Source organism: Drosophila melanogaster, chromosome 3L (assembly GCF_000001215.4).
Source record: "Drosophila melanogaster chromosome 3L".
In the NCBI taxonomy this organism is placed as follows: domain Eukaryota; kingdom Metazoa; phylum Arthropoda; class Insecta; order Diptera; family Drosophilidae; genus Drosophila; species Drosophila melanogaster.
In genome coordinates this window covers 8,693,210-8,815,105 of record NT_037436.4, presented here as the reverse complement: position 1 = coordinate 8,815,105, position 121,896 = coordinate 8,693,210, and the positions used below count along the sequence as shown (strand labels likewise).

Sequence of the window (121,896 nt, the reverse complement as noted above, 5' to 3'; positions counted from 1 at the left end):
TTCAAGACACCTAATCAATATTTTAACACAGCACTACCAACTGATTAAATAGCCCAGAAAAGGTTGGTATTACATTATAAATTTTTCAACATTTTACCAACAATTCATCATAATTTCATTCCATTTTCACATTTATCATAATCTGAAAGGTAGCTGTTTTGCTACCCTGTATTTTGAGTATTTCGAGCATGGTACCCTTGCCACCTCTGTTTGCCACCTGGCAGCACCCTTTCATCCAGATCCCCAACATTGTTGTGGGTGGCAACACACGCGGTGGGGCAGCTGCATTGCCGCATTATATAATAATGCATGGGCGTTTGGGCCGTGGCCTCGTTGACCTCATCGCATGGCTGTGTCAAAATTGTTCGACAAGCTCGTGTACTTGAACTGTCAACCTATTTGGGTGGGGCTTTTGGGTACCCCGACATGTTGTTGTTTTCGTGTTTACGTGTTCTGTTGCTCTTGTTTTCGGCGGGACAGGATTAACTATCGAGCGGTTTGGCGCACTTTTGAATATTTATAATTGCAAGTCACGTTTAGGGTCCAAGTTTGCTACGGTTTAAATGCTTCTATAAAGTTGAAACGATATTTAAATGTTTGGCGTCGCTAACTGCGTAGGTGAGATGGAAAAAGGTATTAAATACTTTAATACTTCGGTGTTTTTCATCATACCATCAAAGACATGCCAGGAATGTCGAAAATGTTTCACATTTTAATGTAAACCAAATGCTTAGCTAATATATATTTATAAAACAATAATCGTTCAAGGTTATTACTAAGTATTCTTTTTTTTTAGCAGCATATAGATCTACCGTAAACTAATGCTGCTGTCTGCTTTCCGAAATCCAATTCCATTTCCATAGATTCATCGCTATCAAAGGCAAAACAAACAAAACTATAGTTCGACGTATTTGGCAGTATGGCCAATTAACCCGAAATTAATGGATAAACAAACTAATGGGCAACCTGCCCATTGAAAACGAGAAACGAAATAAATTAATTGCAGTCGCCAGGGGCATCGCTGCAGGTGGGCGGTACTATCTGTCAATGGGGTGGTGCTTTGGGTGGTGCTGGCCTGGTGGTTCCGTGGTTGGGTGGTTCGATGGTTGGAGTGATGCTGGGGCGTGGGCCCAACAGGCGCCATGCCGCAATTTCGGCCGACGATTCGAAACAACAGATGGAAATAGAACTTTAATTAAAAGCCGAGAGCCAGCAGCAATGCTAGAAATAGCGCTGCAAGGGGAATATAAAATAAGCCAACATTCTAATAAGGAAAATAGTTACTCACACACACACACAGGCGCCCACAAGATGAACTGCATACTGAGAGAAAATAGTGGTACATTTATCACTATAGAAATAAAACTACTGCAATATCAAAAGATACACCTGGTGCAACAAATGTCTAATAAAACTTCAAAGAGGTTCTTCAAATATGCATTTATATATCTTTTCATCCTTGCCAATTTCTTGCAGTGCCCTCGCAGAAACATCCACGAACAGGGTAAACAGCGGGTGCTCTCTGCTATTTAAAGCCCATTTGCAGTTGGCCTTATTTCAGTGCGGATCTGGGCCCAAAGAGGCCATATCTGGCGCTTGAAGGCGTTCGGGGCAAACGCATTCAGATGCGATGATATGTCAGCCGCCGACTAAGCACGCTCCAGATGCCTCGAAGGCGGTTCGACGAGGCCTGTTTTCGCAGCTGGCTCGGTTCGCCGACTTGGATGCATTAAAGCCGGCTTTGGAACATGGTTAAAACTAATCGCGAGGAGCTCTGAAACGGGCTGCTTGACAAACACAAAAGCCGGCGACAGGTGAAAGGACGCCTCGAGTGGCTGCCATTCAAGACTTTTGCACAAGCAGGGCCTTAAAGTTCGGTCCGCGTATTCATCAGTAGTTTCAGGGCCTCTGTCCCATACAATTTAATTAGTCTAGTAAGACTTCCTCGTTTTCTCATTCTATTAGGGGAAATAATTAATGAATTCATCTGGCCTAAGTGCAGTGCCATTATACTTATATTTATATACATCGTGGATAACTATGACGCGATGATGATGATGACGACGTTGTCGAGTCTGTTGATTCTTGACGTTGATGAGTCGCAAGAACAACAGAAAGTTATCTCGCGGTTGAAAATTAGAGGGCTTGTTGGTGTGGCACATATGCCAACTCAACGTGAGTGCCATGATTACATAGCTGTTGAAATATGCATTATCTTCTGGTTTTGGGACAAAAGTTTTCAGTGAAAATAAAAGTTGAGAGCGAACTAAAAGCCCACAGCACTCTGTATTTGCTCTGCTGAAAGAGGGAAAGTTTTAAGAAAATTCAGTCGAGGCAGACAGCAAGGATTGTTAAATTCATAAAATAATTGAAGCAAGTAATATCGTTTTGGTATAAAATTGACATGGATTCTTAGAAAACAAACATAAATTATTGAATTAAGAATTATATTAGTACAAGAGGCCGTTAAAGAAAATATGATTGCAAATACTCAGAAAACAAATTTAAAATCTTTTAAATCTTTGTCTAGAAAAGAACAATATAGTACCTCACCCGTTTCAGGTCTAAAAATTCCACAGAAAAATATGGTTTTTCAAAGCTATTCATAATCTGTAGTCACCGCGGATTTTGCTTAAGTGATTCTATAATTTGCCTGGCTTCTTAACGTATCTATATTTCCCCCAGCGTCATAAATCTAAATAAAAACGTTTAGGAAGCAAAAAAAAATCCAACGCCTACAGCTAGATTATCACCCTGGCCAAAAATATATAGCATTGTTGGGATATTGGGATATATATGCGACCGGGCCTAAAACTAGATATACCGATTATAAAAATACAGATTTCACCAAAGTATGCGGTTTGCATTTCGATTTAATTGAACTCGGGGATTACCTTAGTGCACCGCAGAAATTTGCGGCCACCGTGTCCATCAAAGTATGTGCAAGTCACCTCAGCATGTGGACCCGGAATTCCTGCACATCCCAACCCACTTCAATCAATTGCACATTGTGCACGTAGCCGCAGGAGAAACTATGTGCGTGTTTTGGTTGAATTTTTGGCAGGGGGGAAATGGCGAGGTCGTAGCTGGGGATTTGGGGCGTGTGAAATCGAAACCATTGAAACCGAAAACACTGAATGAAAACTTTGTGGCACAGCCTTGGGATCGAATTGAATTTTCGGTGGCATGCCACCAGGCCACAAACTTTTGCGACCCTTGTGGCCATGTAGCTGACCCACATCAACTCATAGGAGGAGTTGGGGAAAGAGAACCGAATGGAAAAAATCAGCGAGTGTCTGGCAAAGATTTTTTTATGGCATGTGCTCGGAAAAAAAGGGAAAAGCTCGGAAAACTTGTGAACGTTAAAGCTACTGGGCACACTTCATAATTGTATGCGAGTTCTCTCCAAACTCCTGCCTGCGAGGCCAGCAAAAGTTCCAAGGTGGAAGTGCCAACGTGGCGTATACGTCATAAAAGGGCATAGACCACAATTTGGCCTGCCTGTGCGAGTGGCAGTGGATTGAATGTGAAGCATCTGTTGGGAGAAATACTCGCGCAAATTGAATGGCGGAAAAAATCGATTTAAGTTGCACTTTGTTCATTAAGCCACGTTCTGTTGATGAACGGCAAATGTAATGGGAATTTGGGAGGAATTGGTCGGCGTTTCTGAATTTCGATATCATTAAATCACCAGTTTTGGCTTGCTGAACAATACTTTCCTTCTTACAGTGCATATATACATACAAGACAAAAAGATACATTTCTAGCACACATGAAAGTGCTTTTAAAGTTTAAACACAACAAGCTAATTAATTATGGTCTCTTGGCAGCACAACATTTGCTTTTCTAATGAATTACCTTTATTTGATTAAGATACCCTTGCCCTGTGATAATTACCACAATAAAGATACCTCAGGCCCTTAGAATCTTAACTCTACGGCAATAATCGGTTATTGAGAGTCAAACAAGACACTGTATCCGAGCATCTGGCCTGCGTTTGGGTGGTGCAAAGTTTGGAGGTACTATCGAAGTAGGTGAGTCCTGGACAAGTGTACACATTTCCATAGAAAATACCAGCAGCGGTGTAACAGTTCACATATCTGGAATGGCAATCGATTAGTATAGGAAAATAAACTAGCAAATTTGGACTTTCATTAAGTGTATTACTCACTGCCTGCAGGTGGTTGAGGTATCTCCGCCATAAGGATATTTTCCGGCTGTTTGAATGGTTTGACAATACTCGGTGGCATTTTTGATGGCCGTAGTATCGCAGTCTGACGTACTTGATGTGGAACAGGATACTGCGTATGTGGCAGGACTGCCACAGATATTGGCGTTCCCCACGTTGCATACATAATTAGTGCCACAGCTTCCGCCAATCGATGTACTGGGTGTAGAAGTACCTAGGCACAGCGCAAAGGTATTCCGACCGGTGCAAGCAAAACGATTATCCGAACTGCACGTATTGCATCCTGTACAACCTGCCGAAGATGCCACGGAGCTGCAAATGGGCGTGCTCTCTGTGCAGTAGTAACCGGTGGGGCAGGTGTAGAGGTTTCCGATGGGTTCGCTGGCGGAGGAGCAGAACTGAAACTCCGTTTCCGATATACAGGACACGCCATTAGCGTTGCAGGTATTGCAGGCTGCTCGGCAGCCCAGGATATAAAATCCCAAAACGATCAGTAGGCGCAGCATCTTTGAATGAAACTGTGAAAGTGGAAGCCCTGCAACCCAATTTATCTAGTGGGACTTATCTTATCCCAGTGCAGTTGGCTAATCTTCGTTTATAGATCTGTTTTAATTGTGGTGCATGCATTTTATTCACGTGACTTAAAAACAAATTATATAAATAAAATGCAAGTTAACATATCACAACTGCAATTATTAATAATTAATCGCATAAGGCCTCGAAATGTTTCAAGAAATATTTTTATATGTTTTACAATGCCAGTTTTAACTATGTTTTTAATTTCTCAAAGAAGGTCACGTTTTTCCAAGTTTAGTTGATTAGACTATCAGTTAATGGTGCTCATTGTCTACGTAATAAAACTCTAGCCTTTGCATTGAAACTTATTTACCTTAACGTGCAAATTTCAGTGGTTCTGTCAAAGATTGTGGATCCTTTACAGGAGTACACATTTCCATAAAAATTGACACCGGAAAAATAGCAGTAGACGTATCTGAAATAGCTATAATATGAAACAAAATGTGTATTAATATTAGTTCTACTTACTGCTTGATGGATATAGAAGAATCCTGAACATGGAGAAATCGTCCAAACCGTCTTAAGGTTCGACAATATTCCGTTTCACTTGCCCTGATGGCTAATTGATTATCGGAAGTGCACTCACTGCAACAATTGCATGCAGCAAGAGATGCATTTTTGCTGCAGACAATGGATTCGCCGGTGCACAAGTGATTTTTAGGGCAGGAGTACACTTTTCCGCTTGGCACGGATGCAGATGAGCAGAACTGAAACTCTGTTTGTGAGAGACAGGACACTTTAGACTTCGTGGAACACGAATTGCAGAGAGCCTGACAGCCGAGGACTCCTATTCCCAGAAAGATCACTAACCGCAGCATTTTTGAATTACACGGAGTTGACAGCGTTTGAGCAAACGGAATTGTTGAGTTGCAATCTAATCTTGTGTAAGGGCAGTATCTATATTTATGTTTGTTTTGTAAACGCTTTAGTTGTGTGTTGCGACTATAAAAAATTATTTATTTATTTTTAAAAGCAATTGTTATCAACGCTCCCAAAATCTTTAGACTATATGATTGTTTTTTTTTATGAATTTTTATGTGATGGTAAGTGTCAAGCTGGTAATTCCATTAGTGCACCTGGCTGGCACTTCGGTGCCACAATACCCCGATGAGCTATTGAAGTAAGTTTGTCCAGGACAATAGTAGAGGCCTCCTGCCCAGTTAGTTGCATTGAGATAACAATATATGTACCTTATTATGAAATAAGCGGTTTAATTTTTTATATACGAGATAATTGAACTCCTAATATTTACTGTCTGCAGGTTGTGTTGAGATCAATGCCGTAGGGAAATCTTCCGTGCTGCTGGACGATGGAACAATAGGTGGTGGGTGTCGTTGACGTAACATCCAGTCCAGTACCACTACCGTCACCCGGACAAGTGGCCTGTGATCCTGCCGCTGGACTACCACAAATATACGGATTATTAAAATCACATACATAGCTCGAGCCACAACTTCCGACGATCTGGGAAGGAGTCGATGTTCCCAGGCACAGGGCAAATGTCCTTGCAGTGAGGCAGGCAAATGTATTGCCACTATCGCAGGTGCCACAACCTATACAGGATCTTTGGGCCACGTCTGTATTGCACGTTACGTCATTTGCGGTGCAATAATAACCCGTGGGACACGTGTAAACGGGACCAGCAGGTAATGCGCTGCTGGAGCAGAATTGAAATGAGGTGTTCGATATACAGGCCACATTGCTAACGGAGGCACACACATTGCAATCCCCACGGATACCGAGAATACGGATCACCAGGAAAACTCCGATTGCCAGCAAGATCAAGCAGCGCAGCATCTTTACAATAAACTAGCGATATTGGTGTCAACCAGTTGGCTTTATGCGCTCGCAGTAATCTTATCACTCGGAGAAACTAGAACTTCCAACAAAGAGTTATTACCAGATTGTTGACGAACTAATAAAGTCAATGTGTCCAATGATATAAAGCGGTTCTTATACTCTATTCAAATTATGCAGTATGTAAATATATTTATATTACAAGATTTCTTTTATAACAATGAACTAGGCACATGTTGCCGGTTTAGTCGCTACACAAGTAGAAGTGCTGGCACTGAAGTATGGTTTACTTGAAGGACACTGCCAGGAATTTCCGGACCAGGTGGAACTCTTGCGAAAACAGTAAATATATCTAAAAACAAGATTGATTAAAAATGAAGATGCACTCATATTAATATACAATATAAACAACTCACTTTAGGCAGCTTAAATCATTGGGATAAGGAAAGCGACCCGTGGAGCTCTTTTGGATACACAAATCATCGATTAAAGCATACTGGGAACACGAGGCACTTGTGCCGTTTGGTGAGGCCACACAAGGATTGCCAATTTGGTATAGACACACCTCTCCTGTCGAACAGGGATATTCATTGCTTGCAATTTCATTCACAGCATTGCAAAGTGCAAAAGTTGTTGGACTAGTACAGGCGAATGGTATAATTCCGTCACACTTTCTGCAATCATTGCAGGATGCAAAAGCCTCGTTGGAAGTGCATTTCTCTGGCAATCCCGTACAAAATGTATTATTTGGACATGTATACACGGTACCTGTAGGAATAGCGTTTGCCGAGCAGTTTTGGTACTGATTCTTGGACACGCAGGCTACATTGCTCTCAGAGGAACAGATATTGCACTCGGCCTGGCTAAATTTCACTAGAGTGGCCAACAAAAATACTGAAAAGAGCAGGTGCCGTTGCATTTTCAAGAGTAACTGCATGTATATTCAAACTTTACAAACTATATAGGCAACTTTCTTATCCAGAAAGCTATTTAAGATAAGGCTATTTGAGTAGTAAAAAAGCTAGTGATATCTATTTATCCTTGTCGCCTAACAGGTTTCATACATATTCAGTTTTATATATCGCTATTATATTACTATGTAAACATACAACAAAAATAACCCAATAAAAATTCGCCAACACCAAAAAGTATGCTACCCTTTTCAGTCCGTCAAAGCAGCAAGAGCTTATCTAAATTGGAGCAGTAGCCAAGGTCCCGCCTGCCGAGGTCTTTGTGGATTAAGAGCAATCTGCATGCTCCAAAATAGCTGCCAAAAAAGCGCTCTATTTAAGCCACATGCCTGCCAGGCACAGACATCAGTCGGAAAAAACAATTGCAACCCGAAATGTCGCCTAACCGTGTTTGCTTGCCACTTGGCCTGCCGCTGTTGCTTTTCCTGCTCGGTTGCCTTGTGTCCTCGACTCATGGCACCTGCAACGTCTGCAACACCGTCAACAATCTGACCTGCTACTCCTCGACCCAGATGCAGTCCTGCCAGGTGGACGTCCTGTCCACGGCCACGCCCACCGATTGCCCCAGCGGCTATGTCTGCGTCAGCGGCTCCAGCGGTGTGCTCTGCCAGCCGGAGGACTCGGCATCTGACAGTCAGGCGGACTGCCAGGAGTGCAACAAGTGCGATGAGACCCAGACGTTCGCCTGCACCGGAACCCAGAGCTTCGCCCTCTGCCTGGGCACAGATACCGTCCAGGATTCGGTGGGCACCTGTGCCTCCGGTTATGTGTGCAACATCAACGACACCCAGATATGCGGTCTGCCAGCGGATGGGGTAAGTTCGCCTTTCTTCTTCTTGGTGGAAATGGGATGTTTGAGAAAGAACAGGTGCTCCAGGATGCTGAGACGACTCTGAAAGGAAATTAAACTTTCAAGAAGCACTATTCATTAGAATGTGATACCAAGTGACTGGAGAAAATAAGCTCTTTGTATGCAATTTGAAGTGTTTCGTTAAAGCTTGAATTATTATAATTGATTTTGAGGAAACCAAGGTGTTTTTAGGAAATTTACTTGTATGTCTAATAGGACAAAGAAAAACGCTGTTCATTCCGTGACAGAATATGTATATTCCTTTCCTCTGGCCCACAATAAATAATAAATCTACATAACTCTGCAGGTGATGCCGACCTGTTCGTATAGCGATGACTCAACCACAACCACGGTGAGCAGCACCACCAGCTCCACCACAGCGGCACCACCTTCCACCAGCTCGGCATCCACTTACTGTGCGGCGGTTCAGTCGCAGGGAAAATACGCGGTCGGATATAACGCGTATACGACCTGTCGCCAGTATATCTACTGCACTTTGGTTGACGGAAGTTGGATTGGCCAGACCTACACTTGTCCGGGATCCATGTACTTCGATAGTGCCTCCGAGATGTGTGTGTCCACCATGCCATCCACCTGTTCCACAACTGCAACAACGAGTTCCACGACGACTGCGGCACCCACGACCAGTAATCCGGAGGCATATTGCCAGGCGATGCAGTCGGCGGGCTACTACCCGGTGGGTACGGATGCCAGCACCACGTGTCATCAGTACATCGACTGTTTTCTGAACGGAGGCACTTGGGGTGGCAATATGTACACATGTCCCGGTAGCCTCTACTACAACAGTGCCAGCAGAACATGTGTCTCCACCTTACCATCCACATGCTCCACCACAGTGGCCAGTTTAACCCTCAATGGAGTGGTTTTAGATTAAAAAAGGAATCTCTATGCAAAGAGTATTTGACGGTTTATTTATAATGAGCTGAACATTAAAGACAGTAGCCGGGATTTACGTAGACGCAACTCTGAGTTTGAGCAACAAACCAGGAATCTGTGGGACAGTTATATTCGGCAGATTTGATAAGAACGTTCTTTTGAAAGTAACAACTAATGTAGCTGTAAAGATAAGTGGTTAAATTAAATGAGTGATGTGGAAAATTTTACGCAAAATTCTGTACGCACCGCTGGCAATAGGGATCCGCAGGAATGACGGGAAAAAGACCAGTGGCATTCCTTTGGGCACACATCTGGGCAGGAGTTAGAGGCGTCACTGTAGTGGGCGTCTCGGTGGTTACAGTTGAATCGGTGCTGCTTTCAGTTGTGCTCTCAGTGCTACTTTCAGTGGTACCGCCAGTAGTTTCGGTGGTCACGGACGCTGCAGTGGTGGTGTCCACCAGTTCGTCATTTATGTCACAGGTCAGCGTTTGACCCGCGACCTCAGGCACACAAATCGCAGTGCTGCTGGCATCACAAACCGTACCCGTGGGGCAGTAACCAAATTGCCCAGTGGGTCTAGTGGCTCCATAGCACATCTGAAAGATACCACGACTCTGGCACGCGAATAGATAATTCCGATTGGCACTACATTGGCCACATTGAGAGGTATCCCCGCAACTGGGAGGCCGCTGGCTGCTCTTCTGAACACAAATCGCCGTGAGATTGGTGCAGTCAAATCCTTCTAAGCAATGGTATAGCTGATCACGATGTGGAGTTCCATCTGAAAAATCACTATAAGTCAATAAAAACCCTTTTAAAATTATATTCCGCAATTAATTACCTCCAAAACACAAGTAAAAGGACGTGGAGTTGATGCAGGCCACTTGATTTGATTGACAGACATTGCAATCGGACACCGTTTGTGCCACCATAAAAGCCAGAACCACCTGTAAAATATTTTTGCTCTTCACTTTTCCTCTTGGTATACCACAAAAGCGTTATTACCATCACTAGTCCTTTCACTACATTTTCAATCCTTTGGGTCATTTTTGGACTTCCGAACTGCTACTGCTCACTGTCAAGGTACTGTTGGTACTAAAAGTTTGCTTATGTTAGCTACATGTCTAGTCTACTTTGTTTATCTACTCTTTACTTTTCTCTGCTAATTGTTTTATTTGACTTGGCTTTCCACATGATTGCTGTTTCGTGGTGTATCATCCTATGATGGGAATGTTTCCAGAGATTCTGATTGATATGTGTGGGTGCGGACATGGAGCATAAGTCGAGAACGTCTTTAATTACTAGACATTAGGTAGGTGGAACGGATTGCGCGAAGAAAGTTTTTAGTAAGCGATGCCAATCCTAAGGTTAATGACTGCTCATAGTATTTAATTGATATTTAAATATTAAGAACGAAAGGTTTCTGAACTTTAGTATTCTGTTGTCGAATCAGTTGCAACATTTCTTGTTTGTTTCGTTAATATGTGATGTCATTGAGTGCATTTTCCTGGTACTTTATAATTAGGGTCGTATATTACGACGCAAGACCCCAATAAAAAGATGCAATTATTTGCACATTGCGCTTATTTAAAAAAGCGCATGATAGCCACTACAATTAGTCTTTATAAAGTGTTCAAAGCCTGCAAAATGCAGTATACTCAGCTCCTGAGAGTTTTGGTAACTTGGCACAGAAATCCTTAAAAAATAATGTTCAATTAAGATGCTTTCTATAGTGCTCCATCGTGATCATATCCTATATGGCAGTCCATGTTCTCGGGGACATAAAATGCAATGTGTGTCAACCAAATCATGTCAAGTGCCTGAACGAGACCCACTTTAGTTTTTGCCTCGACGCCGTTTCGTCGGATCAGGTTATCCAGTGTCCCGACGGCCAGGTTTGCACCAGCCTCCTGAAGATCTGCCTGCCCAAGGGATCGACTCCAGCTTCCTGCACTCCAGATGCCGAAATATCGTGTCCTCCTTGCAGTGGAGCAGGTCTATTCGTCTGCACTAGCCGCACCACCTTCCAAATGTGTGATGAAGGCAAGCTCATCGGCCAAGTAACGAAGTGCAAGGATAACACTTTCTGCTCCATGAAGTCGAAAAAGTTTTGCGTAGATCAGTGTGAAATAACGAAATCTCAAAATGGATTCGAGTGCGACAGAGAGTCCCCCTTGGATGTATAAATATAAAGCTCCAAAATACAATACTAAAAGGAAGAACGAAATACAAGTTTTTTTTTACCTTTTTTTAGAGAGGAAATATTTCTATTCATTAAAGTACCGTTTTTAATTTCGTTTACTAAATAAAATGGCGTACTATATATTAGAGTGACATATTAAATCGATTTAGACTAAATTAGTGCATCCGGCATAAGATGGCTTCACAGTACCACAGCTGAAGACATCAGCATCGAAATAAGGTCTCTGCACGTTGCAATTATAGAGCAATCCTGCCCAGCTTCCACTCCTTAGAACACAGTAGATGTAGCTTGAAAAAATCAAAGAAAATGATTATTGTCTTCAGAATAAATAAAAATAGGATGTGGTTATTACCTAGTGCACACTGTGTCATTGGGTATGGGATAGCGACCCGTTGAGTTGATCTCTTGGCAATAGGTGTCTTCATTGAATGCTGGAGTTGTTGCAGTACTTTGGGTAGTGCTTCCTGAATCAGTGACAGTCACGGTGCTGTCCGTTGATGTGTCCGACGAAGTTACGGAAGACGATCCAGTGGAGGTATCCCCAGTTGATCCTGTCGATGAATCAGTGATGACTGTGGATGGGTCTGCAGTAGTCTCAATGGGAGTGACTGTGGATGTGACAGTGGGAGTCACTGATGCCGTGGTGCTTTCCACTTCGGGTTCCAAAACTCGATCACAAATATCTGAGTCTGATGAGTCACACCGGGAAATACAAGGACTTCCGCTGGCTGCATTTTTAACACTGCAGACAAAGTCTTCTGCACAGTCGAAACTATTGGCGGAAACAACATCACCGTTGCAAACAGCAAATGTGGTCCTTGAAGTACAGGCAAAAGTTGTGGATTCTGAGCAAACACCACAATTGGAGACATCACCACAGCCGCGTTCTATACTCGTGCCGTTGGGCATGCAAATAATTCCGTAGGTTGTGCAAATGGGTTTTGATTCGGGGCAAGTGTAGTTGATAGTCTGGTCCCGGACACCTAAAAGTACGATCTATGATGGAAGATCATTGAAAGTTCTTAAAACATACCATCGTAGCACAACTGAAACTCCGATTCACCGATGCAACTGTGCGCATCCACACACTGGCCACATGCGGCACTGACAATTGACGGTGCCACAAGAGCACTCAGTAGTACGATCAACATGAACGCTTTCATTCTGAAATTACAATTAAATCTCTAAGGAGCAACTGCACAGCTTTATAAACCCCGGGTTGGGGCCATATCTCTGTGATGATCTCGGGGCCATAACATTTATCTTTCAATGCCGTGGAATGCCATAAAACTGCTCTTCCCAGTAGCGCAATCTTCGAGTAGCACGGGAGCGCTACGGGGCAAACAGTATCATATATTCTAAGATCTTTAGCATACCTAATCTACGGCATAAAACGCTAAAGCTATCTTCTGTTTTCTAGAGACAGTTCTTATAAAAGCCCTATAGCTGTTGGATATCACAGTTAGTCCGTTAGTCACATTCAAAGTCAGCATAATGCAGCAATCCCAAATCCTAAGAAACCTAGTAAGACAATGTGCAATTTATTTTGAGAAAAAGTTTTAACAAATTTATAATTTTTAGTGCCTCATTGTGGTTGTAAGCTCGATGGCAGTTCTGGTCCAAGGAGTGTGCAACAGTTGCCAAGCCAACAATGTGAAATGCCTGAATGAAACGCACTATAGCTTTTGCTCCGATAATGTGGCGCCCAATCAGGTCCTTCAGTGTCCGGATAACAAGGTCTGCACCGACCTGGCAATCATCTGCATGGACAGCAGTGTAGTGGATAGCTCCTGCTCAGGCACTGCCGATGGATCCTGCCCCACCTGCGATGGAAACAGCATGTTCGTCTGCACCAGTCGCACCACCTTCCAGATGTGCGATGGCACCAACCTAACTGGCCAGGTCACCAAGTGCAAGGACAACAAGATCTGCTCGATTAAATCGGGCAAATACTGCGTGGATCTCTGCGAAGTGGGTGATTCCGTCGAATGCGATAGGGACAGTCCGCTATAGAACTTTTGAATTAATTTAAAATGCTTTCACTACCTCATGTCTAAACTATTAAATAAACCACGATTTTTGTAACTTATATAAATAGTTTGTTTCAATGATAAAAGAAGTTTCCCTATTAAAGTGAAACTTTGTAGATAACATTGATCATTAAGATTTTATTTGAATCTCATCTAGGGCATAAATGTTTTACAATTCCTAGATTTACCAAATGGTGAACGTACGAATCATGCACAAAGCAATCCACATTTAATTTCGCTCTTCCATTAATTTTCTATCTGTCCTTTTTGTTATATAACTAACATAATTTATTGTTAGTAGACAAGTCAGCAGACGAAAAAGAATTTCTTAAGAATTCCAGCAATAAAACACTTTTTATCACTGTTAAGCTAAAAGCTTATCATTGTTTTGGTCATCTCATGTTGTCAGGGCCAAAAGCATCGCAAATTCTATTGCGAAGGTCAGTTCTTTCGCCATAAAGAAGTGAAAACAAATTTGGAGGTATCTCTATTTACTTTAAGTATGTTTTAATTAAATTAAGCAATTTAATTGACATTGACCCAATTGAGCGAGAGTGCTGCGTAATCAAATTAGACATATGAAGCAATGACGTCAAAATGGTGCAAAGCTGTTACGTACCAAAAACATTTTTTTGTGATGACTGTGATGCCGTAAACAAATTGTTCGGCACTTTCATGCTCCGATATTTGGCCTACGGGTGGTGTTGCTCCACATTTAATGGGCGCCCAAAGGTGTGGAAAACAAATTCGCAACAGGAAACAAACAGTGAAAAGCGAGAGCACAGAGATGGGACCACCTCCCATCGAAGCCATTCAAACCAACCAAGAGCAGCCAAAACATCCGAAAAGGCCCCCTGGCACTTCGTTGATTGTGGCGCATCTAATTGTTGTGACGGTTGCGTTTTGTTATTGTAATTAATATTTAGCTAAACTCAGCTGCGTTTGGGCTTACTAAAACTAAAAAGCGAAAAGCGTTGAACAAATTGCGGTCATTAAACTTTTTGCCGCGCCGAGTGAAATAAATTGTCGCCCCCGCGGTTGCTGCCTTTCATAACAAAGTCACAAATCAACGCGAGCGGATCTGCCCAACAACTACCGATCTCCCAGTGGATTATTTACCATGTTGCATCTGCAACTGACTCTGCTCTCCTGCCTCTTGGTCCTGGCCAACTGTAAAATCCAGAAACAGATTCCGACAAACAGTTGGCGGGATATGCTTTTCGGCAGCAAGTGGCTAACTCCTGCACCACGTTGGCGCGAATCCAAATGTGGGTCTTAAAGCTGGCTAAGACCAGCAGTTAGTGTTAACAAAAGAAAAAAATTGAATTGAATTCTGTGTAACATCCACCAGTTTTGCCCATTTTCGCCCTGGTGCCCATCGGTCCTGGCAGCTGTTCAGCGCCCTCCGGCGAACAGGGAAATTGCATTCCCAGCAAGGATTGTGTACTGCGGAACGGCATCCCGGCCGGTCCTTGTGGCGGTGGCTATGGCGTCTGCTGCATCTGTGAGTTTCCCACCCATGTGAAAGCAATCGCCTATTCTTAATACCTTCGTTCAGTTCTACAGACGTGCGGCGGTATTATACGAGAGAACTCCACTTACTTTGTGAATCCCAATCACCCGGATGTCTACGATGGCACTGGTAGTTGTCAGGTAACCGTTCAAAAACTGCATCCGGACATCTGTCAGCTGCGCTTGGATTTGGATATGTTCTCGATAGCTCCTCCAGAGGCAGCCAATCATCTGTGCAATCAGGATCAGTTGCTCATATCGGGCGGTAGTCCCACGCCCACCATTTGTGGCAGTTCAACGGGAGATCACAGTGAGTGTTTGGCATGCTTTTACAAAAACATAAATTCTAGAAAATTTTAAAGGATTTCTAAGAGACTAACCACCGATTAAGTATGCTGAATTAGATGATAAGCCATCAAAACGAGTGTGTAAATATTTAATCTAAAGCGCACACTTTTAGATTAGCCCTGTAAACAAAACCGTCTTCTCAATGCCAACCTTTTGTTTTCGCAGTGTACATTGACGCGGGTCTTGGCCAGAGCAATCCGATTGTTTTGTCGGTGATCACCAGCGGAAGTTTTCCGCGTCTGTGGCGAATCCGCGTCACCCAAATCCACTGTGGTAGCATCAGTCGAGCGGACCAAGGCTGTCTGCAGTACTATACGGCAATTAGTGGTCGTGTGCGCAGCTTTAATTACAACACGGTGGGTGGAAGACAACTGTCCAATCAGGACTACAGCATCTGCATACGGAACGAGCGCAACTTTTGCGGCATTCAGTACAACGCATGTCCGGATCTGGAGAACAACAGATCCAGATCGTTCACACTCACTGGGAACTCCAACAATCCGGTGGCCACGATGGTGGGTGGTGGTGGTGGCATGCCACCAAACTTGAACGGTTGCACAAGCGATTGGCTACTGATTGGTTGCATTCGATCGGCGGACAGGATTCCTCCTCTGCCTGGTTGCGAGGATCGCGTCTGTGGAGGCACCTTTAGTGCGGAGGCCGGAATGCTCGCCAAAACAGTGCAATGTACGTACAAGCTTAGGTCATCAAATCGAATCCTATCATTAAAAGATTATTAATAATATATTTTCTTCAATATATCCCCACAGCAAGTGTTCGTCCTTTCCGGCTTTATTTCCACACGGACGGAGTAGAAGCGCCGAATGATATAGACAACCGAGGATTTTGCCTTGATTATGTTCAGCAACCATGCACAAATGGCTTTTAGACACCAGCCCACAAGTATGCAATACTCTAAACACAAAATCCACATGACGAATTCCACGCGACTAAAATCGCAAGGAAATTATGATTGGCGCTGCAAAAGTCGCAGGAAAAACGCACACATCTTTCGTATGTAATAAATATGTTTTATTTATTGATTTTCGTAATTAAGTTAGACGTAACATTAAAATTTAAGTTAATTTAGAAAATCGTGTCGGGTTTTGGTACAAATTTAGTGTTGTCGTAAAGGATATCGAAATTTCATGTGATCCAAATTCTAACATTAAAATCGTTTTCAACTACTAATACAGGTTTATTGAATTACGTTTAATTAATAATACTTAGCAGAAGCAAAACAAAAATTATATAACAGAAAAACACGATGATAAACGCTTTTGTTTAAGGACATTTTCGTTGCAGCGTTGTTGCCGTTGTTGGTACTCATTTTTTTTGCCGTGACAAAAAAGAAAATAATAAAAACCAGTACTAACTATGCGCACGTTGTCGTATAAAAGGGTAATTTCTGGGTTCGCTTGCTCGCCTGAGATCGCCAATTTCAGTCTGTGCGCGTAGTGCCCGACTTGTGACGTCACTGGGGGATGGTATTATCTCGGATGTGATGCGGGTATCTACGATATATGTCTGTCCTAATCCTAATAGGTTTGTATCAAGGCAGCCACGTGCTGTTTCTCCTCCTCGGTCAGACCGTTTTTCAGCGTGCGACGTACTGCAAAATATATTAAATATTATAACAGAGTCTTCAAAAGTATAGTATATATGTATTTAGTTAGGCATAGGCAGTCATGCAATGTTAGGTCTAAAGGGCATGCAGGTTAGTTGCCTCAAGTTTTGAATATCCTTTGAATTGCATGCAAATTGAATATATATAGAGTAAGTTTTTCCATGCATAAAACCCGGATCTTCAACAAATGCCAAGGGTTCCAAAATAAAGCCAAAGGTAAAAGTTTTTAACGAAAATTACATAAGGAAAAATGTGTAAAACTAAACACAATTCAATTCACTAACCAAAAAAGGTAAAACCTAAAAAACAGTTGGCTGTTCTTTTGGCAACGGTTACGGATTCGGTTAACAGTAACGGTTTCTACGGCGATGGTGCTCTTTCAACTGTGAATCCTTCGCGCGTGCGGCTGCGCTTCACTTCGATAGTCAATATATCAGATTTGTTGTTGGGTTTGGATTTATTTTATTTGATTTTTTATTGGTTTGTTGGATTGGTGCGTTAATGGTAAAAGAACGAAATGGAAATAAATTAAAACCCAATATAGGCAACAGATTCGTAAGCTGGCAAAACTAAGGGGACAAAAGCTGCGTAATCGGGAAAATATTGTAAATAAGTATGGGAAACTGCAGGTACTTGTGTAAATTTGGAATTTTGTGTGGGAAATAAGTATTTGTATAACTATATATAGTAGTTTCTCTGTGGAATTCTTGATGGTGTAGTGTGTGTTTCTGGTTGAAAGTATCCAGCTAGAGGTTATAGACATAGCGCGCTGTGTGCGATTCGAAAAGATATAGACCAACACCTTTTCATTAAAACGTATTCTCTCTATCGGAGTTTTGGACGTGGATCTCAATCGTATTACTTGTGCGGTCAACTTACATGATTTGCGATCCGCGTGGCGCGTCCGTTTCCGTTCCCTCGGCGTTGTCCGTGTTCCTGGAGCCTTGGTGGCGGTCTTAACCAGAGATTCCAGTATCTCATCGTCGCCATCGGTGAACTGCTCCTCGCTTTGGCGGGTAATTGGTGAGCGGAGCTGTTCCGCTCGTCGCCTCCGCCAGGTGAGTGTCCCATCGGCCTGGTCGGCACTCGATGTGTCCAAAAGTTTTCTGGAACATTTAATAAATAAGTATAATTTATTTATAATGAAGGAGTAACGTATTTAAAGATACTCGACATGAAATACGTATACGGTTCAGGTTAAAGAACTATACCCCCTTCACGCGATAAGGAAACTATAATCTCCCAGCTGTAAATCACTTGAAAGTGTTCATCAGAAAATTCAGGTTATACTAGCAGAGATAAGATTTCTCCGTGGTTTGATTTATCATATCAAATATGTTTGAAACAACAAAAAACACAATATACATATACTAAATGTCATGTTAATAATATTAAAAGTCTTACGATAAGAATGGGTTAATTATTATTATTATTATGATAGATAGAATAGTTTACAAAACTAGACTAACTTAGATAGTATAGCATTAGCTACGGGGCTTACAGCTATATTTATTTACAATGTTATTATATCTTAATTTAGTTAATATCTAATTTGGTAACTAATTGCTGGCTTGTTATGTACAAATGCCTGTTTTGTTTTTAGATTTTGTGGTATAATTTAGTTTTTTTGAGGAAAAGTATGAGTTTTTGTATGTTATCTGGATTGGGTTTGCTAAGAAGGTCTAGAGGGTTGGTGTTGTTAAATATATCTTGCTTGGTTTGTAGGAGGGATGGGCATGAGTTAAATATGTGGTTTAAAGAAATATCACCTTGGCAAAACGGGCAAGTTGGTATTGAATTGGGATTTAGGTAGTGTTGGTGGGTTATGTTTGTGTGTCCTAGTCGAAGTCGTATTATTTTTATTTGGTCGAGTCTGGTCCAATTTGGGTGGGATTGTTTAAGGTAATCGCATGGGTGTGAGGTGTTCGTGTTAATAGATTGGTACCATGGACTGCAGTTTATTATGTGTTCTTTCTGTTTTGTCGCAAGGTCGGCTTTAAGGTGTTTTTTTATATCTGTGGTATTTATGTTTGGGGTGAGGATAAGTGGCATACTGCTTGCTGATTTTGCAGCTTGATCGGCTAATTCATTTCCTTTTATTCCTGAATGGCCAGGAATCCACATTATTTTAATTTTAGGTGCGTGTTGCGTTATTAGCGATCGTATTCTGCTTGGGTAAAAGCTGTTATTATTTGTGTTTTGAATTGAATCTACTGCTGATAGGGAGTCGGAGCAGATAATAAATTTGCCTCTTCGGTTTTTAGTAAGTTCTATTGCTTCTAGGATGGCGATTGTTTCGGAGGTGAGGACGGATGAATATGGGGGCAGTATGCCCCCGTTGTAATGGCGAATGATATTGTGTAATTAATTTTTGAACCGTCAGTGAATATGAAATTGTGTGTTTTGAGGTTATTCTTTGTGTGTTCGTATAATTTTCTGTATTGGTCTGGAGATGTTTGTTCTTTCTTATGGATTCTAAGTGACGTGTCTATTAGATTGGGGAGGGTCCATGGTGGTTTGTTTTTATGGAGTTTTATTGGTTTGTAGGGTAGATTAAGTTCTAGGCTAAGTTTGATTGTTCGGTCTATTGTTGATGTTTTTTTCTTATTAGCTTTTTTAGGCTTTAAGAACTTATGTATTGGTGTGTTTTTGGAGAGGATTAGGTTTTGGGATAGTTTGGCTATTTGAAGGTCTCGTTTCATTTCTAAGGGGGGAGTATTCGATTCGTAAAGTAAGTTATTTATTGGGGTAGAGCGATATGCGCCGAGAGCTAGACGGATAGCGGAGTTAAACGGTGTTTTTATTTTGTTTAAAATGCTTTTGGGAGCATGGCCGTACAGAAACAAACCATACTCTAGTTTGGCTATAATTGTTGCTTTTGCGACATTAAGTAGTGTATGCGTGTTGCAGTTAAATTTAAGACTAGATAGGCATTTTATTATATTTAGCTTGTTGTGTAGTTTGGGTAGAAGTAGGTTTATGTGTGTGTTCCATTTGTATTTGTTGTTTAAGGTTATTCCTAGAATTTTTAAGGACGTAACGCTAGGAATTTGGAAGTTGTTGCAGCTTATCTTGCATGTGCAGTGACGTTTTCTGCATATGTGGAGGTGTTGACATTTGGATAGGGAAAGCGATGCCCCTGAGTAGGAGCACCAATTTTCTATATCGTCGAATAGATTGTCTAAGTTGAAATTTGTATTTGTGTTTTTGTTGAAATTTATTATAAGGAAGAAGTCGTCGGCATATGCGTTGAATTTAATTTCTTTATGTAGGGATATGATGTTGGATAATTTGTTGAATGCTATGAGGAAAAGTATTACGGATATGGGTGAACCTTGGGGGATTCCGTTGAATAGGGGTAACGGGCTTGATGTATGCGGACCGACGCGGACAGTTATTTTTCTGTTGCTCATGAAGTTTTTAATGTATTTTATTATTTTGGGACCCGTTTTCCATTCCTGCAATTGCTGGATTATGGAGTGCACACCTACTCGATCGAAGGCTCTTGAAAAATCAAGAGTGACGAGGGAGGTGTGCATTTTTGACTTCGTTATGAGATAGTCTACATAGAGTAGACAGTCCGAAGTCGATTTGCCTTTTTTGAACCCGAATTGTTTGTCGTTAATTAGGTTGTTGTATGTCACTAGCCACCAGAGTCTTTTCGCAATTATTTTATCAAGTATCTTTGCTATACAGCAGTTGAGGGAGATGGGTCGGTATGAGGAAGTTTTCGTTTTGTCGGTGTTTGGCTTAAGGATTGGGATGATTAGGCTTGTTTTGTAGGCTTGAGGTATGTGGCTATTGAATATTTCATTAAATAGTTTCGTTATTCGGTTTTTTGTTGTGTGGGAGCTATTTTTGATCATTTGATACGAGATTCTATTTAGTCCTGGAGCACATCCTTTTAATGTTTGTAGTGCTGAGCTAAGTTCTAGATACGTTATGTTCTCTTCTATGGTTTGGGCTATTGGAGAGGGGGTGTAGAGATGTATGTTATTTCTATATTTATTGTTCCGGAACTCCTCTGAAAAGTTCCAGTCGCCGGAGAGGTCAGAGAAATGTTGTGCGAATATGTTAGCAATTTCGTTGCTAGCCAATGTAGTCTCGTTATTTACTGGGTTTGTGATGGCATGAATTTGTTTTGCTGGGTTAAGTCCGCAGAAGCGTCTTATATTGGCCCATATTTTGGATGAGGGAGTAGTGGGATGGATGGTTGAGGTGAAAGAGCTGGAAGCTTCTTTTTTCCTCTTTTTTAGTTCGTATCTAAATATTGCGTTTTTGCGTCTATAGTCTAGAATGTTGTCAACAGTAATTGTGCGGTTTAATTTTTTCCAGGCAAGTTGTTTTTCTTTACGTAATTGGTCGAGGTGTTTATTCCACCATGGAACCCTGTATGGATGTGTGTTAGGTGAGGTTTGTGGGATGGAGAGGTTTGCGCTATAAAGGATGATTCTATTGATTAGAGCGGCTTCTTTGTTTACGTTGTGGGAGGTGGGGTATTTCTTGTTGGTTTGGTGGGTAAGAGCGTTGAACTGTTCCCAGTTGGCTTCTTTGAGTTTAAAAAAGGGTCTGTAGAATTTTTGTGGATTGGTTGTTGGGAATAGTGTTGTGATAATAGGGAAATGGTCGCTACCGTGAAGATCGTTTAGTATTTTCCACTTGGCGTGGGGGGCTAGGATTGGAGAGCAGAGTGTGAGGTCTATGTGTGTGTATGTATTGTGTGTTGAAAAGTGTGTGGGAGATTTGTCGTTTAACAGGATAAGGTGCATGTTGTCAATGAATCTATGAGTTATTTTTCCTCGTTTATTTGTTGTTGGGGAGCCCCAGGATGGGTGCCATCCATTAAAATCTCCCGTAATTAGAGAGGGTGTTTGTTGTATGTTAAATGTGTTATGGAGTGTCTGGTTAGTTATGTTTTTGGTCGGAGAAATGTATGTGGAAAATATGTTTAATTTAAGTTTAGATTCTATATTTATGGCTATTGCTTCTATATCGATTGTTATGTTGAGGACAGTGTGTTGTATTGACTTATGCACTAGTAGTGCTACGCCCCCAAATCTGTTGGTGGCAATATTTGTTAATAGTTTGTAGTTTATTGGGGTTGGAATGTTATTAGTGTATTGTATATGGGTTTCTTGGAGGGAAATTATGTGGGGGGAGTATTTTTTGATTAGAATAAGGAGATGGCTGTAGTTGTTTAGATATCCTTTTAGATTCCATTGGATTATAGTTAGGGACATTTGTGAGAAAATTAAAGCTTATAACTTACTTAAAGGTAGTGTTAACGGTTAGGGTTTTGTGTAGAGTTCTATATGGATTCGCTGTCGCTGTTGTTAGTGTGCTTGTTTTTGTGGGCTTTGGCCTTTAGTTTTGATGCTTTAAGGTTTATGGATAGGTTATTGGATTTATCTTTAGGGAAGATTTTTATTTTTAGGTCTTCTGTGAGTTGTGATGAGTATGCCGTAGATGGTTTTCTGGTAGGTGTGTAGTCGGTATCCATGTCTTCTAGTTTGTCGTAGCTGTGGTGGTGGTGGTGTTGGTGTGGTTGGTTGGATAGTAAGGTTGTTTTGGCTGGTTCAGTTGTTGGTGTCTTAGCTGAAGTGTTTTGTGCTGCTGATTTGGGTGTGTGGTGCGGATTTTGTTGTTGTGATTGGGTTGTGTTTGTGTGAATATTAGGTGATGGAGTGTTTGTTGTCCTCTGGGTTGTGCCGTTTGTAAGTGTTTTGGCGTAGGTGTTTTTCGTTTGGAAGCCGTGACGTTCGAAATATATGTGTTGGGCCGTTTTATGGTCAACTTTTTGTGTGGTTTTAATTGCTGTTAATTCCTGGTTTTTTATGAACGTAGGGCATTTGCGGTCAATTGGGCTGTGTTGATGGTCAAGTTCTGGGTTATTTCGGCAATTTAAGCAGTTTTTTTCGTTTGTGCATTTTTCTCCGTCGTTTGTGTGTTTTGTTTCAGAGCAATTGATGCAAGTTTCTACACTTTTGCATATGGGTGTTGGATGACCGAAGCGGAGGCATTTTTTGCATCGAAGTGGGAGTGGGATATAGTCTCGTACTCGGACTGTTTCGTACCCGATTCGTACTATCTCGGGGAGCTTATGCGATTCAAAGGTTATAATTATGAGTCCAGTTTCAACTAATGTGATGTTGTTGGTGTCGGAGTTAGAGTTGGGGTTTTGCCGTTTCATTATTTTTTTAACTTCAGATACTTTTTGTGGTTTTAGTTCTTGTAGAATTGTGTCTTCGTCGATGTGTCTAAGGTCGTTACAGTAAATAACTCCCTTAGAGAAGTTTAATGTTTTATGTTCACTTGCTGTTACATCCTCATCTGCAATTTTTGTTAGTTTTAGGAGTTTTCTGGCTTGTAATTCATTTTTGGTTTTTATTAGCAGGTTGCCGTCTCTTGTACGTTTGCATCCCTCAACTTCTCCTCCACAGGCAAAGTCCACCGATTTTTTTATGATGAATGGTGAAGTTCTTTCGAAAGAGTTGTTGTCATTTCTTTTAATAATTATAAATTTAGGTTCGCCTAATTGGGATTGGTATGTTTTTGAAGTGATTTTGTAAATGTTTGGTGGGTCTGTCATGATTGTTGGTTAAGGGCTTGAGCCCGGATTAGCGGTATTGTTGTTTTTGTTGTTAAGTTTTTTATTTTCTCTTTGTGGTTGATATTTGTTTATCAAGATTTTGCTGATAAGAGTTTTGGGCTTACGCGAAGCGAGGCTTTAGACTGAGAGGCACGACTTATCTCTTCGGAGGTTGAAGTGGTACTGAGAATGGGTTAATTAATTAAGTGAACTCACTTCAACTCGTCATCGGCCACGTCATCTTTGGTCTTGAACTTGGCCATATCGATGATCAGTTTGCCGCGGGTCTTGTTCCGTTCCCGGTGGTTGGCCTTCTTCTCCAGCTGCTGCTGAACCCGCTCTCTAGTGGTGCGGTATTCCAGGGCGAACTCGGAGAGTGTCCGGCAGAATTCGTTGGGACGCGATTCCGCGACACTGTGCTGCGGCATTCCCAGCCACAAAAGGAACTTCCGGTAGCGATTCATCACCCGTCGATGGACAATTTGCAGGATGATGATGCGCTCCGCACAATCGGCCAAGAAATCCACCAGCTTCTGCTTTAACGGTGGCGGGCAGTCGTGTTTGGCAATAAGTTTCAGACGATCCCAGCATGCCTTGCACTCCGCCTCCAACTGATTGAGATTGTGTGCCAAGTCCGTGAAATCCGCCTTGGAGGCTCGCGTAATGGGTCCGATCTCGGAGTACAGATCACTAGTATCACTGCTCGACTCCATGACCATGTGGCAGAGGTGGTGCAGCAGCGAGTGCTTGTGCACCGTGTCCTTCACTTCCGGAACCTTTGCCAGATACTCGATCTGGAATCCCTTGACGGGAGCTCCATTCAAAAAGATGCCCACAGACAGCAGAGTAGAGAGGATGCTGCGGAAGGTGCGATTCTGACGCAGGATCTCAATGCCTTGCTTGAGGTCCATCAGCGGTTCCGCAATCTCTTTCTGTAGTTTAAAAAAGATGATGGCCATGTAAGAATTAACTTTTGTATGTTTTCTAATCTTTAGCGTTATAACTTACCTCACTGTTGTCAAAGTCCAGACGGAAAGCCCACAATTTCAGGCGAGCTTCCAGCTCCGAAATGGAGGCCAGGGTCAAAAGGAACTGCTCGGCGCTGCCCAGGGGCAACTCTGGGTTGGATAACTGGGCCTCCTGGATCTTGCCACGCTCCTCATCAGTGGGCAGCATATTGAGTAGCTTGTCGATTCCCTCCCGTGTGACCACAGTGGCATCCATTTTGAGGATGGCCGTCTTAATGGCCCTCGGAGGAGGCAGCTTAGTGATCGCAATATTGATGGCATTGGAGCGCTTGTGATCAAGCACGATGATCTCTTTGCTCTTGTTCAGCTCTTGTTGTTTCTGCAAGGTCAGCGGGAAAGGGTTAATACCTTTCGATCAGGCTGCGATCGGTCAGAGATAAGAACACAGTGGTGCAAAGAGAAAACGAGAGTGTAGGGTGCAAAGTGCGGAATTGGATTGGAGTTTCTGTGCTGTTCTGTACTGTTAGCAACTAAATCATTTCTTCAAGTGTACGTGGGTGTGATAGAGTGTATATGAAAATAGTTATATTAACCAACACCAAAACACAAAACATAATGGGCAATAGATCGTGAGTTATGGTGCGACATATGTTTGTAGAGAGATAGAGAGACAAAAAGACAAACAAATTTAATAACGTTTTGATTGGCACTCACCTCCTAGAGACATTGGAAAACATTTGAATATTTGAGAATTATTTGCATTTTGGTTTGAGTTTAGCACAACATTTATGTAGATTTATCCGCAAACAGACCGTTCGACATTTAGGTATTAAGAATTATATAATATATCCATAAATAGAAGGGGAAAGAAGAATACAAAAATCATTCGCATTTTGTTAACGCATCACACACTTAAAGAAGAGCCTATGACTAATTTAATCACAATTTATCGTAGATCCATTGAATTTCGAGAACCTTTGACCAATTGGGTGTTATATGAGGAAAAGTGTTATTGGTTAGAGCATACGAACCTTGGTCATCAAGTCTTTGGCCCGGGACTCAAAGAGATGTTCGAGCTTCTGTGTGTCCACGTTGGCATCGGGCAGCTCATCCCATATGGTCTTGCCCACCACCTGCGGTATCATGTCCTCGCGCACTTCCTTCCAGAAGAGCTTGACCTTAGGGTGTATCAAATGCAATATGTAAATTCTCATTCTTTATATTAAACAATGATGAGACTAACCGTTTTCTTGTTCTTTTTGATGGTGTTATTACCATTGACCAGTTCACCATTTATAGAACCATTTAACGAATTGACACTATTGGTTAGACTACCGCCATATCCGTACATGGGTGGTGGTGCCAAGCTTGGAGGCATCATTGGCGGTGGGGCAATGGCTCCACCCAGCGGGGGAGGCGGCGGGGGTATACCGGCACCCAAACTTCGAGGGGCCAGCACATCCTTCTCGTCATCATCCCTCAGATCCGTAAAGTCCAGATCGCAAAGATTTAGGGGCCTTGTCATATTCCTAACCAGTTCCTCCCAGTGAAGTTCATTTTCCGACTTCTTGGGCTCAGACTTCTTTACATCCTGATCGACACTAGAAGATCTGTAAAGGAAAAAGTTTATGCCACTACAATTATAGCTTTTATCGTGTAAATGGTGGCCATAAATGATTAGTCTGACCTTATCTTTGATAGACTAACGCCTAGCACCACTTTGTATGTACATAAATATGATAAGTAATCAAAAATCAGTCAACGAGGGTGGCGGCAAACTACTTTCTAGGGATTCGAGAAAGCCGATGACGATGTCAGGCTGGGCAAAAACCTGAACTCTTATGAAACTGGTACATAAATCTAATCTAATAAATTTGCACAATGGACTCACACATTATCGGCTTGCAGTGGCAACCATTATCGATTTCTATATACAGATAAGCGTTGTTAACTAGAACTTCCCGATTTTCGGGAGGTATAAAGACGGCGCACTGAGAGGGACAAGTCACATTTGTCAAGCATAACTCAAGCAATATGGCCGATGTAAGTTGATGATTGTAAAGATCGGAACACAGAACTCTCTAACTCCCATTTGCCATTATTTACAGTTCAACGCTATCCTCGAGAAGACCAAGGCCTTCAGCAAGAAGCCCCCAACGGAGGTGTACCTGGAGTTCTATGGCCTGTACAAGCAGTTCCAGGAGGGCGACATTAACATCGAGAAGCCCGCTGATGCCGAGGGTGCCGCTAAGTACGATGCCTGGCTGAGCCGCAAGGGACTGTCCGTCGATGACGCCAAGGCCGCCTACGTCGCCCTGTACGAGAAGTACAACCCCATCTACGGATAAGCTACAGTTTATGGCCCACTCTGATACCAACCAATAAATCTTGACCATCTGTGAACTAAGTGATTGTCTATTTGGAAGGAGCTTCTTTCAATTCTGTTTTATTGGTTCACAGATTATGAACCCAAGGTCGTAAAACACCTTATATCAGATAACCGGAAAGCATGACACCGCTTATCATTAATAGCTTAGACGGATTTCTTATCTTCAACTGGTGGCGCCATATATTCTCGTAAATCTTTGCTTGTAAAACATCTATCATTTTCTGTAATCTCAAGGGGTTAGCAGAGTGAACATTTATTGATAGTTAGTGGCATTCAATTGATTTTGATATGGAAGAGCTATAAAAAAGTTTCCTAACCTAACTTAAAAGCTTGATTCCCAGAAAGATGGTAAACGACTAACGCCACTGGGTAACTTCGAGAGTATAGCCTAAGCCTATAGGTTTAGTGGGTTTTATCAAAAGACTTCTACTTTTCTTACCTGGATATCTCTCCCTTGCTCTTGCTCTTGGCCAGACCCTCTTTGGCTTTCGAAATCAGACCGGACATATCGCCGACGAGGGCGCGATTCGCCGAATCCTGAGTGGGACTCATTGGCAGGTTGCTCAACTTCTGGGTGAGATCCTTGACCGTGTGGTCCCGCTTCAGCTGGAGGAGCAGCTGCTGATCCTCGCTTTCCATATCTGTGATACATAACAAACGTAACGTTAAGCCCATTCATCAAATCTTAACTCTCAAAAGTATGCAGCGGCAGATGCGCAATGCAATGTGAATGTATTGGCGGCGCTCGCGAGTATGCAACACACAGGTGAGAGACAGGTGAATGGAATGGAGTTAAGGTTTAGGTTGAGACCCACCTGAAGGATCCACAGGATGCGGCAGCAGCTCTGGGTTAGTACTGGTTAGGGTTCGAGCTTGCGGGCTGTTGTAGATGGGGGCGTGCCACCAACCAGGTGGTGGTGGTGGCGGCGGTGGCGGTGGAGGAGGCGGTGGTGGTGCCGCAGCGGGTTTCTTTACCGGACTCAGTGGCTCCGGTTCCGGCGGGACATCACACTTAACCGGGGTGGAACTGAGGGGAGCGGGCGTGAAATCAAACCCAGAGGCATTTAGCGTTTTTTTGGGACTCAAAAGGACTTCCGGCGTTGGCTGAATGGGCTGATGGATCTGATGTTTCGGCGACTGACTGTAATAGTTGTTCAGCCGGTTCGCTTCGTTCTCGTACTTCTTATAGGCACTATCGGTTTGCTGGATATTCTTCATAATACCATTGATCACAGTTGAATTGCGTTCCCGGAATAGGTTCTTCTTGGTCAGGAACTCGCTCTGATTGTTATTGCTCGCCTTATCGAAGCTGTTGTTAATAATGGAGATGCTGTGGCTTCCAGTGAGCAGTTGCTTGCTAGGACTCATCACCAAGAGGCTGTTGTTCGGCGTGTCATTGCAGCTAAGGTTGCTGACATTGTTGTTACTAATGTTGGTGATTCCGCTGATGTTGTTGCACGGTGGCACCTCATGTTGCAAGGACTGAGGCGGACTATCGCCGGTTTGAATGGTAGCGGGTATGGCGGTTACAATCTGGCCTATTTTTGGCATGGTATGGTGTTTTTTGTTTGGTTGTGGTTAGCATGATCAGCGGGTGAACAGCGGGACAATAATACACACAGTGATTAGCGTTTCGGTGGGAGAGAGAATCACAAGTTAGTTAGTCGCTCAAGTCAAAAGCAGCTTGTGTAAACAAATTAGGATCTTAGATCAAGAACTTACCCAGTCCCTCCCGCTGCTCGAGAGCAGCAAAGATTCCATTGGCCGCCGCCTCCTGTTGCTCCTTCAGAAAGCTCTTATGCCGCTCCGCCCGCTCACGTCTTCTTCGAAGTCCTGGTGTCACGCCTGCACCATCACGAGCTGGAAGGGATTAAATGAGGTTAGTTATGCTAAGCACTGGAAAGCCATTGTGCCATTTAGTCTCATACGTTTCTTCTCATTAAAGAGACCGCCACTAAATTCCGTTGAGTTGGTGGAGCCAGAACTATCCTCATCCACCGTAGCTTGTGTAGGTGTCATCCGGAGGACAGTGGTGGGCAGGACCTTTGTGAGTGATGCGGGACTATTATCTGTGCTATGGCGACGCGACTTGCGTCTTTCAGTGGTATTTGCTCCCGGACGATAGCGTTGTGTTTTTCGCATTGAGTTCTGCGGCAAACGCTGTCCATCCGACTCACCATCCTCAAATCTAAATAATAAAATTGTTATATATTGTATATTATTAGAATTAAGTTTTTTACTCACTTGAGAACCGCCTCATACAGTTGCAACTGATCGAGCAGATCCAAATCAGTGCCCGGCTTGGACATATAACGCTGGATCACAGTCTCCATGCCCTGCTGCTCTAGAAGATCGCTTTCGTCGTAGAAGCTGTCCTGATCATTCAGACCCGCCAGAGTTTTGTTAATCAGCGAAGTGGCATAGATCACCAGTTCGGCATCAGCATTGTCATAGTCCTTAAGCAGTCTGAAAATGAGAGAAATATTTGATTCACTTTTGCTCATCTCTAACCAGAGTTTATGTGTGAATCATCCCAAAAGTAGGCTCTGGGCTGACTTACCTCATTATATTTGACCAGGGCAGTGTGCCCTGGGAAGCATCCACTGCGTGAATGGCACTGACCAGCACATAGCAGTTGGACTCGGCGTACTCCACGAAGACCAGCAACAACTTGAGGGCGGTCTTCACCACGGATCGGTAATTGGAGGCAATCAGCGAGTAGAGCCACTGCATCGTCGGCTCATGCTTCATCACGCCGTTCATTCCGTCCACATAGAGCATGACCTGCCGCCGCGTCCAATGACATAATTAGCCAATGTTCCCATCGAGGGATTGCCAAGTATGATAGACTCACCTGACCGAGGGCTCGCAGAATGTAATTCTGATAGTTTTGATCCGCACAATTGCCCACGCGCACCAGGCAATTGAGGCCGCCGAGGGCCACGAAGGCGTGCACCAGATCCTTATCCTCCTGGAACACCTGCTTCAGCGAGAAGAGAGCACGCCGCAGGTCACTGCCCTGTGCGGAGAGCAGTTTCTCTGCAAGAATAAAGCCAGTTGGTTACACGGGGCGTATGGGCAATAAGCAATTGATTCACTTACCAATTATGGCTTGTACGCGCACATTTAACTGCGTTCGCACCACCAGAGAGTTTTTGCGGCTGTGGATTGCAAATAGATTTATTATTTAAGTTTGAATTCTGAGTTTAATGAATAAGTCTTCATAAATTATGGTGTCTATTCTATGCATTCCAGAAACTTCATTTTCCTTTCCTGGTCTTAAACTTTTATAAAATGCAAGTTAATAAACGCCACACTATGAACCACATTTCACCATGTGAAGTGCCAAAACACAAAGATTAGGGCGCACAATGGGGAGCTAGCACCTCGAGCGCCGACTCCTGCCCATGGAATCGAAGCCCGGTTCATTGACCAGTTAAGAACATTGATTACCCGCTGGTGCCCACGACGCCTCACCCCGGTTCCAACTGGTCATAATAAAAGTAATAACAAACGACGCAGATAATTGAAAATGGACTATGGGGAGGCAGTCCGACCGACCGACCGACCGACACCGGGCTCATATACTCGTACTTCTCATATAGAATGCCATATAGACAAAGGTGAGTATCTGAGTGTCTGAGCCGCTGGTGTGTCCAAGTGTCCAAGACACACCTGTGTGTTTGTTGGTAACGCGTCTCTCCCTTTCTGCAGATTGACGGGCACCTTCTGCGGAATTTTGATGCGAATTGAAGCGCATGATTTGCATGCGAGCTCGCGCTGCCATGACTAATGCGATAAGCATGATTAGTGGCCATCGGACTGAGCCAAGTTCCCATTCTGGCCATTCTGGCCATGGCTAGAAGGAAAGCACTCCACTGCCTGTGGCGCCACACCACTCGTAAATAGAGTGGGGACGAGTTTGCGCCGCAAAGTGGCGGCAATTTGCGCAGACGCGGCGACATTTACGTTATAATTTCAAAGACTGCAGATACGGCTTAGATGTCTACTCCGCCCCACTGATGACTGATGATGATCATGGATGCGGATGCGGTGCAGAAGTGAAAGTCAGAAATAGACCAGAAAACCATCCATTCCCGAGTCGCAGTCGAGGGTTAAGCAACTTCAGAACATTGACTGGGAGCCTGGTACGAATATGACCATCTATGTTGCCAACATCTTTTTTAAGGCTAATGCTCTTGCTTTGACACTTGTGCCCCGCCGCGTACATCATTTTTCTTTGTGCCCCAAGTTTTGTGAGTTTTGTGGAGCTACTCTAGCGCCTGCCTATGCCATGACATCACGTTCCCCAGACTGGCCGCGAAAAATGAAGAAAAGCCAAGAAGTGAATAAGGGAAACCCAGAATCGACTGAAAGATACCTCAGAAAGGTTAAAAATATAAAAAATAACGCATTTTCTTTGATTAAAGAAAAAAAAAGATAATTGTCTAAAGGATTTGAAGTTTGTCAGTCTTTAAAATAATCTACCCAAACTTCATTTAGATCCTAATAACATCATTCGTTTGAGGGTTATTTAGATGTACTTGTGCATAAATAACATGCATGCCAGTTATGAGAAAAGAGCACAAAAAATGTAAATATAACCACTGCAGAGCTGCGACAACGACAACTCAAAAGTGACGTGGCGAGCGCTTTTTTGTATTTTTTATTCATTTTGTTTGTCTCTGGGCTTCTTTTTCTGCGGCTGTGCGCGGATTAAATGCAAATTAACTGCAGAGTGCGGCAAGGCAACAAGTTGCACGTAGCAATGTCGTGGCATGCAAATGTCTTCAAACAATCCACTGAGTGCCGGTCAGAGCGACAGAGTGGCAGGCAACTAAGCAGGTAACCAGCCAGCCAGGTAGGCAGATAGCCAACTCGGTTTCCTGTGCCACAGATAGCGACAGTTTTTTATGGCCCGGCCAAATAACTTTATTAGCGAGAGCGGAGATGGCGATTCCGATCGCGATGGCGATCACTATGTCGGTCCAGGCGGTCCCATATGGCGTATGTGTAATATGTTGCATTTTGGTGAAAGGCTGACAGTGCCACCCACGATCCGTTGCCCCAATAACCCAGAGGGGTTCGACTGGATCGAAGTTACCCAGAGTTGTTCGATTAAAGTTGGCCACTAGAGATCACAAGGAGCTCTAAATCCAACATGATTACATTTAATATTATTTGAATTTTCTTCAATATTAAATATATATTAGAGTACATTATTTTTGCCCTCGCTTAATATTTTTAGCAGCATCCCATCGTTCCCGAAAATAGCAAAAATGAGTTCAAGGTAAAATGCAGCAGCGACTGCACCAACTAAAGTTGCAAAAGTGAAATCCCCTGACAAATGTTTGCGAGTGGGTGAAGTGCACCAGGTGTGCCCCTCATGTGGGCTGACAATTCTTTTCTGTCCAAGCTCATTAGCCGTCGCTTTGAGCCAAATGTTGGTGTGAGCGGGAGGGGACATACCACCCAATATCGTTAGCTTAGCACCACACTCACCTGACGTTGACTCCCTCGATTTCCTCGGCCTGTTCGGCCAGCGATGACTCCAGATCCAAGTAGGCTCCGTAGTCGCCATCCTTGTACACCTGAATGGCTGCATCGTCGATCTGCAAGGGGAATGGCAAAAAAAAGGAGAAGCTTAGTTTCGCCGGCAATTATAATTAAAGTCTGGCTAAAAGTAAATGGCAACTCCGATCTCGCCACTACCGCACTACGCAGTAAAAGTTGTTTATGGTCTCGGCTCAAGCCAAAGAGAAAGAAGCTGATGGAGATGGCGATGTGGTTTGAGTTTGACTTTGGGCCTGAGCTGTGGTTGGAGAGGTTGATGCGCTGCTGCAGCGTAGAACGTTTTGAGACACGCAGAGAAATCATACTGCATCTCTTATTATTATTGAAAACAATTACTAGACACTTCTTCAAGCTGTTCAGGGAATATATAATAACAGTTTTGTGTTATAAGCAGAACACACAGTTTGAATTAAAGCGGAAAGTAATATCTAAACTTTAAGCTTAGCAATCACTTTCAACGTTTTAAGTGTTAACCTTAGATAGGTATGTCTATTTCTCTCAGTGTACATTGAAAGTCCACAGACGATTTCGTTTAGGCGCACATTGAGGACGCCAGTTGATTGGTGGCCAAGACCAAGATGACGCGTCGTCGCCGGCTGGTCACCTACTTTTCTCTGCTTTCGGTTTCCAGACATCAGACATCGGACTTTGGATTTCAGTTTTCCGTTTTCCAGCCGCTGATTGATCAAGCTCCTGCTGCGTGCGCACAAATGCGCTGATTGACGGCAGTCGCAGATGTTGTTTTATTGGCGCATTGAAAGTAATTATTTCTGCATTTACAGAACAATTACCGGACAACATGGAATTATCTGTGTCGACGTCACTTGCTTAATGTGTGAAAAAATAAACAAAACAACGGAAAAATAAAGAAGAAAAATACTGTCCGTCATCCGGGTGCAAGATTACACATACGCCCCTTTGAACACGCCCTGGTCTAAGCCAAAAAAAAAGTAAACTTGGTTTAGGGTTCGTTCATTTTCTTTTGTTTGGCTTCTTGTCAGGGTCAGGACACACCCCCAACAGAAAACGCTTCGCATGTCCTGAGCGATTTCTTGGAACAAAGAACATTTGCTAAATTAAAGTATTAACCGCATATTGGTCAATGACTTTTCCTAGAACTATTAAATAACTTTCCTATAAACACCGCAACTTCATCACTTTTGTGATTAATTCATCATTGAGTAAACACGAGCCATGACAACAAAACCAATTCAAGATTTCCTAGGTAAATGACTCGCCGCCTCTCCACTTAATATACGAAATATTTCTTAAAGTGCCAGGCTGTCTAGCGAGTCACGATTTCTTATCAAAAAGAGAGCTCTCGACTTTCCGAGCGAATTTTGCCTTCGGTCAAACTTCCGCATGTTGATTCAGCATTTAGACAGGGAAAAACTTTCTAGACCAAGTTGGGCCGTCATTGTTTGCCCAAGCTGGAAATTCACATTCAAATTATGTGTCAAATGCGTGCTTAGTCGGTATTTATAAACGCCACTTTACATAAGCCAGCGGGCAATTTAAATCAAAGCAAACATTGGCCAAAAACTAAACCCATTCCGGCTCGCTTTTATGATTTATTTATATTTCGCCTCGTCTTTTACACCCATATTCATTCATTCGTTCATTCACAACTCTATGCAAATTTTCTATCGGTGGCTTTTTTGATTATTTTCTTTGACTGAAGCATGACAAGATTTTTAATCAAAGTGATTTTTGGCAAACACACAAATGTGGCTATTGACACAGTTAAGGCGGCGAGCATAAAAATCGACGAGGAGAAAATGTAAAAGAGGTAAACAAAATCCAGCAGAAATCGCATATGGTTAGGAAAAGATATAAATATTTTGAAACTATTGGCACGCGGTTAAATGTTGTTGAAAAACGTTATTGATGGCTATGACAAATTTCAAATTAATTTTCATTATTTTATCAAACATTCTACAACCATACGGGGAGTTGAATTCAAGTGGAATTTTAATTGGAACTGTCGGTATACACATGAGAAAAGTATATATATAATGATGGCAATTTATAATCAGTAATGACTGATATATTTTTGATTATCTGTGTATGCCAAAGGTTATCAAAATAACTATTTAAAACCCGATAGTCGAGTAATATTAGGGGTCGCTAACAATCTAAAAATAATACCACAAAGATCCATAAATGCCTGACCTTGTTTTTGTGTGTGCTGATTCAGGTGACTAACACTCTTGCTTTCACATCAATCAAAGTTGATTGACCCTCATCTGACCGCAAAATCTGATGGACGGCTCTGCTAATTGAACATAAAAACTTCAAAGAGAAGTGGACGTCTTGTGCGAATTATTTTTGCAAATAGCCAGAGATGCGTAAGTGTCAACGTGGCTCAAATATTTGGCCGACGTGAGTAAACTATGCAATGGATAATGGAAAATTTCCTGGCTCATTCAAGCGGATAAGCTGACCTAACTAATTTGATTGACTTTGAATTTAAATATTGTCCGGTCGTGTGAATGACACATGTAAATGACGCAATGCCCTCAATACAACGATTAATATAATTAATTAAATTAGTTTTTTTTTTACTTGGTGAACCGCAAAAACATTTCAAATTGATTGCTTGGTGGCTTTTCACTTCAGTCAGCCTTTTTAATACTTTTATCGGCCTTTGTTTGGCTTCACTTGATTGGTAGAACTCCCGATATGCCTATCTAATTCCACGAGAATAGAATATATGTACTTTTTTGTAGTGCGGTGACCAAAGCAAAAGTAAAGCTTAAAAAGAATTGGCAAAAAGAATAACATTCAAATTGAAATCAAAACAAAGTGAAATAAGCTTATTTTTATTAAGATGGTCGAGCGGTTTATACCCTAAGCTGCAGTAATATATATTTCTAATAATTGGTTATTAAATATTGTATCAAAATGTTGATAAGTTTAAACACCTTACTTAATATACAGAATCATGGTTAGGTTTACAATTTATTTTGGATGAACAATTAAAATACCCTGACCAGCAATAGCTTTTATTGGCCATTCAATGATTATTTATATTTTTAACATTGTTGGCTCTCAATCTGTTTGGCTCGCTGGCCTGATGTCTGATGTCATCGAAAACAGCGTCGACGGCACTGGAGATTAGTGATCGGTGCGGCGAAAATTTATGAATCTATTGTAATGCGCTAAATTTAACAACTTGCTGGGGAGCAGCGAGCGAGCAAAGTTCTGTTCGCTGACTAATTGGACAAATGGCATTTACAGCTGCCACTGGTCCTCCTCCGGTTTTCCAGATCAGCAACTGCCTGCCACATAAATCTGGTACCGACGACAACATCCTGGTATGGGGAGCAGCAGCTAGAAGAACTTCCTTTTGCGATTTGCTCATTAGAATTTATTGCCGCCGCTTGTCAAGATTTACGTATCCTTGCGGCTCCGCCGATTTCCAGCTACCCGACTCCCAACTTTCAGCATCCAACTTCCAACTTCCAACTGGATGACAGATGACAGGCAGGGAATGGGGCTATTCGAAGCTCCTTAGTGGCTTTTTTGCAAATTAGTCAAAGTCAGGCCCAAACAATGGCAGGCTTAGATAATTGCTGGCTAGCTAGCTGACTAGCCCGGCTTTCACAATGCAGTTCTTCGCTCCGACTTCCTATTAGTTGCCACAGATTGTGCGATAGCAATAAGTTAGCCCAGCCTTGAGGCAACTCCTCTTCCCCCAGTGGATCGTGTGGAGCCACATCCAAACCAAACCAAACCAAACCAAGCCGAGCCAAGCCAAGCCCTCGTCGAAATCCAGAGCCTCCGGTTGCGAGGTGCATCTGCCATTGTCTTTTGGATGGAATCTCCTGGAGAAACGGGTTCATTGCCATGCAATGCATCATTTGTTCAAATCGCTTGCCACACAATAAAATATTGCAAATGGTGCCATGGAAAAGAAAATGCTAAACCCTTTGCTTGTAGTTTCCTGGAAACTTTTCCCTTCATTATTGACCAATTACCACTTTTGCAGATTCTCAAAAAAACTTTACGTCTATATGTTTTAGTTGTGGCTTTTCCAATTCAACGCTCACTCAGCTGGCCGCAAATAAAACTTATTCCGTTTCAATTGACTTATTTCCTTCCCTTCACCAAACCCATTCGACCAATGTTCAGTTTTTTGTGGGATTGTGGCCAAAGTTTAATCTTTTAGCTTTCATGCGAAATTTTCTCAAATAAATCAATTGTGGATTCTGTTTACTTTTTCTGTGTTTTCAGCTCCAGGGCAATAATGGCTCATTCTGGTCCGTGTTGAACGAGTTATGATTCTTTCATTCGTTCATTTTATAGAAAATGTGGAAGCGATGTAGAACGATAAATGCGTCTAAACACGCTATGCAAATATTTAAGTTTAGCCGCAAAAACCGCCCGAAAATATGCGAAATTAAAATTTAACTTTTTGCCTTCATTTGGCTTGCCAGAATAAAATAGATATTATAAATAAACGCTTAGAGCAAATTTTATCATCAACTAAAAATTTCGTCATTTTTTTTCATATTAAAATTAAATTCACAGTCGATTTGGAGTGTTGAATTATTTTCGCAAAATTCACATCTAAAAACCATATGATTATATTGAGCATTTTAATCGAATGCGTAGTAGTATATACTTTTCTGGCTAACTGTTTAACTAATCAGCAGTTGTATCACTAGTTTGGCGATTGGCAAAAAACTTGTCGTCATGGCACAAAAATACATTTTAATATAGCAAAACCTTCAAAAACTATAATGAATAAGAAGAATACTTAATTGCGAATCTTGATCGCGATAATGCGATCCACCTATTTATGTATAATGTATATAAATGTATCTCGTAAATGCGCAGTAAAAGAGTTAATGCCTTTTCATATTTGTATGCGTGTTGCTTGGCTAATTTTGCGCAACAAAAGATTTTTTTTTCGGTTGAAAGATTTAGCCAGTGATAAGCTGGCAAGAGATAAGCCAAGCCAGTTAAGACCGAAAAAGAAAGAGGGAAAATACAATTGTTTTCTGTTCTGAACAGACTAAGTAGAAACGGAGTGAAAAAAAATATATTGTTTATAGGGAATCTTTTGATGACACATGATGACTTTGAATATTATAATAAAATACTAAATAGCAAGTTTTAAATGTAATCATTGGTGTTTAAAAAGAATAAGCTTTATAATAAAACATACTAAGTAAGCCAAACTTTGCTCTTGGTCGAATAAAGAGGCACGATATTTAATGACTTATAGACAATTTCTGTCAGTGTAAAAACGGAATATCTTACGCTTTGTGGTGCATTCAGCAGCCGCAGGATTGTGCCCAGCTGATTGGCCAGCGGCATGGTGGTGGCGAAGGCGTAGGTGGGCGCCCGCACCGGGATCGGGAAGGCGGTGCACGCCGAGAGCGGATCGCTGTCCACCAGATACTGGACACGGAATGTGATCAGTTCGTCCGGCTCCATTTTCACAATCATTTTCGACGCGGCTTTCAATCACTTTTGCACATTTGTCTTACTTAATTCGAGGTCTATTTACTTTTCGCGATTTTCTCTCTCTCACTCGCTCTATGATTTATTTACATTTTCACTCGAACACTTGAACGAACACTGAAATGGATTTTTGCCATGAGATTTGTTTGCTTTAAGACCGCTTGCAATTTGCCTTAATTTCGATTTTGATGGCTCTTTGGACCAACCAAATGCCAAGCCCCACATTGCGCTAGCGCAGGCGAATCGAAAATAATAAAAATTGTTGCATAATTGTACACACGCATGTTGCGCAATTTTATGCTAAATATTGCAAATTGTTGGCACGCCACGCCCACTCCGACCCTCCTTCCTCTTGCCCATTTCCATGGCGATAGCTTATAGCGAGATATAGCATAATTGCTATGCCGAACCGGATCGCTCGCTTTTCTCTTCATTTGTGTAAATATTTGTCTTTGGATTTCTGGTCGGACGACAGAAAACAAGCCTTGGCTCATAACGTCATGATGATGATGATGATGATGGCTGGTTACCTTAACTGTTGTGTAACTTTCAATTCAATGTCAGTTCAGTAAGGTAAGAAAACGACGCCCAAAATCATCAGCATGCAGGGCGCACTACCTCAAATCGAAATCAAATCAGGCCTGAAATATCAAGAAGGCGACTTCATTTTGGCCCGCTATGTCTATTTCCCCGAGGTACCGCTAAATGTCAGACGTTTATGCAAATATGCAGGAGAGTCGGAGTTGCAGAGTGGCGTTTTTTTTTTTTTCTTTGTGGTCTGTGTTTATGGCCGAGGAGGGTTTGTTAACGAGGTTCTTGAGTGTCGGTCGGTAGCCAAAGTCAGTAGTTCTCCCCCCTCGCATAAGTGCTCATAACGTGACTCTAATGTACTCCGTTCGGCCCGCCGGTGTTGCTCTTGAAGTCGGACTTGGACTTGGCTTTAAACTTGGACTTGAAGACTCGGCTCAAACACTTGTCGCACACCGACATTGAACTCGCCGGAGGTCCAAAGACGGTTGAGAAATGGGTTGAAATAAGATGAGATGGTAGCGGTTTAGAAAGTACTTTAATGAGTGCGCGGAAGAGAAAAACAATTAACGAACAATTAGTCGAATCAGTTTTCATAGTTTACTACATAGTTTTTCAAACTCATTAGATAAAGCATTCTATTTATTATTTACCTACAGTCACATAATCTTAAAACCCCTCAGACATTACTCAATTCCATTTCCATCGTTTAGCTTTCTTTTGCCTGCTGGCCAATTAATAAATTCCACTACAATCATTTTTCACTTAACAGATTCTCGGTTGCTACCATTTGGCAATAACTTAGCTCAGCAATTTGTACTATACAACATGTAATTATTTTGTATTTTAGCAACTAACTCAACACATTTTTCACAGATGCCAAGAGTGGCGGCTTTTAAAAAGCCACAAAAAGCGCGCTTAATTGCAATAATTCATTGCGAAGCAACGGCGAATGGCAATACGAAATGAATTGAGAAAAAAAAGAACAACAAAAATATAAAGCAATAAAAAGGCTAATAAAAGCGGTTAACAAAGGGAAAACAAAAGCCAAGAATATTGTGTAAACGTAAACAGCTGTTCCAAAGTCTCCCAGCTCGAGTGCTCGATTCTACGGAATGTGAAATGAAATAAGTCGAGTCATTAAGCGTTGAACCGAGGTGTTTTCAGGTGGGCTTTAGGGCCGGGCCAAGGGTTCAAAAAAGGAAGTTAACAACAAAGAGTTAAGGTTTAATTGAAAGACTGGCGACTGGATGGAAGACGGACCTTGCCAGGCTTCTTCCTTTTCGCAGCAGGCAGGTGTGCCAAAATACAGGAAAGAACCGGCAAAAAAAAATAAAGCGAACACACGATGTTACCAAACTACCAACAATCGGTAAACCGGCAACAACTTGTTCTCAACATGCGAAAGTCAAGTGGGCAGGCTGCCTTTTGGTTTCGGTTTCGGTTTCTGAAACTGAAAATGAAAATCAAGTTGGGGCCGCAAAAAGAAAAGATTTACTTTCACGCATACGAAACGTACTCCTGTCGGCCAAAAAAGGGTTTCGGCCAAGTCAGAAAGTTAAGTGACCATCAGCGTAAATCGTTTATGTTGCTTGTCTATGGCTTCCTCATTGTCGGCGACGTGCAGAAATTTAACGAAATTAAATAAATATTATGGAAAAACTAAAAGCCATTGTAAATGCTGGCTTGTTTGGCTGGCAAGCAGCGGCATATTTAGTTACAAATTACGACAATGGCGCCGGACGGCCAGGCCAATGTTGGCCACATTAAAGTGTAAATAATTTATGCAAATGCTGCAGTCAGTCGAGCAATTTGGCAGCAGCGGCACCCACAACAACAAAAGTCAGCTACAGTAACAACTGGCAGGTAATGAAACCCGCCCGCTGGCTCAAGGAAACTCTTTTTTTTATAGCTGACGCTGCTGGTCTCCTCTTTTTGGGTTTTTTTTTCTTTTTCTTGGCTCAACTCGCCTTGACTTGCTTAAATGAACTTTCACTTTTTACTGCCTTGTGGTCTTTTACTAGCTGCCTCCACTTTGCACCCCTCGTTTTGCCTCCCCCAAATGTGCAATCACCATGTTGCAATCGCTCGAGGAGCCGCCGCTTCTTCAGTTTTTATGCCATCAATTATGCAAATTTTCCTTACCACGATGGCTAATAACTTAACAATTTCCCAAAGACGCTTAATTGACAGCTACTGTGCAGTAGTCTTACCCACGGCAGTTTCCCTCCTGATCCACTAAATATGGCCAGATGATGATCACGATGATCCCATCGGAGCATTGACACTGATATAGTTCAGGTTTTATAGGAAGTTCATTGAATTGGTCGTTAAATGATCTCAGCAGGAAGTGTTATATATTCAATGAATATGAACATTTTAGAATCTCATTTACATAGCCTTAAGAAAGATTGCTAAGCAGGTCAATTAGTTCTTTCCATTTTGTATCCAGACAATAACCCTACTTATTATCTTAAATAAGTCAACTCATATCTGACCAATTGTTTAGTTAAACTTTTACATTACTACCATCTACAAAATATACCTTTGCACGTGACACTTGATCGATTTCAAGTTCACTCGAAGTCAAGCAATTTAATTTAGTGGGCATGTAACTTTAGTTGTTCAAACTTATCTCGTGGTGAAGTGCGAAGTGAACAATCCAAACCACTGTACATACGTATCAGTTAAGCATTTGCGATACTTATCGCTTACTTAATAAAGACATAAACCCAGATAGGTTCAATAGGTTTGCAGAATGCGCAAAAAACGAGGAAACCAGCTGAAAAAGCTTCCCACTTTGGCTGTGGCTATGCCTCGCTGAGCAGCAAATATTTGGCCATACAAATTCAAGAAAATACAGGAGTATATAGATATATATATATATATATATGTACGATCATGCGAGCATGGGCTTGTGGAAACAGTTCCACATTCCAAGGCGATTTGTCACGCTAGGAACTGAGTGCTGAAGAAAACGTATCCGAATGCGTTTTCCAAGACACACGAGTAAACAAATAATTTGAGCGTGGCTTCTGGGATAGGGGAATCGGTGGGGGTTCTCTACGGCAATCATCAGAAAAGTTGTTTGACCTCTTGACTGAATGACTGACTGACAGGCGGACCGGCTAACAGACTGCAACACATAAAATTGTTAAGCGACTGCATTTAAAAATAATTTCAGCTGCCAATAAAAAGACACGGCAAGCAACGATGATTGGCCCGGTTGCAGGGACTGAAACTCGGATTGGGCTTAAATGTGGAACTCTAGAGCCGAGCTTAACACTGGTCAACAAAGAAATTGCATGTGGATTGAACACTGACCTAACAGCACAATGAATATTGTTTATTTTAAATTTTTTTTTCAGAAACGCTACTTTGAAGTCGTAATCTATTTGTTTACAGTTGAAAGAATGTATTATCCATCACACTTAAATATTCTTCAAGCATTCAGAAAAATAAATAACACTTTATGCCACTGATATTTCAATTGTGTTGTAGGCGAGTGTAATAGGCCCCCAAACAAGATTAAGCCGCACAGAGACAGAAAATTGTGTCACGTTTGTGTTTGAAACGGTTAAATGTTTGAGGAAAACACTGGAGCACATTAGGAGGAACGAATAGAAAGAGCGACGGGCAGAAGAAACCCAAGATCGGGTTATACCCACTCCAAAACCCAATCCAAATGTCTGTGGATCGGTGGAAGACACACGTGCATACATAGGCATAATGTGCGTGTGCGCTTGATTTATTGAATTCTTGGATTGGACACTGGCCAGAACCTTGGCTTATTTCGTATGCAGCGGATGCCCGGCCGAAGCCAAAGTCCAGGAATGCCAACTCATTATGGAAGGTGGTTCTTCTTCACAGTTAATTATAACAATGCCAGCAAATCGCCTTTGGACGCCTGTAATTGTCATAAGCACCGAAGAACGAAACGGAAATGGAGAGGCGACACTACTAAGACCAGGAAATCGCCGATGGCGTGTTCATCTGGAAAATTCCCAGCTTACCATATGGGGAGCCGTGCGATTCATAAGTGTCAATATGTTAATTGCCAACGGCAGAGAGGTGAAAAAAGCTGGGGGAATCTGCGGATTGGGGTCAAGTCAGAAGTGGTCTACTCTCGCCGCTCGAGTGTGCATGGAAAATGCATCGAAACGGTAGCCATTCGAGCAGAGGAAAGTGTTTTAAAGAAAATAAATAGAAGAAATTCAAATTCAAATTATGCATGTATATTACACAAAGGCAGAAGATGAAAGTGTCAGAAGAAGATTTATCGAACGAGGTCACATAAAATTATAGGGTTTGTGAATTGAAGAATCATTTAGGAAAACATTCTCAATGCTCTGGAAATAGTCCAACTAATTTACCGGATTTTTCGAACCAAAGTAAATCAATTCGTCCGATGAAAGCAAGACATTTAATTTAACACTTTTTATGATATATATCTCGAAGAGGTTCTAGTAACTCTCACACTAGACCTTACAAATTAGCATTGAGCCTAATACAATGGTAAACTAGAGATAACTGACCAAGATAAAGGCCTCATTCCAACGAACGTAATGTGAGTTGTTTTATAATTTATGTGCCTCATTTGGTCAGATAAATGTTATGTGTTACGTGGGAAAGTCACTTTGAAATCGCTCTTACCCTAAATTACGCGCTATCAAAGGCATCTTTTGATCTACCTGAAAGGAATGCATCTCACACGTGAGTTTTCCCTGCAATCTGACATAAGAAATGACAGAATCTTCGTGTTGAACATTTTGTCATTTTGATAGATCACCCGGCACATTTCCCCAGATCGGCTCCCTTTACAGTCGGATGTGTCATATAACGACTTGGCCCGGTTCACAGGTCCAATTCCATTTTGCGGTTATTTTTGAAATGCAGGCGACATGAATTCTTACAAAATATCTGCAGACCGAAATACACACAATACTCTTTAGATATATTTATACAGATAGATCGTATATATATCTTTTATGTGGATTTTCATTTGCTCTACTAATTTGCTGGTCTGTGTGAGTGCGTGACTAATTTTTTGAGTGCAGCGAAACAACTTGGCCACGATTTTGATGCTTATGCAATGCAAATGACAACAAATGGCAACAACAATCATAATAACAATAAAGTTAAAATACTTTTTGGCCAAAAGGGAGAGATGCCAAGAGAGAGAGAGACAGGCAGTGTAAATGGGCCAGTTTCAAAAACTTCTGCTCTCAGCTGCGACAATTTTCTGGTTGAATTCAGGTCAAACACTTAAAACATTTCGATATTTATATGTTATTTTTATGTTGCGCATTTTTGTTTTTTTTTTTATTTGTATTTGACTTAATACAAGCTAAAACTGATGCATTGGATTTCCGATTAGGAATTTAGGTTGGATTTCGTAAGACGAAATAATAATAAATTTATCCCTATCAGATAGGTTTCGTGGAATTTGAGTCCCCGACCAGCTTTGAACTTGCAAAGATCTATGCTATGACAAAACCAAAAGCCCCACTGAAACGTTAATCATACGCCCCGTGCGACGGATGTTTGCCCTGATGTTCTGCTCAGCTGATGATGAATGGAAAGTAAATAGCTGAAGTTGAAGCTGAAGCTGTGTGCCCAACGTGTTTAGTCATGGCTTATGCCCAATTTTCTTTATGAGCACTTTTCACTCAACAGCCCATCCCATTTGAATAACAATATTAAAGCGACAGCTCCGTCTTTTATTTGATTTTTATAATTTCTCGGCCTAATGAGCGACGCCAAGCCGAGTCTCAGCCATCTCATCATTTTATAGTCTAATAAACAATGCGCTTTATCTTCGCATCATCTTCTTCTTCGTCTTCGGACGTGTTTTCACTTTAGCCATGATAAATTGCTTACACACAAATTTTTGTATTTGAACATACTCTTTTCGGTTTTTTTTTTCTTCATTTGCCGATTGCATCTGCCAAGACAGGCATACAAAAAAAAAATTAAAGACGGAGAGCCTTGCATTTTCCAGCATAAATCACATTGACGACTCACGACGCAAGCGTATATATAAATTTATCGAGAAAGAAGCAGTGAAAAATCAACAAAACCCCGTATTAATTTTATGCAGATTTTATGCAACCATCCCGTTTAAATGTTGCACACTCTTGATAAATTGACGATGGTTTTTGGTTATCTTCGGTTTCGGGGGAGTGCCAGCCATGCCATTGCAAGTCCCAAAACTTAGTTTGAGTGTTAAATTATGGGGTTTGTGGCGACGGGGCAAGGTCAAGTTGAGGTTGATTGATTCGAAATGCAATTTCAAATGCCCAGAAATGTGTAATGTAGAAATGTATAAAGAGACGAGATCCGCCTCCTTTAACTTACAACACAATCACAATCAAGGTCGTTATATTTCTCAATAACCCGATCGCGATGCTGTAATAAGTTTTTTATTTATAGGCATTCTGCGGGACACAAAACCGCAAATTGTTTCGCCAACCTCAAGCCAAAGCAAATCAATTCAAGGCGAATCGATCCCTTTTACAAAAGATCTCTGATCCAGAGGCAGAAAATCCGATTTAACATGAGCCCAGCTTGTTTCACTTAATTGCCGCCATAGACATTTCTCTTGCCATAAACTTTTTTATGACGGACAATCAAACCACTTTGCATTTTATGTACCCTTTTGGTGCCACACGGGTGCACCAACCGAGACCAACCATTGGATTTTATGGCGACCATTCAAAGTCATTGAGAAGAGGTTTGAACTTGTGATAAAAATCACTGAAAATTTGTTGAGCTACGCTGATAAGCGCGCCCAAAAGGCAAGTTATCACTTCATTACAGCTAGGCAGTTAATACGGGGGCGAAAAGTATTTGAGTTGGGTCTTAAAATTAAAAGAAAGATCTGGGTGTTTGATTTACACTGGAATGTTTGTTTAGTGCAGTAGAAATGGACAGCTCAATTAATGGAAACGGGAAGGTTTAGAGGGTAAGCTTTAGATTAGATGCTTTTCCATGAATATTTACTATATAATTACTTATACCAGCGAATATGCTGTAAAGGCCTTATTGATAACATTTCTGCTTTTGCAGAACCATTTTTTTCTTGGGCCAAAATAATCAATAAATATTCTGCAGCCCTTGAGCCAAAAACAAACTGTCAGCCAAGTTTGACTGCAAATATTTCGTAGTGCAATATGTCAATGTTAGAGAACAGAAGCTTCAGAACTTATATTTTCGAAATCTATGTCAATGAAAGTGAGAAGAAAAACCGAGGCAGGGTGGCAAATAAATCAATAAAGTTTAGTGCATCGGACCTTCGTGCTAATGGGTTATTTATTTTCCAGGCTGATGTGCATGTAACTGCGGAGGCCTGTGTGTTTAGCGAGTGCTTTTGGTGGCGTGTACTAAGCAACTGACCTCAATAGCATTCAGCATTTAGCAAGAGCCAAAGAAACCGACAGCCAGCCAACACTTTTTACCATTTTTAACCATTTTTCGGGGTGCGGTTGCAGCGCCAACACTTTCGTTGTTTGGCTTTAACGCTTTATCGGCCCAAACAACAACACACATCCATCACAAAGATATTCGTTTGTACAATGGTGGGGAAAAATGTAAAAAATAAAGGGTATTACTCACTAAAGCGCATTGTCTGCAAACTTGATTGTTAGTTAATGAACTGAAAGATATTTTTACCTATTACAGATAATAGATGGAACTTTGGGTAGACTTTACATAAGCCAAAAAGTACGCATTTCCCACGCAATTGAGCACTGGATGTCGGCCAAAGCCGATTACAGATCATATAGTATTCGCTGCTGGTCATTCGACTTAATTTGGCATTAAGTTGAGCATTATAATTAGCTGTCAGTGTTTAAGGCGTATTAGATGCCCCCACCCAAAACTATAGCGAAAAACACACCTGAGCTCACCTTGACTTTGCATAGCCAGCCAGCGACTTCAACTCGGTAGCCAGATAAGCGCTAAAAGATAACGCATAAACTAAGCGAAAATGTTGAAAAAATAAACCCAAGAAATGGCAGAAAGGCAGTCGGCAGACAGTGAGATATACTATAGGGAATGATGCCGGACTTTTCCTCCTGCTTAAGACGGTTTTTTTCACTCCATTTTTTTTTCTCTCGCTTTTGAAAGACTAAGTGCTGGATGGTGTTCGGTCTCTTCTTGCTGCCGCAGCACAATTAAAAAAATTGGATTAGCGAAACAAAAAAAAAAAAAACACAGCGGAGCAAAGAGTGAAAAGTCGCCGAAGATGGAGCTGAAAAACCCTGGCCAAAACTGAAGTGTCTCGCGCTTGGCACGTCAACAGGCAGTCGACGTCGCCGCTGGCAGATTACGCCGGCAGATAATTAAAATCGTAACTACGTTTACGACGTACCGGGCACAGTGGGTGCGTCAAGTGTGCCAACACAATTGGTACAAGCGAAAATTGGTTTAACTTTACCAAGTTATTTTAACGAATTCGGTTTTTACCACAGTGCAGCTGAAATTGAATTATATTCGTAAGAGCAGCTTAATGTTTTGGCTAATTTGAATTTCAGCACTATTAATGAGAGAACAGTTAGTATCTACACTCTACTCTTACTTTAAATAAGCACAATAGCTGTGTTAATCCAAAATTAAGTTCGTTCTAAATTCTCATATTCCCATTGTGAATTTTCGCACGTCTCTTTGCCAAATCAGTCCACTGAATTTCACAAGAGACTGTAACTTGCCATGCTTGTGTCTATAACTAAATAGAAGCTCTTCTGTTGTACTTCGTACTTAGCGCACTAACCGCGTTGAAATGGGGTTTGCTCGCCCCCACCACTACACCGCCCTTTGCACAGCTGCTCTTTTATTTTAGCCTTTTTTGCACAGCAAATAGAACTAACTGAATTAACTTATTCCGTTTCGCCATTATAAATTCCACAGCATTCTTTATTTGCATATTCAAAAGTAAATAAATGCTAAGCAGCAGAAGAGCAGACTAAGAAGCAGAACTAGAGTATGTTTAGCGCTGGCTGGGTTAGATTTAGTTGAGTTGGTCATGTGCCTGATTGTTCAGGGGAATATACATATATGCACGGTGTAATATAATGCAATCAAGTCTAATTGAGCGCCAGTCGACGAGGGCCTCGGTATTTGGAGCACCACAATGAAGCTAATTTGCCGTCAATAATTTGTGGGTTACCAGGTGACAGATGGCAATGCATTTTACTAATGCCGAGTGCTTGTGAAGAGAGAGAAAGGAAGAAGGCACGATCATTTATCGCCTTTGGGGGCAATTTCCCTCGTAATGGTCGAAAATAAACAATATTTCCCAGCTCGTAATTTGGCAAAATCTTCACCGAAGATTTGCTTCCTGGCGGAAAACGAGCCAAAGCAGAAGAAAGAAGCCTGGGCCTCGACTTTTATCGAGATTTATTTGCACAATTCCGGTTTTGGGCTTTGCGCTTCCCTCTCTCTCTTTCACTCGTTCTCTGTCTCTTTTATTGTTGTATATTTCAATTTTTACTACCACTATTTGCTATGGGGCTCCCTCTGCTTCTTCTTCTGCTTCTTGTCCTCAGGGACAGATCCTCAATAGGTGTGAGTTGGTGTTGTCCTTATCGAATAGGCGAAAAGGAGTGCGGGACTGAGGGAGATGGAAACAATACTATACAGAGACGAGACAGCTGTTTTCCCAAACTGAAGAACATTTGACACTGAACCGACGACGTGAAGTGGCGCCCACAGTGGGACCTCAATTAAGACGAATCTTTCGGATTATGCTGTCCATTGACACTGACACAGTGACACGCCAAAAATCGATAGTTTTTAAGGCAAATTGCAATCATATGTGGGCTACTTGGCTGCTTTGGCTATTCATTATTATTATTAACGATGTTTCCGCCTCTTCCACAATTCGTTTCGCACAATTATCGCCAGTTTCGTTTTCGTTGGCTTAATCACTGGGGGATTTGCTTAGCATTTCCAATTACCAATTGTTGTAGCAACTAAGGCAGTTTAAATATATTTTAAACGTTGCCCTCAACAACAACAAAAGCACACACACAGGGCAACGCGACGCGCGCAGCTGAGCGAAGTTTGGTTTTTGATTCCACGGTGGTTGTTTCACCCGCGACAAAATCGAAGCGACTGAACTTGAGCGCGTTCGCAAGGCAACTGAAAAGCCTGACAAAAAACGCGAGCGCCACAGCGGCGAAGGAGAAAGAAGAAGAATAAGACAGTGTAGCAAGAAGAAGGCAGCGCCAAAAGTGCAAGAAGAAGAGAGTGGGAGACCACGTAAGACAGAGAGAGAGAGAGAGACCGCACGACGTAAGGCTAAATGGTCAGGTACAAAAACACCGGCGCACAGTGTGACAGATTCAATTTATGCATTGACTTTAAACACCAATATTGGACAGGCCTATTTAAGTTGCAATTAATATTTTGCCCAACGTGGCGGATTAGTGATATTATTTTCATTAATAATGGCTACGTGTTTTGCTTCTATTTTGGTACATATTTGTTACAAAGGTGTTGCTGACATTTATAAATGTATTCTTTTAAACTATATGTGCTGATAGAAAATAGTTTATATTTTTTATGTTAGCCGCTAAATAGACGAGTTTTAACCCACTGTGGATTTGGTCTTCAGTATATCGTTAGTTCCTTACGCCGTCGTAAGATCTTAAGACGTAAGACACTTGGGGCAGGTTGTGAGCGTGGTGAGTTTCCATGCTCTTGGTAAGTTGGAGGCATGTGTGAGTGTGGTCAGGTAAGTGTCTGCAACATTGTTGGTGCTCGGTGTTTGTCTCTCTAATTGAACATGCACTACAACAAATAGTTGTTGAATTGAAGGTGTGTATTTGATTCTTATTATTAATAGGTGTTCCAAAATGGTTGAGAGATATTTTTTAATAAAATTTATAAAATAAAGCGCTCAGTAAAAAGGTAAATTGATTTTTTTAAATTTGTAGTAATTTGATCACACTCTTTTTTTCTCAGTGTGCATTGCAAGTTGCAAGTGCTCCCATGCGAGGGCCTAAAAATAGCTCGACAGGCAGCGCGTGTGCCACAATTTGGCCTTATCGTTGATGGAGCGTTAGCCTATCATTAGCCGGACTTTATGCAGCTCACCCGCTGCTCGATGGGCGCTGACTTTTCGCGGTGGGTGTGTGGCAGCAAGGTTGGGATTATGGGCAATGAATTTTGGGTGCAGGCAGCAGATTTACAAGTGCCATTGGGTGGAAATTAGATGGGGGAGGTGACCGGCTTAATGGCTGCACATTCGATACGCTACTTAATTGCAAATCGATAGTGCCGAATACCAATGGTTATGGCAGACCATTAAAGGAGTATATGGCTAAGCTAATTACTTATGGAAGTTTTTTGGTCTCATTAATGCAAATTACCCTTTATTATATATGAGATAATTGCGTTACTTTAGTGATTACCTGAAACATGTTATTATGTTTAAAATAGCTTTATTTAAGCAGAATAGTTATGGGAAGTCCCGCATTTCGCAATAGTAAAACCATACCCTCTTTTATATTTCACACTGAGGTGTTCCCCAAATAAAATCCAAAATATTAAACAAACGCTTCCATTATCAAACAGCGAGTCACGCTTAAAAGTGAGTAAGCCCCATAAAAACCGTAAAAAACAGTACAAGAACTGATAATATAGTTGTCCCAGCCCAAGAAAAGAAGCACAACAATTGCCTTGAGAAAAAACCAAGACAGCATCCGGAGATTGGGGATGGGCGCAGCACCACGTATGTAAACCTGAGTCATCCGCAGATTGTCGCAATGTTTTTCATGTGTTCATTAGTTTTTTTTTTCGCAGCTGCGATAAATGAAACTAAATGTCTCGTATATTGTAATTAGGTTAATTTTTGTGTGTGCTTTTGTTTTCATTTTCACGCATCAATGCCATTTGCTATTTTTGGTAGGCGACTCATTGTGGGTTCAAAAGGTGAGAACACAGATCTTTTCTAGGGAATCTCCGTTAGTATTTTTTATGGCGAGTTGAATGGACTTTCGATTTTTAATGCATGGCGACGTTTTTTATGGCCACATTTGGCAGCACAAAGTCAACAATTGCTTTCAGGTTTTCTGTACACACGAGGCGAAATGAATACACAAATATTTGCAATCGAAATTTGCCCCCTCGCTTGACTATATTATATATATTTTTACAGTTATTGCCCAGCCAACGTCTTCCTTCCCCTCTCGATTTGGCTTTATGTTCATGTTAATTGCATTATGACCCATTTAGCCGAGAGTTGTTCTGGTTTCCCGGCCCTTGTTGGTGTTAATGTGCGTTCTTGTTTGTTGGCCATCAAACTGGAGCGCGATTCTGGATCTGCATCTGAATCCGACACTCAAATCCCGGGAAGGAAGCCCCCAAGCCGCCGACTGAATGTAATTAAGATAAAATTTGTGTGCTCATGTTTTTACTGCCTTTGCTGTTCCGCATTTTGTTCTGACATCGCTGCGCTTTGTTGAATTTGCATTTACACTCAGCATTTTTCGGTTACTAAGGGGTATATGAAAGGCACCGCTTCTAATTTAAACGGTTATGCCAATAGAGCTGGGGTTCATTACTTGAATATATTTCCTATCCGTTTACCTCTGATAGATAGATAGATATATAGACAATATATAGCATTGTATTGTATAAAATTGTCTATATTTAGATGGCAGTATGCTCTTTTAATAGCTTTCAAATTGCAGAAAGATTGCCGAATAATATGGCTTTTATTAACAGTGGGTATCAAGAAGTCCAATAGGTTCCAAAGGTTCTCATTGTTTGTGATATTTCTTATTTTCAAAATACCAGAGAGCCCGCGATCCGCGTCTGAGTCACAGAACCCGACTGCTCGGCTGCCGCAGCCACTTGAGGGCTGTCACTCAAGACCGAATCTTGCCGGCGATGCCGGAGGTGATAACTGCACCACTGCACCACCGCCTTCAATTGGGTGTGAGTGTGGGTGCGCAACTCGAGTCGAGCCGCCCTACCTTGCCCTTTGTCATTCCAGGTATTAAAATCGAACGCCCAGCTGTGGGTAAGCGATACGGGGAGCGGCGGGTGTCAAAAGTTCTGCGATAAGTGAAAGGCATTGGGGCCCTATCTATATATCTGCCGATAACTGGGGTTCATGGGTGCTTAATTGCTGGATATAACGAAAATAAAGGTGTAGATTCCAGAGAATGTTTGATAGGCAATTAAATAATCTATCAATATAATAATCAAGGCTTGCAAAAAAAAAATAAGAGAATGAATAAAGTGGTTGAAATATTGTTGTATTATGTGCCGCCGATCAAAGCGTGTATTTACCCCTCCAACTGTGGGGTATCTGTATAAATAAACTAAAAGTGTGGGCGGCAGTCGATGTATCGCAACAAGACGGGCAGGCTGCCAAAACGCTTGCAATCTGATTCGAAATTAGGTGACGCCGAGGGGGTGGTGGTTCGGTGGATGGGTGTTTGGACACTTACCCTGCGCGGCGGCTGGTGTTGTCTTTGTTCGGGTGGCTCATAAAAGTTGCTGCCATTATCCAACCACTCGACATCGCTGCAAGATCAAAAATGAGCGATTAGCAACCACATGTTAAGCAAATTCACCACACAACAAACGAAAAGCTCTCTCTGAAAGCTTAATCGTTGGCACAATTTTCTCGAACATATGTATCTTGAAAACATACTCTGACTAAATACTGAATACAAAAACGAACTTACCGCTGCATTCTCTGGATAACCGGCAGCTGGGCAGTGCTGTCGTGAATTCGCACCTGATCAGGTGTTACCTCCTCAAGCAGGAACATGTTCTTTCCGGCTAGAGGAGTCAGCTCGGACTCAGCAGGATTGCTGTTTCCATAGAAGAGCGGGCTGAGGGGACGGCATGCTCCGCCCAGCAGCTCATCGATGTTTTGATGCCTCGAAATAAATAGCTTTTCGCCGGCTCGCCGGGTTTGGGGTGAAAAGCGCGGCTGCAGGGATGTCAGCGTGGTAGTGGGTGGTGGTGGTGGCTCCTGCAGTTGCGATCTTGGAATGTTGTCGTAGGGCGAGGGACAGCGAACGGGACTGGCACATTGACCCAGTGGAGGAGGTCGCTCGGAATGGGCGTCAAAATTGAAGGAGTTGCTCAGCTCCTGGGATTCCAAAGTGGGTGGTGCCAGCCTCAGGTCCACTTCATCCCTAGACTCCTGCTGATTAATCACCACCAAAACTGGTTGCTCCTCATCATCGCTGCTAGCCTGAACAGGGAGTTGGTTGCTTTCTGTCTCATCCTGTAACCACCAGGCCCGCTCTCCGGACTCCCAGTGCTTGATGATGCGCGGTGGCGGCGTCGGCGGCTTCACCGGTGGTGGTTCGCTCTCTTTTTCCTCTTGCGGTGGCTCCTCGGCTTCCTCTTGCCACCACGCTCTTTCGCCCGACTCAACGCGTTGGACATTGAACATCTTTCTGGCTGGTCCGGATAGCCACCAAGGATTGGCGCCACCACTCTTCGGATTACTTCCATTCTTGGAAGCACTACTTTTGGAGCTCCTTTGGCTGCCATTCGATGGTAACCTTAGAGTCACCTCCACATGAGGCTCGCTATTATTGTTGTTGTTCAGATCACCATTCTCTATGGGAGATTTAGCAGCCTCATCCTCGTCCTGCAGCCACCAGGCATCCTTTTCTGGCGTTATCCTACTCCTGGGCATTAGTTTCACCTGACTGCTAGAGTCCTGATCGTCCTGACTCCACCAGGTGCTTTTGCTGGGCTCTTGGAGATCATCATCTAGAGTATTGAGGGTCTCCTCCGCCAGTGTGTCATCATCATCGCCATTCTCATCCTGGCGTAGCCACCAGGCCTGCTCCTCCCCAGAGTCAATGTGTCTCAGCCTGTAAGAGGGCATCTCTCCTCTATTATTTTGATCCAAAGCAGAAGCCGTGTTAATCTGTAAGCTGGTATCTTGCCACCAACTAGGATCGTCCTGCTCAGAGGTCGTCAAACTGGCAGTGGTGGTGAGACTTGACTCCTGGGTGGTGCTAGTGGTGCTGCTGGGTAATCTTGTACCCGTTTCCGTTGTGGTTTCCCGCGGGCAACGTGTGCTCGAACTTGGGGAATTCGTTTGGGGTGATTGTTTCGCTTCGCTCGACGGCGTCGTTCGCGGTTCGTTCGTTCGCAAATCTGTGGTCAGACTGATCCCAGAAATTTTCGAGATCTTTGAAGTTCCCGATATTGCCGAGATCACTGGCAACGAATGAGCCTCCGGTTCGCCCGAACTCTCAGAGCTTTCGAGGAAGATCGGTTCGTTATTTGCGTCTTGCTGACGGCTAGCGAAAAAATTCGATACCGCCGATAGCTTCTTCAGTCTTGTCTGCGTCGCTGGCACAACATCAACCACGGCTGGCGGTGATTCAGTGGTGCTATTTGTCTTGTTGGCGTTGGCGACCTTGCCAGCACCCCCCTCTTTGGTGGTGGTCTTCTTTTTGGCCTGCTTTTTCACGCTCTTGACCCGTTGCTCACTGTCCGATGCGGAGGCGGTTGCCGAAGATGAGTTGCCAGTGGTGGTTTCGCTGCAGGATTTGTGACTCTTTGGCTTCAGACTGCCTGGCACCTTGCCATTGCTCAGTTTGCTCGATTTCTTTGAGGAACTACCCGAGGCTAGACTTCCATCGGACCCGGCACTGGGTGACCTTTCAAGGCTACTGCCATTGGGTAGATCCTCGGACTCTCCGCCACTACTAGGAGTTCGAGACTTCCGTGGGCGATCAGTGGGTCCCACATTTAGAGAGGATTTGCGGAAGTCCTTGTTGGGCCATTTAACTGCCGAACTACCTGAACTGGAGCTGCATGTCTTGGTGGGAGAATCCGCCTTGCTGGGAGGGGCAGGTGGTTTGTTTACTAGGTTTTCCACTGAAGATTGCCGGGAGTTTAAGCGTATTGCCTTAGGTGGTGAAAGTTTGGACTTTGTGGACTTCGATGAGCTCAAAGAGCCATTTGTCCTGGGTGGAGACACAGCTTCTGTGGACTTTGATGAGCACCCATTACTTCTGGGTAGAGATAGGGCTTCAGATGACTTCCCTGAACTCACGTTTCCATTGGTTCTTGGAGGAGACAGCGCTTCTGAGGACTTGGCTGAGCTCACAGAGCCATTGGTCCTAGCTGGCGAAACAGTCTCTGGGATTGGTTGAATCTGTTTTCCCTCACCCACCGAACTGGATTTCGCCGATCCTGAACTATTCAAAGGGCTGGCACTGTACCGCAGACTGCTGATCCTATCTCTGTGTGGACTATAAGTAGAACTTATACTGCTGCCGGCACTATATCGAAGATATCTGGTAGAATCATCCAATCTGTCCGACTGGATTTCCTGATCTGTTGTCTCACGCCTTTTAGAGGATCTTTGGATGGTCTTCTCTATTGTTTTGGCTGGATCAATGCGACGGGTGCGTTGTACCGTTGTGCTGCCCGGTAGAGTGGGTGAAGTGGCTCTAGTTACGACGGATATGGTGATGAAGGTTTCATTTGGTTCTTCATCGTTCTCTGGTTTTTCTACCTGTTGTTTCGCAGGAGACTTATCTATGCCATTAGACGTCTCACTGGGCTTCTCCTCTATCTCCTGCTCCTTTTCCTTCTCCTTCTCCTTTTCCCGCTCCCTTTCTCTGCTGGCCTTGGCCCTGCTGGCAGTTCTGGCATGAAAATCACTGGTGGTCAAGTAAGATAAGGCACTTCCATTTCCCGAGATCCGAGAACCCGCTCCATAGCGACTGCTGTAAGCGTTTCTGGTGGCCGAGGATGATGAACTGGAGGTTGTGGGTGTATTCCCTCCACGATATGTGCTTCCCAATTTACTTCTGGCACTGTCAATAACTGGACTCGGATCCCGAGACTTATTGCGATTAGTATGCTCTAAGGCCACTGGACTGGGATCTCGAGAGCGTCCATATTTCCCGAGGGAGCTGGTAGTATTACCCGTGTACCTCTTAACTGGACTACTTCGCTCACTCGGAGCTGCGTCTTTGGGCTCTGTCTTCGCATAGCGACTAACATAGCTGCTGACTGGAGTTGTGGTGACTGGTGGTGGTGGATCCCTTTTGAGGCGGTACGTTCCTCCAGAGAACGATGGTCTGTAGGAGCTCGGAGTGGCCAGTGAAGTGTAGCGCGATGTGGAGTCTCCGGAGGTTCCATACTGTGGTTGAAAGCATAGTGTTAGACAATTAATTGTAAGAATATTGAAAAAATACGAACCGTTGAGCTGCCAGGCTTATAGGAACTGCCCAAGCTTGTTTTCCAGGGTGTCTGAAAATACAAAATATTGAATAAATACATTTATTTGTAAAGATTGAATAACCTATCCACCCCTATCTAAACATAAATGGAAAGTAAATAAAGCGGATGATAATGCAAATCTAAATTTATTTTAAACAAAATAAAGCGGATGATCTTGCAGATCTATTTTTATCTAGGACTAAAACTCGATCTTTCAGTGAATCTAACAAACAGTCAGCGTGAGTGATTTCTTTATAGCTCATTGTGATCTCTGCTGATGTTTCTGGCAAGATGTGCATATGCACTCATTCATTCAAAAGAAATTGAGACTGATGGTCAATCACATGGCTTTGATTGATAGGCGCTCTAAGAGTTCGATTGCAATTGACTCCAGCAAAATAAGATGAAAACAGAGTGGTGCCCCACATTTCTACCCCATCTGACTGCAGTCCCAGCTTTTCTCTGTATATCCTGGGGAAAATTTTCTCAATGAGCTGTGCACTCGACAATTATTCGCACGCATTTCATCATCGTCAGCCACAGAGGCACATCAGCAGCAACCTCAGCACATCGCCAACATTGAATGCCAAAGAATCTTATAGCGCATAGCCCATATCCCCCATATTCCCCCAATGGACTATTTGTGGTTGGGACTGGTGCCTCTTTGAACTCGCCCAATGCATTTTTCATCCGATTCGGTTTGGGATTTCTGCCGAGTCTATTTCATTTTCAATTAAATGGCGCTGTTGCACGCGCTTTTCAATTAATTTGGACGTGTAAACAGATTCATTTCGATTATTTCAACATCTGCCTTCTAATCTCGGCCGCAGCGCATTAGACGATTGCCCTCGTCCATCGAGACACACGTTGAGTTTTCCTCGTATATAATGAAAATTGCGGGGGCCCCGACCACTTTGCCCTTTCCTAATTGAGGATGGCCGGTTGGTTTGTGGGGGGCTGTGGGTTGGCGGTTTTTGTGCACTACATCTTTGAGGATCAGACACCCATTTAAAATTGCAAAATTCGTGTTGCCAGTTTTCAGATTTTTGGCAAACTCAAACGTTTTGGGTTAATTATTGCAAATTACATTTAATGACGAGATAAAATGCTGTTGAACCCAATACTTACAGCAAATGTGCTAAACTAAATTATAAATTATTGTGTATTCATTGATGAAACTTAATCGAATCCCACTTAGCTTAGCCCTATATGAACTACCATGACTGTAGTGGAATTCGCCCATGAAAATACTTTTCAGGAATTTCTCGATGTAAATCACTTCAAATAGGGGGCTCTTCCCAAGTGGCTCCCATCCCGGCGAATGACAACTATCCGGGAATAAAAAATAATATTATTACATTTCCAGGCGCCCGCCCAATGTGAAGAATTGGCGAGCGAGCGAGAGGGAGTGAGGAAGAAAGAAAGACAGACAGTCTCGGCTAATTGTTTTCGCTCAGTGAAATGGAATGCCAAACACACAAATAGCCAACAATGTGCAAAACAAGCAAACGGAGACACTCAGCCGGAGGAGAAAAAGAGTGGAGGATCGTGATGGTGTGGATGTGGATGGGCCTATGGATCTTCTCTGGAATGACTTCGCCATGTGTACTTTGTTCACCGCCGATTCCAGCGGAGTGCTGCACTTCTGACAGCATTATTATGCGGTCTCAATTAGGAGATTGCAGAATCTCGGAGTCTGCAGATCAGGAGCAGGATGCGCTATAATGCGCCTGTCTGTCAGTAGCCACAGCCCATTAAGAACGACCAGGAAAGCCATCCACTCACAAAGTATTTAGACTGTGACCCCAGATGATTCGAAGTGGCGACTGAATATTCGCTTGCCAGACAAATGATTTATTTTTAAATACGTTTTCTATTGTAGTTTGCTCTGACGAAAGTGTCGAAAATGCGTTTCGGGAAACTCAACTATGTGGAGATCGGCGCTTAAAAGGATAATGAAATATTCAACCCCAGAAAGTCGTTCAAACATAAATTTCCAAACAAATTAAATTAGTTAATCTGAAAATTATAGTGATTATAACCAATTTATGAGTTATAATCAATTCCGAGCTTATTCATTTTCGATATTTTCCGAATGTTTATTAATTTTTTTCGATATTTACATATATGTACTAAATCGAACCTTATTTTAAATAACTAAATCGCACTTTTTTTCGTAACAAATAATTATTCCCGTTTTTACTCCTCAGCCAATTCTATATTTAAAGCCAAACAAGTTCTTATACAGAAGGGCTACCAATTCACGAAGATCAACAATTTTACCAAGTATTCAAAGATCTAACCAACTGCCAAATTGCTATTCTATTTGGGACTAGTCTTTCTTTTTTATCCTTGGCGCCGATTCCAAATGTGTTATCTATACTGATTATCATCTCGATCCGTTTCCGGATCTTCAGTCAAATCAGTAGTTGGCGGTGGATCCGTTTCCGTATCTGGATCGGATTTCGTAAACTCATCCGGTTCAAGACTGCCCACAAGTCCCAGATCTTGGGTCTCTGGCTCAAATGGATCCCAACACGGAGCCTTCGGTGGTTCATTGATAATCGAATCACGCATGGCACGCATTCCCATCTCAAGGGCGCAGTCCATGGAATTTCTGTCAGGTGGTTCGCGGGTTAGAGGCCCATTGAAATGCACATAAATGTCTCCCTGGGCAGCCAAATCTAGTCCGTAGGTGGTTAGATCCTCACCAAAGACCAGCTGCGTGGCGCCCGGATCCGTTTGCGTAGTCCTCATGGCGGCCAGCAGCCCAATGATCCCAAATTGATCTGACAGCATCGTGGCCGGAATATTAGTGAATTTCCCATCGTCTGTACTACGTATTCCCGCGGCATTTGTGTTCGTTGAGGAGGAGGTAGATGCCACCTCGGGCTCCTGCAACACTGATTCATAAGAGGGCTGACCAAAAAGATCAGCAAACGTGGGCATCGACGGCTGGCGATCGTAGAGTTCCGGGAAGAGTTTGTAATCCGATTCGATTTCAGATTCTACGCTCGAAGTGCTGACGACTTCCGGTGGCTCTTCGCTGGGCGGATCCGGCAAGGGCGGTGGACGTTGTGGCTCTACCTTTTCTGCACTGGGTGCAGTCTCCTGTTTCTTCTTTCTCAGCGCTATCGAGGGATTCACCTTACATCGTGGACGTCGACGCCGTGTCATTTTTTATCTTTTTATCAAAAAATGTCCTTGACTTGTGTCTGTGTTCGAGTGTTGTGGGGGGCTTGGGTGGCAGTTGGGTGGACGGGTGAGTGTGCGTGGATAATCTCGGACTCAGATAGCTTGATTCATAAATCCTTATCTCGAAGCCTATTTGAGAAGCGCCTATCACCGCCTTCCTTTGTGCTACACTACAACAAATTTTGATCTGTTTTGATGAATAATTCAAATGAAAACTGATTGTGATCGCATTGTGTGTGACGAGTAGAGATATTTCTAATGAAATCAATAATCGAAACAATGTTTAATCATTACCGCTTTCGCTAATACATTATGAATATAAATTTAGTTATATGATAATATATACTTATTTTTTTTGAATATGAAGTTAAAAGCTTTAGTTATATTTGCAACTTTATTGTTTCTCCATTACCGTTCCCCTACTTTCTCCCCTCACAAACAAATTGCATGAGTATTCACACTTTGTTAATTAATTAGGTGGTGCGTGCTCTCACCGGAGAACTTTCAACTTTATGCTTGTCATAAATATTTACAACTTCCTTCTGGCCATAAAAATCCTACACAAAGTACCAACTCCAATGAGGAAAAAAGAGACTGCGTCAACGTGAACGAAACAGAAATCATTTTGCTTTACTCCCAACATTTTTAGAAACATTCTATATATAATTGGAGAAATGACTCGGGAGAAGATGAAGTGGTAGATGTGCGTGGGATGGGGTGGAAACTTGTTGTTTGCCGCCCATAAATTGATCAGTTTATTAGATTCTAAGACCCGAAAAATATTTAATTGATTTATGCTCAATGAGTCAAAAGTCAGGCTAAAGTCATAAACTGGATGCCTGGGAACAAAAGGATATAATGAGTTGAACATAAAGGGGATTAGTAGAAAGCGATTTGGAAGTTTGGGAATGACAACCGAAATTAAGTGTATTTATATTATAGGATAGATATAGAAATAATGCACTTTTTATATAAAAGTTCACAAGTATCACATGATGTCGAACGGGTTAATAATATAAATAAATATGATGATAAGTTCAATAAATAACACAAAATGTTTACTTGGGAACTGTCAGTCATTGGTCAGTATCAATAATGAATCTGCCATAAAGTATGTCAAATAACTCAAAATTAATTCCTTTGACAACTGTGCATATACGCAAATACTAACATAAATCAAGTTAAATAGGTTTAAAATTCGGAACTTAACCTGCTTTGCCAAAGTAAAAGCCATTTATTCATGCATTGGTTTGCTATTCAAACACAACAATTCGTTCATTCAGTAGCCACACCTCGGCCATAATTTGTGCTATTTGTGTGGATAGGAAATTAGAACAATCAACTAGACACAAATCCCAACCAAAAAACCAGACAATGAGCAAATTTGTATCTAAATTGTTTATCAATGGATCTGGAGCCCACACCACATCGAGAGCGAACATTCAGATACATTTTATCTGCCATATAAAACGTATACGTATGTATCTGCGAAATACTCTTGTGTGTGGGGTAAGGCAACAAATTAGAAATAAACAAAATCCGTGGATGCGAAGAATTGCAAAAAGGCACAGAGCGAAGATACAAAGATCGAGATACACACTATATAGTACGAGTAGGTATTATGCAGATACAGATACGGATAGTTGGCGCTGCATTAACTAGTACTTACATAACTGCGGTAGGACGACATTACGTTGCTCTTGGCAAGCGATCCTCGATCGCAGATCGGATCAAAATTCGGTCACAATGTATGTTTATCGCCCTTTCAAAATTGGTGTATAATTTATTTTGGTATGGCCTGGGTTTGGTAATCCAATCTGGCAAACACTCGCGCGAGATCGAAACGGAGGAACTCGAACCGCTGACGACAATTACGAAAACGTATCTGCCGGATGCCGACTCTCAATTGCAATAGATGCAAAATAAATTAGATGCACTTACTGAAATCGCGCGCGTGCGACAAATTTCTACGACACTCTCTCTGCATTCCCCTATTTTATTCAATTTTATTTTATTGTATTTATTTCTTTTCTGCTAAGTAAACTATTATTTCCTTTGCTTTTATTTGCGCTGGGCGATACTCCGAGATCGGTATCGGGATCGGCCGTGTGTCACTTTACATAATCCACCGGCACGCACCGGGCAGGTTTGGGATATATACTGTCGATGCCTATAGGGCATACGAGCAGATATAGACTATAGCGCCCCGATCTATTTGGGAATGCAGCCGGCGAATGCGACAGAATCGGACGCGAGGCTCGCGCTTTATTTATGCGTTGATATTTTTCTTATTTTTCTTATTTTTTCCTATTTTCCCATTTTCCATCGCCTGCGTTTTCCGTTTCACGACGACGGACGCGTATCACTTTTGCTTTTATTTCAATTTACTTTGGGAGCAGCACAACTTAAGCTGTTATTTATAAATTTAGCAACATTCACACACTCGCTGAAAGATTGTGTCGCGATTTTTGTTTTTAGTTCTCGGTTCTTTTTGTTGGACCACAGCGAATCCGGCCGAGAGGAAAATCATGTGCGACTCGGCGCGTTGTCAAAGGAAAACTGTCTGGCCGCAGTGAAAATATTTTTGTGCCGAGATTTTCCCTCGCACCGAATTGCGTGAAAAGCTGAGTGGAGGAAAATCTCCGGCGCTCTCGCTTTGAGTATGCGTGTATTTTCGGCAAGCGAGAGATTCGATCGGAGATGAAGCTCTCGGAGATTCTGCCGGCTCTCCTCAGTCGGCGATCGCATTCGTAAATTGCAATCGAGAAACAAATAAATGTTTTAAACATACCCTGAATGAGGGTATCATTATTAGTTCCAGCATAACTTTAAGGATTTCGACAGATCCTTTGTACGGACAATTCATTCCGATTCTCTCTTGAACGGACAAGCATTTTTCTGGGTCGTGCTAAACGGACAAGTAAAATATAAAATATAACAAAACAACCTAATTATTACAATAGAACTAAAAGTAAATTAACGAAATAATATGTATTTCTAAAATTAACTACTTAGAGCATTTGAAATTAAGTTTTACAAGAGTTCGAAATACATTGTGCAACTTTTGGCCACAAAGAAAACCATAGTCATAACAAAGAGCATTTAAGGCTTCGTGTCTTCATTGATTCATCGTTTCTTATTCCCGTGTGTATCTGGTCCCCATATATATCTGACATAAATCGGCCAACCGGCTATATGTGCCAGCTTCTCGATTTCAATTATCGCAATGTAAGGAAATGCGTAAAAATTCTTGTAATGCTAACAAAATGCAACTCTAAAATATTCGACATCTATTTAGGCTGCTTCATTCCGTCGTAGCTATTTCGGTCTATTATAAGTCGAATAATTTTATTTAATTATTTTTGGCATCGCTGACTAATCGATGAGTGGGATACTAATCGAGGGCGGGGAGCATGGGGTATCCAGCAAGTGACACAAAAAGTATGTATGATGCAAACAATAATTGTCACCTACAGATACAGATGTGGTCTGTCATGTTCTCATGAATGAAAGACAGCGAAAGGCAGGCCAAAGATCCCGAGGGTCTACAACCTGAAGAATAATTCCCTTGGATTATTATCTTTAGAATGAAAAACGCGAATGAAAAATTACTCTCAACTTAAGAAATGAACTTTCCTATGAGTTTTATTTAAGATCTTTTGCAATGGAGCCTTTTAATTTCTCCCACCAAATAAGATTCGTTTATATCTGTATTTTCTTAAATCATGAAACACCCTTACTTATTTACTTACCCTCTGCTCCGTGCATTCATTATTCGGTTAATTTGTGTATCAAAGAATGGCCGGGGAAACTATCACAGATATCATGCAGAAGACAACGACACATATCGCATATTTGTTCTGGTTTTAAAAATAAAAATCTTTGTGCCACTTTTGCAGTTGCCACTGCTGTTGCCGGCAGTCACCGGAAACGTGCGGCTAAAAAGATGACGTCTAAATACGAAATAAAACTGGCATTCGTTTCGGTTTTACTTAAGACATTTAAACTAAATATGCGCAAAATGCCAAAAAGCATGCGAGTGAAATAGAATGCTTGCGCCATAAATCAGACAAAGATGCTCTAAATTAATAGAGAAGAAAGGGCGTGGAGTGGAAAAGCCAAAGCCAAAGGCATCGGCATCAATGGGCTAATAGCTAGCCCCCTGGCAAAGTGGCTCGACACTTTGACGAAAGACACGCAGGGGCGGCGTCTTAGTCTTAACCCAATCTGACCGACAGATACAAATAGCTTTCAGCGCTGCATTAAAAAATATAAAAGATCCACAACAGGCGCGTGCATTTCGCATGCTTTCCACAAATATTTTCCCAGTGCGTGCTGCCGCCGGAGACGCCAACGCAACCCAGAAAAAACGCTGCAAACGCTAAAAACTGAAAACCGAAAACTGAAAAGCTGAATGCAAACAAATCAAGAGGAACGAATGGTGGCGGTGGAAAACTAGAAACGGATTTTGGGCAGGCAATAAAAAGAAATACACCGACGGCCATAAAAGTCAGACCCGGCAATCCCCGGGAGCAACGGCGAGGTGCACCACGCAGTCGGTCAATCATGCTGGCCCATGCCAACCCCGTTTCCCAGTCGCTCATCTGCAGAGAGAGAAAAAAGCAACAATTTATTGTGTAAATAAGGTCAATTCCATTGTGCCACGTATAGAAAAAATAAGTAATAAAAGCCTTATTGTTAACTTTAAAAGGATTTCCATCGAGTAATGGATTGCAAATAAGTTTATCAATCTTTTCATTTCAGTTATTTTAAGATATTTTTTTTTCAGTGCCTGCCCGGGGCTCCTTTGCGATGCGATCTCCTCGCCGAGTGCTGCTCCAACTTCATCCGCATCCCAGTGGCCAATCTGTGGGCCTTTCAATCATTTCGTACGATTTTCAAATTTGTAATTTACGAGTGTGTCTGCGGCCATTTGGGGGCGTGCCTTTAGCGACATATTATGCAATAAAACGATGCACACGCTAGTTAATAAAACGAATAGAGTGCGATGTTGCCCGAGGGAGGAACCCCAATTTGGGGAAACAGGAACGGGGATCAGGAATTGGGATGGCGCTTGAAGTAGAAGCTATTTGTTTGCGTGCTCATAAAAAAAACCATTTTCTGGGAAAGATATCATTTTTCCAAAAGCAAATTTTAATGCGTACACGAAATTCATTTGTTAAAGTGAAGATCGACATAAAAATGACAAAAAACGCAGCAAAGTTTACATATATTTTAATCAAGACTTAAAATTTTCATTTCAGGCGAATAAACGTTTTTTTTTTCAAGTTCCCATGCTGTATGCCTATATTATATTTTTATAAAAGAAACCGACATTTAACTTAATCTACTTTGAAAACCTATTTTCTGAAACACATTGCCTTATTGGAATTTCGAGCTAACAGGCGGTTGTTTGCCCCAAAAGTTCATGAAAATATACACACCATTTTTTTTGTTTCTGTATAAACAAAGTATAGCACATCAAACATATTTTGGCTTCTGGCTTTTTAGTTGCCATGTCACAGCTAAATACAATGAGCCCCAATTTGCAGTTAATAGTTTTTTGGTTCACGTTTTTTTCATCTTTTTTTTTTATTTACATCTCATTTTCCGCTCGGCTGTAGATGGATGGCTATTGCCACATATTCGTCTCACATTTTTCCCATTTTCCAGGCAGCGATCTGCTCCGTTTTGGTGTGCTAATATTTAATTTAAATATTGTATTTTGCCGCCGCCTTGTGCTGTTGTTCTTAACCAACCTCACTGCGTGTTGCAATCTTCAAGCGGATTTGTTTGTTTTTTTCCGACAAATATGTGGCGATGTGTTGTTGTTTGGGCTGCTCTGCGGATTTGATCGCTGTTTCAAGGTTGCATTGCATGGAGCTGTTGCTAGAAGTGTGTGCCTGGGTCTCAAGTATTTCTTTTTTCTCGTTCTCGGGAATATTAAGTATACGCATTGCGTATACGCAGGGGCGGACACAAATGCCGTTGAGGTTTTACCCTTACTTTTCTTCTTCGATGGTACCCACTTAAGATCCGCCCCTGACTGCATAGATCTCAAACGGATGCAGCCTGTTGATTTTTGGTATATTTTTTATGGTAGTACTTAAAGGCAGTTTATTTCGGAAGCGCTGATAGCTATCTGAAGAGGTAAGCTCCATTTGAAGTGTATTTTGATTCGATTTGGCAAGCACTGACAATTTTGCTTGGAATCATTGCAAAACCTAAATAAATAAACTATTCTGGTTAATCGAAACATACTGAAAAATATTTGCCGCCAAAGACAAAAAGCTTTTTGAAATCCCTTTTCAAAACTATGCGTTTCTAAAAACTTTTGGGCAAGAGTTGCCAGCACAAATAATTATCCGATTTCTATATATAAATCCACCACAGAGGAAGGCGAAAAATGCGACGAAAACAAAACGACAAGGTGGAATGCAAAGAACTGCCGTAAATGCGAAAATATCTCGAACGCTCTGCGGTAAATATTATCTTGTAAAATCAGGAAATCACGAAAAGTGCACTGAGGTATAAGCCATTAATAAGTGTTTTATAAGTGATGAAAAATGAAGTTGACTTCTGCAGCTCGCCGAAAAAATAGAATAATGGTTCTGCTACTGGTGCACCTGCGGCGCCTTATTTTGCTGCTGACGGTCGTTTACCTGAGCGGAGCGGTATTCCGTCGCCTTCTCACCGAACGGCACCACGCCCACATCCTGCAAGGCAATGGTTACATGGGTTTCGGACGTCTTCGTGGTGGCGGTGGATCCAAGGAGCCGTATCACTTCCAATGGTGGGCCTACATCTACACCTGTTATGCATACGCCGTGCTGGTCAACTACGTCAACATGCGCCGGCTGACCAACCTTATCGAATTTTTCTTGAATTAATGATTAATAATTAGAGCAAACGCGATTAAACACATATCGAATTCCCTACGCAACACATAGACACCCTTTTAAAGTTACGTTATAACAAACTTATTGTATTAATAGAAACTTTTTTGTAATTTATTATTTACTTCTTAATAATTGATTGTCTTAAATAAAAGTAAAACCAAAATGTCTACATTTACCATAGAGCATTCACATACGCCCTCTATATGTTGAGTGCTAGATCAGGTGTGCAGAATGCGCCACCTATGTGTGAGCTTGCTCCTGGTTTGTGTATTGGCTAAGAAAATTCCTAATTTCTTTTTCTGTTGCTTCTATTTGATGTGAAAACGAAAAATATTAAACAAACTAAATAAAACAAATTGTTATAATATTCTTGTTAATTATTAAAAAAAATACGAAAATATTTAATCTTATCTATGTATGTGCATCTCCAATCCCAATGAATACCGACAGCGAAAATTTACGATGACAAGGCTTCTAAGAATATTTGCATTTAACACAACAAATATTTAGCGCAAACCGCACACCAACATTTAATTTTAATTAGAAACGTCAAATGTAATTTTTTCACCGGCTACAATAATTAAATTTCGATTGCATTTAGCATCACGAAATGCAAATATTTTTGATGATTAATCGCTTTGACAAAAACGCAAAAATCCGATAGACGAATATAAAATACTCTTAAACACTAAAAACATATTTATTTTTTCGGAGCTTTTAATTTACATCGAAACTGTTTAATTTTTATTTTTGACCTGTAAAATCATATGTTAAATTAACTTTTTATTTTGCTGACATGGTGCATACAATGCTAATGAAACTGTGCTATAGAATAAATCTGTCAACAGGCCATTTCATTGGTAAGATCAACATGCAAGGGAAAGAGTAAATGTGTAGATACAAAAATATAGTCTTAAGTATTGGTAGTAGTAAGTTTATTTTGGCCGCCTATTTATAAATGCTGTATCTATTATTAAACCGATTACGTGCTTCCTGAAATGCTTGTTTATTACTCAAGCAGAAAACTGTTTTCTGTTTGATTATAGAATCCTAATACCTTATAGCGCAGGTATTATTTTTTGAGCACAACTCTTGAGCTAGATCGGCTCTAAATATTATAGAATATTTCACGCTTTCTTGCACCCACCAGCCCATATATCGTGCACAGCATATATCCCAACATCTTTGCCGTATTTTTCATTCGAATGAGTCACATTGTGCGCCACGTCACAGCCCGATGTCGATGCTATGTGGCTAAATGGCCAACGGATATAGTGGGTGCCATCGGGACATGCAAAATCCCAGATTTGTCAACGGCCCATATCCACCGGCCATCTACAATGACTATTGACGTTATGAGAGCGGCATTTGTGAATCATCAGCCAGATGATTGCCACTTGTCAACGAAAAGCGGAAAATTCGCGAAAACTCAAGAACCGGGAAGCAAAGTGGTCGATTTTCCAGGGAACTGTAACGCATTAAAGCCCCTTTGTTGTTTGTTTCTGAATGCATTAGGGAGCTATTTATATATTTACTGGTGGTTTTCAGCGCCACCCACCTCGTTGGAACCTCGGATGGCGCCCACTTGAGCTTATCTAGCAGCCACTCCACTCCACTGCTCCACTCAGCTCCACTCCTGGGCAAAAAGAGGAGTATCTTGCAGAAAGTGGCTGCGCGTCAAGTAGGCACACACTCTATAAAGCTGAAGTCGATCTATATATAGCTGCATAGCAGCGGGCACCGCGATGTGTGTGCATGTGAGTATCTGTGATCATAACAATTTTGACCTAATTTTGTATAGCTGGCACACGAAACATGAAAGAATTAGAAGACACCCAATGGCCGCTGAGTGATTTCTGTCTTAAGGTGGAGGTAGGTAGGTAGTTGGGGAATGGGGTTGGGATTGGGGTGTGTGGATTTGGGGATTGGGGAGCCAGGAGATCCTGTCCCCATCACTGACCTCAGTGCAGCTGTAAAATGATGGGCAATGGGCCGGAAAACAGACACACAGACACCTGGCAAGCGGGCATCAACTACGCATAGAACTCAAATCTTGATGAGAATGGGATTCTTTGACTAAAGGTGTCGTTCTTGTCTGGCTTTGTGTTATTTTTGGCTGACTTATTTATCGGCGAATGGCTTGCTACATATTCGCCAGGTTATTTTTAAATTATTACACATTCCAAAATGTGGCAAACACACAAAATGTTAAATATTATTCTACGGCTGCCTGGCGCGCACTTATATATACAGATGGGTAGCGGCAACATTGTATATATGCATGCATAAAATAAATAAAGTTATGGCCAGCAAAGAGCCAAGTATCTAAAAGATACGAATGCGAACGGAGCAAGAAACTGCTCTAATATATAAGGATGGTTAGCCCATCTAGAGCTCTAGATGTGTGCGTCAGTTGGCCTCAGGTGAAATGTGTGTGGAAAATGAACACGATTATGAGCAAGCCGAGAAAAAAGGCACAAATAACACGAAATTCGGTTGCTAAAAATAAGCGAAAATTCATTTTTAAGTATAGTTAGGCAAATGTGTGTTTGTGTGTGGAGCACAGGTGGAGGAGATCGCTCGAAGACGAACGAGAATTTTCACTCGAAAAGCTTCGGTTCCTTTGGAAAAGTGAGCCAAAAATCGCCGAACGAAGCGTGTTCGCAATGTAACAGAAATTATTTACACAATATGTATTTACTATGGGGGCACATGGAGAGACCCGTCAGTTGCCAAAAAGATATAATGCAGAGACAGTCATCTACGTGACCATTGAACAACAATTGTTAGATGACATCGCATTGTCTGAGGCTGAGCAGACTGCTGTCCGCACGGCCAAGGATTCACTCAAAATTGTATATTTTTGTTTATTTCGCACAATTTTTTTTCACACACTCTCTACGTCTATTTATTTATGCTGGCGAATAACACGTTTCGATGCCAAAAGTCAAGTATTTTTAGAAAACATTGCTGTAATCCTAATTGGCTGTTAGCGAATAATTTAGAAGGCATATCATAGAAAATTTTGACACTTTTATGATTTTTCTGCTTGTGTAAAAATGTTGTAATACCCCTGAGATCTGTATAGCATATATATTTGGGCTCTATATTTGGCTGGGGTTTCATGCTCTAGCCTCTTTTCTTTTTGATAATAATATATGCTAAATCAATTTGAAATCAATCGATTCAAATATTTACATATATAGTCTCTAACGCTTAAATGTATTCAATATTCTAGATGTTCTAATGTTCTAGAAACCGTTTCCAAAAGTCAAATCATTCTATTTAAGTTTGCTCCCAGAATTATATCTCAATCTTTATAGTCTAGGGACTACGTGCTGGAATACTGGTTTGGCACTACCTTTTAAATAATATCCGAGGCCCCTGAACCAAGAAAATGTGCCAATAAATATAAATTATGAACTTTATGATCTGCAGAGGATGCCAAATATTTCAACATGACTTATATGTATGTACGTTCGAGAATTGGGAAAATTTATGTGTAGATACATTCTGGCCAGACGCTAGATACACAAAATGAAACGCACAAATGACACAGGCTAATTACAGGTAAGCAATAGAAAAGAAAAGACAAGAAAAGCAGGCGTACTTCGTGTTTTTGAGTTTATTTTCGTAGGGGGCAAGCTCTCAGGCAAACTAGCGTGAAAATGCGTTCACACAAGCTTCGGCCCAAGTGAAATGAAAAATCAAAGAATTTTCCACACAACTGAGCAATTAACACAACAACACGGCCGCGTGAAAAGTCACTCGAAAGTCCCACTCACATTCACATAGGTGGTGGTGGTGGCTTATAGATATATCTCAGGGTATATCCCACTCGGATCCGATCGGCGGGGAGCCGATGGCGCCCGACGGCGACCGAAGGCTCCCGAAGGGAACCGAATAAATCGTTGAAATAGACGAATTCAGCTGGCAGGCCAAACCAATTCAACGAAATACTCTTTATTCGAACGACAACGGGATCTCTTGTTCAGTAGATCACCAGCCTTACTCCGACGTTTATTACGAATTTTCTCGGTGACTCGGTGACAACTACAAAACTGCGTGCGGTGCTGTATAGATTTTCGCTTGAGAGGAACACACAAATCATAATACTAGATACGCGAACCGATCGCACATTAATTTATAGAACCAAAATCGAAAATCTGACCTAGCAAACATGTCGTCATCGCAGGCTGTCCGCTCCTCGAAATACTCCTACCGTGCCACGTCCACCGGACCCGGTACCGCCGATGTGAACATCGAGTACATCCAGGACCTGAGCTCGCTCTCCCGCTTGGAGGTAAGGATCCCGTCCCGCTCCGTCTCGGAATCTCGAATTCGAATTCGTAATTGGAAGCGGACCGGTATCGTTTAAGAAATCGGCATCGTATTGGGCACCAAATCCCCAAAAAGACGTTGGAATTCCGACCAGGGAATAGGAATACGAAATGCGTGTGCGCCAAATTTTCTTCAAAATCTACGAGAATTTCTCTCTCTTGTTTCGGTGTCTGTGTAGAGACTGAAAAAGAATCGGAATATAATCAAGAAAAAATACGAAAAACAAACTAAGAAACCCGAAAAATTCATCTACACTCTATATCAAATGCACATATATACCGTAGATATATATTCGTGTGTTAAGTTCTCGGCGCGTTCTTGTGTGTGGAAATATAGAAAATTCGGTGAAGCAAAATTCTAGATTTGTATATGTATCTAAACGTGTCTGTATATACATATGCATTGCTAAAAAATTATGTAATGGCCACCTCTGGGCAATACATATACACGAGAAAACATCGAAGAAAAATTTGTGAAGAAATCAATCAACTGTGCTGTAAAGTGCTTTTTAATGAATGTTTTAATCAAATAATATGAAATAACGAGCCCATAAAAGATCAAACTCAATAAATGTATCCACCATTTTCTTGCAGGACAAGATCCGTTTGCTCCAAGATGATCTTGAAGTTGAACGTGAGTTGCGCCAAAGGGTGAGTCATTCAATATGGAAATATTCATAATTTTAAATATTTTTAAGTTATTTTTGAACCGAGTATTTTTAAGGTATTACTATAGGTTTCTTTGGAATATTTTTGAACATTCTTAATTTATTGAGAGCATCGTTTTTAGTCAATAAGATTATTTGCTGATGAAATCGGCGTCAGAGATATGACATATCCGAGGAAGTTAGAAAAGATCAGACCGCATTCTCCGAGACCCAATGGAAATCAAAGCGCCAGGGAAAACCATTTTTACTTTTTTCACCTCGCAAATGTCACCCTAAAAACAGCAAAAATATGTGGAAAGCCAAAATAAAATCAAAATAGACCAAAGTAGCAGTAGCGATAGAACCGATAGAAAAGTCAGCAAACAAATGCAAATCTAAGAATAAACTACCCTTCGTAGAGTTTCGAAAGTGTGAAAGTAAATGATAATGATGTGCATTGAACTTCAATCGCTTTCGTTTTTGGCTTTTCCTTCCCTGCGGAGCATTGATAAATGATTTTTCCCCTGACTTTGCAAAGACAGCGGCCGCAAAGACAGCAAAGTCAGGAACAGCCAGAGAAAAGTGGGAAAATTCGCAGGCCGAAAGTGCACTTCATTCAGCGCAATCCTCTTGGGCGTTACAAATTTAGAAAATGCGAAGAGCTCTTGCCGGAATGGAATGGGCTGGCCAGGAATGTTCTGAAAATTTTGTTAAAAAATCAAATTTAATTACTTTGTGCCTTATGGATTAGCACGCACTCGCACACAGATACAACGCCCCCCAACACACACTCACAATATATGGAACAAAATGGCTAAAATTAGCGCACGACATTCAATACAGAGAAGCGAATGATTAACTTGAAAACAACCAAAATATGAGCAGAGAAGAAAAGAAAATAAAGTAGCCAAAAAGTCATCATCATCACCATCTTCATGATCAGCGGCGGCAGAGAGGAAAATTCGCTCGCTCACTACGGGAAAATCTTCGCTTTTTGTCTGTGGGCGTGTGTCTGTGGGAAAATTAAATAATTTTCATGCACATTAAAAGTCTTCACACCGCCTGGCATTCTTTCTACATATCCACATATGCATATATAGGCGGCAAAAACATGTATCTACAAGATACATATGGCGCAAATGGATTTACGGCCCGTACTTACGTGGCCTTTGTGGCAATCGGCAACTTTTTGTTATGCCAAATGAACGGACAAACACATGTTCGCCTAGGTATTATCATAAACATAAATGTACAAACATATTCAGCGAGAGATTTAAAAGAGATTTATCAGACCAATACGTTCTTTATTTAAGCTTGGGGCATTTCAGTTAGCTGAATTTTTTATGATTGCTTCGGACAGCTCCAAATACCAGAAATCCCAATGGCCGCACATAGCTTTCATAAAATAGCATTTAATTGCAATTCGCAAAATTGACCAAACGAGGTCGTCGACAAAGGCGAAAAGCAAATGTTTAGATTCCGAGGGAGCCAACAAAAAATGTTTCTGTTCAAGCGAAAAATGTTCGAATGCCTTTTTGGAAATGCAATCTAGGAAAGCGGTGTGCGGCCGCCCACAAAAGATATATACGCATATATAGACGCATATATCGTGGATGCAATCGGACTATGGCTACACCTCTGCGTGGAAGATTTCTTGGCAAGATGCCATTGTTATTTTAGGTGTTGCATGTGCATAATTATTTTTGACTGATTAATGTGATTTATAATTTTTATTATGGGCTGTTTGAGTAGCCACAGAGCATGGCTAGCGCAGGGTATTTATAGATCCTTCACATTATACCAAGTCGCTAATGAAATCTCTTCTTAATCTCTGCTTATATTCTTCAAATTTCAGATCGAGCGCGAGAAAGCCGATCTCAGCGTTCAGGTCATTCAGATGTCCGAGCGTCTCGAGGAGGCCGAGGGTGGTGCTGAACATCAAGTGAGTACCATGTGGTAAACCAATATTGCAATCCAGCCATAACTGATGTATCTTCCAATCCCAGTTTGAAGCCAACCGCAAGCGCGACGCTGAGCTGCTGAAGCTGCGCAAGCTGCTTGAGGATGTTCATCTTGAGTCGGAGGAGACCACTTTGCTTTTGAAGAAAAAGCACAACGAAATTATCACGGATTTCCAGGAACAGGTTGAAATCCTAACGAAAAACAAGGCCAGGTAGGCATTGCAACAGGCTCTGGCCATCGCCACCGACGTCCCCATTTCCATTCCATTGACCCAGAAACCATACCATATCCAAAACATAAACATCTCCATCCCGAGCTGTCATGCATCCGCAGAACATATTTATTTGCCCCCAATGATGATGATCAAGTGGCGTCAGCTGGCTCTTGCGGACATTTCAATGTCTCGAGATCTCGTGCAGTAACTAAACAATACAATGCCTAACCTTGCGCTGCCCCGTTGACCCAAAAAAAAAAAAAAAAACAGAGAAAATCGAAGCAGATCATAAACCATTCATCAAAATGCCATGACATGCGAAATGCAAAGCGAAAAAAATCAGAAAACATAAACCTGCATGGCTTGCAAGTTCTATTGGCACAAATCGCGGCCGAAAGGCCAAACGAATGAGAAAAAAATTCGAGAAACTTTCGGTTGCTGGCCGCCTCTCATATTTCCAAATCGATGCGAGCGATTTCCAAAAATAAATTCCTAGGAATTTTGAAATCGCAACAATTCAAGGCTATCAAAAGATAACGAGTCATTTAGATTAATATGCATTCGGATAAATCAAAATCAACTCATATCCTAAGATTAAATCAAGTTCAAAGTTGAGTTTCTTTACCGTTCTTTAAGATTTCCACCTTTAAGATAGGTGCGCCCGAGTTTGCGCACTTCCGTTCGTAGACAAGGACAGAAGGTCGGAAGATCAAGCAGCCGTCCCACTCTATCGAAAAAGCTTTGGAAAGCTTTCGCACAGCGAAACTTTCTTCCATATGTTGTGCCCACCACCCCATACCATATTTTCTTTCTGAGCGGAAATTTATTTATAGAAATTTTGAAATTTTCATCCACATTCTTGAACAGAGAGGCTCTTTGTTGCTGTTGCCATTCCGCTCCCACCGCCTCCCTGCATCACTCCCTCTCGCTCGCACCAACGCTCCAACCCAAATATGTCTTTGATTGAATCATATAGAAAATGTGTTTATTGTTTTTGTTGCTGTCCCGCTCCGACCCATCGCGTATTATGGAAATCCGATACGTTTTTTCGCTGGCTTTTCAGCTTGTGGGTGGGAAAGGTCGGTTGCACCGATTCTAGCCCCCTGACAGGTGGAAAAGCTGGCAAATGCCACGAATTGCACACGGAAAATTCGATCGACAATCAAGGCGATACATAATGGGATATTACTTTGATCGATTCAGAGCACACTGGACTTAATATATGACCACTATGATTAGAAAAGATTACAATGCGCCTTAGGTACAAAATTCACATATCTATAAGTAACATTCTCAAATTTACCAAACGTATCAAATTGATTTACACTGATCGGAGTAATTCATATTACATATCCTATCTATTCGTCCCAGCTTATGCATATTTATTTTACAATCAATTATCATAGCTTGCTTCCAGGCAGACCCAACATGATCTTAACCCTTGGCCTGCTGAGCCTTCGACCACCGTTCGATAATCCTACGATAAACTTTCGAACGGTGGCCGAAAGCTCGCAGTTCCACTCAAGCTTGCTAGCGACTCACAGCCTGGCCGATCTCACAAACCATGACTAAGTATCGGGATTGTGATCATAGACCCCAAAAACTAAAGTGGAGAACCCTCTTCTCCCTATTTTTAACCGAATGCTTGCAGAGCCGAAAAGGACAAGGCCAAATTCCAGACCGAAGTCTACGAGCTGCTCTCCCAGATCGAGTCCTACAACAAGGAGAAGATCGTGTCGGAGAAGCACATCTCCAAACTGGAGGTCTCGATCTCCGAGCTCAACGTGAAGATCGAGGAGCTTAACCGCACCGTTATCGACATTAGCTCCCACCGATCCCGCCTCTCGCAGGAGAACATTGAGCTGACCAAGGACGTCCAAGATCTGAAGGTTCAGCTGGACACGGTCTCGTTCTCCAAGAGCCAGGTCATTTCCCAGCTGGAGGACGCCCGCCGTCGCTTGGAGGACGAGGACCGTCGTCGCTCGCTGCTCGAATCCTCTCTGCATCAGGTTGAGATCGAATTGGACTCGGTTCGTAATCAACTCGAGGAGGAGTCCGAGGCCCGCATCGACTTGGAACGTCAGTTGGTCAAGGCCAATGCCGATGCCACCTCCTGGCAGAACAAGTGGAACTCCGAGGTGGCTGCCCGCGCCGAGGAGGTCGAGGAGATCCGTCGCAAGTACCAGGTCCGCATCACCGAGCTGGAGGAGCACATCGAGTCCCTCATCGTCAAGGTCAACAATCTGGAGAAGATGAAGACGCGCCTGGCCAGCGAAGTGGAGGTGCTCATCATCGATCTGGAGAAGTCGAACAACAGCTGCCGCGAGCTGACCAAGTCGGTCAACACCCTCGAGAAGCACAACGTTGAGCTGAAGAGCCGTCTGGACGAGACCATCATCCTGTACGAGACCAGCCAGCGCGACCTGAAGAACAAGCACGCCGACCTCGTCCGCACTGTCCACGAACTGGACAAGGTCAAGGACAACAACAACCAGCTGACCCGCGAGAACAAGAAACTGGGAGGTGCGTTACCATACTAAAAGACTTTCACAATTGTATATTGTAGTTATCATGATATAATATTTAATAATAACCTATTATTAACCAGATGATCTTCATGAGGCCAAGGGTGCCATCAACGAACTGAACCGTCGTCTGCACGAATTGGAACTGGAGCTGCGTCGTCTGGAGAACGAGCGTGATGAGCTGACCGCTGCCTACAAGGAAGCCGAGGCTGTAAGTAATCACAAAAAAAAAAAAAAACATACACATAACATTTTTAGTTATAATCCTAATAATTTGTGTAATATTATTTTATAGGGCCGCAAGGCTGAGGAGCAGCGCGGACAGCGCCTGGCCGCCGACTTCAACCAGTACCGCCACGACGCCGAGCGTCGTCTGGCCGAGAAGGATGAGGAGATCGAGGCCATTCGGTAAGTTACTGACCAGGGATTGGTAACTAGAGTTAACCCCCTTTTTGGAAGTAGCCCCACGCCACTGCACCACGAGTGACAGCGAGAACAGACGAAGGTTTTCGTTTCCCCTGCCAAAGCGGAAGTCCCAAAAAAAATAAACACCCCTCAAGGCCCCAAGGGGGAAATTATTCGATTGATTCGCAATCGCTTTCGCAATTGCCAACACAATTGATAGTGAACTGACCCATTTAGCAATTAGCAATCAGTTTGAGTTCTTTAGTCGCACAAAAAGCAACGGCATTAGTTTTCTATTCAGGAAGCCAGGCAAAAGATCCTGATCCCACTGAAGGTTCAAAGGCTGAGCTCAAGAAGTGGGTTATATCCATCTGGTTTTCAAAACCATACCGATTTTTTAAAAATCCGTATCTAATTCTCTGCAGAAAATTGCGCAGTTGCTGTGATTACACAATCAAAGTGGGTTCATAGTTGAAAATCGAAAGAACCCATTGAGAAAACTTTCGATTTGAAGAGTGGCTCTCCAGCAAGTGGTAGGTTTTTGGATCAATCATCAATCGAGTTGGTGGTCAGTGTTAGTCTGTGATTGAAATGATCTTATGTCTTAAGCAGAGATCAGTTCTAGCTTTCTTAAAAACAGATAAGTTAGGTGTGCATAATGCTTGATCTTAATAGCTATTGTTGATTTTGTAAAATTTTTACACACGTTTCCGGTAATTAAATGATATTGTGAAATCGATAGAAGTATCTATCTGAACTTGTACAAATTAAAATCGGTTGATTTGGAATGTTCAAATAACTTTACATAAATAGATACAATAACTGAATAGAAAATTGATTATATGCACTTTTAGACACTTTCCCTAGTTCCTTAGAGTCTTCCATGACTATTGCATAAAATGTCTTGCTATTATGACATTGTCTATGAGCACTTTGCCAAAATGAATCAATCATAGCCGCACACATTGACTGCCAACAAATGATGATAATAATGATGATGGTGATGATGATGTTATTGTCGTCATTATGCTCATACCTAGCCCGATGCCAACAGCTGAAAGAAACGAAATGCAATCTTTTTATAGATTTCGACAAATTTGAAAATTTATTTGCAAAGCAGCAGCAACTGCCACTGCTGCCAACCGAGGAGAACCCAAGAAACCCGAAGCTACAGAGGCGACAAGGCGACACACAGAGGCGGCGACAATTGTAGCTTTAATTAGAGTACTCTTAAGAAAACACATTAGGCCATTAGACCATTAGACCATCGCAACCCCCTTGAGAAATCCGCCCCCCCTTCACAAAGATCCCCTTCCTAAACCATGGCCCTAGCCCTAAAACAAAGACCTTCTCGCTTCCGTCCGACGACGACAACGTATGAGGATAACTATGGGTACACCATGAACTTCTACCAGCCCATGCTGGACTATCTGGACGCCAAGGCCAAGGGTCTGGAGGTCAAGAAGCCGCACCTGCCGTGGGTCAGCGAGAGGGGACTGAAGCAGTACCGCCCCTCGAATGCGGTGCGACAATATAACGCCGACGAGATCGTCCGATTGTCGCGCACCTGCGCCGCTCGGGCCGACGAGATATTGCTTAACTTTCGGGCCCAGAAACGCTCGCCGTTCAGTGTACAAAAGTTGGTCGACGCATCGCGAGTGACCAAGCACCTTGAACCGGACACAGTTGTCGAAAGATCGCGCCAGCGCCGCCGTCGCCGTCAGGAGGAGCTCGAGGATTTGATCAAACGCGACACTCTTAAGATATTGCAGCGTATCCGTAAGATTGAATTGGATAACGAACTCGACAAGATGTCCGACGATTTCAAGCGCTCGATTCGCGGCAAATCCGCCAGTGCCATCGCCCAGGCGCTGCTCTCCGAATCGGAGAAGAACATCAAGACGGCCAAGAAGGAGGAGGAGGACTATATCGCCCAAACTTTAGTGCGCTCGAGTCGTGCAGTTTCGCGTGCCCGTTCGCGTTCCTCCTCCCCCCTCGATGGCCAGTATCGCGCCCATGCGCTCCACATCGAGCTCATGGACGACCGGCTGGTGGACAAGCTGGACCATCGCGTCTCCTCGTCCCTTCACAATGTGAAGCGCCAATTGTCGACACTGAATCAGCGCACTGTGGAGTTCTACGCGGACAGCAGGTGCGGTATTGAGGATAAGTGCTGGATCTGTCGCAAGGTCTTGCGCACCCATCCCAAGCTCAAGGACTATAGCTACGTGTATTGGAAGCACTAGGTCCAGGTCGATGTCCCTAATCCCAATTCCTTGCCCAATTCCAGACCCTCTTTTCGCTCATAGCTTCATTCGATATCTTAGATTTCAAGCACAAGGTAACTTAATCTTTTTTGACCATCCGAAATGTATCTCAAATGTATACCAAAGGATATATTTGTGTTACTGCACACATCGAAGAGGAGAGAAAACCTTTTAAAAATCAAATATATGATTTTTAGAGGCCTCTATTTTGCTTACTGTTCACTACACGAAACGGTTCTTTACGAATACTAAAAGACATGGAGTGGTTAAATATATTTATCTCGAGATATTAAAAGATCCATCTTCAGAAAGCCAAAAAAATGTGTTAATATCAAGTGGATCGAACTGCGTTTCTCTGTGTACTTTCCCATCCGGGCAATTTGAATAAATGCGAACATTTTTGAATTGCAGCTCAATTTTTTGTCTGAGCATCCTAGCATCCACCTCCCCCGACCCGGCAATTTGGCATCTCTATTTGTCTGTTTGTCGTTTCTCGTCTGGCACAAAATGTATTTTTGTTTCAAGAGTTTTTGCAAATCGCGTTCTTGTTTTGTTCCTCTAGCATTGTGTCTGTTGTGCAGTCTTCTGAAAATTATTTATACAGAATTATGCGCAGCATATTTGACCACGGCTAATTGCAGAAAATCGCCAGCAATTTGGTCATTAATTAGAAACTTTGTGGGTGTTTCTTATGCTTCTTGTGTTGGGCATCTAAACAAGCCTTTGAGTGGGAAATATCTTTGTTTTAATTGTGTATATAATCAACACTCTTATCTGCCGAATATGTCAAGTTAGTATAATCCCTAAATGCCAAGTTAATCAGAATGCACATATATTCATCACTTTCCCCTGAAATAACGACTTCTTAGCCCAGTCCTATCATATTTCGCACCCGCACCTTAGAAATTTCGAGGCTGTCAGTCCGATTTGCGCGTAGATGGTCCGACCAACTATTTCTTTGGGTTTGTCCTTCAAATCGAGATTTATTTTATTTTCAACTGAAAAGAAAACTGAGGCGCATGACAGCAAAAACAATCACAAGAAGAGGTGGCGACAAAAAAAAAAAAAACAGAACAACATTAGACACAGCAAATATTTTTGCGTAAACATTGAAACAATGGCGGTGAAAAATTAAAATCTAAATGAGAATGCTTAAGCTTTCTACCTAAAACCAAATACCTTGGCAAAACGACAGCAATGGGCACACACACATGATTTTCAGATTAAGTAACCAACACAGGGGCTTTTATAAGAAAACTCAACTAAACAAGAATAATCATAGGAATTAGGAAATACTGACTGATGAGGGATTATAATATTGTTATATAACCAGGGAAAAGGAAATGATTCTGCAAATTAAGCATCATTAAGATACTCCTTCCAAACTCAAAAATTGTTAGATACTGGAAATCCATTAGCTTCCTATGTTTTCGATGGTAATATATTCTATCACCACCTTGTAAAACGACCTATCGCCACTGAAATAGAATTCAGTAGTCATGTTCACTTATCACTAATTGCAACAGGTACACGACTTTGAATTAAATTAGAAAGTGAATCAGGTAGAGTATCAGAAGTGCAAGCATAACTCAAATTTAGTTGGCATCGCTGCACCTTCGCCCAAGAATAGACGCATGATGCACTTACCCCAAAAACAAAAACAAAAATGCATTTTAGGGGGAGAAGGAACTAGTCGGCAAATAGCTTGGCATGTATGTCCCAACTATTTGTGACAAGTTCGATGTCTTTATCATGCGTAAAAATACACCGAAATTCGCGAATGCAGCAGCCAGCGAAACAATGAAACATTTCTGACAATGCCAGTGCACCTGAGTTGAGTGGTTGAGTGCTTGGTGGTTGAGTGCCCAACTGCTGAGTGGTGCGAAAAATGTAAAATTGTGGGTCAGGCATTGGGGCCAAAAATAGAGCCAGCAATGCGAATCGACGGAGGGTCATTGTGTGGTAAACTGGGGCTACTTCTCGGTATCAATTCAATTGATAAATGGTGGAAAAATATGTCAAAGTTCTAATGAATGCATTCAATCCGTAGCAAGCAGACCTCGATCGAGATCGAGCAGCTCAATGCCCGCGTCATCGAGGCGGAGACCCGGCTGAAGACCGAGGTGACCCGCATCAAGAAGAAGCTGCAGATCCAGATCACCGAGCTGGAGATGTCGCTGGATGTGGCCAACAAGACCAACATCGATCTGCAGAAGGTGATCAAGAAGCAGTCGCTGCAGCTGACCGAACTGCAGGCCCACTACGAGGATGTCCAGCGCCAGTTGCAGGCCACCTTGGACCAGTATGCCGTTGCCCAGCGCCGTCTGGCCGGTCTCAATGGCGAGCTGGAGGAGGTGCGCTCGCACCTGGACAGCGCCAACCGTGCCAAGCGCACCGTGGAGCTGCAGTACGAGGAGGCTGCCTCCCGCATCAACGAACTGACCACCGCCAATGTCAGCCTCGTCTCCATCAAGTCCAAGCTGGAGCAGGAGCTCTCCGTGGTCGCCTCCGACTACGAGGAGGTGTCCAAGGAGCTGCGCATCAGCGACGAGCGCTACCAGAAGGTCCAGGTGGAGCTCAAGCATGTCGTCGAGCAGGTGCATGAGGAGCAGGAGCGCATCGTTAAGCTGGAGACCATCAAGAAGTCCTTGGAAGTCGAAGTCAAGGTGGGTGTTTGGGTTTTGGGACATCTATCTAACTAATATTTCATAGGGATAAAACTTACTACCTATCTGGTACTATATGACTCAACGAACCTTGCAATCTCTCCCGCAGAACTTGTCCATCCGCTTGGAGGAGGTCGAGCTGAACGCCGTCGCCGGCAGCAAGCGCATCATCAGCAAGCTGGAAGCCCGCATCCGCGATCTGGAGCTGGAGCTGGAGGAGGAGAAGCGCCGCCACGCCGAGACCATCAAGATTCTGCGCAAGAAGGAGCGCACCGTCAAGGAGGTGCTGGTGCAGTGCGAGGAGGACCAGAAGAACCTCATCCTGCTGCAGGACGCGCTGGACAAGTCCACTGCCAAGATCAACATCTACCGCCGCCAGCTGTCCGAGCAGGAGGGTGTCTCCCAGCAGACCACCACCCGTGTGCGCCGCTTCCAGCGCGAGCTGGAGGCTGCCGAGGATCGCGCCGACACCGCCGAGTCCAGCCTGAACATCATCCGCGCCAAGCACCGCACATTCGTCACCACCTCGACGGTGCCCGGATCCCAGGTGTACATCCAGGAGACCACAAGGACGATCACCGAATAGAGCCCCACGCTCCGCACCGAGATCATTTCATTATCAAACGCTAACCGAAGAACCGAACACAACCAATCCCGAACCCATGAAGAAGACCATCTGGCGGAGGGCAGAGTTCAGAGTGCAGGACGAGAACGAGAATTGCGTGAGAAAGTTTTTATAATTTAAATTTTTTTGTCAAACCCCCAAAACGCCGCGGCAGCGATTAGAACCCAGTGGACTTCGGCGGGGGCTCGTATAGGCTACACACTATAAATACATAACACTACACATCCTATCTATATAATAATAATACTATTTTGAAGTTCATGTAATTTAATTAAAATAATGAACCTGAAAAACCTAAAAACAAAATAAAAACAAACCAACGAAAACTTGGCAGAGTTTTGCTAGCGCTAGAGATATGATATATACCATATACCATATACCACATACGATATATAATACTTGTACGTAGAGAGATGAGAGAGATCAACCGAGTTGGCTGAACAATAACGTTTAATGGAAATGGAGCCCATTTGAACGAAAAGCACTAAAACTTAATAACTTGAAATGGAAATGATAATCGTCACCGAAATATCCCACTAAGCACGCCACCGCAGCATCGAGTTAACCGAGTTACAACCGCTTCTACTATTTGTTTTTAGTTCACTTTATGTTTAGTAGGTAAATTTCTGTGTGCTCGTAACGAATTTGAATTTTACATTAAATCAGCATCAACAAAACTGAGCAATTTTCACATTTTTTACTTTGTATCTTGCAATAAAAACGAAATTCTATTCATAATAATAACAATAAGAAATTGTAAGTGAAATTCGGTTTTACTAATGGGGGGGTCTTCAAGATTTCAAGAAATGGTGTAGCTGCGAACCTTAGTGGACTTCAAGTAATGAAGTTTGGCATAGCCAACTCAAAGTTTTTGAAGTTTTTTTTTTAGCCATCTAAAGTTTCATGGCATTCAAAAATAGGCAGAAGTTGTCGGAGTAAACAAACATTCTCATTTGCAAATAAAGATTCGCTCAAGTTTGGTTTCCCAGCCCAATAAATGAATTTCCATTGATTTATATTGCTTTAAGCTATCACTATTTATTAACACTTTTGGAGCTATACAATCCAAGCTCTTAGATGGCCACAACACCCAGTTTGGCGTCGGTCTTCAGGTACGCATTCTCGCCGTAAGATCCGCCGTATTGGCTCTTCTTGAAGACTGAAAGGTAGAGAAGATACAAAAGAAGGTAAGTCTGGGTGGCAAAGCGGTGCTATGAAGTCAATCCAAAATCATAGGATAAACAATATTATCCAGTTAAGAACTCCATGTTGTAGCTTAGTTTAGGAACCCACCTGGATCGACCTCAGCCACGAAGGAGCGTGGTGGCAGAGCAGCAGCGTATAGCGGGTCCAGAGGGCCGTAGGGCTTGGCCAAAAGTGGGCGACCCTGCTCCCATCCATAACGGTTGAGGGAATTCCAGTCAGCACCGTCCAGCTTGGCGGCGGAGGCAGCTGCTCCGGCAGCGTTGGTCAGGGCAGAAGCCTGAGCCTCGGCGGTCTCAGCGGCCTTAACCACATCGCCGTAGCTGGCTCCGTATCCGGATCCGCCGTAGTTGGGGCGATTGGCCACAGCCAGGGCGACGCAGCAGGCCATCAGGCAGAGAAGACGTAGGGTGGCGGACATTTTTTTTTGGTGGTGGTGCGAGGAACGGACTGTTTCGAAAACTAATTAACCAGAGCGTGTGTCCAAATTGCTTTTATAGCAACACCATTTGAGCTGCTCCGCGATTTGTGAGCTCACCAGACGTGACCAAACCACCTCGATGACCAGTCACTTTCGGGGGGCCGCCACTGGCAGCATCTCCAGCCCCCTCCGTCCCCTCCGGCCCAGGGCGATAAGGCCACGGGATCGTCTCCAATTTCTATGCTCATTGAAATTGCGCGCCAAATTGCGGCACTGCCACAACCCCGGGAACCCCGAGAAGCTGCTCCATTGATAGCGACTTCCCCCTGCTCGGCACGCTCTGTTCGCTTCTGGTGTGTGCGGTATCGGGGCTTTGGCCGTACTCCACGGCGATCCGGCCCATGCACGCATCGGAAATCGGGCCAACTGGGGTTAAGCCACCGATCAATGAACACTAACCGGAACCAGCGACGTACGAAAGTCTTTGGACGTCGGGCAAACTCTAGTTTTAAAGCTGAACAATGTTTTTGAAAAGTTTGTGGATCGTAAACTCAGTTCTATGAATTTATTTAAAAATGGACAAAAATGTGCATAGCAACAAAGTGGATTATTACGTCAATATTCTAAGTTATGTTTCAAATAGATTGGCATTTAAGTTATGCCTTTTTATTAGAATTTCATTCTTATATTTATTTTAATGTAATATTACAATGTTGCTAAATACCAAATTTTAAGCTGTTTTACTGAAAAACGTCGTACGGTTAGTTAGTAATAATATTAAACTTTATTTATATTTCGGCTTAACACAAAACATAAATTCACTTTTACGAAAAATTAAAATTATTCAAACAGACAAAACCTCTACACACATGGTTTTAATTTCAACGACAAGTTTTCCCAAGAATTGTGCCGCACTCGATGCCAGAATTCTTGCCGTGATTCACCGCTCGACTCGAATGTCAAGCGATGGCCAGCAACATTGAAGCTCTTGGCCAAGAGTTTGGCCCCAAACAAGTCAGCAGATGCGATTGCTTACCAGCCAGAATACAGAAAATATGAAAATGAGCGCGGCAATCGGCAAACACGGCGAACTGTGGCGCTTTCTGGCCTCAAGATTATTGACTGACTGACACAATAAATAATTGACTGTTTATGGCTTGCTGAGTGATTTGCGAGCGAACCGGAGCAAGCAAATCCGGAGCACGTTTCCGCCGAGCCACTCAAAGACATTCCCGGTGGCGACTGCAATCAAATGAACAATGCTCCACCCGCTCTGAACAGCTGCTGCAGCTGCATTTGAGCTCGAAAGACCCGAAAATTTGTTTTCTCATAGATATACAAAAAAATACCTAAAAGCCCCGAAAAATATATATTCCAAATATGATTATGATTTTTTCTTGTTGTTTATTATGTACACGATCAGGCTGAGATCAAGTATCCGCCAGGTTGGCTGGGGATAATCAAGTATGCGCTTAGTAGCCGCTGCTGCGGGGTGCAGAGTACTGGCTAACGTACTGGTTGCCATACTGGTTCTCTGGGACGAAAAGCTTGGCCACTGGAGCAGCAGGGCGGATGGGCAGGATCACCTTGCTGTACTCCGGGGGCGAGACGTAAGCCTTGTAGTTGTTCTGGCCGGGGTACAGGAGGGTGGCACCGGCGGGCTGGACAGTCCAACGGGGTCCGTAGCCGGCACGACGGTAGTTGCCACCGTTGTAGCCACGTCGCTCACCGCCATATCCACCGCTGACCTGGATGGGACGCAGGATCTCGGGGGCATAGCTGCCGCGGTAACCGCCGGCGATGATCTCCACGGGGCGCTCATAACGCTGCTGACCCTCGGCTCCAGCAGCAGCTGCTGAGCTGGCGGCGGAGGCGGCGGAGCTATCCTGACCGTAAGATCGCTGTCCGTAGCTCTGCTGGCCACCGTAGTTGGCGTAGCAGCTGCCCACGATGCAGGCGCAGAAGATGACTGCCAGAGTCTGGAAAATCAGGAAAACTTTCAGTTAGCATAAGTCCGGAAAATGAAAGAGCGGCAGGGAATACGGAAGCGGTTCTCAGGGACACTTACAGCGAACTTGTTCATGGCTATGATGTATGGGTTTTGGCACAGTTGGCTGAATTAACATATTAAATGGCCAAGCACACTTCTTTATATAAGCAAATTTATTGTTGCACTCGAAACGTGATCTCGCCCAGAAATTTATCACGGCTCAAGAGCTGGCTTCGTCGTCTCTTCTCGGCCAGTTTGTTGGGGAACTTTCTGTGGATTTCTAGCTTTTCCTAGCCAGATATCGGGGCTCCACGTTGAGCTCGTTTCGGCTCGAGCAGGTTGCTCACCGCAGCGTATCGTATCGCCTCCATTCGCCGGTTGACCTTCGTTGGGGGTGGCAGATGCAGATGCTCCCAACTGAGGCCCAAAATCAATGGTTGCATTTGGGTGCGTGCGGGAACGCAAGCGGGTTAATGGGATAACGGGCCAACGACTGACCAATGGTTATTGGATATGGATTTTATAATATTATCTATACCTTCAAGTAAACAGAACAAACCAAATTTTAACGATAAAACATAACTTCAGAGTCTATGCCTTTATGCACATTGGCAAATATGTTATTGTAATATATATAGCCCTTTGTTTGATTATACAATTTAAGATGTTCGTCTAAGAATCTATTAGTGAAACTAAGGGTTTCATAGGTGACTAAATTCTTGAGTCACTGAAGCTTAACCTGTCGACTTTGTAGCTTAAAGTGCAATAGTACTTCTATATAGTATTGTACAATCTGCCGCAGTGAATATTCTAGCTGCCCCACTTTGAAACCCATCTTGTGTGTGGAATAATAATAATGACCCACCGCTAAATCTTAACCCGAATGCGCTGAAAAGTATGTCACAATGCAAAACACACAATACGTATTTCTTTTCGGTATTTTCCATTGCGTTCAAGCTGCTTTTATTCACTGATTCTCAGAGTTTCGCCATGACAGCCACTCGAGGATTTTAGCAAGGAGTCGATAGTTCAATTCACTGCCGATGAAGCGAGAATTAGTAAGCACGTTGGCCGTAGCCGTGTCCGATCTCGTAGCCGCGAGCGCCATCCAACTCGTAGGAGGGAATGGCGTACTGCTTGTAGGTTCCGGGATTCACGGCAGCGGCGGAAGCGGCGGCAGCGGCAGCGGCACTTCCTCCATTACCCTCCGATCGCAGGCTGCGGGGATAGCTGTTGTAGCCACGGGATGGTCCGTAGGCGGGCACCTCCTCGTAGACGACGCGCTGAACAGGACCGTAGCCACCACCGTAGCCACCACCATAACCTCCACGGTTGCCGTACGCTGGGCTGGCGTTGATGTAGGCGAAAAGGGCCAGGGTAACGCAGACAATCTGAAGGTGAAAAGGGGAAATCCGGAGGATCAGTTGGCTGCCACTCCTTCACGGGGACTACCACAACTTACCAGGTACTTCATGGTGAGTGCTTAGTTTTGTTGGTTTGGGGTAATCAATCAAACTATGATTTACCGACCAGAAACGCTCGCTTTTATACGCAAATTTTAGCCTGGACATTTACGTGACCTATATACACTAATTGTTCTGTTTCAGCCCAGAAATGGCATTTCATAATTGCCCGGCTGGAATATACTCACATTTGATTTATGTACTTGTTGTCAAGCCATTATAAAATCGCTTGGTTACGCGATGTGCTATTCTACCGGGTGTTGGGTAGTGATAGCACTACGAACACGCGACTCTTCCAAATGGGAACCACGAACGCGTTTATTTTCGAATACAGTCCAAAATTTGTTGAATTGAACTTTATATTATCCACATTCTCGGGGGTAATGGTTTCCAGGTCGGTTGTGTCCGGAACTTGGCTTGTCTAAGTGAGGATTCTTCTAGAACTGGTTCCAGCCGGTTTTTCTGATAAAACCTATATAGAATCATCCCTTTAAAGTGACCACTAGTCACATACAAAACTTAAAATTATAACTAAAACATTTTAAAGTATTTCAATCATTTTGAAATTTTACAAAAACATAATTTCAAGCAAAACTATATTCTATCTAATCTCATTTTATCTAATAGGTTCTTTACTTATGGTAACTTAAAAAAGTCAAGGCTTATTTGACGAACTATAGTTTTAAAGTGGCCCCACAAATGAATTTAGTTTTAGCTTTTCAGCTTCATTCGCCATGAGAATTATTCTTTAGCACTTTAAGCAGCATTTTCATTTAACTACGAAACCACGAAATTTTTGCTGGCTCAAAGTATCGCTTGGCATTGCAATGAACCGCAAGTCTATGCCAATTCAGCTAAGATATGCAGATCTCAATTCTCGGCCCGAAACTAAAAACCCAGCAAGAATACAGTACTCAAAATTTTAAGTCTTGATGTTTTGGCTTTTATTATTATGACCTAGTTCCTTATGGGCAGGTAAGTTTTTGGTTCACTGTTCAACGTTTTGCCACTTAGTAGCTGGGCCTCTTGTAGCCCTTCTTTCCGGCGGCCACGGAGCTGGCAGCAGCGGCTGCGGAGCCTCCCTTCACCTTCTCGCTGTGTCCGTACTCCTGGTTCACGTAGCTGGTGGGGGGATAGACGGGCTGGGCGTAGCGGGGAGCCTCCTTCCAGACCAGAGGAGCTCCAGCGCTGGGAGCGGCCAGGGCGAGCTTGGCGAGGGCAATGGCCTGGGCATCAACTGGTGGGGCACCGCCGTAGCCGGAACCGGAGTACTGAGATCCCACATTGGCACCGCTGTAGGCAGAGGACACGGGCACAGGCACCGACTCGTAGGCACCGCCATATCCTCCATGGTTTCCGCCGTATCCACCACCGTATGAGGGAACGATCGCCTTAACGGTCAGGGCAGGCTGCACCTGGTAGGCATAGCCACCGACTGGGGCACCACCGTATCCACCACGGGAACGTCCGTAGGAGTTGGCCGAAACGGCAGAGATGGCGCAGAGGCAGATGCACTAAGGGATTCAAGAAAAAATTCAATTAATTTGGGTTTAGACTGAAGTGTATTAGAAAAGAAAGATCCAATCATATTATCCAATTATTATAATATGTAGTTATATTTTATTGAAAGGATCATACTGGACTCAGTTGAGGTGTCAATAGAAACAATATTGGAACTTAAGGCTTACCATGAACTTCATCATTCTGAGGCTGAGTTGGTTAGTTGATCGATGCGAAGGTAACTAATGTCTTATTCTGGCGCAATGTTTTGTTTTTATACCAGATCCAGGCAGAGGCCCAACTCTTACGTGACGAATATGATGCAAGTTTCGGCTCTCCGGGTTCCCGCAGACGCAGTTCCAGGCCTCGCCTCTTTGTCCAGCAATCTTGAGACGCCGCCGGAGACGTGCAGCCAGGCCGAATCCGCACTGGCCAAAATGCTGGCTCTCAATTCGGGCCGGTCCAGATAGCAGGCGTCTGTGCTTACGCCATCGTCTACCAGAGACGAGACCCATTACGTAAGATTCCGACCGCATGACTCTTCGTGCTCCGGATCCGCATAGTTTCGATCAGTATTGCAGTTGCTTTGCCCCACGGTGCCGAGAGCTTGACACCGATTTTTCAGTGACACAGTGAAGTCAAGGCAGTGGCCTGAAAATTCTGCTGCGTTGGTAGAATTTATATACAAAAGCAAAAAAAATTGAGATAAAATTACAATAAAATTATAAACACAACCGTTCCACTTTCCAAACTGCCGCACTAAGCTTTTTATAACATTCAATTGGCGCTACACAAATTGTGAATGGCTTATGGGCGGGCGCAAACATTTAATAATGAATAATAAATTATTTAGATGTTGGCCAGGCTCAGGGTACCAGCATCCAGTAGCCAGAAGACGAGTGAAAACGATCTTTCTCCGTATGCATTTTCTCTTCAAGATTGCTTTATTGGGATTTAAGCTAGTTGCTTTGCTCTTAGGAATTAAGTAAAAATATTATAAGACTGGAAACTGGAACTAGCGCCAACGACGACACGATAAATATTAAATAGTAACATTATTCGCAATACAATGCAAATGTAAGTCGGCTGAAACCTCAAGCCAAGATTGACGGATCTGAACATCCATCACAAGTCCGATATAGCCAGCTTGTTGAACAAGATATTTAGCGGAGGCTAATCTAGATAAACGACACGTTTGGGCCAGGGCCCTCAGACTTTATAAGAGCCGAGCTGCCGATGACAAGATCAGAAAACTGTCTCCAAACGCTTACAAAATGAGTAGTCTGCGTTGCAAGGTGAGATGAGATGATTATGGTTTCATCGGCATGGACACATTAATGGTAATTTCAATCTGCAGATCCTACAGTTGGCTGTGCTGCTTGTACTGGCTGCTTTGCAGATCGGAGCAGATCATTTGGAGAGCGATGAATGCGGCTGCGGGCGGCGGGGCTGAGATGATACATCAATAAACAAGCGTCAAGCAATGCATACAATTCGAACTGTTGTGGGTTCTGGGGCAAAACCTATCAGAAGACACGTACGGCTGGTCGCGGGGCCAGCTGTGTTTCGCACATGGCCCGTAGCCGGGCGAGCAGCATGTGCAAATGCTTTAAGCAAGCTGTCGACGATTGCTGGGCCCCTAGGCCATGTTTCCCAGTCAAGGTTTCCATATACATGCGCTTGTACAGCTTTGACAACTGCTTGGGATCCTTGCCGGCCAGCGTGAGCTTCGTAAGCGTCTTCAGCGCATTCTGCAGGCGGCTTTCAAAGAGCGTCAAATGGCCGGCGAACTCGTCATCGGCCACTTGGCCACTGTTAGTATCGATGACGTGGGCAAATATGAGGTGACACTGTAAACAAATTTCCAAAGCCGCTTGCATTTGCTTGATCTTCTGTGCGGTGTGAGTGGAAACTGCCGGAAAATTGAATTAATTTATTTTCTAACTCTTAGTGGCCTTTACCATCTGGTATACTCACGTTCGGCCAGAAATTCATGAAGGGAAATCCGCTCTAGCTGCACCACCAACAGGTCTCCCACCTCCTTAAGGCTCTCTAGAATTTGAGTGGCCTTCTCGTAGTGGTATTTACAGAGCTGTAGAGTAGATTTGGGCAGCTGAGAGAAATCACAACAGCCATGAGAACGCAGCTGCGAGTAGTGGAAGGAAGCAATCCTGGAAAAGTCAATAATTGTTTTTATGCATTTGCTAATTGCAACTCATAGTCCTCCGTCCTACCTTTTGTGTATTAAGCCCGATCGAAAACTGTATAGCACTTGTCGTGCACCAGGGTGTTCGACATCACAAAGTCGCAACGATTTCTGAAGCAATTCCAGCACTTCTTTGGAGGCGTCAACTAGGCTGGATTTGTCTGCTGCGCTGTGGTCCTGAAGTTGTTTAGCTAACGTAAAAGTGGCAGTGGATAATTCCCAATGGACGAGGTCCCATAGTTCGGGGTTTGCTTTACGAGTATCCAGACAATCTTTGGCCTTCACGTAATAGCTGAATGCCTCGTTGTAGAAGGCTTTTTGGCTTTCTAAGGTTATGGCACTAAATGAAAAGGAGTTAAAACGAATCATGATTATTAAAACACTATTTACCTCTCATTGGGCATGATAAGATGGGCGCGCAGGCGCATAAATCTACCAATATTGCAATATAGAAACGCCAAATTGACATTATCTTTCACGGCAGTGAAGGCTTCTATTCCTCGACGTAGGCAATCATAAGAATTAACTGTCAGTTTCACATACAACGGCTCGGAAGGATCTGCCGTTGGGCTATCCTCCGTTTGGTCATTTCCAGCGTCTTTTGTGGACTCCTTCTTCTTCATTAACTCACTGTATTCCTCTGCAATTTATAATTTCCATTAGTATATATTTATGATTTCAATAGTTGCGCTGCGTACCTTGAGCCCAGTACATGTACTTAAGACCAAGCTCGTTCCGCACGTTTCCTAGTCGCCGAAGCAGTTCATTGCTTTCCGCTTTCTGGGCATGCTCCAATGCTTGTTCGTAGCACTTGCAGCTGTGCAGCATCACTTGCTCCACATTGTTGGAAGGCGCCAAGGAGGGCAGTTCCTCTTCTTCGCCTTCCAGCTCCTGAGCCAACTCGTCGCCGATGAAATCCATCGAGGGATCCAACTCCCCAAACTGCTGGATGTACTCCTCAATGGATTCCCAGTTTTTCGAAATCTGGAAAAAACAGTCACCTGCCCGGCCGAGCAAGCAACTGTACTGTGAAACCACATTGGCCATATACTTATTGAGCACTTGTTGGCAACGACAGGCCAGCTCAATGGATCGCAAGGTAGATCCGTACCGGCGGGATTCATAATAGTGCTCTGCCAGGGTGGCAAATGTCAGGCAGGCCTTTTCTAACAGCAGAAGTTTTAAGTGGACGTTCCAGGAGCCAAAGTGCTGTGTGTTAAACTTGGCACTCATCTGCTGATTGCTGGCATTGGCGGATTTGGACTTGGTGGTAGTGGTGAGTTCCTTAGATTTGCTGCGTTTGGCCTGCGTTTTGGAGTTTGGTTTCTTCACAACTTGTGTTGGCTGCTGGCTCACTTTAAGCTGCTCGTATGGTAATGGAATTGCGCTGCAAGGCTTCGCCATGTTCGGATTTTGCTCCTCGTGCAGAATTCGGCGCTTCTCCTCTTGTTTGGCATTTGTCTCCGATTCCTTCAGTTTCTCCTCTTGACTTCCATTGAAATACTGCAGGCATGATAGTCCAGCACTAATGTGCTCCAAAGAAAAGCTACACCGCTCAGCAGTTGTAGCTATTAGAGGAGCCGGCTTGGACTTCTTGGCATGAGATTTAAAGTCTCTCAGGGCATCGCATATATGACGCACAGCCACGTTAGCTTTGCCACCGCTCTGCTCGCTACTTTGGTAGCTCTTCTCACTTGAGTAGTCTAGAACATCATCTTCATAGTCCTCCTCGTCCTCCTCTTCATCGTCATCATACAACGATTGATCATCTGAGTCCACTTCCTCAAACTTCGGCGCCTTTGGATCGATGCCCGCCGGCACATGTAGATCCGAGAGTATGTAGTGGGAGGAGCTCACGATTTGTGGGTACTGCTCCTTGGGCAGTAGCTTGATGCAGTTATCCAGTAGTGCACGTATATTGCCCGCTGCCTTAGGACTTATGTGAGGCAGTGTGTTCTTCATGTTTCGAGCCACTGAATAAAGCAGCATTCCCACCGGAACGGTGAAGGGATTAACCTGTTGCTCGGGTGGATCTTCATCCGACTTCTCAGATGCCTGACTTTGGCATAATGTAGTTAGATCGTACAACTTGACAACGTCATCGTTGCGCCCCTTAAAGAGCCAATAGGTGTGACCCGCCTTGGTGGCATTGGCCTTAAGAAAGGCCAGAATGTTTTGTGCGACGTTGCGAACCACTTGGGGCGAAAACTGCGAGTTCTCCAGGTACGGCAGGTCCTCGGTCTTGATGATCTCGTACTTTTGGACAATGCCATCCAGATGATAGCACATCACCACCTCGGGCACATTACACATAAGATTGTCCAGCCAGTAATCGATTCCGGTTAACACATTTATAGGCTGAGCCGCATCCCTTAAACGCAAGCTGATGCACGGCCTGTTGGGTCCTCCAAATATGGGCATATCTGTGCCGATAAGCATGCGTATATCCTCAAATGTCCAGACCACGTTTCTATTGAAGGCATGGCTCGACTTTGGGTCTGGCACGTTCTCCTCTATTTTCGGTTCTGGGAGAACTGGTCCCGTGATGGGCAATCCCTGTTTGCGGCTGGTTAACTGAGTGGGTGTATTGGCCACATCGTAGTCCAGCTCATCACCAGTTTGCTTAAGGCTGTGATACAGGAACTTGGACAGCAAATTCTTTGTTTGCAGCGCCTCCCGGGACCGCTCCTTTAGGCAGTAGTTGTGCTGTGTATCTCCATAGGTCAGGACGTGCTCCAGAATAAAGGATCTTAGCCACTTCCAGTCGTCATCCGCCTTTCGCAGCAGATACTTCTGGATGTCGAACTCATCCAGGAGCAACGTGTTGCCCACCTTGTGCACAACCATGCTGATGGCGCTCTTCGCGCTGTAAGGCAACTTGAGTAGCTGCTTGATATTCTCCGCGTCGCTGACCACATCCACCTCTCCCACGCAGTCCGGAAACATCTGGCCCAATCGAAAACTGGCAAAGCCAGCACTTTGGTAGAGGGCCTGGTGTAATCCATGACTGCTGTGCGACGTTGTCAGCCAGTTGAGAGGCGGAAGATTCAAGTTGGTGTTGCACTCCAGCCGCTTGAAGTGGGCTGGCACTGGAACGGGAGACAACTTAATCACCGCCTGGCTTTTTACGACGTCCAACTCATGTGGTCCAATACTCCTGCACGGTTCAATCTATCGAAAAACATGTGTTATTTATTTAAGCTTCTTTGCGCACATTCTTACTTCTTCGTTTCTATCTTCCATTATTGCGCTCGCTCATTGGTAACTCCCTGAAAATCCAATCCCGTGGAATATTCAAGAAACTTTCGAGCAGATGTGTTTTTGTTTTGCCGGCTCAGCTGATAGCTGCCGCAGTTTTCCAACACCGGACCAGACCGGCGCTGCCAACTTAGTGCCAGCACAGTTGCATGGGATCAGGTAGACTTCAAAACCTCTACAATTTATAAGGGTTTAAACTAAGTTTCAAGACTAATTATATATGGCATACAATAAACCTCATATTTAGTTATTCAATACTTCCAACACACTTTTGCTCTCTAGATGATCGAAATGAAACTTACAATGAAATTTCTTTCAGTGGTAGCTCAAAATTTAAGCATAATAATTATTTCAAAAACTATGTGAAAATATAACTGTGGGAAACCGTCCCCTCTCCTACGCCACTGGCCAATTCCAAGCTGATGACTTTCTGATGCTCGTTATCCAGCACTGGTATATTATTTTGTTTTCCATTCAGTAACACGATTATCACAAACTGTCGCAAATTTTCCCGAATTGAATACAAATCTGACACAAAAGCATGACACTGTTTGCCCTCATCGCCCTGCTCAGCCTGCTGAACACAATCCTGCCAGATTTCATAAGGAACTACGTGAGTACCATCCGCAAGAGAAAACCCCAGTGTAGAACCTTATCCTGACCTGCAGCTCAAAGTGTCGCGGTTGTGGGGCGTAAGGAACTCCGCGGAAATTCGGCAGTTGCAGACAGAACTGGACGATGCCCGGAAGCAAGTGGAGGTGGTCAGCAATGCGGAGCATTCCGGAGAGTACGCCAGGACCATCAAAATTATGCGCGCCGAGCGTAAAGTATCAGAGGCGGAGGCGAAACTGAAATCTGCCCGGGGAATGGAGAACTTCATGCGGATAAGCATCGATACGGCCATGTTCTACGGATCTAAGGTGCTGCTCTCAGCAATAACCGTGTTTATCAGCATCCGGAATCGTGGAACGCCCGTCATGATCATCGATGAAGCGATCAGCCTGGCTCCGTTCACAGGACTTCTTAGTTTTCCTACTGGCGTGGCCAATGCCATTTCGGTGCCCGCCTGGGCATTCTCCTGCAACCTGACATTTCGACTCATCTACGGCTTTGTGAAAAATCGTGGGGCGTGATTCCATCCGAGCGAAATCCCTCCATTTCATTTAGCACTTAGAAGGCGCTCGAAACTATGTACTTTGTTATGGTTTGCTAAGCTTCATCATGCATTGACTCTTGAATGTAAAGGCCCAATTTTATGTAAGCACCACATCAAATAAATGTATTTTCAGACAAGATTCAGTTTGAATCACGCGCCTTGGTCTAAGGGTGTTTTCCATCACTGCTCGTAAACATAGTGTTGCGCTGTGCTCACTCTAGATGAGTGCGTGTCATTTTCCCCATCCAATTTGTTTGGTGTTTTGTTAGCCGAAATGGACAAACTAAATGAAAATGCTCGACAGCGGAAGCAGATCAAGCTGGGAGAGATCGACACGGGCCCCATTATAGTGGCCCTCCTGCTAGGCTTCATTGCAGTGGGTGAGTCCGCCACGTGGAGTTCGCCTTTTGCCCCAGGGAGTCTCACCTGATGTCTATAATCCCGTTCACACGTTTTCTCTTTTAGCCATATTTGTGATCCTGCGAAGACGCTCTGCTGGTCGCAAGGACTTTCTGCTTACTGGGCTCAGTGAATCCGGCAAAAGTGCCATCTTCATGCAGCTGATCCACGGCAAATTCCCGGCCACTTTTACTTCCATCAAGGAGAACGTGGGAGATTACCGGACGGGCAGCGCGTCTGCCAGGTTAGTGGATATACCCGGACATTATAGGGTGCGCGACAAGTGCTTGGAGCTATATAAACACCGTGCCAAGGGCATTGTCTTTGTGGTGGACTCGGTTACTGCCCACAAGGATATCCGGGATGTGGCAGAGTGAGTTTTCAATTAATGTACAACCTAGATGCGGTGCTAATCTTATTGGTTTTCCAGCTTTCTGTACACCATCCTATCAGACAGTGCCACACAACCCTGCTCTGTGCTAGTCCTTTGCAACAAGCAGGATCAAACCACCGCCAAGAGTGCCCAGGTCATTAAAAGCTTATTGGAGTCGGAACTGCACACAGTGCGCGACACCAGAAGCCGCAAACTTCAATCCGTGGGCGACGAGGATGGCAGCAAATCCATCACATTGGGCAAGCCAGGCCGTGACTTCGAATTCTCACACATCGCACAGAATATCCAGTTTGCGGAAGCCTCCGCCAAGGACACTGAACTTGATCCCCTCACCGATTGGCTCGCTCGGTTGCTGTGAATTGGGCACACAAGGCTCTCAGACTGATAAAAAACTGGAGTCCTGAAGGAAAGAATGCGGAACAAAAAAACAACAGATTGATATTTATTTTAACGTTTAGCGCTCTGAATGTCGTATTTATTATGCTAAGCCGATATACACCGCTGAGTATAAATCCGTGCATTGTTAAATATCCTCTTTTCCCATCCTTTGCCTTCCACCTATTTTCCCGTCTAATTTTAGGTTATTGTGGAAATTTTATATACTTTTAGCATTAATTTGTCGGTAGATAAGTGATAAAGTCATTTATAAACCGATTAAAAAGAAAAAAACCCAAATAAGATTTACGAGTTTTTAAAAGCAGGTTGTGGGATCAGCAAAGGCTCCAAATAATAGCATGCTGGGGGGCTTAAATTTATGTCGTACATGTTTTTCTTTATTTTTAAGAAATGCCGCCAAAACTGAGTTTAGTTCATTGACTATCGATAGCACAGATATGTTTAACTTTTTAGTTCAATTTTCAAACACAATTATCTGGTGGCGCCATTGTTTAGGCATGTAAAATTTTACGTAGCAGTCATGTAGAATTAGCACAACCTTATTTTTAAAATATAGCTTAGAATAATAAGCATTAAATAATTTAAAGCTCAGAAAAAAATACATGTTTTGAAATTCTACATAAATTGGCTATAATAAAAATTTTTTTAATGTTATAAAAAAATGGAAAAAGTACAATTAACATTGAGAGTATAAATATTTCTTCATTTGAGTAAGGCTTCTATGAAAAAGTTCGATTTATATATATGTTTATATCTACAGCAACAATTCGCTTCCTTTTATTTCAACAGCTGTATCTAATTTGATTATCACATGACCGAAATTCATGAAAAAGGGGTTTTGCTCAACTAGCAGTTGGCAAAGCCATATTTTTGACCAACTGTCCCAGAAACGAGGATTATTGTTAGATCGCTGAGCAAACGTTTGGCGCATGCGCAAGCTTTCAAACCTTTTTCGCGATTTGAGACCTTTGGCGAACCAGCTGAAACAGCTGTCGATGAGCTCGGGCCAGCCCAACGAGTCCATCAAAATCAATCCATCCATCCATCCATCGATCGACCGACTGACCGACCGGCCCAAGATCAAAAAGCCGCCTCGAAAATCAATGAGCTCGCCTGCCCTCGGCTCCACTGACTAGATAGAGTTTCTAGGCTGGCTAATTTCTAAGAATCGGGAGCTTTATGCCTTTATGATTTGCCGAATTTCTTGGGGAAGTGAGCTGAGCGGATGTCCCTGCTCGCGATCTTCATCCTGATCCCCAGATCCTCGCCTGGCAGCTGCCATCGGCGCTGGAAGTGGTTGTTAACTGGCCAGCTTCGTTGGTGGCCACTCGCAGCGGATTGATGTTGGACAAAGCTGCGAATTTCGGAGAAAAGTGCGAATAAAACAAAGAGCGGGTTCGCCCAATCTACAGATTGTGACTGGGCAATCGGGCTAAACACTGGATATTCCCCACTCCCTCGGGGGATTTTTCTTTAATGTGAAGAACCTACAAACATGGTTACATAGTACGGGTTTCACAGAATTGTTGTGAATGACCAAAGTGAGATATGTAAATCATTTACGAGGCATTTACAAATGCAAATATAATGTTGCTTAACTTTCTTCTTGACCAAATAAGATATGTTTGATGGGAATATGATATGATCAAATATTTCTTTTAGTCAGAAATCTAACAAGATATATTCATATTTCTATTAAAAGAACTCCTTTCAGACTCCTTCACTTCCTGTCCAGACCCCTTGATCCCTAAAATCCGATTCTGATTCGGTGTCATGTGCATTGAAGCACGTGCTACACCCGAAAAAAAGGGCAGAGGGCGCAAAAAGCGTACGAGAAATGCAAAGTGCAGCCAGAGCCAGACTTTTTACAGCTGTAGACGGGCTTCAGGGAGTCGGAGTGGAAGTTGGAGGCGGATGGAGCCATATGTTGCAGACACGCTTTAGCCAAGCGGAAGGAGTGCCCCCCGGATCCACGATCCAAATGCCGGGGCGTACACAGTAGCTGCGAATTATTCACGACTGATTAGGCTGAAAAACGCAACAGGCAAGTCGATAAAATACATACGATATCCTCGAACAGATCCAGTTACCAGAAATTCAGAAATCTCTTTACATTTTTTTTTTTTTTTTTGGGCCAGAGGTGAAGCAGAATTCACTGGAAGGCAGACAGACATTTTTGAGGTTAGACGGGGGGGAATATATTGAATTACGATCGCATCCCCAACCGTTAGTTGACCAAGAAATAAGAGAGAAAAAAACTAAATATATAAAGTTGAACTTGAGTGGGCAATAAATCTGCGATTTTTAGAAAGTCCCTATGCGATTTATGGGCGGGCACACGCCTCCCCCTTCCGGCACACCACGATGTTTTAATAAGCCCACTTGCAATTACGAATATAAAGTGGGGTGGACGGGGTCCATAGGGCACACCTATATGGATATGGGTATACTCGTACATATCTCAGGCAGATGCAGCAGGCGCCCATTAAATTTTTATGTACACAGGCGCGACGTTTTGTGGGTTTTCACGGGCGGTCAGAATGGAAAAGTGAGGAAAGTGAGTGCGAAGCGGTCGCTTGCCGAGCGCACATATGCAATTTATTTTAACACATCGTTAAAGCTCAAAAAATAAATCTTGACGCGCCGGACACTGCAATTATCACCTCTGCATAATCAGTACTGCCGGACCAGCGGACAACTGGACAGGTGGACAAGTGGACAGGCGGCCGAGTCAACGAGGTGAGCACATCGGACAAGGAGAGCAACGCATGCCCCCGGGTGGGGCAGCTCCTCCGACAGCTGGTTGCAGCACAGCTCGGCAAGCTTTCATTTTTTCGGTAACAGGAGCGGCGTCATTAAACTGAGAAAAAATATGTACGATAAGTTGGTTAGATAATGTCATTTGGGCCCAATTCATATATGGCTTATCATGATATAGCTTGTAGACATAATGATCATACGTAATGATCTAATTATTAACAAATATTAAACACAATATCTTAACCTAAGGAGATATATTGAGTATATTACTTACATTATCCAAGCATGGTTTGTCTATGGTGACTTCATTTTGTATGGGTACTTGCAGCTTCAAAATGTTTCATGTCGTTTTTTCTCGCTGTGTGGTGCATCCGCCCAGCCCACGCGGCCCAACGCCTTGGCAGCAGCATAATGGCAGCCCATTTAGCACCTTGTTGACGCGGCATCTAATTAAATGGTGCGAGACAAGAGGACCAGCCCATCTTCGGATTCGGGTTCGGTTTGCCGGCTCAGTGCGGATGGAGTGGTATGTGATGCGATGGGTTGGGTTTGCTTTGGGTTCCCTTTCAGCTAATATTGAGTGCAATTTCCATGTAATGCCAAATTGTTGCGCCTTGTTGTTTGGGCTATCACGATGCTGCGAATGCTGCGGTTGCTGCTGACGATTATGATGATGATGATGATGATGATGGTGATAATAGCGGACACTTGACGCCCGGAGTTGGCCGTCATCACGGGAAATTTGCTGTGGGCAATCGCTTTCAACAACTGCAACACTTTCTCATCGCACCACAAAGGCATTGATGATTATTTTTGATTTCTGTGCATACAACTCTTGATTAATTATAATGCCCACCGATCTGAAAAGGGGGACCCACCAGCGGCAGCTGCGAAATCAGCCCGGCAAATTGGAGCTTTTGGCGTGCCATAAACGTTTTTACTTCTTCTCATGTCACGACGCCTGGGCTCATGGATAATTATGGGTTTACTCACCCATTCCCCGGGCTTCAAACTCCAGATCCCAGATTCAGTTTCGGTTTCAGGTTCAGGTTCGTATGGATTCAGTGCGTGCAGCCAGTAGCTGTTGGAATCTGTGGGGCAAATTGTTTGCATTGCCCCCGTACATATCCATAAGCCTGGGATCCAACTTCGGGGCTCTTCGTGCCAATTGCACATCACGCGCTGTTTCATTAAGTTTATTTTTAAAGGAAATTATTTTTAAACGCAATAATTTGTTGCGCCGGCGTTTGAGGTGCTACCAAAATGAATGTGGTTAAGGGAATTTCTGGACTGCCCCCCATACTTTATTCGCGATGGGGGACTGTCCGGCGTGGTAAATTTAGACATTTCAAGGTTGGTATTATCTGCCATGAAAAAGAAAGTTGGCTGTGCAGCTGGATAATTACTGCCCTTTGGCAGGGAACAAGAATTCCTCGAGGGTTCCAAGCCACAGTGAAGTAATTGATTTTTGTTCTATATAAGCATACAATGTGCAAAGGGGTTTCTTAAAATTTGAATTGTTTATCAAGAAAGTTAGTCCTGCTTGGGTAAATAAATTCAGTATTTATATAAATATATTTTAGGCAAGAACAGTATATAATAGTTTATGACAGTTCCAAACATTTTACTTACACTCTTGCCTCAACATCATCGAAAGTGGCCAACGACATTCTACCAGTCTTGTTTTGGCCATAAACAAGTGCGGCCTCCGTCATCTAAATGCAAATGTGCAACAAATTCACTTAAACGCGAAGAACAGACTCGGAAAGGTGGTGGTGGGGTGATTGTGGGGAATCAAAACAGAGTTTGTGGCATGGACTCAGCGTTGCGGCACGCCACTGCCATCAAAGTAAGTATTTTGCCTTTGGCAAATTAATCACTGAAACAGGGCCAAAAGGGGGGCGGCCAAGACGAGGTTACGTTCAGCTGTCCGAAGCGCCGCCTAAAATATACATAATAGATGGATGGCCAGAGGCGGTGGTTCCAAGGGATCGAAATTATAAGGATATTATCAACAGTGTCACATTAATTACAATGTATACTATCTAAAAAAAAAGTGTGTAAGAGTATGGAACAATGGCGAATATTTAATATAGCATACTTTTAGACACCTTTGTGATTAAACAAGGTATTTCTATACTATTCAATAATCTAATAAAAGTCAACTAAATAATTTTCGTTTTGATAATCAAGCAAATAAACCTTGTGTTTAGTTTTGAATCTATCATTTGTGGGCATATCTATATTAGTTTTGGGCCCCACTTAGAACCCCCAATCAACCCGTTCAATCTTTCCACACCTCTGTACTTCTGTTTGTGCAGCGGTCACACTTTTGGTTTTCTATAATTTCAGTTTTGAAACGAGGCTTGGTCGCTCGATCTATAAGCCCTACCTGTGGCCCCTTTTTGGCTGCTCCGCCAGTCGAAAAAAATAAAAAAAAAAACATGCGCGGTCAGTCGTGTGCGGCGTAAGGCAACCAAATGTATCGAAATGCAACCGACCGATATAATTGCGTTTTTTCGTGAATGTATACAGCATATACCATATACAGTGGTGTATTCACTGGAATACTCGTATCGCACATTCGAGTGTATTCACATCGACTCACTCACATGGTTGGCCGAGCGACACGCGCAGCGGCCTTTTCATATGTAAAGCACATGATTTTCCAATTGGAAAATTAGTCGTGTGTGCCGGGTGGTTCCAGGGGGTGTTGCGGATAGCGGATGGCGGGTGGCTGGCTTCAGGGATGTTGAGTGTGAGGAGGGGGGTTGCTGGTGATCCACCATTCGGTAGCGCACGCGTGGGCAAGGCAGCCAGCCCAGCATAAAGGAGGCCGGCTAGCGAGGCGCAACCGAAAACCAAGCCATGGAAACGAGCTTAATGCCTCAGTAATTATAGACAGGCATTCGCCGAAATTGGCAAAGCCCGCCGAATAAAAGAGGTCCGTTCGCGTCCGTTCCTAAAGAGTCCCGATTTCAGCTGCTGACCCCCAAAAAGGACCACACACAAGCAGAGAGTTCTAGGCTCCGGCTAATCGCCTGCTGGAGCTGGCTAATTGGGGGCTGTGGTTCGCTTTTATGTTGCCCAGGTCCTTCGGCCATTCGCATGATTAATGCCAGCGCAACGACGTGTGAGTTCCTCACCCGTACACTGAAAGAAAATACTGACAAAATAAATTAAATATTTTGGTAATGTGGTAGGCAGCCTAAATAGTATTCAAATTTACTTTTGTAGTTTCAGTTTTGTAGCTTTAACAATTAAACCAACAAAAGGAATATGAAAAAATATGTGTAATATTTTTTTTTTACAATAAAAAATAAAATGTGGATATATACATATATAATACTTATAGTATTGGAACACTACTAAATATTTTCTTGCAGTGCATACGCGACTTCAAACATAAAACTGAAAGCGAAACTCATGCCCACCCAGGTGGTCGCCGTAACTTAGGGGAATGGACTACGGAACAGGTCGCACGCCAGATACAGCTACGCAAACGCAGATACAGATACAGATGCTCTTACAGATACGGATACCGCGCACGATTGATGGACTTCACACGTCGGTCGAGAGCGAGCGAGATGATGGCTATCTTGGCTCACACATTATCATCGGACATCGCATCGCTGTGTGGGTCGCTCATCAGTCAAATTGGCCATTCCATTCCATTCCATTACCACCGGCCAGACATTGTCCACGACGATCTTTTGGAAAAAGGGCCAAAATAACGAAGCAAACGTCACGATGTTGTGCAAGAGATCTAAATTACCATCAGGGCTGGCAAGATTCAAGCGATTGAGCCATTTGGCTTAGGGGGTTGTAGATAAGAATCTTTAAGGTCGTTAAAGTATTAAAAAAAGGATTTTCTTTTACATAAGACTATGGCAATATTATATTATTGTGAAATACATTGAATTATAAGGTATGCACACTTCATTACCATAAAGAAAATTACTTTCATTGCTACCAAGTTTGTTATTAAAAGAGCTTTGTTTACCAAGCTTACCAAGCGGTTAAGCAATTAAATGAAATGGAATCTCAGTATCCATAATAAATTACGATGATTATTTTGATTTGAAGTATTTAATGGTAAAGTAATTTATTTTAACTTTATTTGGCAGTGTATGATTACAGTAATTAAGTTGGTTTTGCGTGAGAATTTAAACCAACATTTTATAGATATTTGGATGGTAAATAACATTAATGCTACACGTGGTTCATGATCATTAAATGTATATCTCGTGTAAATTGAAATCAATAAATGATAGGTATTTTAATAGAGTTACTAAAAAAAGTACAAGCCATCCCTGGCACTTGAACAAATTGTGTGGAAGTCATCATCAGCATTTAGCATTCCGGCATCCGCAATTGGCGTCCTGCCGATTTCCGTTTGTTTCGGCTTGAGTGCAACATGACACTAATTAAGTTCTGCGGTTTGTGTCCATATCCCCCCGTCTCATCCAATCCAAGGCCCTTTCTTTTTACAGAGAGAGAACCCCGAAGAATACGAAAATCAGAGTGGCATGCGCGTGATTTGTTTGTTTCGCATCGCCGGGATGCTTTTGCAAGTTTGCCGACTTGGCGAACGCATTTTTGTTTTCGGCTGCCTTTTTGGTGGCATATTTGTTCGGTTAATATGTAAAAATCTGCTCGATCAGCGGACTTTGCATCTGTTTCGAGATTTTTTTTTTTTTTGGCCTTTGTTTGCCATTTGCCGCCACGGCATATTCACTCGATTGCAACTGGGTGCTGTGAACGCCAAGTCTGACAGACCTTAATTCCTTTTTACGGTCATTTTAATATCCATCAAATCGGATCGCTGCCTCGCTAGCAGCCTCTATACGCTGGCTGCCTTTCCGCTTCTGACTCCGATTGGCCCCCCTCCAAAGTGTACCCCCGGTTTTTCACGGTGCAGCATTTCGCTCACTCACTCACTCACACTCACTACAATGCTGTCGATTTTCCATTCTGCCGATTTGTATGTGTGTTTTTGATGCGTGTTTTGCCGCTGTCAGTGGAGCGTTAATAGTGGCACGATGTATGTACTTAACTTGTACTTTCGGCACTGAAAGCGAACTCAACCGCCGGCCAGGGCTTACGTAAGACCCCGCGATCTGGAAATGCTGATGGAGATGGAGTTGTACCTAGAGCTGGAGTTCCTAATGATACGGATCTTGGCGGCTACACGATCTGACTGACTTGGCACGCCTAAGTAGCATGAAGCCTCCGACGAGAGCGCACTCTATCATCAATCATTCAACCTTTGGAAGCATCTTTTCGGTGAGAACTCAAGGCAATTTATGCAATTTGTAAGCCGTAATTTATTTAACAGCCTGCAGTTTGAGTAACTTTAACTCAGAACATTTTAGTATAGCCGTCCTAAATTCCGAAAACTAATCGTCAAATGCAATTATTGGTTGGAAATGTTAAATTTCCATTACAAATTTCATTATAGCTTTGAAGTGTAGGAATTCAGTCAAATTTTCTTCGTAGTATTTTTGTTTATTCATAGTTTTGTACTAGATTTAGATTTACAACCGATTGCATTCGTTTCCTTCCTCTGTTAACTGACCCCCAAAAAGTATGCTATAATTTTCGATACGTTGCATTAATTTCAAGAACTTTTTGGACAACAGTTGTCTCATACCTGATATTTCTATTTATTCAAATTAAACACTTGAGTCCATATATATTGATATTTTCTTTCGAACAGCTCTTGCGTGCCAACTTTATTATTAATTTTATTTTAAAAGTGTGAAGACCTGAGATCGTTGGCTTCTTGGCCAGTGGCTTGTTTTTAGACCCCATCCCATGGCATTTTGGCGTTATGCTCATGATAGTCACACCGTAATAAAAAACAAAATTCCTCAGGCAAGTAAGCCTCGTTTATTTACCGCATTTAACACGAGCTCCGAGTGCCGGGGAGTTGTTGTTTTGCTTTTGGCCACGTTTGACTGCCGGCGAGTACGAGTGCCGAAATGGCAGCCAAGCGTGAAGGACGTACGCGCCACAAATTTGGTGGCCCAAAGCCGCAAATGGCCCAAATCGGTACAAATGGTAAGCTCTAAATCGTGTGGTCAATGTTTATTTTGGATCTAAGGTCTCTAGTTCACGGGAAGTATGACCGTCGAATATTAATGCCTTGTCAAAATCATAATTGTTTAGTAGTTTAATATGCACATAATGTTTTATTACACTTTATTAAGATGCTAAGTGTGAAGCGTTTCTTATTGATTGGTTAGATCGATATTTAAATTATTATAACTTAATTATTTTACATTTTTTTACAATCTTATAATAAGAAATTAAATTATTTAACGGGTATATATATACTCATGTTCGTATGAACGTTGAGCTCTCTATTTATATTCTATTTATATTCTATCACAACTATTAAAGTTAGAAAGTTGAAATTGGTATGCAGATTTCAGTCCGATTTTATTGAACTCTTCAGGCTTTGGAATTTTTACGCTTGCCAATGGGTTCTTACTTACCACCAACGATACTCGACCAAAACCCCAACAATGTTGCGGCATTCCCAGCCGTTGCAACGTTGGTCATTCCCACACAGCAGAAATATTCCACAGCCAAAATGCAGAATCCGAAACGGCGGCGGATGATAATGAATGGGGCGAAGCCAAGCGAGAAACCAACAGAAATTAGCTACGACTTGTGAAAATCGCTACAAATGCACTTGCGGTTTGGCATTTACGAGCTTGGCTTCGGCTTCAAAGGGCCGGATTCCGGATTCCAGCCGCCCTCTCCGACCAAAAGCCCCTGCACTGGATCTCCCCGAGCTTGTGTCCAAAGAGATATTTCGCAACATTTCTGTCGGGGATTCAGGCGATATGACCACGTCTGGCTGCCATGTGCAAATGCAAAATGTATGCAAATGAATGGAAAAACCGCCTCAAAGCAAAATCGCCGACAAAACGCGCGGATGACAAGATGACGCCGTCGCCGAAAAGCAAAAAAAAAAAAACACAATAAATACAAATATATAACCGAAAAAAACGTAAGAAAATGCCAGTAACATCAAAAACAAGCAAAAAAAAAAAAAGGAAATGAAAAGAGTTGACTGCAAAAAAGCGATGCGCATGCGTAACGAACAACTTTATAAAGTCTGGCGGTATCTTCCTTCGGCTTTTTGGCGAGGCTGCGGCGTGAGCGGCTTGTTAGCTGATTAGTTTTGGCTGCCGCCGCCTCTAACAAGTACTATACATTCCATATAACGCCGACCGCCAGATATCCCCCGGAGTCGCAATCGCAGACCCTGCCTTTTGGCATTAATTAATAACATCCGGCGCCGCAATCGAAGCAGGCAGAGATTAAGGGCACCCTTCTAAGAACCGAAGTCTGAATGCTCTTAAAAACACTTTTAGTACACCAGGCGATTATTGAATTGCAACAAGAGCTATTTATAACAATATACGTGGAATAAATTAGTTTTAATCATGCAGTGACTATTTGTTTACCAGACTTTTCCAAAAGATTTCATCAATTTCGTAATTTACTCAACGTTAATCTGGGGTACGTGAGCACTTTAATGTTCCGCTATTATCATTAAACGAAAAAAAAAAAACAAACATTTCTCAAAGGCTTAAATGCGTCAAAGAGCTTCATCATAACTAAGGTGTATAAATAAGCCCCGTTAACTTTACGATACTCCACTCAGATTCAGATTAGATTTTGCAAATATCGTTCAATCATCATAAACAAATTATGCTGAAAAAAGGGGTGGGCTTCAAGTGGACTCTAAAACAATTTCCAAATTCTGTGCACTTTATAATGCGCATGAGTTAGGTACATCAGAAAACTAGTTATAGGAATATAAACACATATAGAACGTAGTAGGGATAATTCGAAACTGGCCTAGTTATAGTACTTTTGCTTCGTAGGGCATTTTCAAAAGCTTTTTTCAAAAACGTTAGCCCTTTTTTTCCCAAAGATAACTAAATCAGTTTGTTTGTTTTTTGGGCCCTGTTTAATTACCCGGCGCAGAGCGTCCAAAATCTTGATCTCGATGGCGAGTGGTGGCACACACATGGTGGTCCTCCATTCAGATACAGATACAGATTCGGATGCGGATGCCGCAGGAACAAACAGTTTATCGCTGGAATAACATAATTTCGCTTTTGCCCGGCGACGCTGGCGATGATGAGTCTGCAACTGGAACTTGGCCTCTGTTTTTTTTTTTTTTTGTTTTTTAGGTTTCAGGGGGTCTGAATGGTTGGGAGGTCGGATGGCTGGAAGGCAGGCCAACCGCAAATCTGCGCCCAAAAATTGAGCAATTTGAAATTCAATCAGTAGCCAGGAGACGTCTACTCTCTACTCTCCACTCGCCGTTGATGCAGGCAAATTATAGTAATTGAGTGAGCGGCATCAGACTGCAACTGCCACGATGCGGCACATGAATGGGTGCAGGAGTGCACTGAAAGAAATCGGGCCACTGGGAAAGTCTGGTCGGGATGGAAGAAATGTTTACCAAACCTGGTAATGGTATAAAACAGGAGTACGAAAAATATATGTTATTTAAAAAAAAATAAATTGGTTTCATTTTATATGTATATAAATCAGAGAGTAAGATAAAGAACTTTAGATAATAATTTATTTTAATATTTAATATTTTCTAACTACTGTGTTACTCTTTATTTATTATATTATAATAATTATATATAATATAATTATATTATTATTATTATATTATATTATAATATTATTATATAATCTTTATAGTTATGCTCCCTTCGTTTTGTTAAGATTTCTCTATAGTTTACCTATGGTTATTGGTTTCTCTCTGTGTAGTCCAGACTCCGCACTTTCTGAGACCCTGTGGGGTCGTGACTGTTGGCGGTCGCCTCACACGAGGTCCAGACTCGAGAGTCCGGATTGGAGGCAGGATCCCCATGCAGCTGGTCGAAATATGGAAATGAGCTGCGGCTCACAGCGAAAGCTCACGTAAGTGACGGCCCACCGTGGTGGAGCTATGTACCTCTGGATCGAAATCAGTATCTGTCCCCTTGGCTGCACGCGATCTGGGATCTGCACAAGCCCCTTGGAACCTAAAAACCCATCAGGCAGCGTTATTTATGACCACGAGTGTCTTTGGCTCTTATCGGCGATTGTGAACACTTAGAAGTGGGTCAAGTTTATCGGGTGCCAGGTGGAAGGAGTCAATTTATCTATTACCAAATAGTGTTAGCTCAATTTTATGGCCGTGTTTATCGTCTATCGGCACTATGATAATTCCGGCCTTGTGGCTGCGCGTGGCATCGAAGTAATTGCGGAATTTCCCCCGCTTGTAAATTGCTCCATTTGGACGGAGTCGCGCATTCCATATTCCATTTCGCGTTTTACTCTGGGAAATTTTCGTAATCATTTTTCTCGTTTGTGGCTGGTTTTTATTTGGGTTATTCTGTCGGCTTTACTTTTATGCATATATTTTATTTATGCATGAAATTTTTAGTCTATTGTCGAGTCTTGCCCTCCGTACGCATTTGTGGCGAATTTGTTTTTTTCGTTTTGCTAAAATAGCAAAGTCAATGGGAGAGTTTATTGCCCGAATGGAATTTTTCGAGCAATGGACAATGGGAATAAGGAAAACCAATTAAAATAAAATAAATAAACTTATTTAAATGCGGAACAATAGATATATATATACTTGCACCTAAAAATAAAAATTACGATATTATTATCATAACATTCTTAGCAGCTCATACTAGTTGAGAACTTAAGGGGAATTAAACTATTGCAATGATTAAAATGTATATAAAAGATACAAATAAGTACATAGGAAATTCAACATTATTTCTATTTGTCAACCTTCTATTTACAACAACCTTGATTTCAAATTTCAATGTCAACGAACAACTATTTTTTTGTTGATAGTAGATCTGCAAAGTGGAACTTCCTACGGTAGATTCAATCGGTCTTGCAGGTGACATGAGATCACAGTGACATCAATCGGTATCTGAAGCCTTGGACGGAGCATTCCAGAGGCCTTGTATCTGATATGTGGGACCTCTTCCATCTACCGACGTCATAAGCAATAACAATTAAGCAGGCCACTTACTGTTAAGCGAACCTCAGAGTTATCAACACCACCACTTCACACCCAGCAAAATGAAATACCCAGAAAAGTGAAAAACAGAAAAATGGTTAATGAAAACTAAGGGAGCTCGCTAAAGGCTGGTTGGTTGGGAATGTTGTTCAAACTTATATATTTCGGGGCGTTAAAATTGACAACGTAAATTGCGAAAAAAAAAAAAACACAACGCAGAGCGGAAGAGGAGAGAGATCCCCTTGAAGACCGGCGAACGTGCAGCGACTTCACACTTTCAAAGTAATTTTAACACATTTCAATTAAAAAGGCAAGAGGGCCGCGCCGCCGCCTTTTGCGTCCACGGAACATGTAAAATTTAATTAAAAACCCTTTAAGGATAACCGAACCGGCAGTGAGAGCACGTAACGCCCGGTTATTTGGTGTGGCAGCCTTAATTGAAGGTGCCTCCGATCCGCGATCCCCAATCCCCGATCGCCGTGCTATCCAGCGATTTGGCAGTGGAAACGCTATTAAAGGGGGCTGTCATAACCATCATGAACAGAGTCTTGGAACACCAGGACAGGAGTGTTATTGTTTTCGATTTACGACAACCATAAATCAATAGCTTAATTGATAACTTGACGCTATTTACGATGACACAAATTAGAATTTGTGTGGACAGTTTATGGCACGAAGTCAGTCAGTCGGTCCGCCCGGTTGATTCGTGGATGGGAGGGCCGGGAAACTGGGAAACGGGTGTTAATAGAGCCGACTTTTCACAAGTGCCCCCATCGCAGCGGCGTTGTGAGTGTCGAAATTTTTCCACACTCGTGGAAGCTTTCCAGGTGCCCCTTCATCTTTTCTTCATTCATTCGGCGCCAGTCACGTTTTTCGTACAAAAAGCTACGGAAGATTTTCAGCGTACATCTCCACGAACGTCATCATTATCAGCAGGGCGTTGCTAAGCAATCAACACAGTCACACTGCTCCGTTTGTTGCCATAAATTGGCTTTATCACAGATTCAGCACCCACAATGGGCGACTCTAGCCGCCCTATCCCCCATTCCACCTTTGTACCATAGCTCAAGGGGGAAAGTCGGCCGACTTTGGCAGCCATCACGATCACGACGCGATCGCCTGCAACACGTGATACCGCTGAAGGTCGCGTGACAATAACAAAATAATATATGTGATTTATGTACATACATATGAGTACGCGTACGTACTCACCATCGGCCAGTCATCGTTTGATAATGATAGTGATAATGATAGACGGACGGACTGGCGATAAGGCCGTCGGGCGAAAACAAACTGGCACAACAGCAGCGAGGCTTTTTATAGGCACCAATCAGCGGCTCCAAGTTGCGAGCGGCGTGCGCGGCGATAAGGCCCACAATTCAGACCCCAAAAAAAGAAGACGGGGGCCCATCGAAAGTGCTGCGAATACTCTGACCTGGAAGGGGTCCTCCACTCTCAGCTGGCCGCCAGATTGAGTCCCAGATGGAAATCGCAGCACTCTGATTTATCGCCTCGAGCACCGAGCACTTTTAACCCATCACGATGGACGTAATCTAGGAGTTTGATTTCGAAAATCTACAATCTCAGCATCATAGGATGAAGAATACGTCAATGCAGATTTTTTGTAAAGAATATTCTCGATGCCTTAGGATTCTACATATATACAGATATAAATCACGATAAAGTTGGTTTATTGCAAAGGAGTGATATCATATTTTATTGCAGTCCATAGTATAGGAGTAGAACATTTGGGAACTTTAATCTCTATATTAATATATCTTACAACCCAATTCGAATTTTTTAGAAAGCTTACGGTATGCTTTTAATTCCTGTTTATGAGCTATAGAACTCGGAATGGCTTTAGATAATGGTGCTATTGTTTTTGACATAAGTCTCTTTATAACTAGGAAAGTTTTTCGTTAAGAGTATTTTCGCTTCGTGTTATCAATAGGCCAAACGAAATTCAGTTCATTTGTTGTGCGAAACGAACACAGCCAACAAGCGATCCAACGAAACAAACAAACAAATAAAATTTGAAATGCCATGGAAATTTCCTCAAAAGCAAAAGAATTTCGCCCAAGAGATGTTTTCGATGATGATGATACCCCAGAAATCAGTTGCCATTTCCATAGATGCGAATGCATAGGTGGGTTGCGTTACCTTGTCGACTATTATTCAGATTTTAGATTCTGGAAAGTACGATACTCGTATATGTATACATTATCCAGGTGGTTACGATGTCACGGCGGCTTTCATGGATCCACCGACAACTCCGACATTCCTGCAGCTACCGTTGAGAAATCGTGAAGTTCGAACCAGTTTTTGGTGATCAGGCTGTCACAGATGTTGTTGCTGCCAATCGGTATTCAGTGTTCAGTATTCGGTATCTGTATTTGTTTCTATAATACCATTGACGTCAAACAAACGGCATGGACCATCAACACAATTAATATGGAATTAGAAAAGTCTCGCGACGTTGTCCCCACATCTGCCACCAAGTCGGGCTTGGGCTGATCTATGCTAATTCCCCGCCCGATCGGCAAATACAATATTTATAAGGCGAAGATTCTGAATATGCTTCCTCCCTGAGACTACATAATTTAGCTAGGCTTTATAAATATTCATTAGGAGTCAAATACTCGTTGCTGTGGCGCTTCGAAAAATATTTGAAAGCCTTCTTGGAAATATTCCCAGTATTTGCGATGTTGATTCAGACATTGCTGGCCTACATTTTATGGCGGAAATTGATTTTCTCTCGGAAAAAACATGACTGAAAAAATACTGAACACTTAAAGGGGATTTCTACATATAAGCGACTTAAAAAGCGCCACAAAAATTTCTTCAAATCGTCGTTACTAAGCCAGAAATCCCAAACCTTTATCGTCTATATTCATTCATTTCATCAGAATATACGGTTTTTTTTTATGCGGAGAAAAAACCACAAAAAATATTTGTTCTCATATATAAGAACTTAATGCCACATATATTCGATAACCTAACAACTTCGGGCAGAACTCATAAATTTAATTCATCAACTCCACCCAAAAGCAAGCACAAAACTCTGCCCCAAAAGTGTTTCTCAAATAAAATTGAGGATATATGTGATGATGTCTGGCACATATTAAAATGCGGCAGAGAGAACCAGTTGAAAAATTAGACATGAAAAGATTCTGGTATATGGGGAATGTCGCGTGAAAAGAAATACATTTATGCAAAAAAAATCTGGGTAAAGAAATATAAAATAAATAAAAATCCATTGAGCCCAACAAAAGGGGAGAATTATTTGAAACTCGTTTGGCTGGCGCGGCATTTTATTAATAATCTTAATGAATGTGAAACACTTTTATCACAGAAAATTGAAACGGTGAATGGGGCAAGGGGCGTGGCGGCGAGGAAGGGGCGGCGTACAGCACGCGTCATTATCAAATGCCTTGTGATCATTACCGGCGCTACAGTTTTTTTCTCTTCCCGCCGCATTTACGTCAGCAGATGGTCTGGCTGGTTTAAGGTTTAAGGTGGAGTCGCCTACTTTGGTAAATATACATATATATATACTATATATTGTATATTCCCAGTTCTTATATATTTAATTTCCTAGACGCTTTGCTTGCCTTCCATTGAATTTCAGTTTGCACCCTTCATATCGGTCGATCTGTCAATATTTGCAAGTCACTTTCATGTTTGTTTTGCAAAAAAAGGAAAAAAAGAGAGAGGGGCATTAAAACAAATATTTCTGGAGCTACAGATACAGATCCATTGGCTTGTTCAAGAGTCGTTGACGCTCGTCGACTCGACTGAACTCGGTGCGAAAAGCAAAACGCTGTCAATATTTGCACTCCGGGCACTGGGTGTGACATTACTCATACGCACCGTTGGCACGGACGAACGCATTAGAACCTGCAACCGGCTAATTAGCTGCCATATCCGACTGCACAAACAGTAGGGCAGTCCAAGCAAATATGGATCCGTATTCCTATTTGTTTGCCCACTGATTGCCGCGATCGGTAGTTTGAAAGTAGTTCGCACCTGCCACATATCCCAGGGCCCCATTGAATTTACATGGAAATCAAGGCTGTACGGATATTTACATAAATTGCCATTGCCCAGAGTCTGGGCAGCGGGTTGAGTTGGCCTTTTCAAGTCTGGGGATCTCATCTCATCTGGGTGCCGCCCTGCGATCCGTTCCCAACCCAACCGAACCGAACCGAACCGATCCTCTGTCCCTGCCTTGTGTATTGAGTTGTTATGGCCAACGCCTTTGTTTACCCTGCACCATTTTGGCCCTTGTTTTCGTTGTTGTCGACGTCGTGTGCGGCGGCTCCTGTTGTTGTTTTTGGCCAGTAAGAGCCGGTTGGGCCCAAATAAACACTGAGTCCGGCAACTTACTCCAATCCAAAGGCGACCCTGGGCTGCATGGTGGTGTTTGAGTCATAAATTGTTATGACCATTTGGTTGGTATTTTATATGCTTTCGAAACAACATTAAACATTTTATTTTAAAGAAATATTAAAAAAATCTGTGTATCTGTAAAATTAATTTGTAGTTAAAATTTTCAAATTTCTATGAAATAATTTTAATATATGATTTTTCATAACCATCTTGACCATGTTTTTCATACCACAAACACCTAGCTTTACTCGTTTTGACCACTGTGACATCCACCGCCATTGCTGCCATCCAGAGGGCCTGGTCCTGGTCCTTTGTGTTGATCGCAGACCGGTGGAGAAAATTGTTCAATTACACAGAGGCTCGGGATGTCGAGACAAGGGCTACTTGGGTAGTCGCAGCCCGGCAACGACTGCGATTTGCATTTGCAGCGAATCGAAGCACCGGGATGTCGAGATGCAAGATGGAATGGAATGGGATGGTATGGTATGGGATGGGATGGCATGCACTGGAGGAGCGTACCCTTTGCATCTCATAATTGCATGCGACTTGATGCACGTTAAGCAAGTTAACACCCAAGTGCAGCAGCTGCTGCAACTTTAATTAGTTTTGCAGCCAGTGAGAGCGAAAGGGATGGCCTGCGAGCGGGATAGAGTCATTTTTGAATAATGGCCGCTGCTGCAATGCATTAAATTGGCCATCGATTACACGACCCCAGCCAAAAACCTGCTGCAAAACGGCACCAAGAAAATGGCCACCAGTCGCGCTCAAATTTTCCACCACTCAAAGATAAGACTTGGCAATACCCCTTGATAAACACTACGAGCAGTAGTAGATAGTAGACACACCGCGCAGTTGGCCATATAGTTTTACCCCATGGTTACTGCGTCAATCAATTAACAGATAGTAAAAGCCATGCCCGTCGGAGGCGATCGTTTAGGTGGCTTAGGTAAGGGTATGGTTTACATGGCAACAGGCGATCGATCGCCAGTTCGATTGGTCTATGTGCACGGGAAAAACAATTGGCCACAAATGATATAAATTTTATAGTTGTATGACACTAGGACACTGTAAGAATGACACTATGTTGATTCAAAATGAAATACAAATAGATATTTTGTAGGTATTGAACTTCAAAGAGTTACAATGAGCAAGATACTTTACTTCACTAGTTAGTATCAAAATGCCCTGTTTCCAAGTAAATTTCTCTTAGCAAATGTTAGTTTTCAAATGATTATTGGTGTGTAGTACGCAGTACTATTTTCCCCAGTGTAGATACTCCAATCGATCGATCGGCGGAGCGATCGTGCCAGCCTTGCACGGCTAATATTGACTGCCACTGTCTAATTATAGCGCCCAGCCCGAGCTCAGACGACTGTGCCTACGTGATTGTGTGTCTGTGTCACACGACCAGCACCAGCCCCATTCCGCGATCCCCACCCCAGTTACAGCGGCCCACCACCGACGACGACCTGCCCGCGTGCCCACCGAAAGCACCACCACCCAACTGGCACCCTACGAGCGTCAGGCGGTGATAAGAAAATCCACTTGACACAACTCGCGGCGAGCACAACAAAATAATTATTGATAAAAGCGGCTCTACGACTATGTGTACACACATATGTACGTATGTACGTATGAAGATAGATTTTGCACAGGCAAACAGTACATTTGTACGAAAATAAGAAAATAACAAAAAACTACAACGATTCATGGAAAATTTTTCAACAACTCGCAGTTCATTGCTTCCCCCCCCCGATGGGCGTTGGGTGGTGGGTGGTGTTGGGTGGCTGGTGGGTATACGGTATACGGCATACTGTCAGTGTAAAAATAGCATTATTTAGCAGAGAGAGTAGAGTCCGCTGCGAGTCGCATTCGTCATGGCACACGCAAAAAGTCATGCCCCTGCCAGCTACCTAGATATAATCTATTTACGTGTACGCCACCTATCTCCACATATACATACATACATACATACATATATATGCCCGATAAGGACGGCTGACGTCCCCCTATATTTCGAAAAATATGATATATACATGTATGTCATATATGTACATACAACCGTGGCGAGCACGGGTTTTGGATCTCATGATAAGACGGCGGCAAGGGGCAAAAACCTGCGGCGGCGGAACAGTCACGCTCCTTGTGATAAGAACTTTGGGGGGGACTTGGTCAATTTCCCAAGTGTTATTGACTCGCTGCCATGGATTTGCCCGGCGGCACTCAAGTAGGCTCGACTGCCAAAGATAAACAGTCGATTCGCGGTGGGCGGGGGTGGAGTGTCAATAGGGGGACCAATGGGGTCTGCAGAAGTCATAGACTGGTACGATAAAGAAAGACCGTGATAAGAGCCTTAAAATATATAGAAACTAAGAATCGTTGTCGTTAGCCCAGAAATATAGAAATGGGTATTCATTCTCCTTACTTCCAAACAACGCTTTCAAAGATGCTAAGGAAAATCCTAATTTAAATGTTAGAATCTTGGGACCTATGTAAGATATATAAGTTCGAATTGTATAAGAAATGATTTAAGCGCAGTATGAATATTATAATATTTAGTAAAGGCAGTAAAAGCATTTCCGCCTTACGAGTCCAAGCTGTTTTACTTTGACCTTTGAGTTTTTCTTTTACCAAAAGAGCTAGAACCCTGAAAAACCGATTAAACCTTCCCCAAACGACTTCAATACCACCTTCTGCAATTGATCGCTGCACTGAGAGAAAAAACCTTTCTTTGTGTGCCGCTAGTCACGTGGTGGTTAATATGGTTTTCCAGAAAAAAAACCGCGTACGCCGTACGAAATGGATGAATATGTCGGTATTCATATCGGGCCGAGTAGACCCAAAGACCCATATAGCCAAAGGCCCCCAGAACACAAGTGTGCCAAAGTCCAGCGCAAAAGAGTAGTGTCTGCCATAAATTCGAATGGAACAAACAAAAAGTGCCCACTCTGCGGAAAGCTGATTACACACACGGCACTCGAGGAGTCCAGGAGTCACACTAAATGAATATTAATAATCCGAGAGCTACTAAAAATAAACCATCAATCATGTGGGCATTCGACCAGCGGGCGATTTAATCTAATCGCATCTAATGTGGCGTCTAAGTAAACAACTGGAGTATTTGGACGCTAATTAGGCTGTCGAATGTCATAAAGCCAAGAAGCAACGCCTCGAGGGGCTCATGATGTGTCCATTTTTCTTGGTGGCTCGACCTCAGACCTCAGACCCAGACCCATAGCCATTCCAAAAGCCGAAAGCTATGATTTCAGCCCCAAGAGCTCGACCACTCAACTCGCTTATCAAGACAATTGAGCCAGTTGACCTCGGGTGTTCAATTCCCCCCGGGTGGCGATCGATGATAAGCCGGCCAGCCAAGGCAGTTCCGCCTTCTGTAAGAGCCCCTCGAATTGGTGTTGGAACCCTTGGCATCTGGTCTTCAGGAAGTCGTTCGCCAGACGGTGACAAATCTCGAGTGGCGGGTTCCGAGAACTTAAACCCACTGATTAGTCAATTGGCGAGCAAAAACCTACCGGCTGGCGGTGAGATCGAGTCTCTGAGATCAAGATCCAAAGATCAACGGGCGGCACTTGTGGGTTCCAGCGAAATGCTGATTGATTCCTGCTAAACGGAAGTGCTTTACCCCTAGTTTCTACCCAATGTCCCCCTTCTGGAACCAGGGGCTTTGAATTTTTGGTTTCCCGAGTCGAGCGCCCGACCTTTGGCTTAAATAAAATAGAGACCAGTCTGGCACGAGTGCGACGCTTCGCGCTAATGATGATTACCATAACGTATTCAGAGCTCGACTGATCAAATGACTGAGTGACTAAGTGACTGAATGACTGAATGACCGACTGACTCTGATCGATCGGCGATGTTATATTTCGACGGCACGAGCTGCCCAGCACGAGCAGCACGCTCAATTGGGGCTGTGGCTCGTCTTTCTGATTGCTGGCGGACCGATCACCGACCGCTGACCGCCCCTGCACCACCCCCCCTGGTCCGGCCACCCCGCCCCCAAAAACATCGCCCTCTGATAATCATCCCGTGCGTCAGCAAAGCCCGAGCACTTTAGACTTGGAGCCGGTACTGCCAGAGCCCATGAAATGTCTGTGTGATGCCTTGACTTGGCGTGCTCCCAAGTTGGGGCACAGACCCCCATCCACCGCCATCCTCCACCAATCCGATTCGATCTGCCTATTGACCATTCACTAAGCCGCAAATTAACACTGGCATTTTTATAGATTTGAACTTTCTAATTACCACTGTACGCGCATTTCCTTGATTTTGAATAAGCGAACTTCGACCAATTAATTCAGCGGTATTCATCGAGTTTTAATGTATTCAGCGAGAGGCCTAAATTAATTTCGGGAAATACTTAAACACCTCATTAATTGAAAATTCACATTCCGCAACAAATTCACGTTCTCATTCATATTTATGCTCACTCAAACTCACATAGATTAACTGGAGCATAGAGATACAATAACTACGAACAATTAGAGATAGTGTGGTTGAAAGATCGTTTTGAATAATGTTAATGTTAAGAATAATGTAAAAGAAATGTTTTGTTTTTACTTTTCTAACTAACGTTATGAACGTAACATTTGAACTGCGACATTTATTCTAATTGAAAGGGAATTTTTTTAATTAATACCATTTGCATTTATCCGTTTATCTTAAAACAGCTGTAAAAATAATCATGGTTCAACAGAAAATACACAATAATTCATTATAATTGATATAAAATGATAAATAAATACATCACTGAAATTGAATTTATAAGTCTGCTTTTGCGTTATATTTAAAAACAGATAAGAGTAACAGATTACGAGTATCTATTGAATTGAACTGAGATACTTTCTTCAGTTACAAATAAAAGATTTCCAAGTGCGTTAAATTTGGAAAATGTGTCAAGTACATTTAAGCTGTAATTTTAGCCAGCAGTAATTCAATAAATCCCTAAGTACACTTGCGAAATGTTCGCTGTTTGCAGAAGCTATCGCCGTCGTTTGCCACTGGCAACTCGTGATAATTTGTGCACCGCCCGCCCGGTGGCTCCGGATTCAAATTGAAAACGCCATCATGCTCCATTAACCCGCAGGTGCCCATACCCCCGAAAAAAAAGGGGGGCGATTGATTGATTGATTGTGGCGACTTGAAGGGGTGAGGCGTTTGGCGGTGGATTGGCGTGCGAAGCGCTTTCGCGATCAATTGCACGTCGCTCGCTTAAAAGCGCTCGGCACTCTATCGCCGGCTCGCTCGCACTCGATTGGCCCCCATTTACCTTTTGCCGCTGACGCCGGCAGCGGCACGTGCCGCACAATCTTGGCGCTGTTCCAATGCTCCCGCTCGCCACTCGGCCCCCCCGTTGGCTCATCCCCTTGCCGGCGGAGCGGCCTCCGTTTCCGTCGCCGCGTTGTTTGTTGTTTGCTCATGAGCTTTTGTTATATTTCTTCCAACGCTGTTGACTCTCGCATTGTCGCCATGCCAGATCTTCCCGGCCCATATATACATATATAAAAAGATATATATTATATATATGCATTTATTTCCCTATTCCAGCCACAATCTCTACTTTTGGAGCCTTCACTGTCTTTCGGATTCCTTAATAATTATTAGTACTATTATTATTATTTTTAAGAGCACTAGTACCTTTCTCATCACTTGGCATCTCTAATCTGATTCCATGAAGCAGGCGCGTGTCGAGATTAGCTCTTTAACTCTTTATTTTGGCCCACCTCACTGGGTCATAGTGTTGTGCAATTTTCCTCCATAACATTTCCCTTTTCCAGCATAAGTATTTTCTTTTTATTCGCTCACCTTTCTTTTCGTTTCGCTTGCGTAATTCGCGAGTTAAGTGACCCTATTATGTTATGTAAGCATTTCATTGACTTTGGATCGAAATTCCGACTGAGTTGACATTGTGTATTTTTCGATTTTCTTTTATGCCTTTATTTGTTGTGACTTGAGAACTTATTGATCTGAAATAAAACAAAAAGGGAGCTTTCACCCTACGCCGGTCTTAAACGGCACAAAAAACAAAAAGAAATTGATATCATTGCTCAGACAAAATTTTAAAAATCATTACAGTATTTAAAATTATAATTAATTACTATGTATTACTGCCAATTTGTATTAATATTCCATTACAGAATAACCTGATGTAATAGAAATTAGACTTGTCGTAACACTCATAGTGGTTATTCCGAATTAATTGCTACTATACAATAACTATATTTATAATATAATCCGTGACTTGACCACAGCCAATTACCGAGTAATTAAAACAAGTAATGTTTGAAAAATCTGTGGTTAAAACCGCTTCTATTAAAGTATACCTAAATGATATAAATAAATATTGCTCTTCTGGGCCAACAAATAAAATTCACAGGTAAGTGCTTGGAAGTTCGTCATAATTCGGTTATCCCCAACTGAAAGCGCCTCTTCAGGTTTCACGAACTTTTTAACGAATTCGGTTCAATAATACCTTTACGTAAAACCATGGTAAAAAAAAAAGGAAAACACAAGCGTGACGTTTACACGCGCCCATTTAAGCCGAAAAAAATACGGCCCAGAAGGAATTCGACAGCCAAGAAAAATGAGAAGCTTCTTACGCAACATTCTGCACTGACCATTTGACAATAAACAAAAAAATACAAACAACAACAAAAAACTGTTGATACTGAAGATTTGTGGCGACACGCAGATCATACACAGCACGCGTTTGCGAAACTCTGAAAATGGGTAAATAAAGACACTCGAAGTTGTGGACTTTTGGCAGTGAGCGTAAACTGAGCCATAATTACCAAAACGTGCCACAATTCGCTGCTTGCTAACTTCCAAGAATTCGACAGTTTGGATTCCAAGCGTGTGTCGTTCACTGCTAATCGAACTTTAGTTGGTCCAATCAATAACTCTATAAATGCACAGAGCAAAGTATCTCAAGTGATGATCAATTAGATAACTTGATGATAAATACCAAGAGTGTTTTAAGAGAAGAAAGGTAGAATAAAATTGAAATTATTAATAATATTAATAATAAATATTAATAATATATTATATATATTTTATCATATTACGATGTGCACAAAAGCAATGCTCATGAGCTTCAATGAGCTAATAAAGTGGAACACACACGCGTTAAACTATTTACATGCTCTTGATTTATGAGGCATGTTATCTGCTCTTGAAGTTAATTCTGTGGGGAAAAACCAGCACGACTCGGCTCCAAAGCTCCGAACTGTTGGTCATATCCACTCCCGATCCCATTCCAAACGCCATTCCAATCCCCAATGGCAGTGGCACCTGTTGAAGGCTCACCTGCATTATCATAATCGAGTATCGCACGATGGCGGCATTTCTAACATCAATCAAACGCCCACAACAGGCACTATGCCATTCCATGTGGCTAATTGACAGAACGTCAGCTGCAAATTAAGTGTCGGAAAATAGCAATTACAGTAGATAGTCTTCTTTAAAAAAAAATGTATTTATATATACATATTTATTTGCTCTACACTGCAGACCAATATTTTAGAAATATTTCAGCTTTTGCATTGATCAGATTTTTATACCACCATACATACAAAACTCTTTATTGTGGAAAAATTATGTTTTATGAATAGGCCAAGAACAAAAAATTCCACTTTAAAATTCCTTTCAAAATCTATGATTTAGCGAAAGAAATAAAAGATAAGATCTGATCGAATTGTTAAACTTTCGATGCAAATCTGGCCTAGGAAACTGCACCCAAATCGGCCAATCGTTCTGAATAGAAGCCAGACTGTGGCCCCATTATCCATATATCCACATGTCAGTAGACTACACTATATATATATACGAAGTGTGCTGGGAATGTCGCCGCAAATTCCACGAAGTGGAATACAATCAAATGATATATAAATTATATGGAAAAAAATACAATAAACCACAACGAAGCGTGTGAATTCAGCTGCAGTCGCGTGGTCTATGACAGGCTTATGACAAAAGCGCGGCGCGTGTGGCTCAAAGTGGCTCAGAGTTGTTGCTCGGCGGTTCAGTGGCTCAGTGGCTCAGTTGCTCAGTTGGCTTAGAGTGGCTTAGAGTGGGGCCCGTCTGTGGCCCCCTATCCCCCCACCCTCCCCTGTCGAGCGTAGCCACCATTTGGCGTCTCCAACGGCATCTCCGACTGGTTTTTGTCTCAGGCGATATTTGCTTTATTTTCCTACCTTTATTTATGATTATTTTTAACTCTTATTTCTTTTTTTTTGTGTTGTTTTTGCCTTGGCTTTGGCAAACACACGCTTGTTGGCTAATTTTTCTTGTGGCTTGCTTTCTTTTTTTGCGGCGGGGGAATTCCAGAAACGTTCGCGATGCGGTCTGGTCCCCCTTTTTGGCCCCTTGGTGGTTAACATTTTAATGCCAAACGGCCAGACAAGCGACGACGGATGGCACAGACTCGACACGCTGCAAATTCTAATTAATGACAGTTTTAGACATTTTTGAGCTAGACGGCGCCAAAGACAAAGCCAGCAAAAACCAAAAAAAAAAAAAAAAATAAAAAACACTAAGCTCGACTCGAAAGAGCAGCATCTAAAAAATATCGATTTTGAATGTATGAGGTGTCTGTGTAGATTCGAGACCCCAGGGCATGTCTGGCCAAAAAGCTGATGAAAGAGGCAACGGATCGTATCGGATGATCGTGTTATATAAAGAAGGGATTTTCTAATGGCCAAGAAGAACTAATGATCGATCGGTGGACTCTCAGCTTGTGTGGCTTAGTATTGCAAGTTGAGCGATGTTTTAATTTTGTATCTTTCAAATCC

The 121,896-nt window shown here is 42.8% G+C and overlaps 22 protein-coding genes, 1 long non-coding RNA gene and 1 pseudogene across 38 annotated transcripts, besides 1 other annotated feature; 11 read left to right on the top strand and 13 right to left on the bottom strand.

The window, feature by feature from the left end:
* Window positions 1-3,840: 3,840 nt before the first annotated feature.
* Window positions 3,841-4,711, bottom strand: CG13309 (uncharacterized protein). Its single transcript, NM_140005.3, has 2 exons — window positions 4,172-4,711; window positions 3,841-4,100 (listed from the first exon to the last, which is right to left on the bottom strand). Exons 1-2 carry the CDS (start codon window positions 4,693-4,695, stop codon window positions 3,935-3,937), a joined length of 690 nt encoding a protein of 229 aa, NP_648262.2. The 5' UTR covers window positions 4,696-4,711; the 3' UTR covers window positions 3,841-3,934.
* A 363-nt stretch (window positions 4,712-5,074) lies between these two features.
* CR46432 lies at window positions 5,075-5,583 on the bottom strand (annotated as a pseudogene).
* Window positions 5,584-5,798: 215 nt separating this feature from the next.
* On the bottom strand, window positions 5,799-6,562 carry CG13308 (uncharacterized protein; the record flags this gene model as incomplete). Its single annotated transcript, NM_140004.2, has 2 exons — window positions 5,799-5,955; window positions 6,018-6,562. 2 exons carry the CDS (start codon window positions 6,560-6,562, stop codon window positions 5,799-5,801), a joined length of 702 nt encoding a protein of 233 aa, NP_648261.2.
* Window positions 6,563-6,698: 136 nt separating this feature from the next.
* On the bottom strand, window positions 6,699-7,505 carry CG32024 (uncharacterized protein). Its single transcript, NM_168296.4, has 2 exons — window positions 6,979-7,505; window positions 6,699-6,914 (listed from the first exon to the last, which is right to left on the bottom strand). The coding sequence occupies exons 1-2, from the start codon at window positions 7,479-7,481 to the stop codon at window positions 6,788-6,790; spliced, it is 630 nt and encodes a 209-aa protein (NP_729417.2). The 5' UTR covers window positions 7,482-7,505; the 3' UTR covers window positions 6,699-6,787.
* A 387-nt stretch (window positions 7,506-7,892) lies between these two features.
* On the top strand, window positions 7,893-9,295 carry CG13312 (uncharacterized protein). The gene is made up of 2 exons (NM_140003.2): window positions 7,893-8,348; window positions 8,691-9,295. Exons 1-2 carry the CDS (start codon window positions 7,908-7,910, stop codon window positions 9,276-9,278), a joined length of 1,029 nt encoding a protein of 342 aa, NP_648260.1. The 5' UTR covers window positions 7,893-7,907; the 3' UTR covers window positions 9,279-9,295.
* Window positions 9,294-10,342, bottom strand: CG34427 (uncharacterized protein). The gene is made up of 4 exons (NM_001104083.3): window positions 10,286-10,342; window positions 10,122-10,227; window positions 9,527-10,061; window positions 9,294-9,460 (listed from the first exon to the last, which is right to left on the bottom strand). The coding sequence occupies exons 1-4, from the start codon at window positions 10,325-10,327 to the stop codon at window positions 9,334-9,336; spliced, it is 810 nt and encodes a 269-aa protein (NP_001097553.2). The 5' UTR covers window positions 10,328-10,342; the 3' UTR covers window positions 9,294-9,333.
* Window positions 10,343-10,923: 581 nt separating this feature from the next.
* CG32023 (uncharacterized protein) lies at window positions 10,924-11,504 on the top strand. The gene is made up of 2 exons (NM_168295.2): window positions 10,924-10,957; window positions 11,014-11,504. Exons 1-2 carry the CDS (start codon window positions 10,928-10,930, stop codon window positions 11,464-11,466), a joined length of 483 nt encoding a protein of 160 aa, NP_729415.2. The 5' UTR covers window positions 10,924-10,927; the 3' UTR covers window positions 11,467-11,504.
* A 2-nt stretch (window positions 11,505-11,506) lies between these two features.
* CG34426 (uncharacterized protein) lies at window positions 11,507-12,643 on the bottom strand. The gene is made up of 3 exons (NM_001104082.1): window positions 12,517-12,643; window positions 11,836-12,466; window positions 11,507-11,770 (listed from the first exon to the last, which is right to left on the bottom strand). The coding sequence occupies exons 1-3, from the start codon at window positions 12,632-12,634 to the stop codon at window positions 11,629-11,631; spliced, it is 891 nt and encodes a 296-aa protein (NP_001097552.1). The 5' UTR covers window positions 12,635-12,643; the 3' UTR covers window positions 11,507-11,628.
* Window positions 12,644-12,941: 298 nt separating this feature from the next.
* On the top strand, window positions 12,942-13,566 carry CG13311 (uncharacterized protein). Its single transcript, NM_140001.4, has 2 exons — window positions 12,942-13,007; window positions 13,065-13,566. Exons 1-2 carry the CDS (start codon window positions 12,978-12,980, stop codon window positions 13,494-13,496), a joined length of 462 nt encoding a protein of 153 aa, NP_648258.1. The 5' UTR covers window positions 12,942-12,977; the 3' UTR covers window positions 13,497-13,566.
* A 1,007-nt stretch (window positions 13,567-14,573) lies between these two features.
* On the top strand, window positions 14,574-16,376 carry CG13310 (uncharacterized protein). Its single transcript, NM_140000.3, has 5 exons — window positions 14,574-14,781; window positions 14,865-15,017; window positions 15,072-15,335; window positions 15,539-16,060; window positions 16,144-16,376. The coding sequence occupies exons 1-5, from the start codon at window positions 14,634-14,636 to the stop codon at window positions 16,260-16,262; spliced, it is 1,206 nt and encodes a 401-aa protein (NP_648257.1). The 5' UTR covers window positions 14,574-14,633; the 3' UTR covers window positions 16,263-16,376.
* Window positions 16,377-16,386: 10 nt separating this feature from the next.
* Fhos (Formin homology 2 domain containing) lies at window positions 16,387-61,487 on the bottom strand. Of its 9 annotated transcripts, none has more exons than NM_001274670.1 (19): window positions 60,611-61,487; window positions 55,726-55,776; window positions 52,221-55,666; window positions 51,981-52,056; window positions 32,449-32,558; window positions 30,049-30,107; window positions 29,801-29,985; window positions 29,507-29,730; window positions 29,191-29,412; window positions 28,875-29,134; window positions 28,669-28,806; window positions 27,762-28,484; window positions 27,386-27,587; window positions 25,801-26,167; window positions 25,589-25,735; window positions 24,598-24,936; window positions 23,806-24,521; window positions 17,880-18,106; window positions 16,387-16,985 (listed from the first exon to the last, which is right to left on the bottom strand). In NM_001274670.1, exons 1-19 carry the CDS (start codon window positions 60,629-60,631, stop codon window positions 16,912-16,914), a joined length of 7,587 nt encoding a protein of 2,528 aa, NP_001261599.1. In that variant the 5' UTR covers window positions 60,632-61,487; the 3' UTR covers window positions 16,387-16,911. The 9 variants fall into 9 exon arrangements, with proteins under 9 accessions (NP_001261599.1, NP_001163387.2, NP_001189071.1 ...); NM_001169916.2 differs by having other exon boundaries at window positions 60,611-60,963; NM_001202142.2 differs by lacking the exons at window positions 51,981-52,056; window positions 52,221-55,666; window positions 55,726-55,776; window positions 60,611-61,487 and adding exons at window positions 17,285-17,416; window positions 37,789-38,109; window positions 48,477-48,664.
* Window positions 18,424-23,775: a mobile genetic element.
* Acbp5 (Acyl-CoA binding protein 5) lies at window positions 26,561-26,962 on the top strand. Its single transcript, NM_139998.4, has 2 exons — window positions 26,561-26,600; window positions 26,666-26,962. Exons 1-2 carry the CDS (start codon window positions 26,592-26,594, stop codon window positions 26,903-26,905), a joined length of 249 nt encoding a protein of 82 aa, NP_648255.1. The 5' UTR covers window positions 26,561-26,591; the 3' UTR covers window positions 26,906-26,962.
* On the bottom strand, window positions 57,939-59,117 carry CG6576 (uncharacterized protein). The gene has a single exon (NM_139996.3). It carries the CDS (start codon window positions 58,921-58,923, stop codon window positions 58,120-58,122), a length of 804 nt encoding a protein of 267 aa, NP_648253.1. The 5' UTR covers window positions 58,924-59,117; the 3' UTR covers window positions 57,939-58,119.
* A 1,949-nt stretch (window positions 61,488-63,436) lies between the features above and the next one.
* lncRNA:CR44527 (long non-coding RNA:CR44527) lies at window positions 63,437-63,872 on the top strand. The gene has a single exon (NR_124834.1). It is a non-coding gene; the product is annotated as a long non-coding RNA:CR44527 (long non-coding RNA).
* Window positions 63,873-65,379: 1,507 nt separating this feature from the next.
* Window positions 65,380-65,967, top strand: CG13306 (uncharacterized protein). Its single transcript, NM_144187.3, has 2 exons — window positions 65,380-65,469; window positions 65,527-65,967. The coding sequence occupies exon 2, from the start codon at window positions 65,547-65,549 to the stop codon at window positions 65,829-65,831; it is 285 nt and encodes a 94-aa protein (NP_652444.1). The 5' UTR covers window positions 65,380-65,469; window positions 65,527-65,546; the 3' UTR covers window positions 65,832-65,967.
* A 3,828-nt stretch (window positions 65,968-69,795) lies between these two features.
* On the top strand, window positions 69,796-82,248 carry Prm (Paramyosin). Of its 5 annotated transcripts, none has more exons than NM_079258.3 (9): window positions 69,796-70,143; window positions 70,775-70,831; window positions 72,683-72,769; window positions 72,834-73,000; window positions 74,655-75,526; window positions 75,612-75,739; window positions 75,824-75,936; window positions 80,251-80,866; window positions 80,976-82,248. In NM_079258.3, exons 1-9 carry the CDS (start codon window positions 70,021-70,023, stop codon window positions 81,450-81,452), a joined length of 2,640 nt encoding a protein of 879 aa, NP_523982.2. In that variant the 5' UTR covers window positions 69,796-70,020; the 3' UTR covers window positions 81,453-82,248. The 5 variants fall into 5 exon arrangements, with proteins under 5 accessions (NP_523982.2, NP_729405.1, NP_729406.1 ...); NM_168290.3 differs by having other exon boundaries at window positions 80,976-81,813; NM_168291.1 differs by lacking the exons at window positions 69,796-70,143; window positions 70,775-70,831; window positions 72,683-72,769; ... (2 more) ...; window positions 75,612-75,739; window positions 75,824-75,936 and adding exons at window positions 76,199-76,289; window positions 76,359-76,466; window positions 77,019-78,085.
* Window positions 82,249-82,506: 258 nt separating this feature from the next.
* Window positions 82,507-83,162, bottom strand: Cp16 (Chorion protein 16). The gene is made up of 2 exons (NM_079257.3): window positions 82,785-83,162; window positions 82,507-82,650 (listed from the first exon to the last, which is right to left on the bottom strand). The coding sequence occupies exons 1-2, from the start codon at window positions 83,113-83,115 to the stop codon at window positions 82,565-82,567; spliced, it is 417 nt and encodes a 138-aa protein (NP_523981.1). The 5' UTR covers window positions 83,116-83,162; the 3' UTR covers window positions 82,507-82,564.
* Window positions 83,163-84,501: 1,339 nt separating this feature from the next.
* Cp19 (Chorion protein 19) lies at window positions 84,502-85,241 on the bottom strand. The gene is made up of 2 exons (NM_079256.4): window positions 85,184-85,241; window positions 84,502-85,094 (listed from the first exon to the last, which is right to left on the bottom strand). Exons 1-2 carry the CDS (start codon window positions 85,196-85,198, stop codon window positions 84,588-84,590), a joined length of 522 nt encoding a protein of 173 aa, NP_523980.1. The 5' UTR covers window positions 85,199-85,241; the 3' UTR covers window positions 84,502-84,587.
* Window positions 85,242-86,039: 798 nt separating this feature from the next.
* Cp15 (Chorion protein 15) lies at window positions 86,040-86,625 on the bottom strand. The gene is made up of 2 exons (NM_079255.2): window positions 86,568-86,625; window positions 86,040-86,496 (listed from the first exon to the last, which is right to left on the bottom strand). Exons 1-2 carry the CDS (start codon window positions 86,577-86,579, stop codon window positions 86,161-86,163), a joined length of 348 nt encoding a protein of 115 aa, NP_523979.1. The 5' UTR covers window positions 86,580-86,625; the 3' UTR covers window positions 86,040-86,160.
* Window positions 86,626-87,492: 867 nt separating this feature from the next.
* Cp18 (Chorion protein 18) lies at window positions 87,493-88,315 on the bottom strand. The gene is made up of 2 exons (NM_079254.2): window positions 88,257-88,315; window positions 87,493-88,082 (listed from the first exon to the last, which is right to left on the bottom strand). Exons 1-2 carry the CDS (start codon window positions 88,269-88,271, stop codon window positions 87,579-87,581), a joined length of 519 nt encoding a protein of 172 aa, NP_523978.1. The 5' UTR covers window positions 88,272-88,315; the 3' UTR covers window positions 87,493-87,578.
* Window positions 88,316-88,997: 682 nt separating this feature from the next.
* Window positions 88,998-93,782, bottom strand: CG6511 (uncharacterized protein). Of its 2 annotated transcripts, none has more exons than NM_001274668.1 (6): window positions 93,497-93,782; window positions 90,973-93,445; window positions 90,665-90,914; window positions 90,303-90,614; window positions 90,046-90,239; window positions 88,998-89,980 (listed from the first exon to the last, which is right to left on the bottom strand). In NM_001274668.1, exons 1-6 carry the CDS (start codon window positions 93,515-93,517, stop codon window positions 89,595-89,597), a joined length of 3,636 nt encoding a protein of 1,211 aa, NP_001261597.1. In that variant the 5' UTR covers window positions 93,518-93,782; the 3' UTR covers window positions 88,998-89,594. The 2 variants fall into 2 exon arrangements, with proteins under 2 accessions (NP_001261597.1, NP_648252.1); NM_139995.3 differs by having other exon boundaries at window positions 93,497-93,604.
* On the top strand, window positions 89,332-89,586 carry CG43965 (uncharacterized protein). Its single transcript, NM_001274669.1, has 2 exons — window positions 89,332-89,363; window positions 89,426-89,586. Exons 1-2 carry the CDS (start codon window positions 89,343-89,345, stop codon window positions 89,519-89,521), a joined length of 117 nt encoding a protein of 38 aa, NP_001261598.1. The 5' UTR covers window positions 89,332-89,342; the 3' UTR covers window positions 89,522-89,586.
* A 51-nt stretch (window positions 93,783-93,833) lies between the features above and the next one.
* CG32022 (uncharacterized protein) lies at window positions 93,834-94,826 on the top strand. 2 transcript variants are annotated; one of them, NM_001300058.1, is made up of 2 exons: window positions 93,834-94,145; window positions 94,201-94,826. In NM_001300058.1, the coding sequence occupies exons 1-2, from the start codon at window positions 94,074-94,076 to the stop codon at window positions 94,663-94,665; spliced, it is 537 nt and encodes a 178-aa protein (NP_001286987.1). In that variant the 5' UTR covers window positions 93,834-94,073; the 3' UTR covers window positions 94,666-94,826. The 2 variants fall into 2 exon arrangements, with proteins under 2 accessions (NP_001286987.1, NP_729403.1); NM_168289.2 differs by having other exon boundaries at window positions 93,980-94,145.
* Window positions 94,827-94,880: 54 nt separating this feature from the next.
* SrpRbeta (Signal recognition particle receptor beta) lies at window positions 94,881-96,157 on the top strand. 2 transcript variants are annotated; one of them, NM_001274667.1, is made up of 3 exons: window positions 94,881-95,068; window positions 95,154-95,460; window positions 95,518-96,157. In NM_001274667.1, the coding sequence occupies exons 1-3, from the start codon at window positions 94,963-94,965 to the stop codon at window positions 95,837-95,839; spliced, it is 735 nt and encodes a 244-aa protein (NP_001261596.1). In that variant the 5' UTR covers window positions 94,881-94,962; the 3' UTR covers window positions 95,840-96,157. The 2 variants fall into 2 exon arrangements, with proteins under 2 accessions (NP_001261596.1, NP_788485.1); NM_176307.3 differs by having other exon boundaries at window positions 95,518-96,006.
* Window positions 96,158-121,896: the final 25,739 nt, after the last annotated feature.

Excerpts from the sequence above, each read along its gene's own strand:
- CG13309 (NM_140005.3), bottom strand. The coding sequence starts at position 4,695 with ATGCTGCGCCTACTGATCGTTTTGGGATTTTATATCCTGGGCTGCCGA. Across the intron at positions 4,101-4,171 it reads ACCTCAACCACCTGCAGGCA|ATATGTGAACTGTTACACCG; the intron begins GTGAGTAATACA and ends TTGCCATTCCAG.
- CG32024 (NM_168296.4), bottom strand. The coding sequence starts at position 7,481 with ATGCAACGGCACCTGCTCTTTTCAGTATTTTTGTTGGCCACTCTAGTG. Across the intron at positions 6,915-6,978 it reads AATGATTTAAGCTGCCTAAA|ATATATTTACTGTTTTCGCA; the intron begins GTGAGTTGTTTA and ends TCTTGTTTTTAG.
- CG13312 (NM_140003.2), top strand. The coding sequence starts at position 7,908 with ATGTCGCCTAACCGTGTTTGCTTGCCACTTGGCCTGCCGCTGTTGCTT. Across the intron at positions 8,349-8,690 it reads GCGGTCTGCCAGCGGATGGG|GTGATGCCGACCTGTTCGTA; the intron begins GTAAGTTCGCCT and ends ATAACTCTGCAG.
- CG34427 (NM_001104083.3), bottom strand. The coding sequence starts at position 10,327 with ATGACCCAAAGGATTGAAAATGTAGTGAAAGGACTAGTGATG. Across the intron at positions 10,228-10,285 it reads TAGTGAAAGGACTAGTGATG|GTGGTTCTGGCTTTTATGGT; the intron begins GTAATAACGCTT and ends AATATTTTACAG. Across the intron at positions 9,461-9,526 it reads GCGGATCCCTATTGCCAGCG|CTACATTAGTTGTTACTTTC; the intron begins GTGCGTACAGAA and ends TTATCTTTACAG.
- CG32023 (NM_168295.2), top strand. The coding sequence starts at position 10,928 with ATGCAGTATACTCAGCTCCTGAGAGTTTTG. Across the intron at positions 10,958-11,013 it reads CTCAGCTCCTGAGAGTTTTG|TGCTCCATCGTGATCATATC; the intron begins GTAACTTGGCAC and ends TGCTTTCTATAG.
- CG34426 (NM_001104082.1), bottom strand. The coding sequence starts at position 12,634 with ATGTTGATCGTACTACTGAGTGCTCTTGTGGCACCGTCAATTGTCAGT. Across the intron at positions 12,467-12,516 it reads GTTTCAGTTGTGCTACGATG|GTGTCCGGGACCAGACTATC; the intron begins GTATGTTTTAAG and ends TCGTACTTTTAG. Across the intron at positions 11,771-11,835 it reads AATGACACAGTGTGCACTAG|CTACATCTACTGTGTTCTAA; the intron begins GTAATAACCACA and ends GATTTTTTCAAG.
- CG13311 (NM_140001.4), top strand. The coding sequence starts at position 12,978 with ATGCAGCAATCCCAAATCCTAAGAAACCTA. Across the intron at positions 13,008-13,064 it reads CCCAAATCCTAAGAAACCTA|TGCCTCATTGTGGTTGTAAG; the intron begins GTAAGACAATGT and ends TATAATTTTTAG.
- CG13310 (NM_140000.3), top strand. The coding sequence starts at position 14,634 with ATGTTGCATCTGCAACTGACTCTGCTCTCCTGCCTCTTGGTCCTGGCC. Across the intron at positions 15,336-15,538 it reads CAGTTCAACGGGAGATCACA|TGTACATTGACGCGGGTCTT; the intron begins GTGAGTGTTTGG and ends TTGTTTTCGCAG. Across the intron at positions 16,061-16,143 it reads GCTCGCCAAAACAGTGCAAT|CAAGTGTTCGTCCTTTCCGG; the intron begins GTACGTACAAGC and ends ATATCCCCACAG.
- CG6576 (NM_139996.3), bottom strand. The coding sequence starts at position 58,923 with ATGACACGGCGTCGACGTCCACGATGTAAGGTGAATCCCTCGATAGCG.
- Fhos (NM_001274670.1), bottom strand. The coding sequence starts at position 60,631 with ATGTCGTCCTACCGCAGTTAT. Across the intron at positions 29,986-30,048 it reads GCGCGTACAAGCCATAATTG|AGAAACTGCTCTCCGCACAG; the intron begins GTAAGTGAATCA and ends TTATTCTTGCAG. Across the intron at positions 29,413-29,506 it reads CCCTGGTCAAATATAATGAG|ACTGCTTAAGGACTATGACA; the intron begins GTAAGTCAGCCC and ends TCTCATTTTCAG.
- CG13306 (NM_144187.3), top strand. The coding sequence starts at position 65,547 with ATGGTTCTGCTACTGGTGCACCTGCGGCGCCTTATTTTGCTGCTGACG.
- Prm (NM_079258.3), top strand. The coding sequence starts at position 70,021 with ATGTCGTCATCGCAGGCTGTCCGCTCCTCGAAATACTCCTACCGTGCC. Across the intron at positions 70,832-72,682 it reads AACGTGAGTTGCGCCAAAGG|ATCGAGCGCGAGAAAGCCGA; the intron begins GTGAGTCATTCA and ends TTCAAATTTCAG. Across the intron at positions 75,740-75,823 it reads CCTACAAGGAAGCCGAGGCT|GGCCGCAAGGCTGAGGAGCA; the intron begins GTAAGTAATCAC and ends ATTATTTTATAG.
- Cp16 (NM_079257.3), bottom strand. The coding sequence starts at position 83,115 with ATGTCCGCCACCCTACGTCTTCTCTGCCTGATGGCCTGCTGCGTCGCC. Across the intron at positions 82,651-82,784 it reads CGTGGCTGAGGTCGATCCAG|TCTTCAAGAAGAGCCAATAC; the intron begins GTGGGTTCCTAA and ends TCTACCTTTCAG.
- CG43965 (NM_001274669.1), top strand. The coding sequence starts at position 89,343 with ATGAGTAGTCTGCGTTGCAAG. Across the intron at positions 89,364-89,425 it reads TGAGTAGTCTGCGTTGCAAG|ATCCTACAGTTGGCTGTGCT; the intron begins GTGAGATGAGAT and ends TTCAATCTGCAG.
- CG6511 (NM_001274668.1), bottom strand. The coding sequence starts at position 93,517 with ATGGAAGATAGAAACGAAGAA. Across the intron at positions 90,915-90,972 it reads GTACATGTACTGGGCTCAAG|AGGAATACAGTGAGTTAATG; the intron begins GTACGCAGCGCA and ends TATAAATTGCAG. Across the intron at positions 90,240-90,302 it reads TCGGGCTTAATACACAAAAG|GATTGCTTCCTTCCACTACT; the intron begins GTAGGACGGAGG and ends TGACTTTTCCAG.
- CG32022 (NM_001300058.1), top strand. The coding sequence starts at position 94,074 with ATGACACTGTTTGCCCTCATCGCCCTGCTCAGCCTGCTGAACACAATC. Across the intron at positions 94,146-94,200 it reads CAGATTTCATAAGGAACTAC|CTCAAAGTGTCGCGGTTGTG; the intron begins GTGAGTACCATC and ends CCTGACCTGCAG.
- SrpRbeta (NM_001274667.1), top strand. The coding sequence starts at position 94,963 with ATGGACAAACTAAATGAAAATGCTCGACAGCGGAAGCAGATCAAGCTG. Across the intron at positions 95,069-95,153 it reads GCTAGGCTTCATTGCAGTGG|CCATATTTGTGATCCTGCGA; the intron begins GTGAGTCCGCCA and ends TTTCTCTTTTAG. Across the intron at positions 95,461-95,517 it reads GATATCCGGGATGTGGCAGA|CTTTCTGTACACCATCCTAT; the intron begins GTGAGTTTTCAA and ends TTGGTTTTCCAG.